This window comes from Lycium barbarum, chromosome 8, assembly GCF_019175385.1.
Source record: "Lycium barbarum isolate Lr01 chromosome 8, ASM1917538v2, whole genome shotgun sequence".
In the NCBI taxonomy this organism is placed as follows: Eukaryota; Viridiplantae; Streptophyta; class Magnoliopsida; order Solanales; family Solanaceae; genus Lycium; species Lycium barbarum.
In genome coordinates, this window is record NC_083344.1 from 129,462,561 (window position 1) to 129,605,890 (window position 143,330).

Sequence of the window (143,330 nt, forward strand, 5' to 3'; positions counted from 1 at the left end):
ATCCAAGTATATCAGCAGTATATTTGTGTATACCAGCATGATACACGTGTATATCATCCCCCACAGTCCTGCACAACCTCCTGCTTACAGTGATGTAACCTTTAAATAACAATATCTCATGCATGGCACTCAAAAAACCAGATGATATACTATAATATACACAATATATACTGCAGAATACTAGACTGGTCCCATTGATCTGAGTGTTAATGAACATCCTCCAAGGTTTGTTGTAGGGATTTACACCTTGTAAAACATGTACACACAACCTGTCACCAGGAACTGCATACAAACCAATCCTACATTGGCATACAACTGCTACTGATGTAGTTGTGTCCCAAGTTTGTCCTTTGTTTCTTCTTCCTCTGCTGTTTCTTTTTTCCTTCATGCAAATGTGTAAGCAGCAGTGTAGATAGACAACTAATGCACAAATCCCTTTGATGTAGCCAAGGCAGTCTCCATTAGATGGCATCTCTTCTGTAGATTGAGCACAAAATGCTGATACCACTGCATGAAGATTTGCCATCATATAGAGACTGGTTGACATTGTAGAAAGTTGCCTTAAGTCCCATGACACCAGATCTGAATCATGTACGCATGCCATCTTTATGTAACTTCTGTGAAAATTACAAATTCCATCAAAATAGAGCTCATAGTGACTAGTTCTTAGAACACTGATGTGCTGATTTTTGAAAACTAGGAAAATTTCCAGTTTCCAAGCAGCCTGTGAACCTGCAAAATAGTCGTTACTGTTAGTATATAAGGACTCATCATGTTCTTCTCCAAATGGATTTGAACATGTTGAGTGAAGAGGATTAGCACAGCACCAACAATAACTCAACATTTTTTTTTACACTGTTGCTCAGGACCAGCAATATCACAGCTGCCTATACTTGACTTGTCCATATCCAGCCACATTCCTTCAAAACCATCTTGAATCTCACCCCACTCCTTCCTTGATGCCAAAACTGCAATGGAATGAGCAACAATTGCTAATACCACACACTGCAGCCTTGATACCAAAGAGTACATGTATGTGCAATTCTTCTGCAATTTCCATATTATCATGTTCTGTACAAAAATCAAAGCATCATTGATCTCCTCTCCATTGAACCACTTCTGTTCCATATCATGACAAATATGATTCAAAGTATGAATCTTCCTGATGCCTTGTACCTTGTTCCCACTACAAATTTTGAAACCTGTAAAAAAGAACACATGGTTAGAAATAAACCTTCTCATCTTACTCTCTTCCAAATGGACTTGAGTAAGATGAGACATGATGGCCTGCACATCAGAATCCATCCTCAATATATTCTTTTTGTTCTGATTCTTAAATAGGGACACTGAAGCTTGTCACTATTAAGAATCTTTCTTCCCTTTGAATCCAGCTCTGAAAATGAGTTGATATCTACCTCTCCATGATCAAGGGCATAGTTATCAAGATGATCAGCTAACTGGTTACCCTCTCTCATAATATGCATAACCTGTACCTCTGCATGATCCATGATGTCTAGTAGCTTCTCTACCACAAATGCAATATTTCATGGTGGTTTCCATTGTCTATCCAATATATTTTTCAATAACAAAGAATCAGTTTCCATAATGAAGGTGTAAGCATGTTTGGACAAACAATATCTTGTAGCCTGCAGAAGTGCTTGTGCCTCAGATTCAGTATTTGTACATTCTCCCATTGTCCTAGCCTCTGCATGTATCAAATCACCAGATAAACTTCTCACACAAAAGGCAAAGGAACTGTTACCAGGGTTGCCTCTAGTTGCTCCATCTGTGTTGCACTTCCAAATACCCTCAGGTGGGAATTTCCATATGACCTTGGTGACTTGTAATTTTGGCACAAATTGTTCCAAAATCTTCAAGGTGTCATGCCATCTGTGTGGAACTGTTTTAATTCCAGGCTTCCTACTTCTCACCAATTGCTGAATATCAGTAGAAGCCTGGTAGATAACTCTGCTAGTTGACTCCTTGTCCCTATGTTTGTCTCAATTTCTTTTCTTCTAAAGCTGCCGCACTATGATAGATGGAATAACATAGAAGATATTCTGAATTCTGGATGGAACATCAGCTGTCCACCATTGCATGATCATCTGATCCAAGTGCATACCATCAACCTTCATTCCAACTGCTGCACAAAAATATGTCCATGTTGCCTGTGCAGTTGCACATTTCAAGAATACATTAGGGATTGTCTCTTCCTTTGGTTCTACACAACAAAAACACCTGGAAGGCATATGATATCCCCAACTCCTTACTACATCATCTAGAGGGACTTTGAAATGCCATACTCTCCACATCAGAAAAGCTATCTTGAAAGGCAATCCCTTGACCCAAATTTTTTTGTAGACTTCCCTTCTTTTTCCCTCTGCTCCTTATATATTCCCATGCTGATTTGACACTGAATTCTCTATTTTTCTCCAACATCCACCAAGGCTTATCAATCTCTCCAGGTTTAGCAGGTGGCTTTACCTCAGTCAATATGTATTCAGCCAAATCCTCAGGCAAATTGTTTCTGATGGCAGGCACATGCCACCTACCATCAGTAACTACATCTGAGACATTCTCAATGGCTTCATTACACTGAAATTCAGGAGGGACAATAAAATATAATGGGCCTAGTCCAGACCAGTTATCAAACCAGAATAAAGAAGATCCCATTCTCAGCTGCCACCAAATTTGATGATCCATTAGGTCCCTAGCCTGCATTATTTTTCTCTATATATGAGATCCTGCTTTCCAAGGGACTAGAATTGGATTATTTTTCTTTAAATATTTATTACCCATGAAAGCACTCCATAAGGATGGTTTAGTCCTAAAATTCCACCATAGCTTAGCAAACAAGGCCATAGATATGTCTGCAAGTGATCTAAATCCCAGGCCTCCTTCCTGCACAAGCAGACAAACCTTCTTCCATTTTGCCCAATGCCTGCCCCTTTTACCTATATTGTTGCTCCAGTAAAACTGAGCAAATATCTTATGCAACTTGTCAATAACAAAGGATGGAGGATCAACAGTTGCTAACAAGTGCATAGGCATTGCCTGGAGTACATGTTGTAGAAGGACTGCCCTTCCTCCAAAGGACAACAACTTTCCCTTCCAGCTCTGCAGCCTATTTCTTACCTTTGCTAGCAATTCTGAGAAGAATGCCATCCTACTCTTGCTGTAGTATATAGGGCATCCAAGGTACATCAGAGGAAACTCCTTTCTAGTAATACCAGTTACCCTATCCACCTTTTGAACTACCTCCTCTTCCATCCTATCATGTAAGTACACAGAACTCTTTGCTTTGTTAACCAGCTGTCCTGAAGCTGCTTCATAATCAGACAACACCTTCATAATCAGGACAAGTGAGATCTCACATGATGAAGAGAAAATAATGGTATCATCTGCATATGTAAGATGATTGATTTTTGGACTCCACCTAGGCAAACCAAAACCAGTAAACCATAAGTTATCATGCAATGAATTTAAGGCCCTTGACAGTACCTCAGCAGCTATGATGAAAAGTGTAGGAGACAATGGGTCACCCTGCTTAACACCCCTAGTTGAATGAAAGAAACCATGTGGTTGACCATTGATAAGGACAGAATACCAGTTATTCCCCACTAGTTCATATATGAAACTGATGAACATCTCACAAAATTCCATTTTCCTCATCACCTTTGTGAGAAATATCCGTAACAGCCTATCATAGGCTTTTGTCATGTCAAGTTTCATCACTACATTAGGCACAACCTGATTCCTTTTCTTTGTTCTAAGTCTGATATCAGTGATAATCTCCTGTGTCAACAAGATATTCTCTACTATGCTCCTATCCCTCACAAATCCTGCTTGGTTCTGTGAAATTAGATCAGGCAGTAGGTGAATCTTTTCATGTATAACTCTAGAGAAAATCTTATTAACAAAGTTGCTCAAACTTATTGGTCTCATGTCACCAAATGTCTGCACCTCTTGCTTCTTAGGCAACAGTACCAAATTTGTGTGAGTTATGTACCTAGGAAGTTCATGTCCTCTGAACAAATCCCATACCATGCTGAATATATCCCCTCCAATAATGTCCCAACATGTCTGAAAGAGCATGCCTGTAAATCCATCAGGCCCTCCAGCACTTGCATTATTCAAGCCAAAGACTGCATGCTTGACTTCTTCCATAGTAGGATCAGCAGTCAACTCTTCATTCTGTTTATCTGTGACCATACTAGGTACATGCTTCAAAATGTCTAACTGAGTAGGAACTACTGTTTCATGGAATTGAGCTTGGTAGAACCTAACAGCCTCCTCAACAATTTCATGTTCAGTCTCAAGCCATTGACCCTGAGAATTCTGAATTCCTTTCAACTGCAGCATTTTCCTCCTTCCTTTAACATGTGCATGAAAGAATTTAGAATTCTTATCCCCTTCTTGGAACCATGTCATACCAGATTTCTGTTTCCAATATTCCTCCTTTATATGCAATGCTCTTGTCATCTCAGCTTGTACTTTTTGAAGTTTCTCCCTATTTGCATTAGAAGGATTTGCCTCAAACAGTGCCTCATGAGTTTTGATGACTTCTTTAAGATTAGTTATAGTCTGGAAAAAAATACCATAAGTTGCTTTACTCCACTGAGAAAACACCTTTTTCAACTTCTTCAGTTTGACATTAAAGGTCATGAAAGAATTGGCCACCACATCTGTCTGCCAATTATCCTTCACAACCTGTAAAAACTCTGCATGCTTTGTCCAGAAATTTAAGAACTTAAAGGATTTCTTAAATTGCTGAACTTCCTGTTTACATTCTAACAGTAGTGGAGAATGATCAGACCCCAGCTTGATTAAGTGACTAACCTCCAAGCCTGGAAATTGCAGTTGTAGTTCAAAATTTCCCAGGCATCTATCTAACCTCTTGAACACACATTCATCTGCTGCCCTTCCATTCCACCAGGTGAAGATGCTTCCTTTATAACCCAAGTCACTAAGGTTACAGGTCCGAATGCAGTGTCTGAAGTCCTCTACTTCATTTAAAATGACAGGTAAGCCACCATATTTCTCCTCCTCATCCACAATGACATTGAAATCTCCACCAACAAGCCAAGGGAGAGTCATGTCTGATGCAAGATTATACATGGAATCCCACAATTCTATTATATCAATTCTGTCACACTTAGCATACACTAAAGTGACTATCATATCAAGATCAGTCTCCCAATGGCATAATTTCAAAGTAAGCTGCTGATCAGTGTCCATTAACACTGCGACTTCATACTCTTCATCAATGAAAGCCCATATTTTTCCAGATACATTGCTCATAGCAGTCTTAATTCCAAGCCTTCTCCTATAAGATTCTAACTTATAAGCCTGTTGAAATGGTTCCATCAGGCCTATAAGAAAAAATTTATATTTTGTATGCATTGTTAAAAGCCTCTTGAAAGCTTTGTTAGTGTTTACTGATCTTATGTTCCAAATTAGTGCATTCATCACTAAAGTTGGGATTTAGATGCGGTTCTTCTTGTGTGCACCCCAGTGGTATGAGATGCATGATTCTCCTTGCCGGGTTTTCTCCTTCCTTTACCATTAACTTTTTCCACATGTTTGGGAGACAAATCCCCCCCCCCCCCCCCCCCCCCCCCCTCTTGCTGCATTCATGAAATTCTGAGTAGTGGACTCCTCATCTAAATCTATTTTTGGCTCTTCCCCTCCAACTGTTGCTAATTGCAGGTTACCAACCTTGTGAATAATAACCCCTTCTGAGACTTGTACTGCAATCTGATTCTGCTTTCCACCTGTATTATGTTGGCTTTGTTGTTGAGTAAGAACTTCAGCATTTTCCTGTCCACCATGCATGAAATGATTAGAAACATAAGCCTGTCTCTTTGCATTATTCTTAGCTTCATGCCCTACATCTGTAATGATGACCTACTTGTTTATATTTGGACCTTTTGATGGATTTTCTTTATCCTGAATATCTTCTACATACTTCAGCTACTTTACTGGAGATTGCTCTACTTGATTTTGTCCCTTTGCCCCATCTTGACTTTGAACCTTCTTTTTCTGGGTGACAATGCCTTCCTCCACAGCATCATCCATCTTGCCAAACATATTGTTGATTTCTTGGGAGGATGAAATAGAGTCAATAGACTGTGTAAAACCAGCTTTTGTACCTCCTACTATTTCACCTTTCTCCCCATCTTCCTCTACCTATTCACTCCACAACTTCCTTGCACTACTAGTGCCTCCATCCTCAGCAAATGTAGTTGAAGGAATATCATGACAGGCTTGATTAGTGGTAACCTTATCTACTCCTGCTTGGAAAACTGTTTCAATCCACTCTCTAGTCTTGAGAGGTGTAGAATGTGTCTTACCAAGAGTAAAAACAGCAGCATTAGTATTGAAGACCCTCTCAGCACCAGGAACATCAGCTCCATTATCAATAGGTGCAACTACCAGCTGTTTTTTAGCATCTACTGCAGTAATATTCTCTTGTTGTGTTTGTACCTCATCCAAGACCATGACAGCACCTTCTTGTATACCATTACCATTTTCTAATGCTGCAAACTTGTTAGTGATTTGCACAGCATCAGATTGCTGTAATTCACTTGGTGTACTTGTGCCACCATTCTCTTTTCTCATTGTCAAAGCAGCCTGATTTTGAGCATTGTTTCCAATCTCCACCTGCTTCTTTCCTTTTTGAGTCTTCCATTTATACAAATTCTGCATATTACCAACTACCTTGCCACTCTCCAATATCTTAAGTACTTGCCTAGAATTTCTATTGTCTGCATGATTTACCTGCTTACTGTTAAATTGGTTTGCCTTATTTGCCATCTTACTTGGTTCTTTAGCATTGTTAAGGATTGCAGCATGCTTCCCTTTATTTCCATTATCACCATTAACCTCCTTCTCACTCTCCTTGTCTAGTAACAAATCAGGATGCAACTTCCAACATCCATCTTCATCATGACCTTGCAAACAACATTCCTTACAATACTTAGGTAAGAAGTCATAGTGAATTTTCACCCACTTTGACTTAATTTCTCCAGTTTTGCTATCCACAGCCTGTAGTTGCACCCTTTTAGGATGCTCAGCCAACAAATCCACTTCAACTTTCACACGAGCACAGCTTGGCCTTGTTTTATTTTTGGTTGCCACATCCAAGGTCAATGGCTTGCCTACTGCTGAGGCCATTGAAAACAACTGTGACTGCCCAAAATAGTTTGGTGCTAGTGTAGGAAAGGAAATCCAAGCAATGGCAATAGAAGTCTCTTCCTCAGGATTAAACCAAGGATCCCACTTTAGTGTCCTCATTGGATAATACTGGCCACTCTCCTTGATCCAGTATGCAGGTTTCGACAATAAAGTGACATAATCCTCAAATAATTCGCATCTAATCAACACATGCCTATTGCATAGTAATCCAATGGTAGCATTACTCTTTAGTCCACATTGTTTTGGAATTAACACACGTAATGCATGCAAATCTGGAAGTCCATAACTAAACTTCCCAGCTACTGCATATTGAAGCTTCTCATGAATAATCATCCTATCTATTTCTTCCATGGTATATTGTGTTGTTGGTTCACCATGGTGATACACGATAGGCTTCATAGGAATTGGAAAAACAGTCGTGGTAGTCGATTGTTTGATCTCGGCAGCATTCAAAGTTGAGGCTTTCAACATTGTAGCATAGTCTAGGGTTTGCATGGGGTTTTTTTGAGGTAATGTGGGTTGCGCAACCTCTTGTGGAGGCTGCATGGTGGCCGTAGAGGCCATGAGTGGCCTTAAAATTGACCTCTCTCACTAGGTCGCCGATCGCCTAGAGAGAGAAGCTCGGGTAGTGGGGTTTAGTATATAAGGTAATCTGGAAGTTTGTCGTTATGTTTTTTTTTTGTTTTTTTTTATACTGGGGACAATAAAATCTTTACCATTGCAAGTAATGAGAACTAAAAAATGTATCATGTGTCATGCTCCAAATAAAGAACACATAAATATTTTCCTGTTCTGGCTTTTTTTTTTTGTGCCCGAGATTTCTGCCCATCTAATGATGACTGGTTTGTCTTTCAGTTAGAATGAGAGTGCATATGTTTTGTTTGATGTTTAGTGATTTGGCACAACTTGTAGTCTTGAGCATTTAAATAGAAAAAGGAAGAAGAAAAGATTAGAACTGTACATTACATTTATGCTGATATTAAGAAGCGGACAAACAAAAAGAGCCGATTAAAACATAAATATGCACAAGCATGACAAAGGGCAAGTAAATTACTCTGCATGACTGTCCAAACTCCCTTTGCAAATCATGAACCTGCTTCCTTATTTTGTGACTGTTTCGAAGTATTAGTTAAAAAATTATGGACAGAAAGGACTGTTATGTTCAGGTATCCTTCATGATAAATCTTTAAAATAAAGGAGACTATCTGCTTGTATGCATAAGGATTAATTCCATTCGAGTTAATATATTTTCCTTAGTTCACTGCACTCACAAAAGGTAATATCGTCCATTGTTTTATCTCTTTTCTTTTACCCAAGAAGGTTGTATTTAAAAGGTCATGCTTCTGGATTAGATTACATCTAAGGGGCTGGTTGTAAACCTCTGGTAGTAGGACCATCTTTAAATATGCTTAAGCTATGGGTTAGGACTTTCCTCTATTTCTCGAAGTCATATTTGTGGATTGTTACCATTTCAGTCGTAATGGAAGTCGTCTAATGTGTTTGAGCACCATTCTGAATTTTCGTAAAAAGGTACTAAATATTTGATTAGGAAGATTTCTATACCTGGGATGAATAATGTTGCTTTAGATAAGTTACTTGAACATGATAGGTATTGTGTAGCTATTGTAATAGTTTATGTGATTTGAAATAGTTCGTTTAGCTGTGCTTTAAAATCATTCACTAGATGTCTGTTTAAGTCAAATGGAATATCTACGTCATGTTACAGTCGGCTCTTATTCTCTACTTGTTTGCATTGATGAGATAGATACTTGAGGATTAATCTTTTCTTACATTTTGATTGCGAAGATGTATGTATATTTTCAAAAGTCTCCTGTTATTTGGTTTAGTTTAAAGAATGAAGCATAAGAACATATTTTAGTCATTCATACTCTACTCAGAAGTTTAGGCACCATTTCTTTATAGACTGCTGCAAAATTTATGATAATGTGATCTTTACTTTTCTTATTTGAAGTTAAAGGCAAAATTCCTTATGGTTAACTTCTATTCCCTTTGTTTATTTTGCATGACCACACCGGAGCCGAAGAGTTTCCACTTTGAAACTCAACGACGTTGTTACCGCACGGAATCCGCATATCCTTTCTCGTCTCTCAAACATTCAATCACAGAGGATATTTTGTCCTTCCATAAAAGCCGAACACAACCATTGAATCATCTCATTTATTTTTGTTTGTTTTATTTACTTGTGTTGGTGTGACTAATAGTTTTATCTTTAATTATGTTTTATTGCTTTCTTTTCCTTCTAAAACTCGAAATGGCCGTGAGATTAATTACTAGGATATTATTCAGAATTTCTCATCCGTAAGCAGTAGCGGGAATACTTTTTATAATATAGAACGGGGTATTTAAAATAAAAAGAGTGATTAATATGGAGGGTGTTATGTTAGATACACATAAGAAGAGTTTACCCAAGTTTCTTCCAATATTTCACAGGTCTCTTTCATAATGGGAGGTTTGCATTTTTCATAAGAACTAAGAAGTGTCGTCAAATAATATTTTCAAATGAGGGAATTGATTTTCCATACAAAATCAGATTTTTAAAACACTGGTTACTTGGTTTTTCCATTCTTTGAACTCAAATGTAAAAGTGTCTCAACTCCAAACACTATATTCAAATGCATTGATAGGATATTAATACTAAGTAGCCTACTGGTTTTCATTATTAAATATTAATTCTCTCTTTGTTTTATAATTAACCAATTACTTTGTGGGTTATCACTTGTATTTAACATGGCTTTTGATTAATTTAAGTCCGGTCGGTTAACCATTTTTAATGGATCTTAAAGGGTGTTTAACACATTCCCTTTAGATTAATTGAACCCTTACCTAGAATCTTTTGGTTAAGTAGACTTTAAAATGGAGTTGACTTTAGAAAATAACTTTAATGAACTTTAGGTGTCCTAATTCACCATAAATAATTAGGTGGCGACTCTTTAATTTTAATTAACCTCGGAATTATCGGAATGTTATAAACTATTTTGACCCCGGTTAAAATGGGGCATAACATCATGAACTATACGTGACCTGATATTGCATGTGCTATAAGTAAACTAAGTCGCTACACTAGTAATCCCGACCAAAACCATTGGCTGGCAATGAAACGAGTTTTGGGGTATTTGAAACACACTCAAAACTTTGCTTTGCATTATAACAGTTATCCTGCAGTTATTGAAGGATACAGCGATGCAAATTGGATCACTAGATCAACTGAAACAAAATCCACAAGTGGATACGTTTTTACCATTAGTGGAGGAGCAGTGTCTTAGAAGTCATCCAAACAGACATGTATCGCCCGCTCTACAATGGAGTCTGAGTTCATAGCTTTAGACAAAGTCGGTGAAGAAACTGAATGGCTCCAAAATTTCTTAGAAGACATTCCGTTTTGGCCCAAATCGTTGGCTCCTATATGCATACATTGCAATAGCCAAGTGGCAATAAGAAGGGCCGGGAGCGTTATGTATAACGGAAAGTCTTGTCGCATACGACGAAGACATAATACCGTTAGACAACTACTCTCTAGTGGAATTATCACAATTGACTATATTAAGTTAAGAGATAATGTGTCGGATCCACTAACTAAAGGCCTAACTAGAGAGGTGTTTGAAAGATCATCGAGGAGAATAGGACTATGACCGAGGACAAGTCATCGTGGCGGTAACTCTACCTAGAAGACTGGAGATCCCAAGATCTAGGTTCAAACAGATCAAACAAAGTCATTGATGACGGTTCAACATTGTCAAAATAACTTTATTGGTCCATTCTCGTGATGAGACAATGTTCAGTACCAGGATAAATCATTAAGGCTTTTTAATGGTTTCTAAGTTTGATACGGGATATATCAAATAGTGTATCTACGGGATAACACATTTAGGAATCACCTATGTAAGTGTGAAGTGTAAGCCGCTTCAAGGAGAATTCTTTAAGGCCAATTCTCTACGCACTTATGAACCAGGCAGTGTTCATGGCTGAAACGAACAAAACAATGAGAACCAAAGACGGTTAAAGGGTTAATTGTGTGACATGTGGTTTTCTAGGTATACACCAAAGCTTGACAGTTCAAAGATATCAAATCTACCGATTGACCGAGTATATCTGACATATGTTCACTACGGAAAGTTCAAAGACAAATCTACTTATCCAGATGCGATTAATCCTTGCATACGAATCACACAGTTTTTTTTCATTTCATATAGCCATGCCCCATTCATGTGGGGGATTGTTAAAGTTAGTTAATGATTGAAGCTAGCTAAGTTGGTGTGAATGAGAAATGGAGGGAAAAAAACAATGGAAGGAAAATGAAGTTTAAAGCAAAGTTTTTTTTAAAAGGAACTTTGTACCACATTGGTGGTAGAAAGGGAAAGTTATGTGCTTATATTAGAAAGCACTTCTTCTAGCTCTTAAAGGGTTGAGAAGAGGGACTCCCCTCGCGCCGTCGTCGTCGCTCGGCTTCGGCGTGGGCTGGGGCTTGGGCTTGGGCTTGGGCTTGGGATGTGATTGATTGATAATCATTTTGGACCATGTTTATTTAAATTCAATCTTCATTTTCTGAAATTATTTTTTTCATTTCCGCCGATAATATTAATTGATAACTAAATTTCACGGAATAAATTTAAACACCCAACGTTCTTATTATTTCGGAAAAGGCAAGGTCTTTCCGAACCAGTCACCAACCTGTTCTGAACAGTTATATTCGCGGCTATATAAACTGAAATTGCCTCATTTTCCAGTACTGAAAATTTCGAAATCATTTTGCATTCTTGCATTCTGCATATTTCTCCAAAATAAAAACTGAGTCAACCGTTCTTCAGTTCGACGAAGTCGTTGGCATTTGAGGTACCACTACGCCTACGACAAATATATCCGTTTTATCCTGGGAGGAACTAATCCATAACCTCGGGTACGGTGAGGGGATTAAATTCCTTAAGGAGACACAGTGAATTCTGTGGTCTCGGATATTTCTTTGTTTCTGCATTTTTTTTTCGAGTTTACACAGTTTCTATTTTTCCTGGTTTTCAGTTTTTCTAAAGTTTCTGAACACAGTTTACTAACGGTCACAGAGGGCTGTTATATTTATTATTCCAATCTTTGCTTGCTCCCATAATTTTAGTCTATCTAGGAAATGAAACTACGTATCGCAGGATGCTCGATTATTGGTAACAAATGTAGCTTCGAGTTGTTTTGGCACCAGAAAAAAAAAATCAGGGATATGATGTGAGTTCAAGGAATTTATGTTGGAATGATAAAGAAGTTCTTGATTATCATCATTAAGTTGTCATTTCGCAGTAATTATTGGTTGTTTTTTGCTTAATACTAAATTATATTATAGTGTCCATGCATTGCGTTAGACGGCAGTGTCCAATGTCATGAGGAAAGAAATAACGTAAGTATATCATGAGATATATCCATACAAAATAAAAAATATACATCAAAAAATTACAAATACATATTTATGGGATTTGGCTAAGGACCCGTTTGGCGTAACTGAGGCTGCCATTGGGAGAAATGGCAGCAAAAGTGAGAACTTTGGAGAGACTGAAGGAGATTACTACAACATAATGCACATATAGCTACGGAATACTTCGTAGCTAAATATGAAATTTTTCGTGGCTAAACACTTTAGTCACATTTTTTTTCCGTAGCATTCGTAGCAAAATGTAGCGTAGCTAAAAGTTAGCTACAGACTTTACATAATCCGTGGCTAAGGATTAGTACTTATTGCTACGAGAACTTTGTGATGTGGCTATATTTATTTAAAATTTTGTCACGAAAAATATATATTTATAGCTAATGATTTCATTCTTTTGCCACGGCAAACTAACTCCATAGCTACCTTTAATACTTTAGCCACACAGGAAATTATTATGGCAAGAGACGTAATTTGTTTTGCCACGAAAATTTAAATATGTAGCTACTCTCTCATATTAGCCTCGTGGAATAGTACTTATATTTAGCTACAAATTTAAATTGTCATAGCTATAAATCATCACAATATCTGCATTTGGATTTTTTATTATATTATTTTGTGACTAGAATTTGTATTAATTTTTTTTTTGTGAAAACATAATTTATTAGTGACAATAAATGTTTCCATCGTAAATACATTTCTATTTATTTACCTCACTAAATATTTACACATATCCCATATTCGTGCATATTTTATGAAGATTAGATATATAATCAGCTTTGGATATCACTTATTTCATACAAAATGGCATTTCAATAAATCCAAAATCAATTCTAAATTATACAATTGTATAATTAAAGCTCATACATCAACAGTGTACAACTCGTCTAAAAGAGACATTATAATTTTATAAAATAAAAACTAGCAGGCTAGATAATAAGAAAGAACTCAAATTCAAATACTTGTCAAACTAAATAATAGTACAAATTATGTACAGTAGGTTACATGCTTTAACTTGAATCTATAAAATTCTAAAGGGGTAAAGAGACGAAGTTATTAATATTGCAATAAGATCATAAAATCAATAATATATATATATATATATATATGCTTATTTAAATTTAATAAATTTAGTGATCAATGTAGCGCGTAGCGCGCACACATTTGTTATATTTAAACTTACAAGTAGTACTTTATAAATATAAAATAATTATTATATAATAATTAATATTGATGTACAATCATATGTATATCAACCATATTATTAATTTTATTTAATAGTATTGGAATTACTGAAGTGTTATAAATATAATGCAATAGTCACAAGAGAAGTAAGACCATATACAAACCATGTTTAGTTCTCAATTGTCAGTTGATGGACAATGAATTTTATGATAATTAGTAAACTACTAAATTAGTAATAGACCAATTTTTTAATTGTCTAGATTAAATTAGTAAAGGACTTTCCATTATTATAAAGTTGTTTGAATTCTATTTTATTAGTTACTTGCATTATTAGTTGGATTTTAATTACTTGCATTAGTAATAGACCATAATGTTTTAATTCAAATAATTTATTGTGGCTAAAAGATTATGAAATTTTGTTACAGCAAAGAATCTGTGGCTATATCATTTAACTATTGCTACGGAATTCAAATTTTTAGAAAAAAATTGTGTATTTTAATTGACTAGTAAAGAGATAGAAAAAGAGAGTAAGTTTTTGCACATGAAAAATAGACCGAAGGATGGTGGATTTTTACGTGAGGCATAATCCAAATCTGATAAGTTCAAATTATCTCTTACCAAAATATGTCCAGATACATTTTCTTGAGATTAAGTGCGACTTAGCTACATATAATGATCACAGAAATACACCTACACGAGGTGAAATATTCTTAAAGACAATGTCATTGAAAATAAAGTATTTATGTGATAGTTTCAATATTTTTAACAATCTCATTTAAGATAACTATACGTAATTGTTCGTAAAAAGTGAGATTGATTTGTCGAAAATAAGTTTTTTTAACCCCTTTCCCAGGAGCTCTCCTTTTTGCTCCATCAGTCCACTGATGATTCGAACCCACAAACTTCAAGTTTTAGAAGTGGAGAATGCTTACCATCTGAGCGATCCCCTCTTGTTTCTTGAAAAATAAGGTGTAATCTGTAATAATAGGTTAAAATATATCTAAGTTAAAAAAAAAAAATACTCTATCAATAGTTAGATATTCCAATGTGAACATATCTTAAACTTCGAGCTTGGTGGAAGTTATTATGTTCCCTTAACTAACAAAAAGCTGTTGTAGGAGTAATTCGTTCCGATCTTTGCTTCCTTCCATAATTTTTTGTCTATCTACGAAAAGAAACTTCTCACTACTAAAAAAATCTCTATTTTCCCATTGAAAAACGTTTAGTGGCTATTTCTTACTGAATGTTGGTGGGAAAAACCTAAATAATAGTTTTTTTTACACGAAATAATTAGGAAGTTTCCCAGCGTTTCAATGGAACCTGTTTCTCGCCATGCGTTTTTCCAGTGAGCTGATTCAGTGGGAATGAAGTGGGAAAATCATCTTTTATAGCACAGATTTCCCACTGAATGTCAGTGGGAAAAAACCTTTGTTTCTAGTAGTGACATGTCGCAGGATGCTCGCATGCTCGATTCTTGACAACACATGTAGCATTGAGATGTTTTGCTACCAGAAAACATATAAGGATATGATGTAATTAAGTTGAAGGCAGTTATGTTGGAACGATAAACAAGTTCTTGATTATCATCATTAAGCTGTCATTTTGCAGTAATTGATTACTTTTAGTTGCTTATTGCTCAATTCAAGTGTCCATGCATTGCGGTAGTGTCCAATGTCATGAAGATAGAGATAACATATATATATAAGTAGATGTATGGTATATCCATGCGATACTAGATTAAAATAATATATATTTAAATTATATACACTAATAATGTAAAAGAAATTATTCACACTATTAGTATAGTTTAATTTAGTATGAAGAATTAGTTACTGTAACTTTTATCAGGTTACTGGTTACTAATTATTATTTATTAATTAGGATTAACTTGTAATTATTTTAATTGTATAAATATTTTTTCACTATCATGGTTATCGAGTTTCTTTGCGTGCAAAATTAATTAGTACTCCATAAGGCAAATTAGGCCCTTAATGATTCACGGCAAAGCCCATGCGGCATCACATTCTTTCTTATTGTAATTTGTCTATCTTAACTTTGAAATATTTCGACAGCTCGATCAGTTGAATTTCACTGAATAAGGGGTTAAACTTAAAGCTTCCTCAAAACGCAATTAAGTTAATTTATTTGACTGGGTATGTTATTGTTGTTGTTGGAGTCTTATTTCTTAATAAGATTAGTGTTTCTATAGCCAAAAGATTCACATTATTCTTTATACATACAAAGTAATCTATGGTTGTACATATATGATGCACTTTTGGTATTTCTCCTAAATTATAACGTCATTATTTGATAACCTTTTTGTGCATTGATTGTATTGATAAATGCATTATACATCTTTCGTTGGTAATATGTATTTCATGTGTATTACCTTGGGACTATATAAGGGTTTCTTCTTTTTTTTTTTTTTTTTTTTTTTTTTTTTTGACTAAAATGAGCTATAGGCACTAATACAATTACTTGGGGTCCAGACAATACGATAAAATAAAATTTAAGTAACAATCAAAATAAATATTATATTTAGAATAACAATACCATTTAATATAGCAGGTAACTGTTAGAAAAACAGGAAAATATAATCGAAGAAGATAATGGCTTTGAGGCGTGAAGAATTGACTTTCCTTAAAAAGATATTGCTCATATACAGATTGGGGAAAATACAATCAATTCCCTTCAGGATACAACAAAGCTCGAGTTATACATGCAGATTTTTCATAGCCACTTCATGAAGAAAGTCCTTACTTACAGAGTTAGAAAAGTGACTATTGTGAATAGTCATGACTTTTCATGAACATGCATGTCCATTTAAATTCAGATTTTACTAAAATCTGAAAATACCAAGACTTTTAATATATAATGTCTTCAAACTCTTTTTACCTTATGTTATGGGACAATCCCACTTCATATATATTACTCCCTCTGTCTCAAAAAGATTGTCTTTCTTTCCTTTTTAGTCTGTCCAAAAAGATTGTCACCTTTCTATGTTTATAAACAATTTAACTTTATAAGATGATTTACAGTCATACAAATATCTAAAGCTTGTTTTGGATCACACATTTCAAAAGTCTTCCTTTATTTTTTAAACTTTATGCCAAGTCAAAAGAGGACAATTTTTTTGAGACGGAGGGAGTACAAACTATTTAACAGTAACAACCATCTAAACAAATTGTAATGTAATGACTGAATACATGAGTCTTCACATTCAGTCTTATCGCTAAATCAAATATAGCATACTAGTAGTTAATTAACACTGCATCCTCTTTCATCCAGAGGCATCTCGTACCTACAAACGGGGCACGACCCGTGAATCCGCAACCACTTGTCAATACAATTGGAATGATAATGATGCTTACAATATGGCATCTCTTTAGCTTGCACGCAAAATTGAAATTTCGTCAAACAAATAGCACATTCAGTGTCGATCTTTTCACGATAAACAAGTTCTTGACTATCATCATTAAGCTGTCATTTCGCAGTAATTGATTACTTTTAGTTGCTTAATGCTCAATTCAAGTGTCCATGCATTGCGGTAGTGTCCAACGTCATGAAGATAGAGATAACATATATAAGTAGATGTATGGTATATCCATGCGATACTAGATTAAATTAATATATATTTAAATTATATACACTAATAATGTAAAAGAAATTATTCACACTATTAGTGTAGTTTAATTTAGTATGAAGAATTAGTTACTGTAACTTTTATCGGGTTACTGGTTACTAATTATTAATGTATAAATATTTTTTCACTATCATGATTATCGAGTTTCTTTGCATGCAAAATTGATTAGTACCCCATAAGGCAAATTAGGCCCTTAATGATTCACGGCAAAGCCCATGCGGCATCACATTCTTTCTTTCTTGACATATAATTATACACATATGAGGATAAATTAAAGCAGGATTTCCATTTAGAGAAGATTAATTAAATGTAACAAATTAAAACACGCAAACTGCCACATTGGTAATTCCTATTTCAAGATAAATTAAAGGCTTACTAAATAACACAAACAAACAAATAAAACCTGCTCCAGGTAAAATTCTTGTGGTATAAAAAAAATAAAGTTATTCATGGAATGATCAAGGCAAAGAAGAATAAGCACTTTATTGAGAGTCACACCTTAATTAAAATGACACCATTATAAACATATATCGAATAAAAGTAAGGGCAGATCCAATTAGATTTTCACCAGGGAATTCAAAACTAGAATACTATTGTTAATGGAGTTTGAACATAAGACTTCATGTGAATATTAAACCTCCTTGTCCATTACTTTAAAGTCACTCTTTTTTCTCAAGGGGATAACATTTACATTTCAATATTTTTATTTTCTTAATGTAATTTGTCTATCTTAACTTTGAAATATTTCGACAGCTCGATCAGTTGAATTTCACTGAATAAGGGGCTAAACTTAAAGCTTCCTCAAAACGCAATTGAGTTAATTTATTTGACTTGGTATGTTATTGTTGTTGTTATTGTTGTTGTTGAAGTCTTATTTCTTAATAAGATTAGTGTTTCTATAGCCAAAAGATTCACATTATTCTTTATACAAACAAAGTAATCTATGGTTGTACATACATGATACACTTTTGGTATTTCTCCTAAATTATAACGTCATTATTTGATAACCTTTTTGTGCATTGATTGTTTATACACACTTTTACACACTCGATTCTTGATAACACATGTACATGTAGCATCGAGATGTTTTGCTGCCAGAAAACATATAAGGATATAATGTAATTAAGTTGAAGGCATTTATGTTGGATCGATAAACAAGTTCTTGATTATCATCATTAAGTTGTCATTTCGCAGTAATTGATTATATTGCTTTAAGTTGCTTAATGCTAAATTCAAGTGGCCATGCTTCCAATGTCATGAAGATAGAGATGGCATATATAAAGAGATGTAGGGTATATCCATACGATACTAGATTAAAATAATATATATTTAAATTATATATATACACTAATAATGTAAAAACAATATTCACACTACTAGTGTAGTTTAATTTATTATGAAGAATTAGTTACTGTAACTTTTATCAGATTACTAGTTACTATTATTAATTAGGATTAACTTGAAATTATTTTAATTGTATAAATATTTTTTCACTATCATGATTATCGTGTTTCTTTGCATGCAAAATTGATTAGTACTCCATAAGGCAGAATTAGGCCCTTAATGATTCACGGCAAAGCCCATGCGGCATCACATTCTTTAATTTCTTTCTTGAAATATAATTATACACGTATGAGGATAAATTAAATCAGGATTTCCATTTAGAGAAGATTAATTAAATGTAACAAATTAAAACACGCAAACTGCCATATTACTAAATAACACAAACAAACAAATAAAACCTGCTCCAGGGAAGGTTCTTGTGGTATAAAAAAAAAAAAAACAAGTTATTCATGGCATGATCAAGGCAAAGAAGAATAAGCACTTTACTGAGAGTCACACATTAATTAGAATGACAACATTATAAACATAGTCCTTTCGTTCCAATTTGTTTGACACTTTTCGCTTTTCGAGAGTCAAACGAGTTGTTGTTTGACCGTAATTTTTCACATGTCTTTTAAATATTTTAAATTATTAATTATGGTGACTTATAGTACTTTTTACGTTGTTTTTAAATATGTAAATTTTATTTCAAAAAAATTAAAGATTCAATGTTCAAACACACGGTTAAAATTAAGAAGTTTGACTCTCGAAAAGCGAAAGATATCAAACAAATTGGGACAAAGGGAGTATATAGAATAAAGGGCAGATCCAATTAGATTTTCACCAGGGAATTAATAACTAGAATGCTATTGTTAATGGAGTTTGAACATAAGACTTCATGTGAATATTAAACCTCCTTGTCCATTACTATGGAGTCACTCTTTCTTCTCGAGGGGATTCAATAACATTTACATTTCAATATTTTTATTTTCTTAATGTAATTTGTCTATCAGCTTAACTTTTAAATATTTCGACAACTCGATCAATTGACTTTCACTGAAGTTTAAATTTTAAGCTTCTTCAAAACGCAATATTAAGTTAATTAATTTGATGTCAAACCAATTGAAGCAGTGAAAGCACCTTAACAGAAACTTGGCCTGCTATCAACCCGAATAGTCGTAAGAATAACCATAAAATATATGATAGTAATATATTAAATAGATTTAATGTATGATAAATTAATGCATGTACGTAATATCTATTTTAATCATCTCATCCATTGGACTAGTCTGATGCCCTTCTGTTTTTGGGGAATCTGGTTGAATAGGAAAAGTAATCTCTTCAATCACAAGCATGAATACCCCTCCTTCTCACAGATATATAGTCAAGTCATAGTACAGCCAAACATGTCATCATACCACCACCCCTATGGCTAGAACCACAATTTCCATTAAATGGGAACCCCCAGACCTTACCCCCTATAAACTTAATACAGATGGAGCCTGCTAGGGGAACCCAAGGGTAAGAGGAATAGGAGGAGTATTTCGGGATAGGAGTGGAAACTGGGTCTTGGGTTACATGAAGGGACTCTCACATACCACTAATAATTTTGCTGAACTAACAACTATTATGTAGGGACTCAGAACTACTCTGGAACACAATCTCATACCTCTAGAGATCAACACTGATTCAACTGAGGTAATTAAAATGATCAATGAAGGACATCTGCCTTATAGTTCTTTAATTTCTGATTGCAAATGATTTATGAGAGAGCTGGGACATCCGGTGCTAGGGCATAGCTATCGAGACCAGAACAAGGTTGCAGACCTGTTGGCTAAGGAGGGGGTACAGCAGTAGCTTTTTGAAGGAATGGAAATTCTGAGAGTTCCGCCAATGTTTGTTAGAAGTGTTTTCTGGACAGACATGGTAGGAACTATTTATGATTGAAGTGTTTCGTGTTGACACCCATAAGGGTGCAAACTCTAGACAATCGAATGGCTCTAGTGTCATTAACCCTAATGTAGTTTCGGTAGATATAAGTTAATACATCAGTAATGACTATTTAACCAAAAAAAAAATTATATAAATGCACCAACAATATATAGAATTTTTACATTACTAGCCTCTATGTACGTGCATTGCACAAATATATATATGAAATCGTTTATAATTCTTACAACCCAAAATCTAAAGTAAATAAAAAGAATTTGTTGGTAGACTGCTTCATGTTTAGTCTCACGGTTTCCTTGTTGATTAGTTTTCCCATATATTCTTTAATGAATTGTGCCCAATATCAACTTTGTAGGTCGTTGTAGGCGTAGTTCAAATCAGAAAAGAATACATTCTTGGGTGATCTACAATTATATCCTTAAACTCTACAAATATCTAAGGATATAAAAGTCTATCAACATTTAGAGAAAATTTTCATTGCTAAATATTTAGTATTTTACGACTCTAACTTTTACAATAATATAGACACTACTATTTTATAAAAGATAAGAGCAATGTTACCAAATCGGGAATTGAATTTGAAAACTTATAGATTTGAGACCCTTAATAAAAAATGCTTCCAAATTATTCTGGTTTGGTTCCTTTAAACAAAGTAAAATCCAAACTAACCAATTAATAAATAAAATAAAATATAATAAAATTAACCAATTATATCCGGGCTTAACTTAAATTTTTAAGGACATAAAAATCATTCAATATTTGAAGGATATTTTGGTCGTTCAACATTTAGCGAAAATTATTTATGCTGTTAATATATGTAGATTAGTATAATTTAATATATATCAGTGTAGACATCAAAAATAAAACATCGATGCCTACAATCAGGTTATTAGTCTGTTTTCCATATCACTATATCAGACATAATATGAAAAGTTATCTATTGCTAGCTATGAATCAACTTAACTTGATAATATAAACATTCTTTACTTAACTTGATAATATAAACATTCTTTACACAGTTAGTACACAGAACATAAACTATATTTATATATAAGGAATATGGAGGATAAAAGTCGTCGAAGAAATTCTTTTGTCTAAACCTCTCTCATCCAAAATATACATAAATGCCGTATTGAAATAATCCAACAAACAATGATCAATTCAAACCCCCCTAAAATCTATAAATAGACACAGCTTCCCATATCCTACAATCACTTCCATACCCTCTCATCATACTAACCTTTTTCCATACTTCCCTCCATAACAATCTTTGTCATAATTCATTTTTCAACAGACAAATTAAAAAGCATACCATACAGCAATATATCATGTCTATCCAAAGGATCATTCTAATTATTCTTTTGGTTGTATCAATTTCAACTTGTAGAAGTAGCCCCCATGAATGTGATGCTGATGATGATTTATCCAAACAAGCTCATAAAAATCTAGAACAAGAATTTGGCCATGACTTTCAAGCTTATCCTTCTTATTTGGACACCATTACAGAAGGCAACAACATTAATCAAGATCAAATTCATGGTTTCAATGATAATGTTGAAGAGGTTGCTAATGAGGTTGCATTAATTGATGTACGTAGCTTTGGAGCTAAGGGTGACGGAGATACAGACGACACTATGGTAAGTACTTTAAATATTGGAGTATGAAGATGAAAATACGGCTAGCGAATATTAGGGCGTGTTGTTTGGAACGACAAAAGTTATTTTTCACGATAATGAGGAAATTATTTTTTTGTGTTTAGTTACCAAAAGGAAACATTTTCTATCAAAATGTAAAAAATGACTTTCCTCATATTCTTGACCTTTAACTATATTCTTAATTCTTAATACTTGCTATAATTACGAAATCGACATTATTATTGACATTTAGTGCTCAGAAATTTCATCAAAACACTCTCTAATTTGCTAATAATATTACTAATTTCTTATATGTATTTATTTTTCAGAAAATAATTTTCTTATCGTGTGGAATGATCTTTCAGGCATTTGAGAAAGCTTGGAAAGAAGCATGTTCATCCAAAACACCTGTGCATTTTGTTGTTCACCGCAACAAGAATTATCTTCTCAAGCAAATCACATTTTCAGGTCCATGCAAGTCTTCCATTTCAATGCAGGTCAGATTAATTGGTCATTAATTTTTTATAGCAGGAAAAACACTACTTTAAAAGCGTGAATTTCCGAAGAATATCCACGTGAGAATGCTGTCGGAAATATGAGATTTTTGATGAAAATTTCATTTCGGCAATTTTCAATAAATTCCGACAGAAATTTGCGTTTCTTAGTAGTGAAAAGAAAAAGAGGATTCTGCATATAAGAATTTAGTTTGTTGGTTTTTTTCCTCCTTTTTATTTTATTTTAATTAATATGCAGGTTTTTGGATCCTTAGAAGCATCCGATAAAACTTCGGACTACAGGAAAGATAGAAACCATTGGATTCTTTTTAATAATGTTCAAAACTTAGTTGTTGAAGGAGGAGGAGTTATCAATGGCAATGGGAAAATATGGTGGCAAAATTCTTGCAAAATCAATAAATCACTGGTAATTAAACTTGCTTAATTTTATGTTATGAAGGTCAAACTCATTGAAAATGCTAATGGGTGTGTGTCAAATCCTCTAAAAGTATTTTTAGAGGATCTGACATGAGTCCAGCAACATATTTAGAAAATCAACAATAACTACTTATTTTAAATTTCAAAGCAATTTTTCTATTCAGAAGATCATCAATCGCCTTGTACTGATTGTTACTTATTTCTCCCCTATGCAGCCATGCAAGATTGCACCAACGGTATGTTCATTTGATTTGGAATTGTGATATGAGTAGTTCAATTTTTATTTTTATTTTTGGTTTTCCACTCACTGCTTTCAGCAGAGGTGGAACACAACAAGAAAGTACAGAAATGGCAACAGCTTTTGGCAACAAAATTAATATAGTTGGCAAAATTTAATATTTGGCAATAACTTAGTTTTATTGTTGGCATATATGATGAATCTTTTAAAAGTGAACTTTTTTTTGTTGCTAAACAATTTAATTTTGTTGTCATAATATTGACTGTTGTTGCAAAAAGTACTTTTGCCAACAATAAAAAAGTTGTTGCACGTCGTTGCAATAACAGCTGATGGAAAAAGTTTATGCAACAACAAAAACAATGTTGTTGCCAAAAATACTTTTTGCAATAATAGTCTATCTATGACAAAAAAAAAAAAAAATGTTGGCAAATGTCTTCTTAATTTCTTGTAGTGGAAGCAGGATTTTCACATATATTATGATCTTCCCCTAGTTCCGGTCTTGGGTGTCTGGTACCTGCTTTGGGGCAAGCTAATCAGGACTCTTGCGTAAGCTATTTAAGGGAGAAGCGCTTCCTACCAAAAGTGTCTACATTCCTAAGGCTCGAACACGAGACCTCTGGTTAATGGTCGAGCAATTATTTATCTAGTTTCTAGTTAATTAAAACTGAAACTGTTTAATTTACAGGCCTTAACCTTCTACAATTGCAAGAAGTTGAAAGTGAAGCACCTTAAGATCAAAGATGCACAACAAATTCATGTCTCATTTGAGAGATGCACTAATGTTAATGCTTCAAATTTGATTGTCACTGCTCCAGGAGATAGCCCTAACACTGATGGAATCCATGTAGCAAATACTCAAAATATCCATATGTCTCACTCTAGTATTGGAACAGGTTTATTTAATTTTTATCTAACCAATTTGGCAAAAGATGCTAATTTTCTTTTGTGAACAAATTAACTTTAATAATTTGAATGATATTTTTTTGCTGGATATATATATTTAGGTGATGATTGTATTTCAATAGACAGTGGATCCCATAAGGTGCGGGCCACAGATATTACTTGTGGTCCAGGTCATGGTATAAGGTATTTCTCTATTTTGAAAGAGTAAAATTCAGTTTCTTCTAGTGATTATTGTCACTGTTAGATTATAGTATTTTTTTTTCAATATAATTACCTTTTCAAATTAATAAATTTTGTAATTAATACCTATAATCTTTTGTGTAATTCGCATTTGCTTTTTTTTTTTTTTTTTTTTTTTTTTTTTTGTCTGTGATTCGATTAGTATTGGAAGCTTAGGATCTGGACATTCAGAAGCTCACGTGTCTGATGTTACTGTGAGGGGAGCCAAGCTTTCTGGTACTACAAATGGACTTAGGATAAAGACTTGGCAGGTATGTCTTATACTAACTTTCTATATTATATAGGAAAAAGATGACCAGATTTGCGCTCATACTATGTGAAAAGGTTTAACTTTACGCTCAGTTAGAAATTTTATTAATTCATCCATATCCTTACCGTTATAATTTTGGCCTAAAATCGCCTTCAGTCACTAAAAACGAGATCATGGTTGAACCAAACTTTTAACCATTAAGAGCAAATTGGGACTAAAACAGTAAACAAAAAGAAAAATTCATGCTTTAGATTCTTAATGCAAATAAAATGATAACATCTATCTCAAAAGAGACTTAGGATAATTATGTAATAATTAGTTATGTGAATTTTGATTTGGAAGAAGAGTTATTAATTAGATAGTTGACATCTAAATCATAATAATATAATGTGTGGTTTATGCAGGGAGGATCTGGAAGTGCAAGCAACATCGTATTTCAAAATGTGAAAATGCAAGGAGTGATGAACCCCATAATCATAGACCAAAACTATTGTGATAAAGAAGGACCGTGTAAAGAACAGGTAATAGTCTTATTTTCATATGAATTTAAGTTCATACATTAATAGTAATTGCAAGTAAATGTCTATATGTGTAACTAATAATGTGGCAAGAACAGTACTCTATTAATTAGTTTGATGTCACATGTTAAAGACATCGACAATATAATTTATTTTTTTTTAACGCTGCCGGTATATATAACTTGGAATATTTTTTATATTTGTCACTTGACCCAGAATTCGGCCGTTCAAGTGAAAAATGTGGTGTATCAGAACATCAAGGGCTCAAGCGCAACAAATGTGGCCATAAATTTTAATTGCAGCAAGAGCTTCCCATGTGAAGGAATTGTAATGCAGAATATAAATTTGGTAGGGGAAAGTGGAACTTCAAAGGCTATTTGCAAAAATGTCAAATTCAGCAATGTCGAAAAAGTCTCACCACATTGCACTGCAGGAAAAAGTTTACTAGAGTTGATCTCTTTGTACTACAATTATTATTTATACTGATTTTTAAATAGGGTGTTGGTGTTATGCTTTTTTAGGGGATATATATATAGTATGTGTACATAATATATATGACACAATAAAGAAAAGATATTATATGTTGGAGTTTTAATAAGATTATTGTTTCTAGTCAAAAGATTCACAGTATTTATTGTACATACAAATTAAATGATCTATGGTTGTACATATGATATTCCTTTGGCATTTCTCATGAATTATAATGCCATTATTTGATAAACTTTCGGTGTAATGAATTTAATTGCTCAGGGAGCTGAGAGTAAAAACTAAGTTGGTTAAGCATGCCCATGGTTTTTTCCTTCTTCCCTAGGTAAACTTCTCCATTGCATTCTAGACGTAATAGTGATCAGGGTTGGCTTAAAGGGGAGGCCAGTAAAGCCTTTGCTTTAAGCCCCCAAAAATTTGAGGCACCAAATCTTTTAATAAGTAGTGAATTTTATGATTTTTTTTTTTTTTTTTTTTTGCTTAGACAATAATTGAAGTTTGTAGAAAAAAAATCCTAATCAAAAGGAAATAAAGAAAATTTGCCTTACTTTCTTATAGTAAAATATTTTAGATTTTTGAATAAACTACTTACATTTTCATATTATTAGTAAATTAAATTTTATACATAACATCCAACGAATTAGATTGCAAATACATGTAATAGTCTAGTTACTTTCTGTTACAACTAGAGGAAGATTGCAATATCTATGAATTGGTTATCAACTCCATGAAGAATACCTTTTGTAGTAGTATTTTAAAGATTTTTATGACAAATATGCCTAATTACTTGGAGAAGTGGCAAGTCAATATTGTGTGGCAAATTGCATGAAAATGTTTTGACACCTAACCTAACACTTGTCAAGAAAATCTTCTTCTCCTCCTCTTTTTTTTTTTTTTTTTAATTCTCTTCTTCTTCATTATAACACTTCACTTCTTTTAATTATTTATATAAAATTAATTTTTGAATTGGATGTTATTTTTTACCATCATTTTTTTTTTGTCCTTTTTAGATCTGAAAAGTAGCATTATCATCTTGTTCACCGGAAAAAATGGGGATTCACCATTATTATGACTCGTGCACCGGAAAAAATGGGAATTCACCATTACTAGGACTCTTTTTTTATCCCACCTTTCATTAAAGGTTGGTGGGTCTTGTAAAGACATTGATAGACCTAAATAAGAGAAGAAAAGAAGAATAAATTATTGGTGGGGTGGGGGACGGCGGTTGGGGGTGGTGGTGCAGGGGCCAGTGGTGGGGGAGCGGCGACCGGTTTCTTTTGCAGTTGGAGGGGGGCGGCGAAGGAGATGAAAATTTTAGGGGGTGTATAATTTATTTTTTAATTATTATGATGGACTCCACCGCCACGTGTCACGTTTTCATTGGACAAAGGTGCCACGTCATGGAGAGTGTAATACACTTTCTTAATTTTGCTGATTATTGTGAAAAAGGTACCCAATAGGATCAAATTTAGACTGGTGTAGGTACCTAATAGGTACAACCCTCAGTTTAGGTAGTCCAGAAGAAAATGTGACAAAGTTTAGGCGGCTATCTATGACTTTTGCCTAAAATATAAATATTTTTATATTTCATGTCATGTCATGTAACTAGTATATATAGATATTCCAACTTGTCATGATAGTATCTAGCAATATATTAAACTAAAGCCCTAAAATACCTCAAATTTGTTATGAATAAATTAAGTGGATGACCATGTGGGCCACCACTAATACTGTAGCAAGCTTGCCTTTGCAAGTCACTACATTTTAAGGCTTTATCTATAGCCATATATAATTGATGGAAACATACACAATTCAGAATAGAAAGAAAAGAAGTACTATTACACTTGCTTCTTATGCTCTCTCTCTTCGTTTTGCTACTTTATTTTATTATACCGTTTTTATTTTATAACATGTTATCTGCATAAGATTCTTAGATTTAAAATAAAAATACCATGCATAAAATCTTTTCAGGAAAAGGTTTGAATAAGTAATTCTTCTTTGCTCACATTCAAGGTATGGATTATTTTTCATTGTCTCTGTTATATTTGGACTTATCTATAGGGGTTTTATATGTGATTATTTAAAATCGATATATTCACATTTCTTAAGAGGAAGACACTTATCCTGTTAACCTCATCACATATATTGGGAGTCTTATCCTGTTTGTTGCTGCGTTACTGTCACTGAGATAATTTGGCAAGTGGGGTTTTGGGTGTTCCCTTGATACATCCTTGATGTAACATCTAGTAACATATCTGATGTCCGGCTAACATAAGTATGGAACAGTGGCTCCATATTTTCAATTATTCGGATCTTAGCCTTTTCTTTGGAGAAATAGTATTTGTTATACATTATACTATATTTTCTTTTCTTCAAATTAATTTAATGGTCTTTCACAGTTGAACTATTATTTTATACTACGTCACATGGCTAAATTTTTATTGGACTTGCATTATATTGACAGGTAGCTCAAAAAAAGTATTCATATTAACCAATATTTTTTTAGCAGAACTATTTAATTCAGTTTAATTTTCTACTAGATCTTGATACTAATACATGAATTTTATTATTGTGACACTAATTTATGATCCACTTGAACTCTAAGAGTTCTAAAAAAAAGTTCAACCACAAAAATGGTTATATTTTATATGTCTTGTTGAAGATTAATTCACTTATGCAAACAATCACAAAGTGGGATATTTTTAAAGGCTCAAGGGTGAGTTTATTGCACTTTGTCCTATTATGCCATTGGTTGAGGGTACGACGGTGGATTCAAATCTCATCACACCAAAAGGGTAAAATATCGGGTTAGAGTTCCGGTGTATCATGATAATAAGTTGTTGGGTTTGAGTCCCAACGCACTATATTGATGATTGATATGATGATGACAGAGCAAATTAATATGCTCTTGATAAAATTGTGAAGCCCGTCCCACTGACTTTGCTCCATTCCCTGAAGTGAATGTGGTAACAATATATGATAAGTCTGAAAGATGACAAAATATTTGTTGTGGCTATATGAATGAACGTGGGCGTGATAGAGGACAAAATAATGATAGCCTTCATTATGGTAATTATAAAAGGAAAAACACTATGTGTCCTCAAATATGGTCCTTCAATGGGTGAAGATAATTTTTATCATCAATGTGATATGAAAGGTCATTGAGCATGTGGTTGTTGTGCGACCTAATTTAATAGATTTTATAAATCCTCCATCAAAAGAAAGGAATACAAAATGGAGGCTCACTTGTCCTTTCAAATTAAAGTGATGCTGAGGTTAGTCATATAAATATAATAAATTTCAAGGCATGACAAGGAACTTATAATGAACATTTATGAAGCACATACAAATGATTATAGTTCATTCCTTGAAAAAAATATAATTTGTGATAAGCACCGTGATTGCTGGCCCATTCTTTAAAGTGAATGTCGCAAGATGTGATCATATATATGCATAAATACATGCTTATGTATGGTTATACTATACCACGACTCACCTCATGGGGAGGTTTGAGAGAAATCAATATTGTGATATAAGTGGTCATTGATCACCTTGTCGATGATGGTTATTTAAGGGAAAAGGTTAAAGCAAGAAACAGTTCTTGCCTATAATAACTTTGATCAGGCTCAAAATGATATAATTTTCTCCTTTAAAGGGGATGTTCATCATACGGATGGTGTTATAAAATATGTGATAGTACACAATTAATTGGCAGCCCTGGAAGAGTTAATTTATTACTATATTGGAGGAATTAAATTGATTATCAAGAAAGCACTCTACGGTAGTATGTCTCAAAGAAACTTATTGAGTTTCAAAGGTATTCACCAAAGTGGGCATTCATAACGAGACTATAAATTAATGAAAGATTTAATATCTTCACATTACTACAGTCATAGTGGGCAAGAAATATAAATGTGAAATACCCTGCTTCCCTCCTGTTTGTACTACACATAATATGAGTATGATGAAGAAATCACATACGATAGTAAACTAGAAGTTTGTTGAAATAAACATCAGTTTGCATGACCAGTTGGCCATCTCAGTTTAAATATAATGCAAAAATAATTGAGAATTCACGTGGTTCTATCTAGAAGAAATAAAAGATTCTTCAAGAAATTCTCTTTTGCTACTTATGATCATAAATCTATTATTAGACCAGCTAAGGTTGGGATTAGGATCTCCATATATTTGGAATATATAAAATGTGATATATATACATGAGCTCAGTCACCTGCCATGTGGACCCTTTACTATTATATGATTTTGTCACACCCCAACTTTACTAGGGTGTGATGGGCACCCGACCCCATATCTGGAGCCGAGCGAACCCGCTGACTCTTATTACATAGACAAACTCTTGTATCAGTTAAGGAATAAATACATAGTAAGCTCTCAAATTTTTTTCTTCTTCATATGTAAAGTCTATCATCTATGGGACCCGTGACATGAAACACAGTAATAGCATTTGACTGGTGAATCCGTCTACCAATGCTGACACTCTATACCCACGACTCTGTCTGCAAAGTCTCTAACATTGAACAAACACCATAGCTCATATACTCTGACTCGGTAGCACTCCAGAACAAGTGGAGCCCGCCAACTCCGCTGGAACATCTTCTATGATAACTGTGGCTCATCTGGTGTACCTGCGCGGCATGAACGCAGCCCCCGAAGAAGAGGGGTCAGTACGAGTAATGTACTGAGTATGTAAGGCATGAATAGTGACATAATAAAGGAATATACAGTATGAATAATAACGGAATAAACATATGGAGCTTATCTTGGGACAGAAGTAACCTGTACATATGGATGCCTTTCAGGCAGATGCCATGCATGCTTAGTCCCTTTCTCAGAAAAACAGTACTTCTTATTTACATGTAAAGAAAACAGAACGTTTCAGAAAACGGTATCCTTTATTCACATTTACAGACGCCAGGTACATCGGCTCTCCCACCCCCCTCCCCAACAGTGTCCCAACGTATCATATATAAATATATATAACATATACAGACGCCGTATCCGGCTCTCTCATATCCCGCGTCCGGGCATCCCGCGTCTGGGATGGAATCCAGCTGAATCAGGTGGTGATATAACAGTGGCCCTTCCCCTTCCCCATATACATATACATATACATATACATATTCACTTCATATTCATATGTCATACAATTGGCATGCATGAGAGCCCAAAGAAAGTCGTGTGTCCATCGGAGTGACGTAAGGTCGAAATCCTCCGATTACATTATGGGATAATCGGGTCACTTGTCTCACCTTGAAGGAACGATAATTATAAGGCGAGACTATCAACGGAAGACAGCTTTAAGAGGAGACATAGAATACGATCATAGGCATTATAACCATTAATCCATATGCTTTGAAGACTTTTAGAAACTAGTATAACACTTCCATATTCACATTGGATTCTTAGCTCAAGACTCTTAGTCGTGAGATCATTCTTGTCGTACTTATCTTAGGCATATTCTCTTTTCTGACATCATCGTTATCATTATCATCATGGAAGTATTCTCGTTGGGATAGGTACAGTACTTGTCATTTGGTAATGGAATAAGGATCGAAGGTTTCTTTTGGATTCAGCATCAAAGTAAGTCAAGCGGAATAATAAGGTAAATCCGAGAAACAGTGGGCCCACCTCGGATCAAATGAGGCGGCGCGCCAAATTTACATATGTTACATGTCATGGCGTTACTTGTGAGGGTTTTAGGGTCATCGGGTCCTATTTATGCAAGTTCTAGAGGTTTAGGAAATTCTTCCAACATTTTGCACACTTTTTAATTCAATTCTACTGATTGAAAAAGGAGAAACTTTAGATGCGGATTCTGGAGGGTAGAAGGGCCCCCGAGGTTCTTAACCAACATATTACGTCTAAGACATGCCATAGAAAGAAGGGTGAAGCCTTACATACCTTTTTCCGCTCCTTTTGATACTCCAAATTCACGTTCCAAATCCGCCAAAATCTACACATTGGTCTTGTTTACCAAAACTTAATTAGGGCCTTTAGAAGTTGATTCCTTAAAGTAACACTTTGTCTGCCGAAATTTCGGCAGCATTTCCCCTGTAAATATACCATCCCCGAGGTTCTAACTCGGCCAAATTTGAATTAACAATAATCCGGGAATTCAACCCGACCAAACTATCGACAATATTACCAACAATCATGCCAACAATGTCAACAATTTAATCCAAGATACATTGTAACCTTGGCAACCTTTGTCACACAATCTAATGACATTTCATTCATATTCAATTCACATTGCATAACATTCAAATGATTCTACCGACATACTACTTCACCCGATGCCTTCCAATTCCAATAAGAACAATAACAACACACTCCATTTCCCCTTCAAATTAATGAACTACACACTACAACATCATACTAATAATATCACACTACCTTCCATGATCCACAAATAATCACAACTTCATTTCCAACTATTAAATCCTCATTTAACATCATGGAATTCATAACACAACAATTAAAATACTTAGTAAAATTGATTCATCATTTCTCCACAAATGCAACTATTTTCGGCTAACACAACTACATATATATTTTCATGAATTCTTCATCCATGTCCATACATTTCAACAACTAATATACTACATAAAATTTGCTCACCATCCCATCACAATAAAACAAATATACACGGCCATACACACAATATACACTCACGGCCACACCTACAACACACATTATTTCTATGGTTTTCATTCATTCTTACACACAACAATATTCACACACCATCCATAACACATAAAAGAGCATGAATCCTTACCTTCTTCCTTAACTTTCCACTTGACTAGAATCTTGGACTTGCCACAAAGGATAGTTTTCTTGCCTCAACAATTGCACCACGTTGAAGAGGACCCTTCAATTAGTAGGAATACATGAAGAGACTAATTTTTGGAACAAGATATCAAGGGCCTAGTTTTCCAAGGTCTTGGCCGAAATGGCCTTCCCTTTTCTCCTCCTCTCTTTCTTTCTTAATCTTTCTTGATTTTTCTAGACTTGGCAATTGATGAATTAGTCTTCCTTTCAAGACTTAGTCATATATATATATATAAGCTTCCAAGCATGTGAGGGGCACATGCCCCTCTCTAGAGGTTTCTTTTTTTTTTTTTTTTTTTTTTTTTTTGAAATTTCTAAAAATGGTCAAAGAAGACCAAATGTCTTCTTAAGGAAGCTTTGACCCATATATTATTCTATACTCACAATTAGCCCCCATTAATTACAAAGAAGGGCATATAGTGCACGGCCAATATGGCCTCTTCATAAATTTTCTTGAACATTTTTGCTCCTCGAAGATCATTCTTGAACATTATGTGAAATTACCATTTTTCCCCTAAGCTTCCACATTATTTCCATTGATCATTTTGCGAATTTCTCCTTTTGCCCTTAACTTTTCTCAACATTTCCATACTAATAATAATCATAAATAATATTTTCAACCACTCGCACATTGAAATAATTTTTTTGAAAATGATCTCGCCCCTAACTTTTCACGACGACTTTGGAATTTCCAAACGTACAATATACGGGCTATAACAGATTTAATAGATGCATCTATGATTTGGTCACATGTGTGTTTTGTATCTACTTGCCATTTGATTTTTACAAGGTAGTTTGCTCAAATTGATAAATTAAGAGCATGGTTCCAAACAATACAATTATGTTAATAGTGTTGGTTTATATCCATAGTTGGTTTAGTAGAAATTGTATGCCTCCAATGATAGCTAAATCATTGAGTATGGGAATAAAACTCCCAATTTGGTATGAGATATGCTATTTAGCATATAGTAGCACTTGTATGCATCAAGCCAAACAAGTAATAATAAAATCCCTATCACAATTGGTTCAGGGTCAGGAACCAAATAATATCCATCTACAAACATTTGAATGTGCGGGAATAAATTCAATTGCACCACCACAACGCACAAAGATGGATCCCCAAAGAAGGTTGGGGCTATATGTTAGTCTTACTAGCATCAGGGGGAGAAATGATAAGTAGCTGAAAAATATATTATGTGGAATAAATTATCATTAGCATAATCTTCATTCAAAAGGATAATTCAAGTCAAATGTCAGACGGATTTTACTGACCCAAAGAATATTATATGCTAGCTACAAATGCTACATTTAGAATTAAAGTCCCTGAAGGACAGAGTCTACGGCACGCCTGAAGCGTGGTAGACCGATCGGTTCCAAAGATAAAAATCCTTAAAAGGAGAGGAGCAAATTATTATTATGGTCATAATAAGGAGGCGAGTGCTCTAGAAGAGCCCAAAGACATAACACTTCATCAAATCTTGAAAAAGGTTCAGGTACCTGAAATTAATGAATATGAAGAGATCTCGACAAATTATGTTTATGGAACTGATCCAAAAGATCGTCGACGACGTATATGATATAGCGCTCGATATTATGATGATATTCTTGAAGTTTAAATCTATCATGATACAGATAAAGAAATGACTGGCCAAAATCAAAGGAGCAATCGAGTATTAGTGACTTCACATAAAAATAAAAATAAAAATGTGAAGGATGTGGACTTGTAGTCCAAACACCTGAAAGTGGATAGCCAGTGAGGTACGTTGTATATACTGCGGAAATGAGACGAAGAGAATAAAGTCGTTAGATATAAATCATGACTTATGGCATTAAGGTTTTCTTTTCGCAAAGGCCTGACATTGATTATATGGAGACATATTCTCATGTGGTGGATGCAATCACTTTCAGAGATCTTATTAGGCTGACAATACATAAAAACTCGATATGCATATAACGAATTGTTGTCACTATTAATATTGCTAGCTAGACAACAAAATCTTTATGAAAATCCCTGAGGGATTCAAAGTGCATGAAACATAAAATAGTTCTCAAGAAACTGGTTCGATAAAGTTTCGTAAGTCCTTGTAAGGATTGAAAAATAAATCAGTGCGCATGTGGTATAATTGCTTTGTGTTTCTATAAAGAGGTGTGGATCTAAAGTCGTTATGATTATTGTGTATGACTAGGATATTATTGGAATTCTTAGGAGTTTCCAAAAGCAGTAGATTTTCTACTAAAGGATTTAAGATGAATGAATTTGAAAAAACAATTTCTTTTTGGCCTAAAAACAAATAGAATATTTGTCTATCAGTCAAGTTACACATAAAAAAAGTGATTCCATTGAATACCCCCAATGGTTGTGAACTCACTTGTATAAATAAAGATCCATTTAGACCTCATGAAAATGATGGAATATTCTTTAGTGCACTAGGTGCACTTATATACCTTGCTAATACTACGATTATGGATAACATATTCTATTAATGTGCAGGCAAAATATAACTCCTACACATTTATATGTGAAGGAAATCAAATATTGATATGAATTTTGTTTATTCTAACAAATATTGTGAAGGTTTTGTTGTACAAATGCAGGATATTTATATGATCTGCATGAAGTTGTATGATCTCAGACAATTACTCATTTTCATGTGGGTGGCTTCCATATTATGCTATTCTATAAGGCAATTAATAATTGTTACTTGGGCAAGTCACTCAAAGATACTAGTAACTCTAATGCAAACTGAGAATGCACATGGTTGATATCTATAGCTCAACACATTTAGAAAGGAACTGTGGTCTCTCCTTGAAGATAAAGATTCCAACAATATTGAAAGCTAAGGCTGATGGAGACACAACAAACACATTTCACCAAAATTCTTTTTCACATAAGATCTTCAACAGAATGGTGAAATTATTGTTCAACAATTTCGGTCAAAGTGATAATTTGGCGGATTTATTTACTAAGGGGTTGCCAACATCAATATTCAAGAAATTGATCTGCATGATTGAAATATGCCCCCATCGAGATACAAAATGATGCTCTTATCAAGGGGAGTAAAATACGCGTTGCACCTTTTTTTTCCCTCAACCAAGGTTTGGTTCCATTGGGTTTTCCTGGTAAGATTTTTAATGAGGCAACAAGTAATGCGTATTAGGAATAACTTGTATATTTTTATTTACTAGAATTTTATCTTTTACATGGACATCCAAGGGAGAATGTTATGAATAAATTAAATTGATGACCATGTGGGCCGCCACCACTACTACGGTAGAAAGTTTGCCTTTGCAAGTTGATGTGGGGTGATTTTAGGCCACAATCGATGCTTTTCTGCTATAAGTTTTACTTGTTTTTAAGCAAGTCTATGTGATTTTATGTGGTTTTTAGTGTTTTTCAGGAAACGGAACAGATTCGGAATGAAAACAGTTGAAAGTGCAGAAGTGGTCGTAAACTCAGTTTACAGTCCGTATTCTCAAACACGAGCCGTATTTCATGGGCGTATTAAAGAATAAGAAGAACCAGAAAGACAGGCTGAGGAAATGGTGATTTATGAACAACTTTTACGGACCGTATTCCACTTTACGGTCTGTATTTCAAAGCGTATTTAACCATTCGAGCATCTAGCAGAAAGTCGAAGTTTTGGAAGTTGAAAGACGACTGGGCAGTTTACGGACCGTAAACCAATTTACGGTCCGTATCTCAAAAGATGGAAGTTGCTCAAAACTGGAAGGAAGACTTGGTCGTAAACCGGTTTACGGTCCGTATTTCACTTTACGGACCGTATTTCGTATCGACGGGGACCAAAGTGCAAATCGGCAACTTTCACGTTTTCAGAACCTATAAATAGTCATTGTAGGGTTTTAATAGTAATCAGTTATTATATTTTTTACTCTTGGCTTAGAACATTAAATACTCTCTAGTTTTTTAAGGTTAAAACATCAAATCAAGTATTATCAATTCCTCTTTTCTTCCAAAGTAAGCAATTATGAATTTTTCAATTTCTTATTTCTTGTTCTTTGTCATGAGTAGCTAAATTTCCTTACTAGGGTTGTGAACCCAATGATGGGTGTTGTGTGATTGGGTTGTGATTGATATACACATAATGGATCATTACGGTTTATTTATTCCTCATTCTTCATTTATAATTAATGGTTGCAAACATTGATTAAAGCCATAAACCTTGATTTATTTGGGAAAATAATTAGGGTTGGTAAGAATAAATAACAAGGACTCAAAGCTTTAAAATTTGTTTAATAAATTCACTTAGGAGTAAGAAGAATTTTCTTGGCATGATTAATCGTTCTTCATAGTTATTTTCTCATATTTGGGAAAATCATAAAAAGAGATAATCTTTATTTATTGGGAAATAGTAGAGATTCATATAGAGATTAAGTGCATTCATATAATGATCCATTAGAAGTATATTAAGATCAATACCCATGATCATACACTCTATCTAACGGGGACACAACCTTAGTTTTTATTTTACCATAAATTTCCACCAAAGTAAGTATGATACTAATTAGTCATAGAAAAATCAACTATTACCAAAATCATCGGATTAAGACATTAGACCTAAGCTTAGCATCCTACGACTTTAGTAACTTTTTCACACCATATTCCCTGTGAGATTCGACCCCAACCTTGTTGGGTTACTATATTTGACAACGTTCGCGTTATACCATCAATAGGTGTAATTTGAGTGTATCACAAGTCACTACATTTAAGGCTTTATATATAGCCATGTATAATTGATGGAAACATACACAATTCACAATAGAAAGAAAAGCAGTACTATTACACTTTCTTCTTATGCTCTCTCTCTCCGTTTTGCTATTTTATTTTATTATACCGTTTTTATTTTATAACAAAATTCAAATTTTCCATATTTTAATTTTGATTTTAAAACTTTATCTCTAAATTTAAAAACTTTAATCGGGTCATGCTTGATTGGGTATAAGATACGAGTTTGGTTAAATGGTAAGTTAAACAGGTTTTTAATAAAACAAAAAAAAAAACACTTTAATGACATGGCATGTCAACTAGGATAAAAGGAGATTTTTGAGGTGTTTAGTATATTTTGAGAAATATAGAGATAGTTGAATGACTTTGTTGTCTTAAAAAAACAAAAATGATACTTGTTGGTAATTACCCAAACTTGAGTGACCATTTAGGGAATTAATGACATATTTCCTTATTTGACAATAACTTTAAACTTTACCTTTTATGATTAATGAGGTGATCTATAATCACACAAATATCTTTAACTAGTTTTAGACCACAAAATTCAAAATTCTTTATTTATTTCTTAAATTTCATGCTCAGTCAAACTCGATCAATAAATTGGGACAGTGGGAGTATTACCTTCTTAATTCTCTAAAGCGAAATTAAATTTAAACCAAATATATTTAAACAATAAAAAATCAAAATTAAGTCGACTCGAACCATTACAATTCACAAGTCAGCTTGACTCAATTGTTCCTTACCTAAAGACGACTTTCGAAAACCCCAACGTTGAACTTCTATTTTAATTCTCAGATTCTTGTTTTATTTTCTTGAAGAATTTGATTGATAAGTTTCTTTAATCTGAAACGTGTACGAGTTCAATGGGTACACCACAATTTCCAAATCTTGGAAAACACTGCTTTGTAAATGATTGTAGGCAGATTGATTTCTTGCCTTTCACTTGTGATTGTTGTCATCAGGTACCAATTTTTCTTCCTCTTTATTCTTGCAAATTTATGTTCATTCTAGTCAATTTTGTGTTTTAAGGCTTATTTGTTATTTGGCATTTGATTAAAGTTGAAACCTTTTTGGTTATAGGTGAGACCAATTAGCTGAAATTAAGGTTTAGGTGTTATTTAGTGTTTGCTGGAGTCTTTCTAGTTTGGCTATAGATTTGTAAGGCACTACAGGGATAAGTATGGGATGTAAGAATCTCTAGTTTGTGTTAAAATACAAATTGTTGAGTATTCAAATGAAAAGGGTCGAATAGAATGGGAGGGATTAGAGGGTTTATATATCTTACTCCAGATATTTTGGTATTGAACTACTGCTATAGTTAAGCCATTAATCAAAGTTGAGATCTTTTTGGTTGCAAGCTGCATTTGAAGACTTTTCTTGTGTCTGGTTTGGTATGTACATTTTTCTTTGTGGGGTTTGTGAGCATAAAATTTGATCTTGATGATGTTTATGAGAATTCAATAAGTGGGAGAAAATGACCTTGAGTGTTCTAAGTTGAAATCTTTTTCGGTATAGGTGAGACCAATTAGTTGAGATTAAGGTTTAATTGTTATTGTTGAACTCACTTTAGGTGCACTCTGTGTTTGCTGGAGTCTTTCTAGTTTGGCTGTAGATTTGTAAGTCCCTTTGGGAGATATAAGTGTGAGATATAAGAATCTCTACTTTGTCTTAGAAAGACGAATTATTGATTATTGGAAAGGAAAGGGCTGAATAGATTTAGAGGATTCATGTAGCTGATTCCAGCTATTTTGATATTCAAGCATAGATGATCCATTATCAAAGGTGGGATCTTTTTGGTCACAAGCTGCATTTGAAGATCTTTCTTGTTTCTGGTTAGGTATATAACTTTTTCTTCGTGGGGTTTGGGAGCTTAAAAATTTGATCTTGATGATGTATATGAAAATTCAGCAAGTGGGAGAAAATAAGCTCGAGTGTTCTAACTTTTCTTTACTTTAGCTCTAGCAACGAAGGAGCAGCAGCAATTTTAACAAGAATGGATGCTTTGGTGGATTTACGTTTAGCATCCTATAGGTGGAGATAAAAGATGAAAAATATAAACAGCCTTTCTAATGAGGAAATGACATTGAAATTTTGTCAGCAATTAGCCCTTGTCAATTTGACAAAATCAAGTCATTAAGTTACTTCAGCTCTTGTTTGGTGTGTGATTGTCAATTCTTTGTGTAGTATAATATGACTTTGAACTTTTGAATAATGGAGACTTTTGGCTGTTTTCCCGGATAAGGTAATTTTGAATCTGGGTGGTTCGCAAACAGAAACTTAAGGAACCAACAAAATTTAAGAAGTTGATGTACATCATTTATAGTGTTGATTTATTCTAGATGGGCTTCTTGAAAATGGAGACGTCCTTGTTTCTTTTGTTTTTACTATTTTCAGTTATATGGTTTTAAGTATATGAGTTCAGGTTCCTTTGAATTATCAATAGATTTTTCTTTGAGTAAGATTTTCTGTCTCCTGAAGATTTGAAAAATAAAGTGAGTTTCTGATTGAAAATGTGTTGCAGAGGTAAAACTCCCTGGTATCTTTAAAATCGTGAATGTGATATGATAATCTTTCCCAGTGTTCTATCTCATCTTTACATTTGTTGTATAGCACCCCTATAGAAAATTTGAGCCTATTGATCAGTTGATGTTTTTTTCCTTTGTTTTGTTTTAAACTGTAGATATATGACTTCAAATTACCTTCTTTTGATCCTCGCATATCCTTTTCATACCCTTTGTTGCTTTCTTCAACCATCTTTATAACCTTGTAGATGCTTAATGTGGGTTATAAAACTTTGCAGGTGTTTTGTCTAGAGCACCGGAGCTACAATAGACACCACTGTCCAAAGGCGAACAAGAATGATGTTAGCGTGGTCGTTTGCCCACTCTGTGCAAAAGGAGTACGCCTTATTCCTGATGAAGACCCGAATATAACTTGGGAATCACATGTAAACACCGAGTGTGATCCATCAAACTATGAAAAAGCCACAAAGAAAAGAAAATGTCCTGTACCTGGCTGCAGAGAACTCTTGACTTTCTCAAATACAATCAAATGTCGGGAGTGTACTGTCGATCATTGCTTAAAGCATCGGTTTGGACCCGATCACAAGTGTCCTGGACGTAAGAAACCAGAATCAACATTCCCATTTATGAACTTTCGAACTGGCAGTAGTAAAGACGAGCCCAAAAAAGCTCCTGCCACGTCATCCTCTAGTTGGGCCACAACATTCTTCAAGGCAGCTGAAGCTGGAATGGCAAAATTGGGCAGCGAATTTAGTGGAAAGGGCCAAAGCAGCAGTGCCACTAACCGTGGTGGGAGTGCTAGTGGGCAAGTTGAGCAATGCCCACAATGCACTCTAAGATTTTCTTCAGTCACAGCTCTCGTGAGTCACGTGCAGAAAGTCCATGAAAAGAACGGTGTCATGAATTTGACAGTCGATGTTTGTCCCAGATGTAGTAAAGGTTTTCGCGATCCGGTGTCCCTTGTGGAACATGTTGAAAGGGAACATAAAGGAACTTCAAAGGCATAGGGGGAGGTCAATGTAAAGAAGGACATTGCAGTCTTTCTTAATGTTATCTTTTAATTAAAAACAGTAGGCAGCCTATTTTAGAATTTAGAATAGCACTGTTGCATTATTCTTTTTGGGGGAAGAGTGGGGAAGATTGAAGAGTTACAGTATGTATTTAGCATCTGTTTGTGGAACTCCACCAAGGTAATATGAATTTACACCTTCAAAATGCACTACAAATGAGTACTAAATGCACTACAAATGAGTACTATATCATTGTTCACTTGAAAAGGATTAGCTTGTAGGTGTTAAATGTTTAGTTTTGAAAAACATGAGGTGCACTAAAATAACTTTACCAAGTGACAAATGCTGCATACTACAAGTATAATATGAAATTTGGGGGGATAAACATTTTTCTTGAATTCTTTTTATTTACGACTTCCATTAAAAATAGAACAAATATTTTCTGAGACATGTATAACTTAATAAGATATACTACAGTCTAGGATTTTCATTATATAATGATTTTAAATGTTAGAAAACTCGAGATAACATTATTAAAATTATGTAGGATTACACGGTATAAGATGTTTAAGTATTTGATCTTAAAAATAGGAGTAATTTACCCCTTCATATCTAAACATCAAAAAAAAAAAAATCATATAAATTAAAGTAGATGAAGTAATTAATTAAAAATCATGTATTGAGCCACATTAAATCTATTCAACGGAGTAAGAGCCCGTTTGGATTGTCGTATAAGTTGCTTATAAGCTGTTTTCAGCTTTTTTGAGTGTTTGGCTGGACAGCTTAAAGTCATTTTGTGCTTAAAATAAGCTCAAAAAAATAATTGAACTCATTTGACTTAGCTTATCTAAAGCAGCTTATAAGCTGAAAACAGCTTATAGGCATAAGCCCCTCCAACCAGGCTCTAAAAATCATTTTGCTCCTTTAATTAAATATCTTTTCCAACTTTAAACAAAAGACTCAATTGACTTTTAAAGCAAAGTTTGGTACAAAATGCAAAAAGCGCAAAGCTGTACTGAGAAAACAGAAAAAGACAATTAGCACTATCTACTTCTCATTTATCATTTCTAGAGCATTCCAACAAAGTACACTCATCATCTATTCTACCTCTCTGCTCTCTTAGCTCATCGTGGTAAGTTCCTAATTTCCTCCTTATCTCTGTAATTAAATGACTTAATTTTGATTATGAAGACTGGTTTTATAGTTAGGGTGTTGATTCTTGCTCGATGTATGCATTTATGAGAAAAGAGATGAGTAAAATTTAATGGAATTAGGATGTGCATACTCACTTTAACTGTGCTTAAATTGCTCAATCTTCTTGTATTAGTTTGTAAGAAGCTTTATTTTGCATGTTGGGTTAGTTAAAATTGACTAGTATTCTTTGTCCTTCCACGTCTTGATTAAGTAATATAACCTGTAATTTATTTATTTTTTTGGGAAAAAAAAATTCTGATTGGACTTGCTTACAGAAGCTTGATATAGATTGGAAATATTGATCTAGAGGAAAAAATTTCTTCACAGTAAATATTTGATTTGGTTGGACTTGCACAACGACCTTTGAACTAAGAAAAAGGAAAAAGAGATTTTTTATAAATGAATGAACACTGTTTAGTTTTTTTTCTTTTTTTGATTACCCACTCGGTGTCCGTAATCGCATTGGAGCTCGACTCTATTCTGATCATGCGTTGCAGGGCCCATTTTGGGGCAGCGCTCCCAGCTGGATTTTTTCGTTCCCAGGGCTCGAACCTGAGACCTTTGGTTAAGGGTGTAGGGACCCAACCATCCCACCATAACCCATGTTGGTAACCCTGTTTGGTTGATAGTATGAGGCGAATGCTTTATGACAAGCAATGAATTCCCAAAGTTCTTAAGGCATTTTAGTAGAAATGGCAAAAGAAAGTGAAAGACTTAGTCTTGTTGTGAAGTTTATTTTCTTTATTACTTACATATTAGGTTCTTGTGCTACTGAAATTGTATTTTTTGGGGTTAAATTTTGCTCTCTTAGGGTCAACTAGAAATAAATTGTAAACGTGCACAAGTTAATTATTCTGGATGACCATCATTCTTTTTTCTGATCTTAGGTGCTCACTTACGCTTTGTTTGGTTGGGTGGAAAAGTAGCGGGTTTACAAATTATTTCTAGTTGACCCTAAGAGAGCAAAATTTAACAAAATTTAGATATCTGGGGTATGCAACATTGCAACGCGTTCATGAATTTAGGTGGAATGGAGGAAGCACATGTCTCTATTTCCCAGTCAGACCAAACAACATGGGAAGAAGCATGAATACCTTTTCTGGAGAAGTATTTATCTTTTCTTGAACCAAACATAGCATTAAACTAAGAACAAAAAAAGAAATTTATCATCGGAGCATTTCGATACGTATAGCTACATACATCTGTAGTGGTCTGTCCATATATATGGTTTATCATACGAAAGGTGCTTGCTGATTAAACCTGAAGTTCTCAAAAAGTTACTATGTGTTCTGATAGCCTTTAAAATAAATGCCTCACTACATTATAGATCATTTGATAGTGGTTAAAAGTCATCTAGGTATATTTTGGTATTAAGATCTTATGATGTTTTAACTTTCTCAAATGTATGTGGCGACAATATTTGATTACCATGCTACTATTAGTAGTTCTTTTGCGGTACTGAAATCAACTGGATATCGTTGTTGAATTTTATTTGCTGTTAAAGTGGACCTTCAAGGGCCCAAATTGCTGTCTTACTAGGTTTTAGGTTATCTTTCAGTTACTTGAGTTGAACAATGGCAGCAAAATACGTTATTGGTTCAGTGGCGGCATCATTTGCAGTTGCATATATTTTTGATGTTGCTGTTGCAGACAAGAAGCTGTTCGGAGGCAAGTACAAATTATTTATCTATTTACTTTGATTTTGAATTTGGTTGTGCTAACTTGCAACACTCGTGTCATTTCATACAGGTACTACTCCACATACTGTTGCAAACAACGAATGGTGGAAAGAGACGGACAAAAAGTTCCAAGCGTGGCCTCGCACTGCTGGTCCCCCGGTGGTCATGAATCCAATCAGCCGCCAAAATTACATTGTCAAGTCTTGAACGAGGATATTCGCTTTCGCGCTTGATTAAGACTCTTGGTCTTAGTTTCGAGTCGAGTAGTTGTATGATAGTTCGATTGTAATAAATGTTTCTTTCAGTTTGTGCACCTATGACTACTGTCTTTTATCAATGGATCAACTATATGACCAAATAAATAAAAGTTGCTACTAATGTCTATGTTGATTCTCTGCTCTCTGCGCAACTTTGTTTCAGGCTAAATTGATAATTGTCTGTAGGACGACAATCCGTTAGTAATATTCAACATATTTTAATTCAATTTAAAGCTTTAAAATATTTCTAAGCTTGAAAAATATACATCACACTAGGGGTGTGCAAAAATCGATTTAGAGTCTGTCTGGATGGGCTTATTTTAAGCAGCTTATAAGCTGTATCGATTTAGAGCCTGTCTGGATGGGCTTATTTTAAGCAGCTTATAAGCTGCTTTAGATAAGCTAAGTCAAACGGACTCAATTATTTTTTTGAGCTTATTTTAAACACAAAATAACTTTAAGCTGGCCAGCCAAACCTCAAAAAAACTGAAAACAACTTATAAGCCAATCCAAACGGGCTCTATATCGATAAACTGAACCAATAAAAATGTTATTGGTCTATAGATATCGGGTTAACGATTTGTAAACAATTTTGTGATTATTTTATTGGGTTATCAGTTCTCGATTTTAAGAATTTAGTTATTGGTTATATCGATAAGCCATTAAGCTTATATTAAAATTACCTTTTTGTTCCTAATTATATATTAGTGACTTAAAATTTTAATTTTCGAATACAAACCTATTTCTATTTTACTTACCGCAAGAACGCTTATTCTCTTAATTATCATACAAAACTAGGGCTTGTGCCTTGCAATACCTATCGGCCTGCTACTGCTTATTGTTTTCTTTTGCATTTTAAAGTTTTTGTCATGCTACTGGTGTTTTCTTTATGAAGAAGTTGTTTTTGTTTATGAGCAAATGAACTATGAAGTGTGAATTGGCCTTGTTTTATTTTTGAAAGATTGCTATAATGTAATTTATAATTTTTGTCTTGTAATTTGTGTACACTTTATGCATGAAAGCAATGTATATATGAACAAATGAAAACAAAAGAAATCGAAAAAATAATAATTAGCGGAACATTTTCTTAACCGATAACGAATATCCTATTCTGATTTTGATTTAGCATACTTACAAACTGTAAACCGACGTATAAGCACCCCTACATCATACTGTCTTTCTTTCTTTTCTCGTTTTATTTACAAAGTTGTATATTTTCTAAGCTAAAAATATTTTAAATACCATCAGAATTTATTTATTTATTTTGCCCTTTTTGTCCAAATCAAACAACCCCCCCCTCCCCACCCGCCCCCATAACAAGAAGTATATGGTTGAGGGGCTTCATGCTTATATATTCGGGCCCGCCCCGAAGTTGGGAAGTCAAACATAATTTCAACAGTAATTGTATTACTTTTGTTTCTTTGTTTTGCTTATGCCAAGTTGATGATATATTTTTTATGTAATTCTAAATATGGATATTTTCTTTTTTAGATGTCAAAATCTGGAACATTTGATTTGGCTTATGGGGTTGGTGGCAAGATTGAGAAGAAGCAAGTACTTTCAGCTGTTCAAAAGTAATTTCTTATTCTATATTTAATCATACTTTTTATAGCTTCAAATTTAATGTTGATTCTTAAGTTTCATTCATTCACTGCTGATTTGCTTAGATAAGATGTTTTGCATTTTCTTTTATTTCAAGCTCTGTTAATAAATTTTATGATAAGTTCTATTAATTGGTCAAAGAAGGAAGTTAGTGCATAATCTTTTTAGTGATATTCTCCTGAGTATGAAGGATTCACAGCTTTAAATAGTGTTTTCTTTCTTTGTATTTAGTAGACGTTTCGACAAAAAAAAAAAAAAAAAAAAGTGATCTTTTGAATATTAGTATTTAAAGTTAAGTTGAAAAAGGGTGGTGTTTGAAAATTGAAATCGTGTTTGGAAATGCATTTAACTTAAAAGAAAAGTTAAATTTTTAAGTGGAAAAGTTTTTCTAATTTGAAAAAATCATCTTCATAAATTTCAAAAGATCAGTCCAATGTATAGCAAAACATTGTTTTGAAAATATTTTTGAAAAAAAAAAAAAAAAGGAAAAAACAAATTCTAGGGACAAGCGGCTCCTTAATTTGCAACCTAGTTTTTTTTTCTTCATTTTAATAGGCTCTTGTATTTTCTTTTTGCACATGTAATAATGGGTTATAAATTACATTAGGTACAAAAAATATCATGCATGTGATGGAGAAGCAGAGGAAGAAAGGAAAGCTAACTACATTGATATGGTAAGATTTACAACAACATACCCAGTGAAATCCCACAATGTGGGGTCTGGTGAGGGTGCAGTGTACACAGACTTTACTCCTAGCTCGGAAGATAGGGAGGCTGTTTCCATAACGAGCCAAAAAAATCAAACAGTCAAAGAACTAACGAGCAGTGGTGGAGCCAAATAATTTTAATAGGGGGATTGAAAACATAAGAATATCACACCTTAGATTTGACCTTATGATGACCTAAGGAAAATTTGAACCCCCTTTAACACTATACTAGAATCTTTCCTTATATCAAGGTTATTCAAAGTTTCAGATATATGCAAAAAGAAATTCATTTTGGCCCCACTATACCGGTATAAAATTCGGACGAAGGAAATTCATTTGAACCCCCTCGCTCCATCTAGCTTCTCCCTTTGCTGGTGGGATTTTGATATTCTATTGATAGTTTAGGCATGCCTATCCTCTTTGTGGCTTTTCTATTGGACTATAATCATCCAAAAGTTCATTAGTTAATTCATAGCAAATGTTCTTTTTTAACAGGTTAACAAATATTATGATCTAGCAACAAGCTTTTATGAGTATGGTTGGGGTGAATCTTTCCATTTTGCTCCAAGGTAGGTACTTTATTCTCTTCTTTTACATATGCACTTAGGATCAACAAAAGAGGACTTAGTAATTATAGTGGCTTCCTTGTTATAACAGATGGAAAGAAGAATCACTTCGAGAAAGTATCAAACGGCACGAGCACTTTCTTGCTTTGCAATTAGGGGTAAAGCAAGGACAAAAGGTGCAGTTCGTTGTCTATGCTGATCCTATCTTTTGTTTCGAGTATTATGGATTTCTCTTTGTTCTGCTACTCTTTCTCTTTATTATTTTGATTTTGCTTCAAGTTGGTCGTCGCACTTCATTTAGCAAGTGAAACATGATGAAAAATCCTGGTTCCTTTGACAGGTTTTAGATGTTGGATGTGGAATTGGTGGCCCCTTAAGAGAAATTGCCAGATTTAGGTAAAATTCAGCTCTGTATTTGGGATGGGTATTAGAATATTGTGAAGCATTATTGCTCAAGCATGTGTCGTTATCTGAAAATTTAGTTGTACATTTCTGCTCAGTCTGTTTTTATATATATCTTGGCAGCATGAAATCATTATTACTTTGTATCATGTCTCTTCAGCCTTTGTTAGTACATTATTGTTTGCTTAATTTTAAGTGTCCAAGTTGTGACATAGAGTTCTGAGCTGAATCCTTGCCTCCTCCTAGCATCCACACAATGGAAATTTGGAGCACGTAACATCTATTTATAGCTCGTTATTATCCATTTGGCTGGTATTTCAAAGACATGCCTAATTCAAGAGTGATTATTTAGTTTGAATCACCTGGGATGTGCAAATAAAAAGGCAAAAAGTATGCTGAATATTCATTTACTGTTTAACAGCTTCACGAAGACATCCTAATAACCATATCTTGTGCTGTCTATCTCTCATTCTACCATTTTCTTTTCAGTTTTTTGCCATCTAAATGATTATGGTTGGCCAAGTGTAACATACTACATACAGGAAAATAACTTGATGCTTAAAATTTGAAGATTGAACTCCTTTCGTAATACCTCAATTGAGATGGATCTGTCAAGCTTTATTTGGTATGGAGGATGCTTCGTTGGTAGTACACTTACCGTTTCTTGCTTCTTTAGTTAGTCTTTTTTAAACTGAATTGAATGAAACAAAATTAGTCCTGTTTCCTTACAATCGAGGATAAAACAGATATATAGTACACAGTTAATCTAATACAGCTACTATTGTTCTTTTTAACTGCTGTATAAGTTTGTCCATTTCCAGACTGGTATCTGATTTTATTTACCTTTTATAGTGGTACATATGTTACTGGAATCAACAACAATGAATATCAAGTAACACGAGGAAAAGTAAGTACTTTATGTGTGTGCGCATGGGCATTTACTTCTTTTTTTGGGCCCGGGGGGGGGGGGGGGGGGTGGGGTTATTTTCCATCAAAATGATATACAACAAATCACTTGCATGGCGATGTTCTCATTTCTTAGGATCTTAGTTATGTTTGTACTAGATTTAATTGGTTGCTTTGCAGGAACTAAACCGTATTGCAGGAGTTGACAACACCTGCAATTATGTGAAGGTAATGCGACTCTCTTTAAGTCATATTCTACTGTCAAAGAGTAGTGTTTTCTCATTGCACTATTTCCCAAAATATGTAAGCCGACTTCATGAGTATGCCATTTGCTGACAACAGTTTTGATGGAATTTTTGCCATAGAAGCTACATGTCATGCCCCAAATGTGGTACGCACTTTCAAAATATTTAACGGTGTTTTTTGTGAATTTATTCTAGATCTTGCTGATCCACTTGAATATTAGAATCTATAATTGATCATTTTCGCTATATGTTGTGGATGACTAGTTTGATTGCTACAAGGAAATATTCAGAGTGTTGAAGCCTGGCCAATATTTTGCTAATTATGAGTGGTGTATCACTGATCTCTTTGATCCTAATAATTCAAATCACCAGAGAATCAAGGTATCCAACCTTTTTTAGCTAAAAATTCGTATTCACTGTGTTTTTCTCTGCTAACAACAAACTTAGATCATATAAAACAGCGTGAGGTGGAGCTTGGTAATGGACTTCCTGATATCAGATCAATGGGACAGTGCATTGAAGCTCTGAAACATGCGGGTTTTGAGGTTAGCGGCTTATCTTGTGAACCTCTATTTGTAACAGTATTTAAAACCTTTATTATTTTATTCTATGATCGGAAGTAGCACATATTGTCAAGTTTTTAAACCATAACATAACCCTTGCTTCAACTCATTTCCTAGAAACTTCTTAATATATTCCACATAAGTTCTTATTTGTTGCTTGAGGAATCATTAGTGTCCGCTTATACAATACTTTGTTCTTCCTTATAGGATCTCTTGTTCACAATTACTATGCCATTCACAATATAACAGGGAATTTGATGTGTTTTAACATCTTTGTTTGTATTTCCACTCCATGCAAAAGATTATTCGGGACAAGGATATTGCTATCGACTCTCCTCTCCCTTGGTATTTGCCTCTGGATAAAAGTCATTTCTCCTTAAGTAATGTACGTGTGACAGCATTTGGACGCTTTTTCACCAGAAACATGGTAAGATAACAACTTGTGAAATTTGTTTTCCAATGATCAATTTTTATCTGAAAGATCTGTTTAATTAATTTTTCATCTCCTTGGCTCATTAGTTGTTAACTGTGAATTTAAGGAATGTAATGATGTCAAATTATTGAAATTGCCGAGATTTAATCCTGTTTAGGTCAAAATATTAGAGCGAGTCGGCGTCGCCCCTGAGGGAAGCCAAAAGGTTCAAGCTATCCTGGAGCAAGCGGCAGATGCACTTGTTGAAGGTGGAAAGTAAGTGAGACCTGTTTGCTTTCTTTTCTCTGTTTTTCTCATCTTATTTATCAAACAGAAGAAAATTGAACACCAGAAATGATTTAACAGAAAATGCCATTTACTGAATGGACATATTGATTGATGATAGGCCAACTAGACGTTTTTGATGACCTAAAATAAATGTGTCCAAAAGAATGAAAATTAAGTAGAGGACCTCAGGGAAAATGCTTTTGTAGTACCGCAGTTTACAAGCAATTCCTTGACATGCAATGACTTTTTTCTTTCCTGTCTAATCTGAAAATCTGGCGAAGTACCCTACCATATCCCAGCTAGATACTGAAACTGAAGAAGTATTTTTGGCAACTTACATTAATGATTAGCTCAAATCCAAAATAAGTTTAATTATAGCCAGTTTGGTGCAACTTTTGACAATGAATTGTAATCAAGTTATTAGCTTATGTAAACAATAATCTACAAACTAGCAGCAGTGTATTTCACTTGAAGCTCTTTGGCCTTGATAAAATCCATATAACTAATGCTGGTGAGCTGCCCATTTGTCCATAGGTTATTCAAATAGATAAGTTATTCACGGACTTTGTTCAAGTGATCACCTCAGTAGACATACTTAATGCAGCCATGATAATTGGTAGTTGAACTGAATTGATCACTGAGTTTTATCAATATATTAAATCTGGTTGCTCTTCATGCTTTCTTGTATAACGTTTCACTTCCAATAGTAATCCTTTCCACAATTTGGATGATGCAGGGAGGGCATTTTTACCCCGATGTATTTCTTCTTGGCGAGAAAGCCTTCTGCCACTGATCTATAAGCTTAATTCTTCCTCAATATGGGTTACAGATAATGTCCAGTTAGTTGGTATGTTCTTTAGTGTCTGGAGACTGGCTAGCTTCTAGATTTTGCCTTTTCTTTTCTTTTCCGTTTTCCGAGTTGGTTATCCTTATTTTTTTGGACGACGATTTTGGCAAAACAAAGTGAAGATCGTTAATGCATGGTAAACAACCTCATAATAACTAGAGTATGCAGAAATATTATATACCAAAGACGATAAAGGTGATGTTTTCAATTTGTTTACACGTATATTGTCGATTTTAATCTTCTCTGATGATGTATGCACGGACAGGATTAGAAAATATAGTGAGCTTTCACACTCTATATGTAAATCGAGACTGATAGAACAATAATTTTCGAGGCAGTCAGCATATCAGAATCAAAATACAAAATAAAAGAGAACGAGGACTGCGGTTTCTTGCTCATATACAGATATTCTGGGACGCCAATATTTTGATGGCCAAATAGTCCTACATAACAAATGATTTTGACATGTACTCCGGATGTAAAGAAAAAAATCCACACAAAAAACATCAATTCATTAGCCTGTATGATATAGATAATAACATGTTTTCGAAAATGCCAAAGAGTCATTTCTATGAAGCTACTACCAGTGCAAGAGATACAAAACAACTCTACATTTTGGCTAACAATGAGCATACCTGGTTAGAAAGGTGAGAGCTAAACTCCGTCTCATTAATATAATCATTCTGGTGGTGTTGTATAAAAAATTGTCTATAAGATGAGTAAGTGTAGCTTGATTACACCTGTGTCAGAGCTGTCTGCTTGTTATCTGTAGCAACAAAACAAAAAAAAATGAATTTTTTTCTCGAACAAGTGGAGAGATATTTGTCACCATAACTAGTCATGCATGCTGAATTTCCACTGTAACAAATTCTAACGATAATGCAACAAAACTTTCATAAAGAAAAGTAAATCTGCAGTGGTTCTGATTTTAAATGGTATGCACTCTACTCAAATGGGAAAGGATAAGAAGTAGCAACTCTAGTTCATACTCTCTCCCTCCTCAATTTATAATAATATACGGTGGTGTTTGACATGACCTAAGTTATTCGGACTCTTGAAAAGTGTTGCCCCATCCTTGTTGGATCCTTCAAAATACACTACTTTTGAAGGATCCGACACGCACCCGACGACATTTTAGGAGAGTCCGAGTAACATAGGACATGACACATAATATTAGATTATTAATTTAACTAACATCTTATACTAGTAGTGACAATTTCACGTCAATGGTTAAGTGTTAAATAATCAATTGAATCTGATTTCCTCCAAAGTTATGTAGGATAATATTATTAGTGAGGAAATTCAAAACAATTGAGACATCTTTAAATGAAGTTATATAAATTGAGACAGAGGAAGAGTACGAGCGTGCACACATATATAATCAACAATAGTAGATAAATTCAATTTCAACTTATAATTAGATAAAGGAAAAAGTTGAAATTATGACTGCTTACTTGCTGAATTAATTATGTAAATATAGGGATCTGAAGGACCTCCTGCTCCTGATCTCTTCACCTTTCCTTGCTTCAGCAACCTGCATTTTGTGAATCCTTGATAAATGTAACTTGAATAGCAAGCAGGTAACAAACTTTATATTTTGGAACGTTGCTCAAGTGTTTGATACCATCCTATTAATAATATTGTTTAATACAACTTACATTATTTCTAAGATTTTGAAGTCATTTAATTTTTCAAATCTTAAATATGATATGATATGTTTTATACGAGTAATACTGTTACTATATAATATGAATTTATGTTTCTTGTACTCTTCAAAAATATTGTTGCACCCGTGTCAAATTCTCCAAAAAGGCATCTCTTTTGGAAGATCCGATACATATGTTTAAAGAGTACGAGCATAGTCAAATACTCCCTCCATCCCCAAAATAGTTGTCACATTTCACTTCTCAAGATTCAAACTATATTAATTTTGACCAACATTTAAGAATATCTTTTTAATAAAATTTACATGAGAAAAATTGCAACTAGTACTTTTCATATAATTGTATTGAGTTGATATAATCCTATTTAGTTTTGGAAATCAGTTAAATTGACTCTCGTGTAACAACTGATTTTGGACTGAGGGAGTAACTTTTTAGTTTTGGTATTCAATTTCCAGCAAATAGTACTATCAAACAAATGGAGCAAGAGAAAGAGTGTGAAGAGTTCACATTCTTAAGGCTTTGCTGGTGTCAGGGCTATTGCCTATCTGCTCCCGTATCCTAACTTCAGAAATCGAGCCATGAGACAAGACTCTCAGGACAGCTTCCGCTCGGCGGCGCAGGTGAGGCGGTGCAATCGGAGTCGAAAGAATATCTCTCTTCCGGCGACTAACTCTATCAGCAGCGAGATTTCGCGCGCTGTAGACAGAGTCAGTGGACACACACGACGAAGATGAAGATGAAGTTGAAGCCGAATTCATAGATCTACCAAACGTTGTACGAGAAGTAGTGGCCATTGCTGGCTTGCATGAGCTCATTTTCCTGCAATCAGAAATGAAGAAACTCTTTGATCGTCTCTGTCTAACAACCTGCAAAAAATCTCCAATGTAAATCAATCGAAGAACGGGAAATTTTCAAAAATATACAGTCCAAACATAAAATATTACGCATGTAGCCATATTTTCAGTTTATACAATAATATACAACAGTATACAATATTATATCCAGGGGAAAGCATTGCACATAATGTATAGCCTTGTATAAAAGTGTATAAAAGGTGTTTAGACACAAATATGGGCTAAACCGGATAACAAACTCAAAATATGGGGTATGTAGCATAAATATTTTCTTGGTAAACATAGGGCGCAATTTTCCCAACGAAGAATCTGCGAAATGCAAAGATCTGATAGCTATTTTTAGATTGAAACAGAGAATTTGATTGTTCTGTTGACCGTTAGTTACACTAAAGTGAATTCGAAACTCTTCTACAAGGTGAATAAGTAAAGATAAAATTAATTCAGAACTACTAAAAGATAGAATGTTCCACTTTTTAAACGTTACAAACTCCGAAAGCCAAATAGACTTGGAGAAAAATGAAAAGCAATAAACATTAATTTTCTCAAATCCTAAATCTCAGGAACAGATTAATGGAACTTTGTAGATTGGAAGAATGAAATTCAAAATTCTAAGCATCTAAACAGCATAGAAAACCTACAATCTGAACCAATGAAAATTAATCTAAGTATCGTTATATGAATATTTACATAATCATAACCGATAGCAAACTCAAATCTGACATGTCATAGAGAAACTGCAACAGAATGATTCAAACATTCCACCAAAGTATTTTCAGCAGTTTTTATCAGAGATATGACATTCCATTCCTATTCCTTGTAGTGATTCCTATCATGTTCCATATTGAAATAGTAGAGATTCACAAAAAAGTATTGCGCTATTTGCCAATTGCTCTTCATTTTTTAGATTATTAAAACTAGCAACAAAGGAAAATTCAACAAAAAAAAAAGCACAATAGCAGTAAAAAAAAAAAAAAAAACACCTTAAGCTTCATTATCTGATCACGAAACGTGTTAATTATCTTCAAGCGACGAGCTTGTGATCTAGCCTCAGCAAACGAGCCATCAATATCGGTCAAAATCGAGGAAGCTGAGGATTTACTTTTTGAATTTGAATTTGAATTTGAATTACTCAAAGCTACCTTGTTCGAAATCTCAGTTATCCTATTACTTCTGAAATTCACAACACAAGCTGATCAGTGATCAATAACAACCCTGTAACCGAAAATGCAAATGAAAAATTGAATAGAATTGTTGTTTAGTTCGAAAAGCTGATTAGTGATCAACAACTCCGTGACTGAAAATTTGAATAAAATTGTTATTTAGTTCAAAAATCTGATTAGTGATTGACAACTCTGTAGCTGAAAATTCAAATGAAAATTTGAATCCAATTGTTGTTTTGTTCGAAAAGCTAATTAGAGATAAAAATGCAAATGAAAATCTGAATTAAATAGTTGTTCAGTTCGAAAAGCTGATTAGTTGTTCAGTTCGAAAAGCTGATTAGTGATCAACAACTCCGTGACTGAAAATTTGAATAAAATTGTTATTTAGTTCAAAAATCTGATTAGTGATTAACAACTCTGTAGCTGAAAATTCAAATGAAAATTTGAATCCAATTGTTGTTTTGTTCGAAAAGCTAATTAGAGATAAAAATGCAAATGAAAATCTGAATTGAATAGTTGTTCAGTTCGAAAAGCTGATTAGAGATAAAAATGCAAATGAAAATTTGAATTGAATAGTTGTTCAGTTCGAAAAGCTGATTAGTGATCAACAAATCTGTAAATGAAATTTGAATTGAATTGTTGTTTTGAGTTGGAAAAGCTGATTAGTGATCAACAACACTATAACTGAAAATGCAAATGAAAATTTGAATCGAATTGTTGTTCAGTTGGAAAAGCTGATTAGTGATCAATCACAACTCTGTAACTGAAAATGCAAATGAAAATTCGAACTGAGTTGTTGTTTAACTCAGTAGCAAAAAATGCAAATGAAAATTTGAATTGAATTGTTGTTTAGATCGAAAATCTGATTAATGATCAACAACTCTATAACTGAAAATACAAATGAAATTAGAATTGAACTGTTGTTTAGATCGAAAAGCTGATTAGTAATCAACAAATCTGTAAATGAAATTTGAATTGAATTGTTGTTTTGACTTCGAAAAGCTGATTAGTGATCAATAACAACTCTGTAACTGAAAATGCAAATGAAAATTCGAAATGAATTGTTGTTTAACTCTGTAACTAAAAATGCAAATGAAAATTGGAATTGAATAGTTGTTTAGTTCGAAAAGCCGATTTGTGATCAACAACTCTGTAACTGAAAAAGCTAAAATGAAATTTGAATTAAATTGCTGCTTCTGATTAGCAATCAATAACTACAAATGAAAATTGAATGGAATTGCTGTTTTGTTCGAAAAGTTGATTAGTAATCACTAACTCTGTAAATGAAATTTGAGTTGAATTGTTGTTTTGAGTACGAAAAGCTGATTAGTGATCAATAAATCTATAACTGAAATTTGAATTGAATTATTGTTTTTGAGTTCGAATTTGTCTTACTTTGTTAGAGGAGTTGGAGATATTGTTGAGAGAAGAAGTAGAGCAGAAGCAACTTCACGTTCACCTCTACTGGGAAATGCTTCTTTCATTGTTGCTTCGAGAAACTTGTTTTTGTTTTCTCTGTTTTTTGAAAATGGCGGGATGACATGGAAATATTTGAATTTTTGTTTAAAGCTTTTCGGAGCTATAAGACTGGGCCTTGCAGTTTCGGGTATTTGGATCCAGGATGATTAAATTCCCAATGCCCAATAGATTTTTGTCTCTATTTTTAAGAGTTAGTGCAAATATAAACCTTAAAACATCTTTTCAGACAATGTTGACTTATATAATGCTCAACCTTACAGACAAAATATTAGACTGTGGTCTAACATTTTCTAATAAGATTTTCAGTTGGCTCAGAAGAAATTTTTAGACCGTGGTTTAAAAGCTTTATAAGTTGCAAGAAAAGTAAAAGATGGTCATTACTAAATAGTTGTCCCAAAAAGGGATAGCAGACAGAAATTTTTGCAAAAGGCCAATATAAATTCTTCTTTCATAATTTCTCTAAGTGGTTGTTTGATTATTTGGATAAGACGGGATATTCCAGGATTAAGTTTGAGATTAGGAGGGTGTTTAAATTGACTTTTTAAAAATAGTTTATAAGTTAAAAGCTAAAACCATAAGTCGGGAATACCTAATTTTTGACTTTTAGCTTATTTTTGTAATTTCACATTTCCCGGGAAATGCTTCTTTCATTGTTGCTTCAACTTGGACTCTTGGAGAATGATGTTTTTGTTTTCAATGTTTTTTGAAAATGGCGCGATGATATGGAATTATTTGAATTTTTGTCTAATGCTGTAACACTGGGCTTGGCCCAATAGTCACTCTATACGCCCATGGGCCCAATAGAAACTATTCTTTCATAATTTTCTCTAGGAAAATTGACATAAATAGCCTCTATCCCAGAAAAATTAGCCGATATATCCGTTACAAATAACTTCCCCTTTTCCCTAAAGGCTCGTTTGTTAAGAGGAATAAGGGATAATTAATCCCGGGATTAAATTTGGAATGAGTTTAGCTCATATTTGGTTGGGATATAATTCCAGAATTGTAGTGTTATTTTTTATCTCATATTGAGAGTGGATAATAATCCCGAGATAACTAATCCGGAGATAACTTATTCCGCAACCAAATGAGCCCTCTGAGTTTGAACCCTATTTGACCGTGGAAAAAATAATTGTACAGTTAGATAGCTCATAAGGCAAGTGTAAGTAAATCTTTCTGATATATAAGGGCAGCCCGGTGCACTAAGCTCCCGCTATGCGCAGGGTCCGGGGAAGGGCCGGACCACAAGGGTCTATTGTACGCAGCCTTACCTTGCATTTCTGCAAGAGGCTGTTTTCACGGCTCGAACCCGTGACCTCCTGGTCACATGACAGCAACTTTACCAGTTACGTCAAGGCTCCCCTTCATCTTTCTGATATATATTTATTAGTAATATGATATAAAACGTGCTAATTAATATGCTATAATAGGTTAACTACACTGATAATATAATAGAATCTTTGTATCGTTGGTGTATATCATTTCTCTAATCCAATTGTTTCTTCTCTCCATTAATTCAATCAATTAGTTAGCGCTTTCTCTCTCTTTTTCTTTTCCCCTTTTCAGTGCATGTTTTATGTTTATTTTTGCTTCACTTTGCTTCACTACTTGTTTTGTTTTTCACCGATTCAATCTCCTTATTTTCATATTAGCAACAACAACAATAACAATATACTCAGTGTAATTCACAAGTGGGGTCCGGAGAGGATAGAATGTACGCAGATTTTACCCCTACTTTGGCAGGTAGAGAGGATGTTTCCAATAAATCCTCGGCTGAAGTAAGGTAAAAATATAGCAATTATAAAACATAAGCAGTAACAACATCAGGATAGTAAGAATCAAAAGCAGAAGCGACGGCAAGTAGTGATAGAAAACAAAAAATAAAAAATACGAGTATACTAAAATAAAAAGACGGAAATAAAACTGATCCTACTGATATATAATATGAAGCAAATCATATTTGAGAAAGAGACAGCTTTCTCAACCGTGATTATTTGCTTTGCAGTTACATGCATTTCTCTATATTTTATTGACTATAAACTCGGTTCTCCATCTAAACAGTAATTTTAGTTCTTCACAGGGAAAAATAAAATAAACTAACTACATAAATAGTTTCTTTTTTCCATTCATCCTTCAATGAGCTTTATTCTTTCCTTAGGAGTTGGAGAAAAACTAAATTTTGTAACTAACGCTGAGTAAAGTGCATCTTGGTCAATTCGAAGAGCACACTCAACTAGCTAATCTTGTGATACAAAAGTTAGTAAAACCTGAGTTTTTGAAGCAGAAAATCACATTTAATTTTTGGATGAAATATGACTTGAATAATGTATATGTTTTAGCAAGTTGTTGAGACACTACAGTTTAAAGTGAAGTTAAAATTGATTTTTTTTGTTTTTATATTCATTTAATATTTGAAAAAATTTTGGGTCAAAACTATTGGGGTACTTACATACACATGAAGTACTAATCAATGTGCATTTGTAGAAAAGGAAATTAAAAATCTTTGCCATTTACTAAAACCACATCTTTGCTTTTATTTTACTTTTTCCCGTTTACTAATCAATGTGCATTTGTAGAAAAGGAAATTAAATATCTTTGCCATTTACTAAAACCACATCTTTGCCTTATATATATATATAGTACTTAATAATGAAGCAGGAATGAATTGCTCAAATGTTGAGAAGTCAATTTGATAGTCTTAAATCTTGATGTCATTTGGGAAGTCAATTTATTTTCTTCTTAGATATGCCATTGTGAGAAACAACTGAAGTCATGTAACGTGAATACATTAATTTTTATGGGGAAATATTTTAGGAAAGTGGTGATTTGCATTCACTTTCGTACATATTTACCATTCAAAAAGCTCATGATTTCTTGATTGTCTTTGCCATATATATGATAAAGCCATGGACTAAGGAAAATTAACTTCATTGAGTTAAACTAGTACTGGTAAGTTGTATTTATAAATGATCGTGACTGCATTAATTTATAAAAATGCACCTTATTTTCAGCTAGCTGCAATTTTAAATTATTAATTGTTCTATGTTGCATTATCACTAGTGTTAAATTTTTCTGATCATCTTAAATACTATAACTCCAGAAAAGATACAAACCCCCAAAATATCAAGCCATGAAGCCAAGTTCATTTAAAGTGCCAAGGCCTGTTTATTTCTGCTTGATTCTGGTAAGTTTTTTGGTGCTGAAATATTTAATCACTGGCCAATTTAATATTTAGCAAAAAATTATGTAATTAACTGATAAAAATGTTGTGTTTTTATACTTGTCTAATGCAGTCATTCGCAATGCTATTGGTACCTGTTGTATTGCTACCATTTTGGGTCAATAGCCTAAAAAGAGTTGAAGGCAATATTAAGGTATTGTCTCACATCTTTATCTTTTTACATCGTTATTGCATAGAATTTATTGGCTTGAATTCATAGACATATGTGCCCTTGTCACTAAGAACGATGAATTAGATAGCTCGTAACTAACAGGATATTTTGATAATTAATCTGTCGTTAAATAGGATTAACAAGAATCTAAGTTGTTGATTACTCCTATCCCCCTCCCCCCCCCCCCCCCCCCCCCCAAAAAAAAAAGGAGTAAAAACAAAAGAAAAAAAGGGCATGTTATAGAGTCATTTCTAATATTTTGAGGATGGTTCTTTAGCTGGAGAGTAATTTTATTGAAAAAATTTCAGAATGTTTCAAACAATTACTAAATCTCCCGTCAAATCATTGGTTGCAATTTCAACGAAGTAGATATGAAATTCTTGTTTTGTTTTATAAATTTGAATTCTAATTCTTATTTCAACATGTTGTAGCAGGGTAACCTGTAATAACAAGTGTAAAACCAATTTGCATTTTCAATTGTCATTATATTGAAGTCAAACACTTTAAAATAACCTCTCTATGACAACGTCGTTTGTCTAGATATATTTTGGATGCTATCTAGCAAGATGTTATAGAGATCATATAATAAAACATAAATAATATGAAAGTCGTTTCCAATGAAACTTGGACTCTATAATGAAATGACTCTTATAGACAGGTTTGACTGTATATGGTTTAATTTCAGGTGTATATGTCAGCCAATGTTCAAGATGACCTGCGAATCCATTTTCACAACAACATTAAATTTGGATTCATGCTAATCATCTTAATGTTAGCTGCATTGGCTGTTTCCTTATTCACATTTGTGGGATTAACAATAAGAGCAGCAAGAAGGGAAATGTATTTGTGTGCTACATTGATTAAGCAAATGGAAGCAACTCAACAAGCAGAGAAGAAGAGTATGAACAAAAGCAATGCATTTTCTGTTGCAAATCATGATATTAGAGCTTCTCTTGCAGGAATTAGTGGATTAATTGACATGTGTCGCAACCATGCTTCGCCAGAATCCGAATTGGAGACCAATTTGGATGATATGCAATCTTGCACAAATGATCTTTTAGGTCAGTATCGGTGTATTTTAACATGTAGCAAGTGACTTGTCTTATTTTATACGTTAATGATGATCCCACTTTTATGCACGGTTAATTGTCGTACGGAGATCTTGCACAAATGACCGTTTAAGTTAGCATACTTTCTACCACTAAGACTTATATTCTACTAGTAAAGTGGGAGTCTGTCACACAATAAGTGTCGGTTCAATTCTTATTTATTCTACTTCCCTTTCCCCTTTCCTAATCCCTATATATGTTATAGTATTTTTTTAAGAAGAATATATATAGCATACTTTCTGAACTTAGATGGTTCAAAATATTATACTAGCTTTGTAATCTGCATCTTGTGCAATATTTTAGTCCTCATATAGATACATCTTGAACTGTCATGTGATTAAAAAAATAATTAAAAATTTTCTGCTAGGGTAGTTAAGTTGCCATAGATACTTTTATTGTGTACACATAAAAGGCGGATTCAAGATTTAGGGCCAGTTTGCCCGGGTAGATATAGTTTATCTTATATGTGTGTGTGCGCAAGTAGTATGTATAGCGCTTCTTCCATGTAAAGGTTTCTTTTCTTATGCATTATGGCTAATTACCAATTTGATCTGCTCTAACTAAACTGACAAGTTCATAATGAAATGTATGTAATGTCAATGTTATGACCTTTTTATTCTTCAGACATATTGAATTCTATTCTTGATCAAAGCAAGATTGAAGAAGGGAAGAAGCAACTTGAAGAAGAAGAATTCGACATGGAAGAGTTGCTAGAACATGTCGTCAACATCTATTACCCTAAAGCAGCAATGAAGAATGTCGATGTGTTACTAGATCCGTGTGACGCTTCTATCACAAGATTCTCTCGTGTTAAAGGTGATAGGAAAGAAATGAGATCCATCTTGACTAACTTGTTGGATAATGCAGTTAAATTCACCTCAGAGGGACATATTTCTCTTCGAGTTTGGGCTCGAAAAGCTGGTTCTGATCAAAGTTCCAATCTTGCTCCTAATACAAATAGTTCTATTGGTTGTATGTCATGTTTTCTTTTACAGAATGATGTAGCAGATTCAGAAAAATTGCAAGTACTGAACAAAGTCCTGCAAGATCCCAACTGTGTGGAATTCGTATTCGAGGTGGATGATACTGGGAAAGGAATTCCTAAAGAGAAACAGAACTCAGTTTTTGAGAATTATGTTCAGCTGAACGAGACAGATGGACAAACAGGCACTGGCTTAGGCCTTGGCATTATTCAGTCGTTGGTACGTGTTCCTTTTACTATACACTACATACAGTAGCGAATTCAGAATTTAGAGTTAGTAACTGCCTACATGTGCATTCTATATATGGGGTCAATCTTATTAGTGACCATCTAGTTTTATAGATACTATACACATATGTTGCTTGAACTCTCCAAAAATGTTGTAGCACCCGTGTCGGATCCTCCAGAAATGGGAGAATCCAACACGCAATCGATAGTATTGTTGAAGAGTGTGAGTAACATAGCTATATAGAGCATACAAATCCCTTACTTTGCAATTAGTATCATGTGAGCTCTTTTACTGTTATCTTTTTTTCTTGTTTCTCTATCAATCCATCCACTTGAAAATGATATTTATGAAAGCACTATGTAACACAAGAATTCGTTCAACTACATGTAAGCAAGTGTATACTAAAGCAAAAAAGCCTTGCTTATGTATGTTCTTGAATTGACTCCACTCCACATGCATTACAGGATTTGCTTCATAAAGAATTTAATGAACTTATTACCCCATATCTCATGTTGCATTCTTGTTTTTTTTTAGGTTCGCTTAATGGGAGGTGAAATAAGTATCATCGACAAGGAAATTCGCGAGAAGGGCACTTGCTTTCGATTCAACATTTTTCTCATAGCATGTGAGCCTCAAGATCAAGAACAACAAGAAATTAGTGTTAAATATTCAAGAGAAGAAGATTTGGAGTCTCAATTAGGAGGCTATATATCTAGTGACTCCTATTATCATTCGACACCAAGTAGTAATAATAGTATCACTAGCCATCAGAAACCAGAAAGATCCAATGTTATTCTTTTCATTAAAGAGGGGGAAAGAAGCAGAGTTCTTCATAGATTCATGATGAACATAGGCTTGAAGGTACACATTGTGAATCGACACAAGCAATTTTGGAAGCTGAAAAGGAAATTAATCAACTTCCAATCAAAGGAAATTCCCCTTAGTGCTTTAGATGGAACAGATGATGATCGTATCACATACTTTCACAAGAGGGGTAGAGGACTTAATCCTAAGGGTTCACTTGTAAGATTCATCTTAATCATAATCGACACAAGTGTTGGGCAATTTCGAGAAATAAGTCGTGCTATGGATGATTTCCAAAAGGGCTTCCCCAAGAATGTGTCCCTTCGAGTTGTCTGGCTCGTTAAACCAGGCGTAGATAAGGATAAGCTACCTTCAACAGATGTAGTCATGGCAAAACCATTACATGGATCTCGTTTATATCGTGTCCTCGGACTTGTACCAGAGTTTGGTGGTGCAATTTCACCAACCATAACACAAGAAGTAGAGGATGAAAGAAATTCAAGAATCAAGAATCAGACTACTCCGATACAAGATGTTGCTATTGATGTTAGTGGAAGTTCTAGTAAGAAACTACCTTTAACAGGAAAGAGAATCTTGGTAGTAGAGGATGATAGAGTACAACTTAAGGTTTGTAATGCCAAGGTTTCTAAGCTTGGTGCAACTATTTACACTTGTGGAAATGGTAAAGAAGCTCTAGCTCATGTATGCAAAGGCCTTAGAGATCAAAGCCAGATAATTGACTACATACTCATGGATTGTGAGGTAAGATTTGATTCATATTCATTCTTCTGGTTGAAAACTATGTTGCTCGGATCCTCCAAAAATATCGTCACATCCTTCTCAAAATCTGCCAAAATGGATAATATTTGGAGGATCAGGCACGGATGCAACAGATTTGGAGGATCCGAGAAACATAGGTTGAAAAGGACTTCAATTGAGATTAAATGTGTTGAGTCATCTATCACAAAAATCAAAATCTGAATTTACCGATAACTGAGGAACCTATAGTGCTATCATCCTAACTAAATTAGTGTTTGTGTGAGATTTGAATTTGTTGTTTGCTGAGTTTACGTCCTGTACGTCGACAATATATAATTTTTTATACCTTCAGGTTAAGCTAACCTATAAATAACTACCTAATTGCTTATAGCAAGCCACATCTGGTAACTTGCAACATAGAGCAGATAACTTACTATAGCAAGTTAACTATACTGCCGGTGTAAAATTTATTTACGTTGTTGTCGAGACATATAACTTATAGATTTAAGCTGCATACACCGACATTGTAAGAAATACATAATCATGTCACCTTTTACATGTTGTAGCAGGTAACCTATCTCATTTTTAATATTACAAATCTCACATGAAACACCTTACATGTAATATCCTTTGGATGACCTGATAGTGTAAAAATGTTTTTACACTATCAGTATATAGGATATTACTTATATCCTTGTTATTTTGTTCTTTGGCAGATGGCGGGGATGAATGGATTTGAAGCAACCAAATGCATTAGGGAAGAAGAGGCACATTATGGAATTCGAATTCCTATCATAGCTTGTACAGCACATACAGAAAAGGAAAAAACAGATAAGATTTTTCAAGTTGGAATGGATTATTACTTACCTAAAGGATTCAATCCTGATGAGCTTTTGAAAGCCATAGACTATATAGAGCATATAAAGGTTTAAGAGATTATAAAAGACTATTTCTTTGAGTTTTATACATGTTTGTTATGTGACACATGGAGGCGAATTCAGAATTTAGTCTCTACTTATTCCATCTTTAAAATTCTTAGCATTGAACCGACTGTACTTTTCAAAGTATCATTCAAATTAGTTGATTTCAAATTAGTAAATTTCTCTTAGTCATTTTGTTTATTATCAAACTGAATGTCCCGTGTGATTGTATTCCCTCTATAATTATGAGACGAAATAATGAAAAGTTGAAACTCTATAGCTTCCTTCTGTCAATTACTACTCCGTATAATTTTGTCCATTTTTAGCCAACAAATTTCAAAGAATCCATAATTATGTTAAAGAAATTAGTAATTAGGTGGACATTTGCTTCTTGGTTCTTACTTCTCAATGAGAGATTTGAACTCAATATAAATGTCTTTTTCTTAGAAAAGGTTCAGCTCTTTATATTTTAAATCAAAGACAATGAGTGCTCATTTACTAGTTATCTTCAATCTAAATATGTAAAAAATAGCTCATATAGGCCACTTTTCGAAAAATAGTCACTATCATATAGTTCTAAATTTCACAAGTGAAACTCCATGACTAGTTTCATCTGTAGAATTTAAAACTCCACGATAGTAATTATTTTTCCATTATAGGAATTGAACAGTGATTATTTGTCAATTTTACCTGTTACCGATCATATCTAAACTACTTACGTATACCTCAATTAATTCACGGAATATCTACTGTCTCTAACCAACAAAAAATGAGATGAAAGTTGAAAAAAGAAAACACCAAGCTATTGCATAGTGGGAAGGCACTATACTATGGCTATTATTCTCTACTCATTAACACATGCCTAATCTGAAGGTCCTTTGCTTCTAAGAGTCAAATTAACAAATCTTGAAGGAAATTTTAAATACTTATTAAATGCGAAAACCTGTATTCTTTAGAACTTCCCACATATGAATTTAACTTTTAAAAGATCAATTCACATTTTCTAATTTTAGTTGAAAATTAATCATGGAAAAGAAAAGACATGCAATTGTCAGTTTTTGGGACGTCATTTAGATTATGTCCTTATTTTTAAAAGTAGTGCAAATACATCCCCTGAAATATTACCTTGCCAGGCAACATTAGACTCTGATCTAATGTTGTCTCTAATATTTGCTCAAATATTGTTCAACTCTTGCAGAAAAAACATTAGACTATCTTCTAACATTTGCAGTAACTTAACAAATTTTATACTGTAATCTAACATTTTTTTCACAAGATTTTCAGTTTGCTTAAAAAAGATCTTTACTTTAGACCATAAATTGCAAAAGAAATAAAAAGAGGTTGTTTACTAAACAGTTGTCCCAAAAAAGGACAACCAGCAAAAATTTCTGATGATATAGATGTGCCCATCGCGCTTGAGGCCAACGATCGAAATGAAACAACTAAGAAAACTAACAAACAATATGTTATATTACCTAATTAAAAAACTACTAATAAGTAACAACTATATATGCATTTCCCATTGAGAAATGGCTAACCAAAATTGAACTTGCAGCCATGGCTACCAGAGCTACCTTTTTCTAATGCATTTTTCAGTAAGTTCAGGTAATCATAAAGACAAAACCAGCTGCATGTTGAATGCTATGGTGCAAGGGAATCCTTACTTCAGTCTACCTCCATATCAGAAATAGCTTCATTCAAGACATTCTGAAGCTCTTTCACTCTGCGCCTTGCCAGCGCGACGCAATCCTGAAGACATGATGAACATTTCTTGTAAAAGGTGGTCAAGCTAGAATCTTTGAACTAAAATATTTACAGGAGTATCTTTGTAACCATTTTAGATTATGCAGATCAATAAGGAACTACGGACTGCAAGTTGAAAAGTGTCTCCAATCTTATAAGAAAGTGGTCAAGATAGAATCTTTGAACTAATATTTACAGGAATATCTTAGGAACCATTGCAGATCAATAAGGAACCATGAAAGCAATTTAAAAAGTGTATCCGGTCTTGTAAAAAAGTGGTCAAGATAGAATCTTTGAATCATTTTTTGCAGGAATATCATAGGAACTATTGCACATCATGCAGATCAATAAGGAACCACAGAACGTAAGTTCAAAAGTGTATCCAAGATCAATTGGTACTTCCTGCAGCTCAGTAATATAATCTTCCAAAGTATGGAACTTTTTGTTCAAGGGAATTTTTTCTTTTCTTTTGTATTTTTTAGAAGAGTATGCAAGTTTCAGTGGTTTTCCTTTTTAAAATTGCACTAGGTACATAAAGAACAACACCACCAAACTCTTGACTCCTCCCCCGACACAGCCCCATTCCACCCCTTTCTCCGAGAGAGAGAGAGAGAGAGAGAGAGAGAGAGAGAGAGAGTTTACGACATAAAACTTGAAAACTAAAAGATAACTGATCAGTATTAGTATGTACATAATGACATAAAATTTGAAATACTCAACTCAAACGGAACATGTTAACCCGCTCCACCCTAGCCCTCTATGAGTGGCCACCTCCCCACTTTGTCTCTTGGTAACTGGAACTCTCAACCATAGATTGGAGGTGAAGGGTTCACAACAATGAGTATCTCTCCTTTGCTTCTGAGTCTCACTTTCTACTTATCATGTTTCTTTTGTTTACACTAGTTCTTACATAATTAGTAGCGTGTATATCTATTATCACTGTAATAAACTGATAAAAAATTGAAACTCTTCCTCCTAATGATGCCCCATTAGCGGGTTTGATCACCTTTTGAAGCACAATGCCAGAAAACGTCAGGCCCATGGTTAGAGAGGGACTTATTTAATTGAAGATCTTCCACGTCATTATGCAGTTAACTTTTAAGTGGGGTATTTCAGAAGCCAGACCCAAATGTATGCTCATTCCATCACATTTGTTGGGGGGTAAGAAAATAAGAAAAAAAAATGTGTCTTATTCAAAAAGAAAAGAAAAAGAAACCTTGCTGCCCATTTAGAAAAGCACTAGCATTATGATGCAAACTAACCTGGATGACTGATGTATGAGCAAGAACTGGTCCACCTGGTTTATAAAGTGAAACAAGCTGGTAAGACGAATCCAATACCACAGTTACAACTGTTTCCATAATAGATTCTTCCTCTGCTGTAGGATCTGCTAGGATGTAGTTCTTGTGAAGTAAGCATGTTAAGGAGAATGGTGGAGAGTTCAATTTAAGTTTTCTTTTCTCTGTATTGACAGGCTCCTTCTCCAATTTCAATCCGACATTGTCCTCAGAAACAAGAACTATTCGCCCATCTTCATTCAAAGACACTACTGGAATGTTCACTGCAAGAAATCCAATTTCTTTGTAAAATTACCTGATAATTTAATAATCTTCTTTCCAAACTAATGACGTACAGCTATAAATAACTCAGTGCAGACAATTTGAAAACTTAAGTGGAAAAGCACCGTTCTCTCATTCAAAAAAAAAAAAAAGAGCAATTGACCTCCTGGGATGGTTGCAACCTTAACTAAATTAAAATAAAATCACATGACTGCTCCTAACATGTACACTCTTCTTCATCCCTTCATCACTTCTCAAGAATGGCTTCATAAGTTTATTGCATGATATTCCTTTAACAAACCAAATCTAAGTGGTAAAGATTGCTCTTTTGACATATTGCTTAAACTAAGAACAGTTCATCCCCTTTTTCTTTTTATTCTCTTCAAGACTGGCCTTTTCCTCAAGGTTACATGGTATATACAGGCCAGATGGTTGCAGAGATTGGACAGTTTTGCTCCTTTAACATACTTGCTAATTGGTCTAATAATGTGCGCGGGCAGCTGGTCCTCTTTCTTTTCATCTTCTTTCTTATTGGTGAAGCATTTGCCGTTACCTGTTGATAATATAAGATATTTTCTGCCATCATCATAAAAACAATCTTCCTTTCTTACCCTTTTTCACCTTTGATATTGAAAACCTTTATTCCCAAATTTCATTTTAACATGTGGTCCAATTCCAATCTCAAAACTAGAGACGGGATATAAAGTACAATACTGTTGTCTGTCATGGGACGAGTAATGATTACAGGAATACTTCAAAAATCCAAGCAATAACAAACTTACGATGCGAAAAGGCAGCAACTGCAGATAGTAATGCAGTGTCAAACAAGGCACCATCAGCATCCAAACAGTATATGTCCTGTAAATATTATATGCCATAAGAATAAATACCAAGTACTAGTCCTACGATCTAAAACCATTTGTATTAGCATAAAATGAAAAAATAAAGGTGGCAAGATTTGAAGTCCAAAGATGAATAAGTGAAAAATGTATAGTCCAAATCTACGTGTTGAGGGACGGCATTGTGGATTAACATATTTGAAAATGGTGACCTAGATACACCCAAGTATTTCCATTGTTGCAAATTCTGACGATTTAACACTTCAACTAACGTACAATTAAGGGAAAAACTTTTCTTTTTCTACCGACCATGGGAAAAATGCAAGAAAACAAGATCTTCACATTTATTACCACTTACCAGGTAGGCCATCCATGCAGCTTTTCCTCCAACCAAGCACAACTCTTTTAAGTCAATCATGCCAGAACTGCAAACATTTCAAATGCTCATTAAGGAGATTGTACAGGCATACTTACCAGAAAGTGAAAAAAAAAACAAATATTAAGAAGATACTGTTGAAATGTGTGACCATCTCATCTAAAAGCTTAAGCTATTAGAAAGAGCACGTTTTATTTACTTAATTAATGTCTTCAACAAATACACCAAGAGGAAAGACACAGCTACAACAGGAAGGGAAAACAAAGCTATGAAGCTATCTCTCAAAATATCTCTCTCTTACTTCTACATTTAGGAAAACAATAGAATGGTTAGACTTACTCAACAACCAGAGATACTTCTTTCTCTAAATCTGAAACTCTGGGGAGTAACCCCCAACTTAAACCGATAATGACTAAATCTGGATATATATATATATATAGAAATACTGACTGTCTCGTCTGAACTGGCACACACACCCAAAATATATATACACAACTGAGCAAGCCAACGAGGCTGCTTTGATCGTACAAAACCAACAGTATCCAACAGACATATACAAGCCGACAAGGCTATCACACAGACATATGGTAGAGAGATTTTCATAGGAGGAGTATTAACAGATATGACTGAGTTCCAGATAGAGCGAATGGATTCAGAACGTTCATATGGTCGACCACCAACTAATGTGGGATTGAGGCATGGTTGATTGAATGATGATTAAGTTCCAAAAACTTCTAGGGAAAGCAACGATTCATGCAAGTTTATTCTCATGGGAGATAGCAGAAGAAGAATACTCTCCGTTGTAACGTAAAGTTCTTCCAGAAGCTGCTTCTGGTCATCTAGCAATATCGTAATAGTCCAGAGAGAAGAAACCCTCACTCTTGTGATGTAAAGTTCTTCAGAAACTTCTTCAGATAATAATAGCTACTATTGTTTAGTTAACAAGTAGTAAACCCCCATGAAGACTGAAAATACGGACAAGATGCCTGAAGCAGGAGTATTTTCCCAAATAGATTGTTATGTTTGCTACGAGATCATAAGTGGTCTAGTTGGACCATAAATATAACTTGTGTTGTTGTATTAGATTATCAGAGGTTCAGAAAATTATCAAAACAAAACAGTAATTAGCATATGGCATGGTCAGTATAAAAATACCTAACATAACGAAAAGATGATGACGGGAAAAAAAAAAATTTAGACACCAAGTTTGGGGCATCTGCAAGCTATTATTACATACTTCATGATAGTGTCTGACAGCTGCTTTGAAATTACTGATGCTGCCTCTGCAGGCCTACCAGGCCGAACCAGGGGAGAACAAATGGGAGGCATGTGAAATTCGATAGCTGCAATCACAATTATAATCATATATATAACCAGAAACTATATGGGTAATAAAATAATAGAGCTGGGAAATGAGAGGTTTTTTCACCTATGGATCCCTCATCTGGACATTCCACTGTTGGTGTCATGACTTCCAATTTGATGGCAGCCAGCATCGTCTGCGATTGATGCAAGATAACCAATCAACTCAGAAAGCAATTCGAGTGAAGAGTGAAAGCTCCTATACAGCGACTAAGAAGTAATCGATAAAGGATACACTTACAGTGGAGCCAATCTTTGCCAGTGCTGATCCATCAGCAGAGGCAACGGCACCTGCAATGAAAATACAGATATAAGTTTAAAAACTCTTGAGAAAAGATAACATAATAACTGATCAGTTGAAATGATGATTCGTCAAACCAAGTGCAAGTGTTGTATCTCTAGCACTTCCAAGCTTTCGGGCATCAGGTCGGACAGATTTAAGAAGATGCTGCTCATGATAGCGCAAAGGGAAAAGACGTCTAAAGGCATCCACCTCCATCTCTGAAGACAGGTCACTTGAGCCATTGGCAGCAGCCATTCTATAGAAATACGATGTCTTAGCAATAAGACTTACCAACCAGTGATAATCCAACCATACGAATGAAAGAAAATATTAAATTCAAACAAAATGAGTGACCCTACTATCCTTCTGTTCAGTGAGAATGAAGGATTTGAACTTCAAAAATTAGAATAAAACAAACAAGACATGCAGAAATGGTTGGTTGGTACATAGTAAAGAGAATGGGAAATGGGAAGTACTTCCAAAACCTCAACCCAACTATGTGAAGTTATCTGAATTCTTATTTTGCTTACAGTTGATTTTTTCTTCTTTCCCATGGGAAAATCAAAGGAAAAAAAAAATTGCAGATGTAGTAGTCCCTTTTATAACTCGGCGGAAAATTATTTGTTTGAGGCTAACGGTTTTCAGTTATCAGATTCATAACATAATCTTCAGAAACTTAGACAGGCCATATGACACTGTCATCACACGTGTAGTAACACAATAATAATGTTTATTTACTTGACAAATTTCAAGTCTGAAATACAATGACTTCTAAGATATCAACAGACTATTAAAGGAAAATAGTAAAGGAGATCTTTCAGGCCAATGACAAGAATCAGTAGATCCTTATCCTGCCATAATTGATTGATCCAATTATAGTAACGACAGCGATATAATTGAACCTTATATATTTTCATATAGCCAAATATCCATAAACATAAGTAACACAGAATATTTCCTCATTCGACGTTTGGATTGTAATCCAGTATCATGTTCCCTTTTGGTCTTCTTCGAATTCAGAACATTAATCTTTCAAGTTTCCAACCTTAGATACGTGTCCCGATTCATCTCTGAATCGCTAGTCTAAGATACATGCTTATATGCAGATGAATCTAGACAACTACATAAGAAACGTAAAATGTATTTTTTCGAACTCATATGATCAAACACACGTATCAGTTCAGACTTCATACAAAGTTGTGACAACATTCTCACATCACCCAGTAACAATTTGGCAGTCTTATAGGGGCCTGATATGTGTAGCTAATCGACACCCGGATAAAAGAGGAGTCTTACAGTAAAATGGTAAAACTACATAAAGATTGATATGTCCAACCCCAACTAGTTTGGAATTAAGGCGTAGCTGAATGATTTATTGACATAGCTTGATATACAGAATAGTTGTTTCCGACATGTTCTCTGAAAGACAGTTTCAAAGACACAAGTGTAGGCAGTAATGCAACATAGGGCTAAAGCAAATCAAATTTCAGCACAACGTTTGAAAATTTCAGCAAATACACAAACAAAATTTACTTCTGAAGAACAGTCAAGAAACATAGGAAACTAAAACTAATGATAATAATGAGAATGAAAGAATCATATACTGGAAGAAAGATTAACAGCATGTCTATCTTGGGCTCTATCCTTTATTCGTCTTTTCGATTTATATGTGCAAACCAATCTAAAAAAAGTAATAGGCATGACATCCTGAAGCAAAATATAAACTCTCATAATATTAACAACAACAAAAGATTACTCTTTTAATAATTTCTCAATTGTGGATTGCTTCCCATGCTATGTCCAATATAAACCCCATTCTCATGGACGCTATGAACAATATAAATTGCAGCATTGGAAGTTGAAAAAATAGGTAAACACAAGCCATGAATGGAAGCTCAGATAATAACTAGACGACATAGAGCAACTTTTAGCACCCCATTTCATGAAAATACTCAAAAAAAAAAAAAAATAGAAATCTGTATTTAAACTCATTGAAGTAAATTACTGAAATTTTAAAGCCTCTTTTTTTTTTCTATCTTTAGTCTGTACATTATTTTAATTTGTATGTCAATGTTATCAGCTCTGCGAACAGAGTCCACAAGTTATACAAATTCTTTCACTATGCAAATGGCGACAGACTGGAAGATTTGGAAGTGAAGAATTTTGCAAGGAAGAAAGTATTTTCACTTCATACAGAAAAAGAAAAAATGTAAAAAGTAATTCTTGGTGGAACTTAAGAAACTTACTGAAATTGGTGTTAAAAGACACGCAGGTGGAAGCACAGGGAGGGTTTGCTTTTTCGACCGGGAGTGAGAAAGGGAAAAACGCAGTGGTGTATTTTTTATATAAGAGAAAAAGCTCAAAACTATCCCTCTTCTTTGGGTTTAGACTTAAAAGTAATCCCTCTATTTTTTTCATGGAGCACTATAGTCCCACTATATTTCAAGAATTAGAGCGTGTTTGGATTGAATTTTCAAAAACAGCTTATAAGCTAGAAGCTAAAAGTCATATGTAGGTAATACTCATGATTTTGCTTTTAGCTTACTTTGTAATATTTTGGCCTAAAAGTAAGTGAGTAAAAGCATTTTTTATCTTTCTCAAACGTCACAAAAAGTAGAAAAAAACTTAAAAAACCAAAAAACACACTTAGGAGCTCTTTGGACATGAGATGAAATCATGTTTGGACATGCAATTTGGATTTCTTAAGTTGCAATTTTTTTTTATAAACATAAAAATCCCACAAGTAGTGGAAATCATCAAAATTTTCCCAATTTTTATACAATCTTACCAAATGAGTAAATAATAGTTCATAATAAAATTAATATGCTACTAGAAGGCCTTTCTAAAAAATACAACATCAATTGATCAAACTTTAGTTCAATAAAAACGAAAATTTAACATGAATAGTAATGTAACTACTCTTTAATATAATCCTCTCAAACGGTACGAACAATATATGTACCAACTTATGGTTGGTAAACATGATTGATAAATATATCTACCAACTTATGATTTTTTTAATTTTATTTTTTACAAAATATAAACGTATAGGTCAAATTTTACATTTATATTTTTTGAAATCATGATTTCAAATCTCAAATCATGCCTTTTTGGATGATTTGGGATTTCATCTCATAAGATGAAATCAGAGATGAAATCGCATGTCCAAACGATGATTTCATCTCGTGAGATGAAATCGCATGTCCAAACGCGTACTTAAAATAAGTCAATCTAGACACCCTCTTAGTGCACTTTTAATTTGGGGCGATTTCAATAATATATAGTCCAACACAAAATATTACATCCACATAGCCTTATTTTTAATTTACATTCGCATAGTCAACTTTATTTTTTTGCAACAGTGTTTATACACACGATAGACAACATTATGCACTTACTGTACACAATATATCAACCTTGTATAAATGTGTATAATAATGTATAAGAGGGTCATTTAGGGTAAGATTAGAAATATGAGCTATTTCGGGTAAATATTTTCTCCAAATAGACATAGTGTGTTATTTTCCCCTGCTCACTCAAACTGCCGTTTGTTTTTTAAATCGTGCATTACTAAATCTTCACTCATATTTTAAAAGCTCCTCCAAGAACTTCTAATCATTCTATTGCAATTACATTACGTTTTTATGGTCTGTACCAATTTTCTAGTCAACTAATCACGTGAATCTGTATTGTGAACAATGATGGTGTATTAGGAACCATAGTTATCAAGTTAATATAAAGAAGGTTGGATGAAGAAAGATATATATCAAATTGTCTAGTATTTTTTGTGTGTGCATATATCCTGTTATTTTTCTATTATCATTACTTCTTTGATTTGAGGCATTATTAAAAGTTTAAAACTTGTCTGCCTTTGTTGTACAGGTTCTCACATTTAAAACCAAAAAGGAAGTGGATAAATGGCTTTTCAATAATCTTATGCATAGTCCTGGAGCTGTACTTTAAAGTAACAATGGAATTATAATCAGTTGTGGTATACAGAAACTCTGCCCAAAGTTAGCAAAAGGGGATTCTTTGAAGATCCAACTGTTAAGTTCCAAATCCTAACTTCAACTACCAGCAGAGCACGAAATTGCAAGGATTCGGATTGGAGAAAAAAATGAAGATGAAAAAGCCTTGCGAGAGTTTCATTTGGCTAATAGTTTGTGTTCTTTTGCTGTTATAACATGTAAATATGACATTTTAAACGCGATCACATGTTGTTGCCTTAATATAAGGAAATGTACCTTTTCATTTTAGTATGTAATGGATACAACAACAACAACAACAACAGCCCAGTGAAATCCCACATCTTGGGTCTGGGGAGGGTATAATGTACGCAGACCTTACTCCTACCAAGGTAGGATGGCTGTTTCCGAGAGACCCTCGGCTCAATAGAAGCATAAAAAGGGGGTCAGATAATTAGTATGTAATGGATGTTAGTACAAATAATGGGATATATTTGGTTTTTATTTATTGAGGAGTTGGCTTTAAAGCTTTTAATATATAGCTTGAGAATCTTTGTTCTTTTTATGGCGATGGAAAATTATTGTACATGTTGCTTGTGCAGATGTATTATACATCTGAGAATGAGATATTACACATTTAGCAATAATCTTAAGATGAAATATAAATTTCTTCATTAAGATATAAATAGCACTAAGGCAAGATCGGACGAAATACATTTCATGACAACTTTTTCCATTTACAAAGAGCCAAGTCTTTAGAATCTTGAGAAAGATTTTCATGTTCACCAGCAAAAAAGAGAACCAGTTGCAGCATACTTGCACCAGATTCTGCACCAGCATTGCACCAAAACATTAGGAAAAACAGCATTAGAATTGCACAAGAATAGCACCTGATAAATCTCACAAATGAAGGATAATTTGCTGTTGTTACCTGTTTGATTTGGGCTAACTAGTCCAGCATGAATCACAAATCTCAGCCCAAAAGAATTTATGCACCTGTTGGACTATAGCCACTGCTCCTATCAGTGACTTCTTCAGCTTCTGCTAGTGCTTCACAATTTCCATTAATACATTAGACCACAGAATTCCACTGCTCCACTCACTATATTGAACATTCAACCTTATATAGAATTCACATCCCCTTGCTTCATGGAGACTCAAAATAAAGAAAAGGATCATGAATGCAGTTGCTTTGTTTTGAACTCGGAAAGTTCTCAATGCAACAAATAGAGAAATGAAAAACAATCTCAAAACAAATCATAATGGCAGTGGAAAGAGTTAATAGGGAAAACAAAGAAATAGTAACAAGAAGCAGTTGGATATTCATTCATGCCCTTAAAATTTAAAAGGTGCGTCACCATGAATTTGGTAGAGGACCTTTGGGATTCAATAATGATACTCCTAAAACATTCAACTCTGAACTAATAACGAATGACAATTACCGTCTTTTTCCCAAACAAAACCTCAGCATCTTTATATTTTAGCTTCCTTCATTTCGACAACGTTGTGAGTGCACTATTGTCGATGAGCTCTCTAAGGCAACTTCTAAACTCTTGGACTCTGCTTTTGTGAGCATGTTATCTTCCTTGTCCGCAATTTCTTTTCCCAACTGCTCGTTTCATAACCAACATCAGATCATAGAAGCAGAGATCCAAGACTTGTGAAGTTGCCTCAGAGAGCTCTTTGCCTCATTGAAACTTGAAGACCATCCATCTGACAAGGTCCATTCTGCATCTGATACTGTGTTAACTAATAATTGAACTATTATATTTACTTGGAACTGGCATTGAACTATCATATTTTCCTTTGACAGCAGAAACATAATAATAAAGAAAAATCCAACTAATAATTGCGAAAAAAGGAAAATACTCCTACTTAGATGCCAATAGACCATTCGATTACATGGATAATAGTAAATCAGAGAACACTCCAAGCCACACTTTGTAACCATATTAGGTTTTAGCCTTATAACATGAGCAGGTCCAAGTAAGAAACTACATTTCCATTCATTGAAAAAAGAAAACCTAATGTTCTAGGGAACAAAGAAGATTATGAAACTAACAGTTCAAGAAAATTGCCTCATGTTCTACTTTGGCCCTTCTTATTTTCTTTGTTACGTTAGGCAGTTGGTACAGTAAAGATCAGTTGACAGAACATTGTTGTGCTGAAACTAAATAGATGTTTGGTAATCAGAAGGCTTATAAGGGGCAAAGAGTTCACTCAACAGTTTTTTCTTTCTTCTGGGATTCAACTTCATGTCCCTGCATAGCAGATCATTGCAGTATATTTGTAGCAACACACTCACACAGGATCTTTTGTAGTATTCACAAGCATAACGTTGCATACACTTCTCCCATCTCAGGACATCTTCTTCCATTTCCATTATTGTTGGTAGCTGAAATTTTCCTGCAATGAAATGAGCTAGCCATCTGCTCTGCATCTCAGTGGTGTATAGTATTGAAGGGCTCTCAGAATATCCAAGTATCGCAAGCTGTGGAATATGCGGGTGTATGCACTCGCGGTAAAAGGGAGCTGAAGAGCCAACAATGCCTTTCTGAAAATAGGTTGAGGTGAAAATATCACAAAGCTTATCATCGCTTCTGTATCCAGTTGCAAAGATGACAACATCTGTTTCCAGTGGACGATATTCCTCCCCATCGATGATGAGTCCAGTTTTACAGAAGCAATAACCTTTCATCTTCTTTAAGATGAGGCTCCCTTCTTCAACCCTCTTGTAGAAATCAGCTGGCAAGACTGTGAACATGCAAGAAGATATCTGTCTAAGAAAGCCGTGTTCTGGAACCATATTGTACTTCTTCAATGGGTATATCCATTTGAGATAACTTTCCACAAACTTTGAAAATATCCAGAGCTGATATTAAGAAGCAAAACAATCAGTTGTTACACAATGCTAAAAGCAAAACACATGTAGAATTCACTGGGGCTGAAATAGATTCAGACTAGCACATCATTAGATCGACTAAAGCATTGCGAGGCAAAATAAGGAAGTTACCAAAGGTGAAAGTAATATTGCCAACAACCACAGGAAAAATCCTTCACGGGGCTTGTGGATCATTAATTCTGAGAATCTATTCAAATTCCGAAAAGAGGTTTTCAAAAAGCCTTCGGATACTGTCCAATGTACGGTCCTAAATAGCATAGTGCATGGATGTTCCACTCCTGAAAATAAACAAGTTGTAAAGCCCTTTATCAGTCCAAAGAAGTCTGCCACAAACTATAGTAGACTCTGTCCTGAATCCCATAGCTAGCACTCGTGTAGTGGACCATGGAAATTTTTGCATCATGTCAATTATTGAAAATTCAAATATCTCTAGTAAATAACTCATTAGTAGGAAACAGATCTAATGGTGAGAATTGAGACTGGTTCCTTGAGCAATATCTGCTTAGTGTATCCAGTTAATTACTAGTAAGTAGGAGTACCATTTAGTCTGGCAACTTCTGCTGCAAGATCTATTGCTGATTTTTGGAATCCAATAACAGTGACATGCTTATTTTTTACCATTGCAGTTGCACGGACGCTTCCAATTTCAGCATAGTCCATGGAGTGTATAACCTTGCCATCAAACACCTCCGGCCCTTTATTCACTGGAAAGTGGGGGATATTTGGTGGGCCACTGAACTTTCCAACGCATAAGATAACGAAATCAACTTCATAAACCTACCATTGCAAAAACATCTCAATATCATAACTTCATAAGATCCACTACAAGAAATTAGGTTTTCCGGAGCGACCCCTTTAGTCGCCACAAAAAGTACTCAATCTGTCCCAATTTATGTGATACACTTTCCTTTGTAGTTTGTTCGAAAAAAAATGATACATTTCCTTATTTAGCAAAAATTTAACTTTGAACTTTACCTTTTACGCTTAATGAGATGATCTATAAACACAAAAATATATTTAGCTTATTTTAGACCACAAGATTCAAAAGTCTTCCTTTATTTCATAAATTTTGTGTCTAGTCAAACTATAACACATAAACTGGGACGGAGGGAGTAGTACAAAAATGCAAATGTTAATCACAAGACATCCTAGAAAAAGGGTAACCTTGGCTTAGAAAAATTTGTTTAAATCCCAGAAAATGGAATGCTGCATGCACAACACCTAATAGTACTTCCTCTGTTTCCTTTTACACGGCAGTAACAAAAGTACCCCAAAACTTGTGCTCTTAAACATACGAATAAAAAGGAACAGACTAAAGAAAAAAGATTATCGTACTCCCTCCATTCCCTCCGTCCTAGTTTAAGTGTCTTACTTTTCATTTTGGTCTGTCCCAAAAAGTGTCTATTTCTATATTTAGTAAATTGACAAGTCAAACATTCTACATGGCAAGTTTATAATCACAAGATTCAAAGGACATTTTAGTACATTATACACATCTTTAATTTAGGACCACAAGATTCAAAAGTCTCTCTGTATTTCTTAAACTTTGTGTCTAATCAAACTAAGACACTTTTATGGGGCGGAGGGAGTATCAACTACCTTATGTGGGTCCAGGGGATAGAGGATATCAAGTACTCTGACAACCCATTTGCGTTTAGGAGAGAATGCCTGGCCTGTGCCGCCCCAAAGATCATCATCACAACCGGCATACATTTCCTCACCATCATCCTGACAACAGTAATCAATGCTAACTACCTTGGAGTTAAACTGAATATGTGGAAGGATGTTGAAGTGAAGAGCATACGAGTTAATGTAGTCCTTGACTTGATCGTGACGAGGGAAGGTCTCTGTGACTGACTTTGGCCATGCAAAATCTGAGAACTGGTAAAAATCTTTGGGAGTTTGAAGTTTAGTGGACTCAATAGTGTTGGACCATACTCCACCAATATCATTCGAGGATTCAAAGACTCTAGGATTATATCCAAGTTCATGTACGTGTTTGCATGCAAGAAGACCACTTATTCCAGCACCGATGATTGCTATTTGCTTCTTGCTTTTTTCAGCATTGTTTTCTCCGTTGCTTTCTGGCATTTTGACGTGTCGCTCAATGATAAATGATAAAAAGACAATAATACCCAAATAGTTGTTCCTTTTAAGGAAATTGAATGGCTAACTCAATTTTGGAACTGGTCTAATGATCAAAGGCCACCTGCGACTGTTATAATACTTGCGGAACCGACTCAAAATAACACCACAAGTCTCAAGGGACGTCATCATTAATGAAATTTTAAACACAAACATGTGACAGTGACGGGGCCACACCCCAATAAGGGTGTTCCCCTTGATGAAAATTTATATCATGTAGACATATCATTATTACATATTATATTTATATATTACATGTACATATATATAATATATTTTTTCTTCACAATTCGAACACTCTTATAAAACTTCTAGGTCCACCACTTCAGGTGACCGCCTCTTATTTTGGTTCCACATTTTCAGCCTAAGATGTAGGGGCCAACGCCCAGATTTAGAAACTTAGTCTATCGAGTTATGTCATGAGAGAGTTGGTACCGTTGGGAAAATGTAGAGAGTGACAGAAACAAAATTAAATGGCGAAATTTAATTTTGAGATGAGATGATTTGTTTTTCTCTAGAAAAAGTTATTTCTCAGGGATGAAACCAAATAAAGGGGTTATATCCTGCCGTTACACAAATGGTGCAAATATACATTTTTTGCTGATGGAATGTTTTTAAATATCATATAGCGTATGTTTTAATTTTAAATATTTTAATTTTAAAAATGTCATGTGGCTTTAGAAAAGGTTCACCCATTTTTTTTAGTAGACGTATTTTTTTAAAAGGAAAAGGGCCTAAAATACCCTCGAACTATTAAATTGGTGCAAAAATACCCTCTATTCACCTTTAAGCCCCCAAATATCTCCACCGTCCACCTTTTGGGTCTAATATAACCTTATTTTTAACAACCCCATCTCATTAAATACGTAGCATTATTTAATTGGTTACCCCATATAACTAACTAAACTCATTAAATTTAATCTAAGTTGATCGGATCCCAACTATCACGCCCCGAACCATGGCCTGGACGTAACACGACACTCGGTGCCTGACTGCATGTGACCGAGCGAACCACATGGCTTGCTGAACTATCATGAGGCATACATGAGCGGAAATATAACGTGAAGTGCATGATGAGCCTTTATAAAAACATAGTAAGTCATAATATTAAATATAAATACTTGTTTAAACATGAGTGCGGAAATAACATGAATGAGCCAAAATGGCTATACGACTCTGAATGTCTAGCCTGACATAACTGACTTGTCTAGTCTATGAAACCTCTATCATGAGTCTGACTGGAAAACATACTTACTGGGACAAGACCCCCAGCATACCTTCAGATGCCTAACTAAGCATAAAACAAAAGTTGACTAAACCCCGAATGAGATGGGGCTCACCAATAAGCTGATACGAATGTTGTCTTACTGAGCAGATGTGTCGTCCTGTATATCAGTACCTGCATCGTGAAATGCAGGCCCCCGGGCAATAAAAAGGGGACGTCAGCACATTGAATGTACTGGTATGTAAAACAACTGAAAGAAATAACATGGGACATGGAATAACATGATAAGAACTGAAACTAAAAACCTGGACATGAACATAAGTGCATACATATATATATAAAACATGGTAAAAATATCATAAGTAGGGAGAGCAATAACTTATAACCGATCCATGGTCTGGTGCTTGCGTCCCGCCAGCAGAACACTCAGTCCTTGCCAGGGAACATGAGATTTAATAAAATATGAAAGGATCCAGTCATTATGAGAGATCGTCCGGGACATGGGTGGAGCGATCCTCATCCTACGGTGGCTACGTAGTTTCAGGCTATATGAAGCCCTCCTCGGTAATTAATGCAACTCCCAAAACATGAACATGTAAATTAGTGGCACTTGCTGCCCATGGTATATCATGAATCGTAACTTGCTTGTACATAGTATTCATGATCATAACTTGCTTGTACATGGTTTTCATCAATCATAATTTGCTTGTACATGATTTTCATAAATCATAACTTGCTTGTACATGGTTTTCATAAATCATAATTTGCTTGTACATGATTTTCATAAATCATAACTTGCTTGTACATGGTTTTCATAAATCATAACTTGTAAATATAGTTTCATAAGATAACTTGTCATAGTCTTGCAAAACATGTTTTTGATGCATGAGTAATAACAATAGTTCATAATCATATATATATATACTTGACTTGAAAACATGCTTGTAACTTGCTGGATGAAATCATAAAGTTTCATATAAACATAATGAGAACACATAAGGAAGAATTCATGATTCATGGATTAAGCTCGGATTCCTAATAACCGTAATAGAAGATTAGGAATACAACAACGAATATAGATACAAAATTCATGTACATAAATACATAAATACGGGCTACCAATATGTTGGGTTTAATGCCCTAAGATTTGAACTTCATGAATATCAAGGAAACGAAGCATGGGGAAGAACATAGAGATTCCCACATGTGGATGGAAGTTCTACATACCTTAATTGCTCCAAAACATGAATTAAAGACTTGGATTTTGGAGAAGATTGCCTAAATCTTGATTCTTGAATCTTGAGATGGGTTTTCTTGAAAACCCTAGATTAGGATTGATGATTTCTTGTTTAGATTACAAGGATATATGTTAGAATTGAGTTGGAATAATTAGAATGGACTTACCTTGGTGTTCTTGATGTTGGAGGAGAGTAGGAGGTCGTTCTAGGGTTTGAAGAGATGAAAAATAATGAGTTGAACTGATATGGATGAATATATACTGTCCTGTGAAATTGCAATTTACGTTCTGAACAGTGCTGGTTGTAAATTCAGTTTACGGGTCGTAAACTGCAATACGGGCCGTATTTTGCAATACGGACTGCACTGCGTCTCTTCAGTAAAATGGTCATAACTCTTTGCACAGATGTCCGTTTGACCCCCGTAAGATACCGTTGGAAAGGTATTTCAATGCTCTACAACTTTCGTCAAGGAAGTTTTCCCAAATTCCAAACACGTTTTGAAATACGGGCCGTAAAGTAAAATACGGTCCGTATTTAACCATATGACCTCAAAATGTCAAATTCCAGAATGTTCAGAAATTCTTGGTTTCAGTTTACGGGCACTGTTCATGGTCGTAAATTGGAATACGACCACTGTTCATGGGCGTAAACCACCATATCACAACTGAACGGAAAAATTTCAATTCCCACATTCTTTATCTGGTTCTAAGTCTAGGATCGTGGTCAAAACTTTCATTAAAGGTATGGGGTATTACACCAACCTACCAACTTGACAAACCCAACCCGCCCCCAATTAAAGACCTTGTAATGACAGTGTATTGCATACACTTTATTTCCATTCTAAGTACTCGCACTTTTGTTTTTTTCTGTCATTCAAATTCTGAATATTCACACTTATTTCAATCGTATCATCATCAGACTAAATTACAAGGTCTTTAATTTGGGGTGGGTCGTGATCCTTTCAACTTAAATTAAATTTAATGAGTTTAGTTAATTATATGGGGTAACCAATTAAATGATGCCACATATTTAATGAGATGGGGCTGTTAGAAATAAGGGTATATTAGACCCAAAAGGTGGACGACGGGGGTATTTAGGGGCTCAAAAGTGGATGAAGGATATTTTTGTACCAATTGTAGAAATTCTAGGTTATTTTAGGCTCTTTTCCGTTTTTTAAAGCCACGTGATAATTTTTTTTTTCTTGTGAGTTGGGTGTGGTTCGAAGGATAGATTTTTTTAAGAACATGACCAAAAAAGTGGACAGCCGTGCCATTTCTCTATGCCGGCCCAAAAAAGGCCCAACATATAAATGTTACAAAACCAATTCCCTCTCTCCAATACTCTTCCCTTCCTTCCTTGCCAAAAATGGCGTGCAACTCAGGAAACTGCCAGTCCGGTTGTTACAAAGATTCCTCCATTGAAACACAAGAGTCAGAAAAAAATAAAGCTCAAAACGACGTCGTCAAAGATAGAAGGAGCACCGAACACTTGGATGATTCCACGTGTCTTAAATGTAAGGTTAACCGAACAATCGCTGCCGTTAACGGCGTTGGTGGTGATTTTAACGGAGGAGATAACGGAAGGTTCTGTGCAGATTGCTTTCGTAGTAATCTGTTTGGGAAGTTTAGATTAGCTGTAACAGCTAATGCTATGATTTCGCCGTTAGATAACGTACTTGTTGCCTTTTCTGGCGGTACTTGTTCCAGGTTAATCTCACGTCTTAATTGTCATTAGTAAATTGCTTAGTTGTGTTATTATTTTCGAAAGTTGTTAGATTTCTGAGATTATATTCAGGGTTTAGGGTTTAACAATTTTGTTGAAGAGATAATAGGAGTAGTATTTTTGGTCCTTCACTTATTTGTAATTTTGCTCCTTGTGATATACTACATCCGTCTCAATTTATGTGATATAGTTTGACTAAGCACGGAATTTAAGAAAGAAAGGAAGAGTTTTGAAACTTGTGGTCTAAAATAAGTGAGAGATATTTGTGTGGCTGTAAATCATTTAAGTATAAAAGGGAAGTTTTAAGTAAATTATAGTTAAATATAGAAATGTGTCGTTCTTTTTTGGGACAGACTAAAAGGGAAAGTGTATCACATAAATTGGGACGGAAGGAGTATGACTCGACACATTAACCTTCAATTAATTGAAATGTGTGTTTTTGGTCTCTTTTATGTAGGAAATATGTTACTCTATATCTGAACTATTTTTAGAAGTATATTGTCCTTAAATATGGAGTAACAATACAAGTTTTACATAACACATTGATATTTAAACAACAGAAGGGTAAATATACTGAAAATTTGTGAATATTCATAAGCAAAACAATCAAAAGTGCAGATTTCAAGTTGAAGGTTAAATGTGCTTAGTCAGATAGTACAAGGACTAGAATTACAATTTACGTATAACTGAGGGACCAAAAGCGCTATTAACCCTTTGTTGAATGTAGTTTCCGACTGATTTTTGGTACTGATATATCTGTTTATTTGTTTGAAATGTGCTGATGTGTAGAAAAGACTCCTTCTTTGGTCTAGGTTAGTTCAGTGAAAGAAATAACATCAATCAACTGCCTTAATGCCAGACTAGTTGGGGTGGATGATATGAAATTGTCTATATGTGCCCTTTTTTCATTTAATCAGTTTCTATGAAATGTTTACATGCATTATAGTTCTGAAAGTTTGGGCCTTTATCAAGCATATGTTGGAACTTTTTAGGAAGCGTGATCATTGAGCTATCATCTTGCTTAGTTGTATTGTTAACTTCCAAAGCTGTTTGCTTTCCGAGATTATTTTGGGTTTAGGGTTTAGCAATTTTGTTGAATGTAGCTTCCTACTGCTATTTGTTCCTGATTAATCAGCTTATTTGTTTGAATGTGCTGTTAGTGTAGAAAAGACTTCATCTACGGTCTAGGTTATTCAGTGAAAGAAATAATCAGTCAATGGCCTTAATGCCAAGCTAGTAGGGGACGGTGATATGAATTGTATGTATTTGCCCTGTTTGCATCCAAGGGTGTGGCCTAACGGAAGCATGTAGAGAATCATGAGGTTTCAAGTCGCAAAAAACACTAGGTGATTTCTTTTAATTTGCCTATGCTTTGGTGGATAGAGTTACCCAGTACCTGTGCTGGTGGAAGGCAGCTGGTACCCTGGTGGAATAATCGAGGTGTGCACAAGCTAGCCTGGACACCACCGTTTTAAAAAAAAAAAAAACTGAAGATGTCCCGTTTTCTTTTTATCTGTCTATGTAATTTTCTTAAAATAATTTTGTAAGTACAGTAGACATCTGTCATGTTCCTTTAATCTGAAATGTTTCCTCGCAATTTAGTTCTCAATGTTTTGGGCCTTTGCCAAGCATATGTTGGAACTTTTGTAGGAAGCATGATCATTGAGTTCATATCTTGGAATTGAGTGTAACATCAAAGTGTGTCAATAATGGCATATATCATAGCAGTTAGTTAAGTCAGACCTGCTGCTTGTTATGACTTAAAAGGACGTGGAGTAGAATGCTAGTCTTGTGTAAAAGGTATGTGCTAACATAATGTTTTACTTTTCTGAGCAACTTGTTTTATCTACTAGGGTGGCTCTGCAGTTTATACATGAGATGCAAAGCAGAGCTCAGAAGAACTATGATGCCAGTAGAGATAGAGCGTTACCAGTTTTTGGTGTTGGGGTTGCCTTTATTGATGAAACAGCCATTTCTGCTGTCTCATCTGATGACCTTCATAGAGCTATTGAGCAGATGAAACTTATTGTGTCAGATTTGGCTCCACCTGTGAAACAATTCCATGTAGTCCCAACAGAGGCTATTTATTCGCTTAAAGCTGGTGATGGAAAAGATAGACTGAATGAATTAATAAACGCTGTTAGTGATGTCACAGGAAAAGAAGATCTGTTGGAGCATTTTCGCATGCTCTCGCTGCAAAAGGTTTGGCAACTTTACATAATCACGATCTTGAGCTTTACAGGAGAAAAACTAGATTCCTATTTATATATGTTGCTTTACTATGCAGATAGCTATCGAGAATGGATATACCAAAGTTCTGCTAGGAACGTGTACATCAAGAATAGCTTGTCATGTACTTGAAGCAACTGTCAAGGTAGGTTCAATGAACCACTCACTCTCTTCTTTTGCTAAAAAACTGAAAATGTTTATTCATATGGATATGAAGAAAGCTTATCATCTGGCCAACTGGAAAAAATTGGAACTTTGGGCTTCAATTTGACATTACAGGGATGGAGTAGATTATAAGAGATCAATGGGAGTGTGAAGTGCCTAGATTTGGTTCATCCCGTTTCATATAGATGAAGAGATTAAAACTAGAAGAATGTGATTACCCATTTTGATTTCAGTTACCAGTTTCAAAAAAAAAAAAAAAAAAAAAAGAATGTGATTACCCATGATTCATGCAGAAGGGGTTTTTTTTTTTTTTTTTTCCTAACAAAAAATATTAACTGCATTGCTTGTAAATTCAGTACTTTTTTTTTTCTCCTGATAACTGAGAAATCCCAGAGGGCCAGTAGCACACAGGTCGAAACTCTATGGATAATGTTCTTGTCCCTCTACCCGTCTCCACTTAAATACCAGGCTTTTGTCTGCAGAAGGGTTCGAACCAGTGCGGTGCGTCTAATCTGCACATTACGAGCTACACTCTTACCAGTAGACCAAAGCCCCGGGGGCTAATAGTTTGAGATTGCACAACAAACTTTTTCCATATTCCGTTCTGGTCATCTTTCTTGAATTAACCAAAATGCCCATACACTGTCATGATCTGCTTGCTGGGGGTTGTTTTACCTGATTTGATCTCTATTTTTAATTACTCATCTTGTTGATCATAATCCATGTTAGTTATTGTGTAAAAGATCAACTTTTTAGAGCTAGTAGTCACCTATATACAATTCAATGCCATCTCTCACCCACTTGAACAAAAACTGAGAGAGAGAACTATCTAATGTGCAAAAGGTTTTGGTATTCTCCAGGGCAGAGGTTACTCTTTAGCTGCTGATATCCAGTATGTCGATGCAAGGTGGAAGATACCTGTGGTTCTTCCCCTCCGTGATTGTCCTATTCATGAGTTGAACATGCTTTGCAGCCTTGACAGGTTTGCTGCACTTGAAATCAGATATTTAAAACAAAATTTAGTTTTGGTTTAGCATTTAGATATCCTATTTTTGTCGCAATCTTGTGTAATTTCTGAATCTGATTATATCATTTCTTTTTGCCCTGCCCTTGTGCATCAAAACTATTACTTCAATGGTGGGGCTCGACATACTTTGCCAGGGCAGTTTGATGACTGTAGAAGTTTTTAATGGAACACGTGCTGGTATCAATGGCTTGATTTCCTCCTTTGTAAAATTGTTGCAGGTAAAAGCAGATTAACTGTATTGGTTTAATTTAAGATGTGGTCCCATGTACAGTGGAAGTGGAATCTAATGCGAAGAAAAAACTGTAAAAAAAGGAACTTTTAGATATATAGGAAATTAAAAATTGGAATATTATGATATAACAGTTGTACACAGTACTGAAATAGATTCAGCCTGCCAAGAAAACATGCTTTTAAAACTTGAATATTGGTTGATGGTTAATGTTGTGATAATTGGTGGTTACTTTAACAAGAAGCAAAAATATTAGGGAGAAGAACTAACTTTATTAAAGAGCACCTAACTTTTTATTTTGAAAATTGCCTTTATTTGGTTCTGTCCTATATGTTTCGTTGTTCTAGTCATGAATACTGCAACTTGAAAGCCTTGCACATTAAAAATTCAAAGTAACTTTTGTATTTCAGGAGGAAAACCCTTCCCGGGAAAGCACAATTATGAGAACAGCTGGAAAGCTGACACCTTTTCATTTCAATAGAATGCCGGAGGACAATGACTATAATGGTGAGGTGGCATCTCGAAGGAGGCAAAAGAAATACAACCTGAAAACTAAAGATGCCCTTCCTCCTGAGTCATTCTGTCCTATTTGCAACAGTCCTCTAAAAATATCCACCTTTGAAACGTCAATTAATTTTGACAATGGAAAAACTAGTTCTAATGCGATTGGGGCTGCATGCTGTGCAAGTTGTCAGTTTCAGGTTCTTCCCAAGGACCCGTCATCTCTGGAGCACTTCATTTCTCTCTTGCCACCATCAATGGTTTCCCAAGCAGAGGATGGTGATCGTCTAAGTCAGAAGCAGCTAAGGTATGAAATTTTATTTGCTTAACCACTTGATAATTTTGATTATCTAATTTCTGACACATTTGGAAAACCATCTTGTTGCTGCAGAGTGCTTGAAATTACAAAGGCGGTGTCATAGATCTTCAGATGAATCATGCTTTTTGAAAATTAGCTTCCATTTCTGCGCCTTTCTAAGAAACCTTACAGTTTTACTGTTACTGCTTAGAGAATAGTTTCCTGTGTTTTCTCCTTTGGGTTGCCCCAGGGTTCAACATTTCAACTTTAGAGATGTTTTTGGAATAGTTATTTTAGTTTGTAACTTTGTTTAAAACTCAGGACACTTATCTTTACGTCTTGCTTTCTCCTTGGATATAAAAGTTTAATTGCCTTGTTTTCAGGGAGCAAATAGAAGACTGCTTGCTTTCGGACAACGAAGATGGAACATAATCCAACTGATTAGTTTTGCAAAACATTCAACTGCTTGCTGCGTTGATATGCAAATCTGTTATGGCCACAATGTACGAGTTGGCTAAACATAGTTTGTCACTAGTGCCTGTGAGCAGCAGGGTGAAATGGGAAGATGCAGTTTAGAGTCTTGATATTGTGCGGCAGAAGTTCCTATTTCTCAATACACTATGTTATGGCTGATGTCTGGGGCACAATGATACAGAAAAGTTATCTGCTGTCAGATTCTGTTTGGTTGTTCAATCTGTTTTGCAAGTGTGATACAATGTTACAGAAAAGTTGAATACTCCCATGTTCTTTGTCCAACTTCTGTAACGTTTTCAATTTCGGCTCTCTTTTCAGTCATTCAATATAAGAATTCAGTTAATGAAACACAAATTTTATACATTACATGTATTTGATACAATTAGTACTCTTCATAAAAGAGAGCACAGGAATTTATTACTTACATGGAAATGGAAATACACAGACATAGAAACTTAACTGGGTCAGTGTAGCTAGGTTAGCAACCACAAATTTCACTGGGGCAGCCAATAGCACATGGATCCTGATAAGCATTCTCCTGAAAGCTCCCAGACCGAAAATGCTCTTCTTCTTCAGCACCATAATAGCTTGTAGTTTTATCAGCCCATTGTTGTAGTTTGATCAGTCCATTGTTGTGAATCTGGTAGAAGAAAAAAACAATAATCATGAGAATAATTATGGTGTTTCTGGCCATTGATAAAGTTCAATGTTGGGTGAAGGCAATGTCAAATGCTCACTTGTTAATAACTCTATAGCACGTGAAGTATATTTGATGCCAGCCTGCTCATATTGCTTGTTCTCATCATTTACAAAGTGTGAATTGAATTTGAATGTCAACCTTAATTTTTAAAATCCACCTGTTGGAGCAAAATAATCTAATGCAGCTGTCACTGTTGAAATGAAAACTAAGAACCCATTTGGATTGGCTTATAAGCTGTTTTCAGTTTTTTTGAGTGTTTGGCTGACCAGCTTAAAGTGATTTTGTGTTTAAAATAAGCCCCAAAAAATAATTAGACCTATTTGACTTAGCTTATCTAAAGCAGCTTATAAGCTGGAAACAGCTTATAAGCCTAACAAAATAAGTTGGTCTACCCCAATTTTTTTTTTTTTTTTTACTTATAAGCTGTTTCCAGCTTATAAGCTGTTTTTTTTAAGCCCATTCAAACAGGCTCTAAGTCGACGTGTATTATTTAGAAGGTAAAAGTGAGTAATGTATTTTAACTTGTTGCACCAAGTAACATTTGCTATAGTATATTTTTCTTCTTAATCCACTCTTTCCCCTATTTTATCTTCATCATATTTAAGCCCATGCCTATTAATATTCTTCCTTCTTGCCACGTTTTTACACAAATAGTCGATTGGGTTCACTGTTTACTTTTTATAGCAGGTATACACAAATAGCCTATTATAAACGATTATACATATATTATGTACCCAATCAACTATTTTTGATTTAAGCAATTGGATGAGCAACAATATAGATAGTCTTCATACGACATTTATACCACTCACTTTCTTTTCGGTAGTCAACGTATTACTATATTTTTAGAGTTTTGATTTGTTTACTTTATCATAAATTAACAGTCCTTCCACTACTCGTCGCCAGTATCTATAGGGACTCCTTCTAGCCATTTTACTATCTTGTCTATAATCAGCTTTTTAATTTTTAGTTTAGAATTATTCATAAATTCAAGAATTATAAGTAAGGGTATTTTAGTATATACATTTGTTATTGCTATACAATTAATCAATCCAAACAAGAACAATGTTATCAAACGATACCAAAGATACAATATATCTTTTACTCTAATTAATAGCACGATATAATACAAAATGATATATTATCAGGTGCATGAGACAATGAAATTATATTGCATATGCTTTATAACTACTCAACATCTTTTGGAGATGGTTAGACAGGGACAACTTCTATTTTATTATGGTTGGGGAAGAAGAGACCATTAGTGTTTACATAATTCTCTCAATCTCAAGGGCAATATGCACAACTGCAAAATAATTGACATAGCGGACCACATAGCAACTTCCTTGATGTTTGTGCTGCTTCATTTTGCATCAATTGTTGCGAGCCTAAAACTCGAACTATAGCATTTGATATAGAGTTAAGAGTTGACATGCATGACACAGGCAAATATCAATAATCATGATAATGCTTCGTAGACGAAACATTAGCTACGAAATTTTTTCCTCGTCACCAAAAGTATGTGACTCGTGCATTTGACAACGAAATGTAATTTTTGTCACGGAAAGTGCATAATTAGCAACGAATTTTCAACCGTAGCTAAAAATTTCGTGGCTAAATCACACATTTGTTGTAGTGTATGGTTAGAGACTCGTGCTGATAACCTGCTGTAAAATTATTCTAAAAGAGTTAGTACAATATATCAAAAGATGAAGTAAGAACAATAAAGAGAGACAAGAGATGAGAGCTTTTTTATTCATCCAAATGTGTTTCAAGTGTGTACCATATGAATTCATATGCCTCTATTTATAGTGGTGCATAGAGGCATATAAAAGGGTAGCTATAAATATGGCATTCAACATATGAGAATGTGGGGAAGATCATGGGTGAAGTGGGAGATATTACATTAAACCTTTGAAATCATGGAGGAGGTGGGAATTTATTTCTAGAGTGGTGGACATCCACACTCATTGTTTCATAACATTATCTCCTTTTTTTTTGACATTTTTCTCTATTTTCTCCTTATTATCTAATTGAAGAATGAACACATTCGATCCTATTTATTGAGTTTCATTAAATTTTGTAACAAACATATTAATACAATGAAAATAAATACCAATTCATTAATTTCTGTAATTGGCCTTCGGCCTCTCTTGCTCTTCCTACTCCAGGCGTTCAGCCAATTGATATAGCTTTGACTCCTTTAGTTTTTTCCGTTCCTCATTAGTTCCTTATTTTCCGTTTAAATTTTACTCATAAATTCATGATATATATATACTCCACGATAACAATACATTTGTGTTCTCGCCCCTCCCGGACATCCTTATAGTTTCCTCAAATCTCTCCTTCTCTTCTTCTGCAAATGACTTCCTACCAATCTGAGTGCATTGATAGTTTCTCTGAAGGACAAATTACAAAGATTATCTAGGAGCTGTTAATACTTTTGTTGTCTCTCTGGCTTCAATCGGGATCAATAACACCCAAAAATAAACGCAACAACAGCCACTTAGAAATAAAAGGACAATGCATACTTGAGGTCTCCCCAATATGTTTATACTTCTTTTCTTAAAGATTCATGTAGCAGTTTTCTGTCGTATGGTTCTGTCCTTTTCTGTTCTCTTATAATTGTGTATTTATTTATTTACTAGATATAAGACTCAAACGTACACTACAAAAAGAATAGGAATTAGCGACGGATAAATTATCTAGCTAAATAGCAAAATCCACTAATAATCCTATTAGCAATAGATTGTCAAAAAATCATGTTAGCTATGAGCAATTTAGTGATGGATTAGCGACGCAGTTTGTAGCTAATTACAGTTTTTTGTGGTGCTATATGTAGAATTAAATCAATATTCAGCCCTGCTCTAGCAAATGAACATACTTTCATCATTTTATCTACTTTTAGTTTGTTGCTTGTGCTTACTAATCAAGCCTATATGTTGTCATATGATTTTGTGAGGTAGTATATTGGGTTAGAGTATAAGATTTTAGTATATTGTTCCAAAAGAATAATAATTCTGTAATTACATCAGATTACCTTTTACCTACAAAGTTGAGTCAATAATTAAATTTGTCTTTACTATGGCCCTTTTTCTTGCATTTTTCCTCATACTTGAACTTTCTCATCTCCTATTTAAAATGTGTATATAGTAACTGTCAAACTTAAATAGAATGATGTACATTTGCACGCAATCGACAAACTTAAATTAAATGAGGTAAATTGAAGGAGTAATAGAGAGGGATAGAAAGGAAATCAAGAAGAAAATATTATAGGGAAGTGACAGTATAAGGAGGGAGGGGGGGGGGGGGGGGGGGAGGGGAGGAGGAGGGAGGGAAAGAAGAAAAATATAATAGAGGAGTGACGGGAGACGAAAATAATTCAATTTAATATTTCTCATTGAAAAGAAAATTTAATAGATGAATGCAATTTAACAAAGTTCTTCGTCTTCCATCTCAGAGTAAATTTACCCCAAGAAATTAATTTATAAACTCACTTGAATTTTTCATGAAATAACAGCGCGAAGAGCTGATCATTTTACTAGTTAAACTATCATTTTACTAGTTGGTGACCTTACTTCTATAAAATTACCAAGATCTAAAAAAATTAAATATTTCGTCACCAAGAATCTCTTGATGTTATTTAGATATTGAATATTACGTTTATTTGCTACAAGTTATAAGTAATTTAAGGCAAAAAATCAATGTTTATCCACATTGTCAGCACCTTTAACACTTTGAGAAGATGAAGGAAGTATCTGTAATTACAGGCAAATCTCTCTATAACAAACATCCTCTATAACAACATTTCATTATAACGGTCAAGTTTTTTGGTTTCGAATTTTTAAATTATGTTATGTTATATATTTTGTAATAACATTTCACTATAGCAGTCAAAAAATTTCTAGACAAACGACTCCGTACGTTATAGAGAGGTTGGACTGCATATGTTCCTTACTTAGCTTTCTGTTCAAAAAAATTTGCCATGGCTAACACAGCACAATTGGTTATCAGCATGTCGAATCTCTATAAAAGTTGCACTCAAGAAGCCAAGGCTTATATGGATCGACTCTAATAAAATTATATTACCAATATATCTACATAATGTGGTTGAGTTTCGGAATATGAGAAATGAGATGGAATGATCATCATAATATCATGATATATAAAGAGCTGACTAAAACATCTAATATGTAGAAAAAACTCAACTCTTACAAAATAACATTACAAACGGAGAATATTATAAGTGCCAATAAAGTCTTCTGGACACAGACACATATTAAATACTTTCACAGTTTCACTACATGCACTACGGTGCATGGAAGCTACTCATATTTTTATTTATGCATAATTGAGGAAGAAAATACCATATGATTATATTTGTGTGACTATAAATTAAAACGGAGGTGGAGGTGCAGCACATCCTGAACAGCCACACTCGCAGTCATCACATTTACAGATGACCAACATTCTACGATTACGTGGCATTTCCTGCAAATTAAGCTGCTTTAATTCTTCATCATCAATATAAGAAGAGCTTGTACTTGGTGAATATTGTGATAATGCTGGATTGATCAAGAAAATAGTACTAATAATCATGAGAGTAATAACAATTATAGAACTGTTTCTGGCCATTAATGCTAAAAGTTTTAAACTGGGTGAAGGCAATATTGTCAAATTAAATAATTGTCGCTGATAATTAAGGCGACTCTAACGAGTGATTATATATAAGGGAAAAGGGTCAAAAATGTCCCTCTACTTTAGAAAAAAGGCTAAAAATATCCTCTGTTATAAATTTGGATCAAATACTCCTCCCGTCACTAAAGCTTTCAAATATACCCTATTTTAATGGAAATCCCCAAATCCCCCAAAATAACCTGAATTCATTTTTAAACCCGCTCCATTTAAATCCGACCCAACTACATAAAAACCCCATATGCGGCCAACTTGTTCCCGAGTCCTACATCTGGAGCCACTAGGCACATGAGCGGGTAACCCATATGAGTTTTTTATTTAGTTGGATCGAGTTTAAATGGAGCGGGTTTATAAATGAAATCAGGTTATTTTGAGAATTTCCTTTAAGACAGGGGTATATTTGAAAACTTTAATGACGGGAGGGTATTTTTTACCCAAATTTATAATGGAGGATATTTTTAGCCCTTTCCCAAATTAGAGGGGTATTTTTGACCCTTTTCCCTATATATAATGCTTGGGCCTGCTCTTATTGTTAATCTTTTTTAAGAGATAAGACCTAGCTAATTATTCTGCTGCCGCTCTTGAAATATATTCCAGACTTGTCAATATGTATTATACTACATATTTTGAAAAGTTAAAAAAAATTGGTGTATTTGATATATAATGTCAGTCTGCTCATTAATTACTTCTTGTGATCGCCAATTAGAAACTAATAATTTTTTGTTAATTTTTCATCTGGTATTAGATATCCGTTTTGGAGCTCGACTAATTCGAATTCATGACGGAAAATCTGGGAGAAAAGCGCTCTCTACGAAAGACGACTCACTGGAGTCCATTAATTAGAGATGAAGGAATACTTACCAACCCGCCACAGAAATTACAACGCTAATTCTAAAACCGGCCATCTTAGGAGCAAGATCCGTAATTTAACGTTGATTGTTTAACTTATCTGCTGCAACTTGTTAGTAGCTTACGGCAGAAATTGCTTATCTGCTGCAACTTGTTAGTAGCTTACGGCAGAAATTGAAGGATAATACTATTATAACGCATTAAATATTCCATATGTTATGAATTTTTAATCCGGAAATTAACATTAAGGCAAATTGGGGTCCAATAGGTGAACGAAGCGGAGATTTAAGCCATTTCCAATACCTCAGGGGCATTTTTGATCCTTTAAAGGGAAGAGTATAGGGACTCTAATTTTATTCGTAGGTGAATTTTACCATTAAGAAAAGAAAGAAGCAATAGTACTACTGTAAAAAGAGGAGCATAAATTTCTTTTAATATCTCTAGCAATTAAACTGTGCATAGAGATATGGTTTGATCGGAGCAACTTTCTGTTTTATTTATGCATGGTTGAAGAAGAAGGGACATCAGAATTACATGGAAATAGCTATTTGGCACTAAGAGCCCGTTTGCATTAGTTGCAAAAAAAAGTGGTTTTTAAGCATATATATAAAGTGCTTAAAGTATTTTTTAAGTGTCGAAAGTTATTTTATAAATAAGCAGTTACGTGTATGGATAAAAGTGCTTAAAGGGTTTTTAGAAGTAAGGGTAGTATTGGAATTAACAGAAAATATAAGGGATAAAAGGCTAAAGTTGTTGGTCAAACCAAAATGCCTTTTAAGCCAAAATAAAATAAGTTGAAGTTGAACAACTTCTTAATTTTGGCTTATTTTAAACGTTTTTTAACTTAATTTAAGTTGTTTTCTATTTTAGCAAACACTCCAATAAGTTAAAAAATGGTTTATAAGCTGGTTTGACCAACTTATAAGTCAATCCAAATGGGCTCTAAGTATAGAAAGCACGGACGATATCTCTTCTGCCATAAGATGGAGTCAATATGTCAAATTAGACACTGAGCCTAACTCACACCTCAAAAGCACATTCATGGATCAGGGAAATTTCACTCGTGGCTCACAAAGACATTTACAGAGGCATTGCCAATTAGCACATAAACATTCATCCAACCACTTTCTTAGATTTTTCTACATGCTTTTTCATCAGTTACGAGTCAATAAGATAATAATCGTGATTTCCATGGCATCACAGAGGTTGATGCAGAGTCGATATGGCAGAGGCAAAAGACAATAATCATGATAACAACTAAGTATGATATTTTTCGACATGGTTGAAACTTTGGGAGTCCATTGCTGCTATTGTGTTACCAAATGCTCACTTGACAACTGATTACGCGCTCATAACTTTAGTCACCAATTAGAAATTTTCAATTAAATTCAAAATTCAAAGCTAATTTTAAAACCTATCTTAAAAGCAAGATCCTAATTTTCAGCCGTTGCTATGAAATTTATTCCAAATTGGTTCAACATGTAATATTTAAAAGGTAAAAATAGCTTGATAATGTGTTGGATATATCTATTCCAATGGGACAGCAAACATGTGAAACTCAAACTTGCTAATTAAAGTGGCTGGATACTTGTCATCTACCCACTTCAAATTTCACCACTAGTGTTGAATAATGACTATGCCTCATAAAAGGAGCACATATTTGTTTCCCAATATATATTCCTTTTTTTTTTTTTTTTGTGCGAATTTATACCAACTAGCGGTCTTTCAATATTTCAAAGATTTTTTGGTTAATTAAACACACAACATAAGTTGACATTATAAGCTTGTGGAACCTGAAAACTCAAGTTGTGCAGAGTGCTATGTTAGTTTTAAAGTCCATATTAGGAGCAATTAAGAACCGAATTTTCGGCTGTTGCTGTATAAATTTAATCCAAATGATCAATTGGATATAGATTGCCTGCTTCCAGTTTGACGTAAATATGTGACACTTAATCCTAATATAATTGAACATATAATACCGTAACATGATTTAAAAAGAGATCTTCACAACTCAAATGACTGTCTATTCTTCTTTTTTTGTTTCTCTGTTAAGAATTTTACCAATTTAACCGCGCACTCGTATTATTGAAGCATTCACATCATTGACAGTCAGTTGGAGAAAATGTGATATGAGAGATGCTAGTGAAGTGGGAAAGAGGTGAAATGGTAAATTGATTAAATGACCCCCTACGAAATATAACAGATCGCCCATTGTGTTATTTTAGAATCGCTCATGTATACAGAGAGTCATATACCTCTATTTATTTTGTAAAGAACCCTTTTAACTAATTACACAATGTAGATCAGCGGTTGAGATATGCTATACATGTATTTTGATGGAAAATGTTAATCCTTGGAATATGGAATGGAGATGTTTTTCTTGGAAGAGGATAAAATGATTATGGTAGATGGAAAAGAAGAGGACAGAGGAGGAGTAATTGATGATTAAATGACCCTCTACAAAATATAACATATCGTTTTTGCGTTATTTCAGAATCGCTCATGTATACAAAGGGTCATATACCTCTATTCATTTTGTAAAGACCCATTTTAACTAATCTCCTCGTAATTAAGTGATGGGATTGATTAATAGAGAGGTAAGAAACAGAGGGAGCCGTAATTAAGAGGGAGATTAAGGGTCACGGCGTTTTATTTGTAACCGTCGCACGGGATAATTGTAAGTGAGAGAAAAGAGGCAAACTAATAGGGAAAACGTTATTGGAGAATTTAAGAGGCGATTCTTGGAGTATACAGTAAAGCACCAAAATGGTATGTAGATTTTTTTTCCTGGCGATTTTATTTAGTCGAAAGAAGAGGAAAATTGAAAAAAAAAAAAGATAAATGTAAATCCTGAATTGTCGCCACGTAGGCAGGCCTATGTCCTTCCTTTATAGATTATATATATAATGTAATCTTGCTCGTAACTTGAAGTCACCAATTAGAAACTATGAGTTAAATTTAAAGTTTCGTGTTATTTTTAAATCTTAATTAGAAGCAAGATCCTAATTTTCAGCCGTTGCTCATGGAATTTATTCCAAATTAATTCAACGTGTATTATTTAGACGGTAAAATAGCTGGCTTTGTTGAATATAATTGTTTGCTGATGCAAACATCTGACATTCAAACTTCTAATTGAATTGGCAGGATACCTTGCATTCTCTCCACATCAATGTTCATTAGCATTGAAGTTTTAAATTTTCAAGAAGAGATCATCAGAATTACATAAAAATAGTTATAGTAATACAATATTATACCACGTACATATAGAAGCACGACCTCTCTTGCCATAATTAAGATGTAAACAGAAAAGTACATCAACCATAGTTAATGAATTTCACGCTCTCCTGGACATTCTTCACAAGGACAATCACACAAGTAGTGCAGGCATATACGGCTAGCTAGGGGTGTTCCTGGTCCGGTTTGACTCGGTTTTTGGTTAAAATTAAACCAAACCAATTAAGTCGGGTTTTTTTAATAGTCAAACCAAACCAAACCATTATAGTATAAATTCTATCGGTTTCGGTTATGTCGGTTTTATCAGTTTGGTTCGGTTTTTACGGTTTTTTCCAGATTTTAAGAATGTATTAATACAAAGAATCTTTGAAATAAATGGTAACTAAATACGGCTTTGACCGTGATCCATTCAAATCAAAGAATCTTCTTAATTAATTCATTAAGTTTATTTAGGTATAGGCCTATGGTTATAGGTATAGGAATTACAGAAACATAACATCTATTTTTCATGATTCTGGTTACCTCCCTATATATAGTCTTTTGATATTTCGCAGCCCTCTCAATTTTTTGTTATCTAGACTCATCGTATTTATGAAGCATTGAGAAGAAAGCACAAAAGTTAAAACGAAAAATGATAAACAGAAAGACAAAGTCATCTACCAAATCTTTTTAAATTCCAATTGCCATTTTCTCCCCTTTAATTTGTTACGGATAAAATGCTAGCTTATTAATAGTAATTCAGATGGCATGTAAAAGAGGGAATCGTAAAACTGGATAAGGGGAATTTTTTTATTTTACCTTTAGCAAATTTCTTTTTATTTTACCTTAAACTTAAATGAGTTACACTTTTCTTTCTAATTATTTGAATTTGTATTGGACTTGGAATGAGCCAAAATTTTAAAGAAGTATATATATATATATATATATAATATTTTAAATATGTATGTATCTATCGGTTCGGTTCGGTTCGGTTTTGATTCGGGTTTTTTTGGTTTAACACCAAACTAAACCAAATTTTATCAGTTTTTTAAAATTTAAAACCAAATCAAGTCAAACCAAGCCGGTTTTCGGTTTATTAAGTCGGTTTGACTTGGTTTACCGGTTCAGATCGGTTTTTTGGTCTCATTTAAACACCCCTACAGCTAGCCAGCAACTTTCTTGGGGCATTTAATTATAGGTGACCTTTAAGTTTTAAAATTGAGTAAAGCTGACTCAACTTTTAATTATTGAGTAGAGATGATAATTTTTTTATTAGTGATTAAGGGGTTTTGAGCTTGCCCAACAGTTTCGTTTTTAACACTTTGACCCTCAGCTTTATTTTTAACGCTTTGCCCCCCGCCCCCGCCCCCACCCCCTCCCCTCCCCGCCCCATGCCCTTTCCCCCACCCCCACTCCCCACCAAAAAAATGTTTTTCTTAAAAAACATTTTGAAAAGTTTTTCTTTTTCTTTGTTTTTTGCACCACCCCCCACCCTCCCAAAAAAATCAATTTTATTTAAAAAAAAAAATTGAAATTTTTTTATTTTTGGTTTTTTGCACCACCCCCACCACCTTTCCCCAGCCCCCCACCACGCCCCCGCCCTTGCCCCCCTCCCCCACCCCCCACCAAAAAAAATATTTTTTTAAAAAAGTTTTTTATTTTTTCTTCTTTACACCACCCACCCTCCCAAAAAAAATTAATTTTATTTTAAAAAAAAAAAGTTTTGAACAGTTTATGATTTTGGTTTTTTGCACCATCCCCACCCACCTCGCAAAAAAAAATCTTGAAAAGAATTTTTTTTTCTTTGGTTTCTTACTCCACCCACCCACCCCAAAAAAAATTGTTTTAAAAAAAAGTTTTGAAAAGTTTTTATTTTTTGTTTTTTGCACCCCCAACCCCACCCCCCAAAAAAAAAAATCTTGAAAAGAAGTTTTGAATTAGAGAGAGAGATACCTCCTCCATATGTTGATCCTAGCAAACCCGGAAGAAGGCGGACAAAGAGGAGGCGTCGAATCGGGGAATCATTGCGAACAAGGAAAAACAAATGGTCCTTATGTAAAATAGTTGGCACAAAAAACAACATGTCCAAGCCGAAATGCTCCATAGTTGTTAATTGCACTGTGTTGTAATAATAGTTATTTATTGGAACTTTATGACATTTTAATGTTGTTCTTTTTCGAATGGTAATTTCTGTTCTCGGTGTTTGTGAACTTGGTTTATATGATATGTTGATCGTGTTCAAATCACAAATGTGTGTATTCTTGTTAATAAATTGTTGAACAGTTTCCAACAAGTAATGAATTTGCTACAACAGCTCTGTAACTTGTTGGGTTTTATCCAACAAGTAACAGGACTTGTTGCAGCAACTAGTATCTTGTTGGGTTTTATCCAACTGCTAAAAGATTTTCAACAAATAAGCAATATGTTGTAACAACTGACAAGCCTTGTTGCAGCAACTAAGTTACATGTTGGGGTTTTTCCAACAAGTGGAGCGACTTGTTGCAGAAACAGGGTAACTTGTTGTGTTTATCCAACAAGAGTAAGGACCTGTTCAACAACTATGTCACTTGTTGCAACAGATACTACACTTGCTGCAACAGATATTACAATTGTTGCAACAGATACTACTAGTGATCAACAAAAGGAATCAATGATATTTAGTGATAAACAAAGTAAATCAACGATATGTAGCGATCAATATATAATACTTAATCAATTTGATGGTATTTTGAGTCAGGAAAGATGATCTACTAAGTCAGTATGCACTAAATCCAATGATCATTAGAGTGAATTGATGTGAACTACTTGATTCACCCATATTTAGTGATAAACAAATGAAATCAATGATATTTAGTGATCAATACAAAATACTTAATCAATTTGATGGTATTTCGAGTCAGGAAAGATGATCTACTAAGTCAGTATGCACTAAATCCAATGATCATTAGAGTGAATTGATGTGAACTACTTGATTCACCCATATTTAGTGATAAACAAATGAAATCAATGATATTTAGTGATCAATACAAAATACTTAATCAATTTGTTGGTATTTTGAGTCACGAAAGATGATCTACTAAGTCAGTATGTACTGTGAACTACTTGATTCACCCATATTTAGTGATAAATAAAGGAAATCAACGATATTTAGTGATCAATGTATAACACTTAATCAATTTGATGTATTTTGAGTCAGGAAAGATGATCTACTAAGTCAGTATGCACTAAATCGAGTTATCATTAGAGTGAATTGATGTAAACTACTTAATTCACCCATATTTAGTGATAAAAAAAAGGAAATCAACGATATTTAGCGATCAATGTATAATACTTAATAAATTTGATATATTTTGAGTTAGGAAAAATGATCTACTAAGTCAGTATGTACTAAATCGATTGATCATTAGAGTGATTTGATGCGAACTACTTGATTTACCCATATTTAGTGTTAAATAAAGGAAATAAATGGTATTTAGTTGAATATATATATCTACTAACGTCCTTAATTGATTAGATAGTAATTTATTCTAAGTGTATGTTGACACCCAATTTTGTCCCGCCTCTCCTCTGAAATACTTATTTACGCTTCTAATATTTTTTGGTAAATTAAAAGATATATTTGTATTTTTACTATAATTAATAGCCTCTTATCAATACCGGCGTTTCATCATTCTATTACAGTTACTAGCTATTATGATGATTATTATTATTATTATGTTACTAGTACTATTATAATTCACATTTTTTATCATTGCAACACTTTTTTACCAGCTTACGCACACGCATAGCATTTATCTTCGCATAATTAAATAATAGTGTTTATTTACTGTGGACTTTCGAAATATTATTGCACAGCTATTACGACGGCATATAATTTTATTATCTGAGCATTAATAATTACACATTTTATATTAAGTAATATTTTAACACACTTTAGTATAGAGTTATTTAAATGTAATAGCCCAATCAACCCATATTATTTCGGAACAATTCATAAAATCAGCCCACATTTTAATACCCAGCCCACATCTTCAAACCACCAGCCCATTACCCATTAAACCCGACCCGGCCTAACTTATTAAACAATTGAAATCCTTAGGTTTCTTTTTCTCCTTCAGCCGCCCCCTCCCCTTTCTCTCTCATACGCTCCCTGCTCCTCTCTCTTTCCTCCTCCCTTTCTCTCTCTTCGCTCCTTCCTCTCTCTTCTCTCATCTCCAACCACGCCGCTCCCCCCACTTCCGTTTGTCTCTCCCACGCTCCTGTTCCCCACTTCCCTTTGTCCCCCGCTCCTTTCCTCTTCACGCTCCTCTCTCTCTTCTTCACAAGAAACCCTAAATTTCGCCCTATAAATAATCGTTTCCAAGTCATTTGAGAGGAGGTTTTTTTTTATTCATGAAATTCCCCAAGAACAGGTTTTGGAATGGTAGAAACCCCCCTAAGAATCAAAGCTTTCGAATCGCAAAAATCCCCAGAAAATTAAAATTCTGAAACAAGTTCTTGAAACCCCGAAAACTCTAAAAGATAAGTCTTTTAGTCGCCTAAAATTCCCTAAAATACGAGTTCTATTAGCAGTTTTAATCTTGTTTTATTATCAAGTCGAAATATCAGATCAATTTTTTTGTTTGCCTGGGTGTTACTGCGAATCGAGCATCGCAAGCTCGAAGTTGGTAGTGTTCGGGTAGATATCGAAACCTTCGCCTCACTTCGCTGCACCCGAAGAAGGTAATTCCCTTCCCTTTTAATTTCTGTAGCTTTGTATTATTTAAGGGTTAATTATATGCGTAGTTTGAGTAATCGGCATGTTTTTAAACTTTAGCTAAATATGTGGTTAGTTGTATACCAGTTTTGGCGTCATGTGTTTTAGCTAATATGGTTAGTTTTAGAATTTTGTTGCTGGTCCTCGTATGGTTAGCGTGCACTTAATTTATATTCCCGCTTTGAATATATGATTTGTAGTCCTGCTAATTAGTCGTCTCTTTAGATCTTAACCAAGTAACTGATTGGTGTAATGAGGAAGCTATTAATATAATCAAATGTGTTCATGTTAAAGGTTAGTCCTGCTTGGGTTAAATATGCTGATTGATGAGTTCAAACAGGTTTAAGGAGCCCTCAGTTCTTTTTTTTTTTAGATTGTTTAAAGTAATTGATCATATGTTTTGGAATAAGTTTGCTCATTGACTTAGTTTCATTTGCGGTTAGTTGGGATTAAATCAGATTTGCGGGGACCCAGTGTGGTTCCAATATGTGCTCGTATCTACATGTCATTAATGCGTAGTTATGTTTGCTTAAGGGTCATGATGTTGTTAGGTCATACTGTACGCGTCGCATCATTTGCTTACACTATTTTTAAGAATTTGAACATATCATAATGCATGACCATTTACCGCTAACCGTTGTTGTCTAAACTGATGACCTTGACTGTTGTATGCATCTCCTACCGCGCTGCTTCTTTTGATTCTGGTGTGATTTTTATTATTCCTGATTATGTAGTGTGTAACATGCCTAATATGAACCCTCCGGGACAGTTGGTTGACTGTTTTGCTGAATATGATAACCTTTTTGTACATCTAGGAATTATATCTTAAATAGGTTCAACAAGTTAAAATCCATGCACTGTTGAGTCTAAATATTTTGTTAAGTTCAGTCTGCTGAAAATAACTCTGTATATCGGTCCAGTTTTGATCATTCCTTAAGTGTCTTAGATAATGAAGCTACTAATTAATGATTCATTACAGAGTAATCACACTTCTTTAGTTTAGTGACCTCTTTTCATTCTTGTTGAGTGTTTCTGCTTGTTTCTGGTTTTATTTAGGGACCTTTAGGTCATTATTGTGCTAACTTTGTTTGGGGTTGGTTTCCTAGTTTTCAAAGTGCATTATTCATTAATGTTAAAAATATGTGTTTGAAATGTATATCATCTATGCTGCTTGGTTGAAATCTGAAGCATATATCCATTTCCTTTCAAGTAAATTACTGTGAACGGTATCGTCTATTTCTCTCGCTGCTATCTGGTTTAAATAAATAGATTAAAGGAAAAATATGAGTAACATACGAATCCAACGACCAGTTTTGTTTGGAATTTCATTTTTGTGCCTCTCTTGCAGCTTCTCTGTTACGGTTTAAGGATTTGAATGATTTGGTTAAGATAGCAAAGGGTGCGTCCTTGTAATTTTATCAAATAAGATTCAGTTTAACATGAACGTATGTTAGAAATTGGATTTTCTTTATAAAATATAAGTGAGTTTTGATTGAGGAGTGTCAAAATAAGATTAAAAAGAGATATATTTCCTTTTCATTCTAACAAGGAAAAGAGTACCTTTCTTCCATGATTAACCTGAAAGAGTACTTTTTTTTTTATTTTGCTTAAACTTCAGCCCTATGCCACTACTGGTCGCATGTGTATAGCAAAAAAGTTAATCAAGTGAGCAGTTCGCCACTCTTTACTCCCGAGACAGAACTTACAATGGATTGTTCAAATTGAGAAATGTTTGGTCTGAGTCATGTTTAGTTTGTCAAAGCTACCTGCGTTTCTAAGTTTAGAATGACTAATTGCTTGGTTGTCTCAAATACATTGCCTGAAATTACTAAAGCATAACATCTTCTATAAAGGTAGTTTAAGTTTACCCTACTCCTTGAGTCATTCGTGTCTTTTATGTGGTCTCTATCACCCTGCAAATTACCATATTGTATTTGTGAGTCGACTGCTACTGCTGTGCTGCCTATCTGCTTGGTTATTATATCTGTTGATTGGAACCATGGTTATACTTGTAAGAATCTCCTATGCTGCTGTTCTGTTTCCGTCATGGTGTCTGTCCTTTATTAATTATTGACTGCTATAATATAATGTTGACACTATATTTAGGAAATCACTGGTTTTAAAGAAAACGAATGCTTCATGTGATGAGAGTGTAATATTAAGCCTAGCTGCTACTGTTTCGATGTTTCTAAAATTGAATTTCTGTGTTTAGCATAGTCGATTGGTTGGAACCTTTCCAATACACTTATGCGTGTTTTAATATATGGAGTATACTCAAATATACATTTTATATATATAAGTCACTGATCCTTTCTTTCTTTTATTTCACATGTTTAGCCTTATTCATTGATTACGTACTAATCCTTTCCCTTTCGTTCTGATGCATGGCCATCGCATACGAGTCCGAGGGACTCGTCTTCTTCCGCATTCAACAATGGGCTAAAGCCCAGCGAAACTCTCTTATCGAGTCAGCCCCTATCAGTCCTGTCCGCAACAAAGAAAAAATAGAAAAACAAAATTATGGGCCAAAGCCCAATGAACGGGAACAGCCCGCACCAGCAACATATAAAATTTATTGGGCCAAAGCCTAATAGCATGAATAGTGCGCAGCAGTTGGGCCTGGAAAATGGGCCAGATCCATTCAATTTTCTTCCCCTCTACCTTATTTTATTGTTGTGTATTTTTTATTTGCTTTGTATGACTAACCTTAGCTTATTTTATTTTCTTAACTTAGAGGAATTCTAGTAAATTAGTGGGTTTAGTTTTGGGATAATGGGTAGTTAACTTAAGGACAACCAATAGTTAATTACCTAAGATTTCTTCTCTTTTGTTAAATTTTTCATAGTATCTATAATATTTATTTTCATTAGAATAATTGACTTTCAAATAGCGTGAGCACATGTTTTAAATTAAAGGACTCCTTTTGTTTCTTTATTATCTTAAAATTGGAAATGTGGTGGATATGCCAAAAATGAATTCACGTATGTTTATAAATAACTTTGCAAGATTTGTCCAATTAGCCGAATGTAGTTTAACTAGTTGAATAATAAAAGGAAAAAGAAACTCACGTCTTATATCATACTTATAAAATAAAGCTAGATTTTGTTTACACCGCCATATTTACATAACATAATTTTATTCAAAGTTTAAATTTACTAAAAACTATTATTTATATGCAAACTATTATATTGTCAGCAAGTCTCATTTTAAATCACATCATTATATTTTGTTTAAGGCTTTGGCATCATATATAAATCTTATTTTCGAATAGCATTTAAAATCTTCTGTTATGCAAATTATTATATTTTCTAAATCTTATTTCAGGTCGTGTTCTTATATTTTTTCTTAAAACCTTAGCAACACTTCTTAGCCCTTTTCTTAAAATTTGAAGCATCTTATTTAGCATTAATTAATTAACCTCAGTTTGACCGGATAATCGTAGTTAACGGATTCTAAAGGATGTCTAACCCCTTCCCTTTAGGATAATATAGAACCCTTACCTAGAATCACACTGATTAAGCAGACTATTAACGGAGGTTTAGTTAGCTTTACCTTAGTTAATAATTAGGTGTCCTAATTCACCTTTAAAATCAATTAGGTGGCGACTCCTTAAAATAAAAATAAACAGGAATCTCCAAAATGTCGCACTCTACTTTAACCCGGTTAAAATGGGGTACGACAGTGTATTCTTCCTAAATCGGGTGATCATTAGAGTGATTTGCTGTGAAGTACTTAATTCAACCATATTTGGTGATAAAAAAACAAATTTAATGTTATTCAGTATAAACAAAGGAGTTCAATGTGATCAATATCGTGAATATATTGCAATAATGGAGGAGTTGTTGTAAGATATCTACTGTAACATATGAGTGAGTTGTTGCAACACATGAGATACCTACTGCAACATATGAGTAAGTTGTTGTAATAATTCAAACAAGGTGATTAATCTATTGCAACAACTAAGCATCTTGCTTAAACATCTAATCCATCTGTTGAAACAGATTAGTAATTTGTTGCAACTTCTTCAACAAGTGTGTGATCTGTTGCAACAATTAACTCATCTGTTGCGACATATTTTTTAGTTTTTGCAATAATTTAAGCAATTGTTTGATTTTTTTTTTCAACAAGGTAAGTAATTTGTTGCAACAACTAAGCAACTTGTTTAAAAAGATTAGTAACTCGTTGAAACAATTTAGTAACTTGTTGAAACAAATTAGTAACTTGTTGCTACTTTTTCAACAACTGTATGCATCTGTTGCAACAATTAGTAAGCAAAATAAATAAGTTCATAAATAAAAATTGTTCAACAGCCACCTTGACTGTAAATACCACAACTAATCAGAATAAATAAATTCATAAACATCATTCACAAATAACATAAAGGACAAAAAAAAAAAAAAAAAACAGAAATTGTTCAACAACAACCTTGGCTCCAAATACCACAACTTAAATAATAATTTGTTCAGCAACTGCCTTCTGGAGTGTAGCAGATTTCCTTGATCTACTCGATCTCCTTCATTTCCATCATCAGGTTTTTCATCTTCTAGTTCTTCTTCACTTTCTTCATTTGTATCTACTGCTTCTTGGCTCTGTTCTTCATCTCTTTCTGAGGATTGATTGTCAGTTTGCCTGTCAATTTGACTATATCTTTCCTCAATATTTGCTGATTCATAAATAGATTGTCTACTTGTTGCAACAAGTTCAACTACAAATCTGTTGGATATCTTCTACAAATACAACTAAATAGCTGAAGCTATGTCCAACAGATTAGTGAGTCGTTGCAATAGATTGTCTACTTGTTGCAACAAGTGTAGAACTTGTTGCAACAACTACAAATCTGTAGGATATCTTCTACAAATAGAACCAAATAACTGAAGTTATGTCCAACAGATTTGTAGTTGTTGCAACAGATTGTCTACTTGTTACGAAAAGCTATGTTCACCCTTAAGGAATCGCTTACGTATTGGGCCATTAGCCAAGCTCTAAATCATTTTTTTGCGCGGATTGTCCTTCAAAGGCGTTGGTCTTTAATTTTTGTCCTTCGCTTAAAAAAGCGGTCGAAAATATCCCGAGGTTCTGGGTTCGAATCCTCGCTTAGGAAAAAAAAAATTGCAACCCAAGGCTTCGCCCTTATGCCTTAAGGCAAAAGTTTGTCTTGCGAAATTTCGCAAGACAATTTTTTTTTTTTACCTTGTTGGGATTCTACAGAAGTTAGGCCTTAAGGCTTAACTTTTTTTTGAATAGGCCTAATTTGCTATGAAATTCTACCTTGCGATTTTTTTTATCCTCTACTGCGGTTCGAACTCAAAATCTCAGGGGTATTTTCAGCTACTTAAAGTGCCGAACGGAAAAATTAAAGACTAGCAGCTTGAGGGACAAAAATTAGAGACCACCCTCGAACAAGGGAATTTGTACGAATGACCCTCTCTAGAACAGAGGAGGAGAACAGAATACAGTCCAAAAACTTTTGATTCACCCCGTTGAAGTTTCTTTTGGGTCATTGAAACTTGTCCCTATTTTGTGTTGTTCTTTAATTTTTGTCTCTCATAACAAATAATTTTTTTCGCGAGATAAAAATTTATATTTTCATGTCATAATATTTCACAAATTATGTCCCGCATGACTTTTGCCCTTAAAGAACTTAGACCCTGCTAAACATAAGTTTGATCTCTAAAAGGGCCAAAGACCAGCCCATTTGACGAGAAAAAAATTCGGGCAATCCGCAGGAATGCCCTTATTTTAGGGTGGTCTTTAATTTTTGCCCATTAAATTGGTGGTCTTTAATTTTTGGCCTTCGCTAGAACCCCTTGGTTTCGGGTTCGAACCCCCGTTCAGTCTAAAATTAAAAAAAAAAAATCGCAAGATAAATCTCTACCTTCAGGTAAAGTTTGACTCCAACTCTACCTAATCAGGAAGAGTTTTGCATGCTGCCTTATACCTGAAGGCAACACTCTGCCTTAAGGCCTAACTTTGGCCCGAACAGGCCTAACTTTACTACAAAATTCTGCCTTGCGAAATTGTCTTTTTTTTTTTTTTGTACTGAGCCGGGGTTCGAACCCCAAACCTCATGGTATTAGGCGAAAGGGGACAAAAATTAAAGACCACCAATTTGAGGGGCAAAAATTAAAGACAAGTGTATTTGAAGGGTACTCCGCACAATAAATTATTAAAGGGAAACTTAAATAAACAACTCAACTACCTTTTATAAGCTCCTAACAATATATAGTTATAGGTTTGCATATTTACAAACTGTAGCTACCTTTTCTATGATTTTGGCTGTATTTTCGTGTTTTTAAATACAACGAAATACATGTATCATAAAACACAGAGTGGAGTAAATCCTTTAAATACACGAAGGAGTTTCGGCTGTATTTTTGTATTTTTAAATACAACGAAATACATGTATCATAAAAATAGAGTGGAGTAAATTCTTTAGATACACAAAGAAGTTGTGTATTTCATTTTATTTATATACTGATAATCCTTTCATTTTAGCTGTATTTAAATGTATTCGAGTTCAAATCAGTAAAGTCGTCGCCTGACGTCGCATCAGTTGAATGTATTCGACTGTATTTGGATATATTTACACTCAAAAAATGAAGAATATAAAATACACTGTATTTAAAAAGGAAGAATACAATAACACAGGTCAAAATACTACTGTATTTACTCTAAAAAAATGAAGAATGCATTCAAATCTTTTTAAAAATACATTGTATTTACTCAAACGCAATTAAGATACACTGTATTCATACAGATCTGCAAAAACTCTGACGAAATACAAAATACAGTATATTTACACTAAAAAAAAATTTTATCCTATCTCCGGCAAATGAAGATGACAAGCCCCCGATGGTGGAAGCGAAGAGGGAGTAGATCTGAATAGATCTGCCATTTCCGGCAAAGAACCTTTTCAGTCCGGCGGTGAAGATGGTCGTTGAGGATTTGGGTTAGAATTTACTCCTAGAACAGGAATCAAATCGTCCATAAAATGGCTTGCCTGCAGTAATGTACCATCTCCTCCTATAGTAACGTACTAAATCTACATCACGGATCGGCCGACATAGATTAAAATGATAGACTGCTTCCTAATCGACAAGATTTTTCCTCAAAATGTTCTGACAGAAGTTTTATAGCCTCCTTGTGGACCAGACATCTACTTTCTAGATATTTCAATACCTGCAACAACTGCAGGAGAAGAAGTCTCATCCTAGTGGAGCATTAGACTGTAAGAATTGAGGCATGTGCCAATCATCAGGGACTTCAAATATTTGCAGAATAATGTGTAAAAGAAATGATTATCAAGTTCAAATTGATTGGAGTGCAAATCATCTTCCAGTTATTATGGGTCAACTAGTCTCAGCAGTCGAAAAATGTTCTAAATTCAATTTGAGATAAGTTGTCTTGACGAACACAGTTTGGAACGATGATGGTTGCTATGCTAAGCTTTGAGGAAAAGGTACAAATACCCTATTATTGTCGCGCCATCTGAGACCTCAGAGATATGGGGATGAGGAGAGGGAACAGAGAGAGAGAAAGAGAGGGGTGAGGGAGAAGATTGAACTGGGAGGTGAGGGAAAATTAATTGAAAAGAGAAACTTGTAAAATACAGGGCACTAGTTATGATGTGTAATTTAAGAAAATATTTTAGCTACGAAAAATAAATAAAATAAAAGGTAGTTATTATTCATAAATAGGTCTTAGACGTAGTTATGATAAGTAAATTTTACAAAAAATTAACGACCAGCCCATTTGACGGGCAAACCAGCCCATTTGATCGACAAATCGTGCAAATTTGCCGGATTGCCCTTCGCTGGGGGTTGTCTTTAATTTTTGTCCCACAAATTGGTAGTCTTTAACTTTTGCCCTTAAGGCCCAAATTCGGCAGAATGGCTAGTTTTGTAAATTCTGCTTTGCATTTTTTTTAATTTTTTTTTATTAAGCTGGGATTCAAATTCATAACTTCAAGGGATTAGGTGAAGGGCAAAAGTTAAAGATCACCAATTTGAAGGACAAAAATAAAATACCACCCCAAATGCCGGACAATTTGCGGAAAAAAAAAGATTTCTTCATTTATTTTGGGGCCCGTGTGGGAGTTGATACTAGCTCAAAGTTGATCTCTAATGGTGTTGATTATTCCATTGATGAAAAGAACAGAAAACATCGATGAAGAAGACAAGGTTTGAAGTGTTCCGACAATTTTGATGAAGTCTTAAGTTAAGAAAGAGATCAGTTTTAGATTTGCAATCTCAGCCGTTAATTGTGGGCTTGATGGATGAAATCAGATGCGTACCATTGTCCATCACAAGAGTTGGTATTTGACAGCTGGTTATTTCCCACATTGGATACTTTGTATATATCATGTATTTATTTTATTTATGGTATTTTAATATTAGAATACAGCTGTAGTTAGTTATGGCATTGGCCAATAGAAAAATAGACAAGTGTACAGCTATAGAGGTTCTTTTATTCTTACTTTATGTATAAATACATGTACAGAGCAGCAACTGAATATACAAGCAATATACATAATTTTCTCATATACAATTCTCCTTTTATGGTATCAGAGCTTCAAGGCAAGATCTTCACTCAATTCATCTTGTTTTTCCGCTTGTTCTCTTTATCACCATGGGAGATATCTCAAACACTACTGCAGGTGGAGGGAACACCAATACCTCCAATGCAGTTATTGATTATTCACACCCCTACTGCATTCACCCTTCAGATTCCTTGGAATGAGTTTGGTTAGCTCGGTTTTTGATGGAAATGGATATGGAGGATGGAAGAGGGGAATACTCATTGCTTTATCTGCCAAAAATAAGGTCGGATTTATTGATAATTCTATATCTCAACCTTCTGTCACTTCTGATGACTTCAAGGGATGGTCTAGATGCAATGACATGGTAATTTCTTGGCTATTGTACTCTTTATCTAGAGAGATTGCTGAAAGTGTCATTTACTCTAAAACTGCAAAAGAGATCTGGACTGAGCTTGAGGAGAGATTTGGCCAAACTAATGGACCTCAGCTTTATCAACTGCAGAAAAAGGTAGGTGAGTTAGTTCAAGCAAACTCAGGTATTGCTGGATATTACACTAAGCTGAAAAGACTCTGGGATGAGCTAGATAGTTTAGACATCACTCAGCACTGCTCTTGTAATTGTTCTTGTTTGGTAAAACCAAAACCATCAAATCTCAACAGGATGGTAGGCTGATTCAGTTCTTTATGGGACTGATTGAAGCCTACTCCAGTGCTAGGAGCAGTCTGTTACTCTTATCACCTCCGCATTCAGTCAATCATGCATACTCACTACTCATAAGGGATGAAAAACAGAAGGAAGTTCAGGTCTCTCATCAACCAGCAAAAAGTGCATTTTTGGCTAGCAAACAATTTCATCATGGTCAGTCCTCATATGGAGGACAAAGCTATAACCAGAAGTTTAGACAGGATAGAAGGTTTATCTCAGAGGGAAAGAAGCTTGGAAGTGGGTTGTTTTGCACTGATTGCAAGAAAACAAACCACAATGTTGGAAGGTGCTACAGGATTATTGGATTCCCTGCTGATTTTAAGTTTACCAAATCTAAGAAATACTCAGGGGAAGCTAAGAGTAATGCTGTTTATCCAATTATTGAGAATCAACCTCCTGATCAGGGTGAACAACCTATGACACAGAATCAGTACCACACTCTCTATTAGATGTTGGAAAATGTTCAGGGTAATGGACAAGGTGAGAAATCTACTGAAAACACTGTCTCAGCTAACTGTATAGGTATACCACATTTTCCTTCAAATTCTAAAACTTATATCAGTGTAAGCCTCAATTATGTTTCTTGGATTTTGGACTCAGGAGCTTCTGAGCATATGACATCCAATCTTGACCTTATGTTCAATGTTAAGTCTCTTCCCAAACCTGTTTATGTGTCTCTACCTAATTCTCTAAGGGTTCTAGTGCATCATTCAGGATCAGTTAATCTTTTACCTGGTTTTGTTCTACATCATGTCTTGTTTATACCTAGTTTCAAGTACAATCTGTTATCAGTACACAAATTTTGTGTCCAATTCAATTCTATTCTAAGCTTTACTTCTTCATTTGTTTTATTGCAGGCCCCTTTAATGAAGAGGCTATTGGTTCTTAGTAAAGCTAGACATGAGATTTATCTGTTCCAGCCAAACATCACAAGTCAAGTCAAGACTAGGCAGCTTATTTCAAATTTAATCAAGGCAATAGGCCATTCTGTTTGTAATCAAAGTGCAGTAGCACAGTTTTCTAATTCTAGTGTTTGTTTTAATTCTGTTTCTTCCACTGTAAGCCTATGGCACATGAGACTGGGACACATCCCCTTATCTAATATGAGAAATATTCCTATTATTCCTTGTTCTACTGTATCTTCTCTTATTCCATGTGATATTTGAGCTAAAGCTAGGTAAGTTAAATTACCTTTCCCTTCCAGTTCCATTAAATCTAAGCACATCTTTGATTTAATCCATGTTGACACTTGAGGGCCTTATAAAACACCAACTCATGATGGTTATAAATATTTTATCACCATAGTAGATGACTTTAGTAGAGGGACTTGGACTTTTCTTCTTAGTACTAAGTCAAATGCTATTACTGTAATTCAGCAATTCCTTGCTATGATAGAAACTCAATTCAATGTAAGAGTTAAAATCCTTAGATCAGATAATGCCCTTGAATTAGGTAGTAGCACTGTTGCTTCCACTTTCCTAAAGTCTAAAGGTATCATTCATCAAACTTCATGTCCTTACTCTCCACAACAAAATGGGGTTGTGGAGAGAAAGCATAGACATCATCTTCAAATATGTAGAGCATTGCTTTTTCAATCTCATTTACCACACAAATTTTAGGGAGACTGGTTACTTACTTCTACTTTTTTGATCAATAGGTTTCCTTCTAAAGTTCTTAACATGAAAACTCCTTTTGAACTCTTGTTTGGTCACTTACCTTCTTATGATTCCTTAAAAGTTTTTGGTTGTCTATGTTTTGCCTCAACTCTTCCAGTTCATAAATCAAAATTGGATCCTAGATCAACCAAGTGTGTGTTTTTGGGATATCCCTATGGCAAAAAAGGCTACAAATTGTTAAGTCTTGACACACATAAGATTTTTATCTCTAGGGATGTGATTTTTCATGAGTCTATCTTTCCCTTTTCTAAGGATTATTCTAAGCAATCTAATCTAGTTCCACCAGTTTCTAACACTAATTCAGTTCCTAAGGATATTGATCTTATTTCCTCTACTCCTGTTTCACATACTCCTACTGAATCAGTCCCTTCCACTCTTATTGCTACTGAGTCACTTACTCCCAGTTCTCATCCTACATCTCCATCTCCTATATCATTTCCTTCTTCTTCTATTCATTCACCTATTAATCCTACTGGTCCTGATGATCCTGTTACTCCATCTCTTAGTGTTCCTGAAACTGCTCTTAGACAATCTACTAGGACTCATAAATTACCTATTTATTTAGAGGATTATATCTGCAATTCAGTTTTGTTTATAGATCTCACATCAAGTTGTTTTACCTCTCCTATCACTCCACCTACTTTTTCCTTTTCTAGTCTATCTTTTGGAAATCATAATATCCTTAATTCTCTTTCTTATATCACTGAACCTACTTCATATTCTCAAGCCTATTTGCACCCTTGTTGGCAAGAGGCAAAGAATTCAGAGTTTGCAGCTCTTGAAGCTAATAAGACATGGGATATTGTACCCTTGCCTGATGGAAGAAGAGCATTACCATCTAAGTGGGTTTATAAAGTGAAATATAAGCAAGATGGTTCAGTGGAAAGATTCAATGTTCGATTAGTCATTAGAGGGGATATTAAAAAATAAGGTATTGATTTTAATGCGACATATTCTCCTGTTATCAAAATGACAACCATCAGATGTCTCTTAACTGTGGCAGTCAAGAAAAATTGGCTTGTTTCACAATTAGATGTGAACAATGCTTTTCTTCACGGTGAATTACAAGAAGAAGTTTATATGAAACTACCAACAAGTTTGATTTATCCTAATCCTACTCATGTTTGTCGATTAAGGAAATCTCTATATGGATTACGACAGGCTTCTCATCAATGGTACGCAAGACTCACAGCTGCCCTAAGCTTCATTGGTTATTCACATTCCCTTAATGACTATTCATTATTTTCAAAGAAATCAGGTGATCAAGTGACTATTATTGCTGTTTATATCGATGATATCCTACTCACAGGTGACAATCCCACATAGATAGATTTTATCAAGTCTTTTCTTCACAAAGAATTTCGTATCAAGGATTTGGGCAAAGCACAATATTTTTTAGGCATGGAAATTATCAGAGAGCCTCAAGGAATCATTTTAAGTCAAAGAAAGTTTACCCTTGATCTGATTTCTGAATTTGGTTGTCTTGACTCCAAGCCTGCTCCATCTCCTCTTGATCCTTCTTGTCATCTAAAAACAGATGAAGGTGACCCCTTATCAGAACCCACTATATACCGTCAAATTTTAGGAAAACTAAATTATTTAACTCATACCCGTCCAGATTTATCTTTTGTCGTCCAACATTTAAGCCAGTTCATGCAGAACCCCTATTGTCCTCATCTTGATGCAACTTTGAGATGCATTCGTTATTTACTTTTTGACCCTAGTTTAGGCATTTTCCTATTTTAAAATCCCTCCCTGAATTTACTTGTTTTTTGCGATTCAGACTGGGGTAAATGTCCAGATACTCGCAAATCCATCAGTGGCTATTACATCACTTTGGGCTCATCTCCAGTTTCTTGGAAATCCAAGAAACAATATCTTGTTTCCCTCTCTTCGGCTGAAGCCGAATATCGATCGATGCGACGCGTAGTTGCTGAACTCACTTGGTTAGTACGCTTACTTGATGATCTTTCAATCACCTCTTCTCTTCCTATTCCCCTTCACTCCGATAGTCAGGCCGCCATCCACATCGCGAGAAACCCTGTCTTTCACGAACACACAAAACACGTAGATCTTGATTGTTATTTTGTTCATCAGCAGTACCTCGCCGGCCTGACTTCCTTTCCTATGTACCGTCAATTTCTCAGTTAGCTGACGTTTTTACGAAACCCCTTTCTGGCCCTAACCATCTTTCTATTTTGGGCAAGTTAGGGGTTGCTTCACCTCCCTCCAACTTGAGGGGGGGGGGGGGTGTGGGAGTTGATACTAGCTCAAAGTTGATCTCTAATGGTGTTGATTATTCCATTGATGAAAAGAACAGAAAAAATCAATGAAGAAGACAAGGTTTGAAGTGTTCCGACAATTTCAATGAAGTCTTAAGTTAAGAAAGAGATCAGTTTTAGATTTGCAATCTCAGCCGTTGATTGTGGGCTTGATGGATGAAATCAGATGCGTACAATTGTCCATCACAAGAGTTGGTATTTGGCAGCTGGTTATTTCCCACATTAGATACTGTGTATATATCATGTATTTGTTTTATTTATGTATTTTAATATTAGAATAAAACTGTAGTTAGTTATGGCATTGACCAATAGAAAAATAGACAGGTGTACAACTATAGAAGGTTCTTTTATTCTTACTTTATGTATAAATACATGTACAGAGCAACCGCTGAATATACAAGCAATATACAGAATTTTCTCATATACAATTCTCCTTTTAGTCCGTTCTGTCAAAGTGACAGTCTTTGGCCCACTCTATGCTGTCTTTTTAAGCAATCAATGACAGAAATGACAAATTGGATGTAAAGTGGATATTAATAGGAAACATAACTTGGTTTGGTTAAAGACTAAAGTTAAAAGAAAATGTATTTTGAAATTGAAGCTTAAAAATAGTTTTTAGAAGTTGCCATTTGGACATAAACGTTGTTAGATGAGGACTATTATTTCACTTACAAAACTAATCAAATAAGTTTTTAAATATTTCATCGATATTTTAAATACTGAAAATTAAAAATTCACTTTGTGATAAAAAGAAAGAAAGTATTATTTGTGATAAGCGGTTGAAACTCATAAGAAGTTTGCGGAATGATCTAATTTTGGAGTGATGAGAAAGTTTGTTTCGACAGTGACAAGGGAGAAAGACACAAACCCACCAAATTTTTGTCTTTACCCCTTTTCATATCCTAAATCCAAAACATTTCCAAAAGATTTAACCATATATATGTAGTAACTACCATTGATTTATCTCACATTTTTGTCGTCCCCGACTAGTGAAAAGTCTATCTTAAACGTGGCTATTACGAATAAAATTACATGTGGGGACATTAAAATATGATTTTGGGGTGCTTGATAATCAAAATTATATTGATATTTGTGACACTCTATGTGGTTGTTACGTGTAATAGATCTTTATTATTTTAAATACGATTTAATATGCGATTATTACGTGTGATTGTCATACTACAAACCAAGGCACAATCCTCTCTAACTTAATCAATAGTTGAATCCTAGATTTGCTATTTTATGATCCCTAATTTGATGTAAAATTTGTCTAAAGCAAGTTTCGCATCAAACAATTTTTTGAATTTAACTGCCAACGATTCATAAACGATTATAATGACATATTTTCAGTTTTTAAACATGATTCGAAAAGATCATCCTTCGATAAAAATTCGTTGACAGTATCATATTTATCACGTGATGCTATATATACTAACACAACAATACATTGTTTGTCTGGTTTTCAAGTGTGACTCAAAGATATTAAAAACTTATAACTTATAGCGAGAAAATAAAAAATAATGACTTTGTACCTCAAAATGATACTTCAATCTCATGACAAACTTCTTTCTTTTACATGCGGTATTTGAGTACTCAATTTGAGACTCGATTAATTCAGATTTACACAGCGAAGTATCATTTTGAGGTAAAAAATTTCTTATTTAAGACGACTGTATTCACAAAACTCGAACCAAAACCTCTAATACATTAGAGAGCTTTTAATCTCGTTGAGATTAAAATTTTCTTCATATAAAACGTCCCATATGATTGGAGACCAACTAACCAAGGAAAAATCCAAAAGTATAACGGTAATCGGAAAATGCCACTGTCACAATATTCTTCGTCTAAATTCAAGTAAGCTTATGTTATTAGGAGTGGAAAAGAAAAATCATCTCTCTCTCTCTCTCTAAAAAAGAAAAAGGTGTATATTGCACGTTTGTATGTCAAATCACTTTCTTCATTTGCGCATATACTGTCTGCAAAAGAATTATCAGATTTTCTGCAATCAATCAATTCTCAAAAGCCTCAAATAAAGTTACAGAGAGAGAGAGAGAGAAAGAGAAAAGTGGAAAAACAAAAACATTGCAGGCACCCCATTACTCCCTTTTCTTTTTCCTCTTCTCTCTTTTTTTTTATACCCCTTTTGTTTTCTCTATCTCATAACGTTCACAGAGGTCTCCAAAAGGTGCATTTTGACTCTTTTCATAATTGATGAATTCTTGTAGATCTCTTGTTAATTTGGATTTTATGTGATACTCTACATTTTGATTTACTTTTCTTATAGAATTAGTCGTTTTGATTCAGCCCATTTTGGTTTCTTGGTGTTTTTTTCGCTTACTATTTGTCTTGTTTATGTTAATCCAACGAGTAATGATCTGGGTTCTTCATTAATCTTAATTTATGTCTTAATTGAGCAATGAAGAATTTTGTTTGATCTGGTAATCTTTTAAAATTGGTTTTTTGATTTTTATACTGGTTTTGAGGTTTTTCTTGTGGTTTTAGAGTCTAATTATGGATATGGGATGATTAATTAGCTAAATGTTCCCATTATAGATTATTAGTTATTGGGTGTACATTTTAGGTGAGAAAGATATGATTTTGCAGCTTTTGCTTACTATGGGTTCTAATGCAGATATGTTTAGAAACTTGGAAGCATAGACTTCTACTGATATTACAAGTTTCTTTCCCTGTTTGAACCCTTATCTGAGCAGAGAGACTTAGATGGCGTTATGAAGATAGTAAATGAGGATTTGCTTGATTACGTTCAAGTTTATCAGAATTCAATTGGTTTACTCAAGGAAGTTTAAAGTGAAACCCTTTTCTGTTTTTTATCAGCTTCCCCTTGGCAGTGTTAAGATAATAGCGTATATAGTAATATATTAAGTGTTCCACATTGCTATGGATATGGATTGTGTGAAGTTCGTATATAAATAGGGCTCAGTGTAAGACTATCTGTTTATGTATCTTAATAATATTTTCCCGTGCCTTTATTTCTCACATGGTATCAGAGCTTCCGGACAGGTGTCGTGCTTCAATTTCCGGGAATTTCCTAGGTCTGTTTTGCGTCAAATCCGATTCTCGCTCCTCAACTCTGCAGTAATATATTGCACAACATAATTGCCAATGTGTCTCAAAATAAAGGAAGTTTGTTCTGCATTTTATTATCCAAGGTGAATAGATGTTTCGTCTATAGGAATGTTTCACCAAATGCATAGCTTAGATTAGAACCGAGACCACACTAGAAGGTGGGAGGATGCAAGAGTGGAAGTTTCTTGTTTGCTGGTAGTTCATCATTCGCTGAAGAGTGTTTCATAGATCTTTTTGCCAGTTTATTGGTCACAACCCGAGGCCTTTCTAAACTGTTTAAGAAGTTGAAGAAAGTGAGAATGAAAGGTGCAGCTTCCTTATAATTGATGGTAATACGCGGATGACAAGTATAGTCAAATTTTGGGGTAAACTATAGAACTGAGCTCCTGGAAGCTCGATTTTAGAAGAATTACTGTTACCTGAATAACAATTTTCTTGAGCCAAGGGTCTATCGGAAACAGCCTCTCTACCCCACAAAGGAGGGGTAAGGTCTGCGACGCTCCACCCTCCCCAGACCCCGCTTGTGGGACTATACTGGGTATGTTGTTGTTGTTGTTGTAACTGTTATCCGGTTAATTCCAAGGTGACAGATTGACCTGTGTAGACGTAAAAGCAAATACAAAAAAGAGATTGTTACCATGAATAATCTCCATCAAGGCCAGAAATTTGAGACACGTACTAGTCACATGATTCATAAATCACTGGAAGTATTTAGTCTCCATAATCAGGAAAAAAACAATACACCAACTAACTTACCCGAAAGAAGAAGAAGCAATTTACTTACAGAAACAAGGCCATAAATCATGTGCAGTTACTTATTGAAGATACAAAAACCTAATTAAGCTTCATAAATAACAAGGTGCATGATAGGAAGCCACCTCACTGTTTCTCTTAGTAGCCTTTGAATCAATTCGTTAAAGAAAGGTCAGCAACGGAAGTTACTTTTTCTCAGGTGTGTGTGTGTGTGTATGAGGGGGGGAAGCTTTGCACATGTTCACACCCAAAACATAGCTAAGCACCTCAAGGTTCTGAGAGCCCTTCTCTTGAAAACATTGTCTCGCTCAGACCAGCTGTGGAGCAGATTAATTCCACTTCTGCACTATTGATGACTTAGGGCATTCTGAAGAATGAAAATGTTTAAAAGACCTATACTGGAATAAATTTATAGAAATGTGTCGGAATGATGACAAGAAGTAACCAGATTGCGGAACAAACTAAACACAACCAGATTTCGAGATAGGTTACATAGTCTTGCATCTTTATTAAAGGAGATTTATTTGTTCTACCAGTCTAGGCTTACTGAACAGTAGATCCGGTGAGTTGGCCCGTGACCAAGCTCTCCCTACCTGCATATACAGGTGGAATAATTAAACTTACCTCCTTACACATCTTCGATGTTATAGGCTATCTTTGAATTGATTGAGTTAATTAAAAGCTTGAACTTAGAGAACATTTTTTGAAAGTAAGGGTTTAGAACAAGTGCAAGTAAGACAGAGATATATGCACTGCAAGTTTAGCGCCATAAGAAGAATGAAGTTGCTGTGAGATTAGATAATAATGTTGTGCCTAAATGTAGAGAATTCACATATTTAAGCTTAGTGATAAAGATATGGCGTAATAGATGAAGATATAACATGTAGAATTAAAATAAGAAGGCTGAATGAGGAGTACTACGTGACTGTTATGCTATAAGAAGATACTTATTCAGGTCAACAAGTTTGATAGAACAATGTAAGGCCTACAATGTTATGTGGAGGCCATTATATCCAGAAGATTAGTATCATAAAAATGCAAATATCAAGACAAATTTGTGATGAGAAGATCAGAAATGTAATATCTGATGGAAGGTACAAGTAATACACATATAGGATAAATGGAGATAAGGTCGCCTGAGATGGTTTGACCGTGTGCTATATAGAACTTCAAATGCACAGGTCGATAACTGTGACACTATGATGATTGGAAGTGTTAAAAGGGGACGAAGTATACCTAGGATTATGTGAAAGGAAGTTGTCTTAAAGGACCTATGATCTTTGGAAATCCATGCGGACCTATAAAAGAATAGAACACAATGGAAGAAAATGATTCATATATGCAACACAAAGTAGTGTTGAATAACCCTTAATCATGTTGGTACACTTGCATTAGGTCTAGTAATTTTTTGGGATTTTTTTTATGTGCTTAGAGAGCTGTATGTTAGTAGAACATGTAGAAAACTCTTAGAGTTAATGCGCCCCTAATCTGTCTTAAAAGATAACTCGTTGTGTATTGAAATGAAACAGGACTAAATGGAGCGAATGGATATCGAGGATTCATATAGCCGGCTCGAAATTGTTGGGATTGAGACTTTATTTTTGCTATTTTTGTTGTTGTTGTTGTCGTCCTTGGATGTGATTTAGTGCTGATATATGAAAATGTTAATAAGCAGTGTTGGGACTGGGGACAACGATGCTTCGAAAATTAGTAGTATGAAGAGAAGTTGGGAACTGGAATAAGCTATATTATGGCTTCAGATGTTCCTTTTGTGAAGATTCACTTGTCTAATTGTCTGTATTTATTTGAATGAAGATTTTATCTATTGCGTGTCCATTAAGTTAAGTCCTTAATATGTTGCTGGGATGGTGAAGGGGTATTTTTTCAGTACTTAACGCTACTCTTTCTCATGTCCATTTTGTCTGTGCAGTTTGTGGTCAGAAATCGGAATAGCTGAAGTTCGGAGCTTAAAAGATCTTGTTTCTTCTTCCTTGAAAGAGATAACAGGACAGATTTTGCATCATGTCTAACTCTGTTAAAGCCTTAGAACCTGCATTTCAGGGTGCGGGTCAGAGAATGTATCCTTTGCTGCAAAACTGTGGTTCTTGGCTGATTACATGGAGGAAAGTTTGAAAAGGGTATTGCTGATTGAAAAATAGATAAAATAAGTTTGAAATAGTTACTGATTAAATGGGTATTGATTAGTTGAAACACTGTTGGAATTTCCTCAGCACACTGCTTATATAAAGGGTAAGCGAGGCTTAAAAAAATAAAAACAAATAAAGAGTAGGCTTTTGCGGTAAATATTCTGGACCTTCTTGGTGATCCTTAATGAATAATACCTTTTTCTTATCTAAAAGAGAAAAGAACAGCAATCTCTGGACATCTGTCAGTGTGTTCATTAATTTCTTTTTAGGACAAGTTAGAATTGCCACTAAACGAGGCGCCAAGGGTGGCCAAAACCTGTCAAGAATTGAAAGACCAAAAACAATGGGTGCATAACAGAAGCTATCTCACTAGACAAAGAGAAAGGACAATATAATCCTTTGCTCTATACATGTTACAAATTTCCCTAGATGCAAACACTGTCCTCATGTGCAGCTGGAAATTGCTTGTTTAACCCAAGCAAAAAATATTCTTAAAGAAATCTATGAGCCTATTCAATATCATCTCTTTCCCTTGAAAATACCTCTTGTTCTCCTCCATGCGGAAAAACCAAAGAAACATTTTTTGACCATTTCCAAAGTAGTTGTCTGTTTATGTCCATTATTTCCACTGCCAAACATAGCAGCAAGAATTTTAACTTGAGATTTGAACTTATTATGTTAGTTCTTTGTAATGCTTAATGTGGCCATCAGGACTTTTCAAACTTTAAATTTGAACTTAACTCTATCTAGTGGGACCGAAATTTGGAGAATTGAGGCTTTCAAACCAGTTCCATTGCCAAAGTCTGAATGTGGTAAATTCTACTCGGGTGATTCTTACATCATCTTGCAGGTTCGTACATGCGGATGTCTTCGGCTAATGTACCTCCTTTATCTTGAGAGAAAAGTGTCTTTCATGCCTAATATTATTGAAATGTTGATAATAATCCTACTAGTCAGGTTCATCTATATAATATAATAACACAAAATCAGATTTTCATCTATAATTGCAGACAACTTCTGGCAAGGGAGGTTCTTATATATATGATATACACTTCTGGCTTGGAAAGGATACTAGTCAGGTGTGAAATTAATCTACATTCTTAGCAACTATTTAACCAGATTTTTATATTTTTCCTTTCAATTTTCTAAAATTTGGATGCTATGTCAGGATGAAGCTGGAAGTGCTGCTATCAAATCCGTTGAGCTTGATGCGATTCTTGGAGGGCGAGCAGTACAGCATAGGGAAATCCAAGCTCATGAATCTGATAAATTTTTATCATACTTTAAGCCATGCATTATACCATTGGAAGGTGGTATTTCATCTGGATTCAAGAAACCAGAAGAGGAAGAGTTTGAAATAAGGTTGTATGTCTGCAAGGGTAAACGAGTTGTTAGGATGAAGCAGGTATAGAAGCGTAAAAGACTTAATGCATGAGCTCATTTAGAATATGCAATCTTGTTCAATTTTGGTTGAAGATTACATATTTAAGCTGGGATTTGTATCAGGTCCCATTTTCCCGGTCCTCTTTAAATCACGATGATGTGTTCATTCTAGACTCTAAAGACAAGATATATCAGTTCAATGGTGCAAATTCCAATATCCAGGAGAGGGCCAAAGCATTAGAAGTTATTCAGTTCTTGAAGGACAAGTATCACGAGGGGACATGTGATGTTGCCATTGTTGGTAAGTACAAGGCTTGAAAATTTCATAGATAAGTAGTGAGCAAGTAAGATATACTTGTTAATTATTATACTCCTATCCCTGTTTAATTGTCCTAGTTTGAGTTTATTGTTGAAAGTCCTTTTTAGCCTTCAGATTTGCTTAGTCTATTTTGTTCTTTTGCAACTAAGACATGTATATTTGGTAAATTTCTATCTTATTTTACACTTCCCATTATAATATTTTAGCATTAGAAATTATGGGTCAGATTATTCTCAAGTTTGGTATATTTGACTATTAAGTTAAAGCAGGACATTTAGATCAGGTGTTCCTAAATATTATGCATAAACTTTAGTCTGTCTTGCATGCTTTATATTTATGTATTATGATGCCTCAAATGATTCACATCAACTAGAATAAGGGGGGACAAAATGAGTATTTCTTCTTCTTCTTCTTAGAGTTATCTGAGTCAACTATAATAAGGAATAAAAAAGTTTCACAGAGAACAGATTTGACTAACTAAGACGGGGAACAAACTCTTTTAAATTCTTATCATTTTCAAGGGAAGGTTCTATTTGAATTGATGTCATCACCTACACAGTTATTTTATTTCTACAGAGTTCAAATGGATCTGTTTTAGATATATATGTTACGTTTCGGTTTCGGTTCTAATGAAGAACTTCAGACCTTTTATTTACTTTATTAATATTCTGTGGTATTCATGTGGGACAGCTCTTTATTTCTATTGCATTCCCCAGATGATGGGAATTTACAGGCTGAGACGGATTCCGGTTCGTTCTGGGTGCTCTTTGGTGGCTTTGCTCCAATTGGCAAAAAGGTTGCTACTGAAGATGATATTGTTCCAGAGAAGACACTTGCTAAACTTTATAGGTATTGTCGAATCCTGTCTTTCAGGTAGTTATATAATCATTACTCCCTCAAATTAACCCAATTTATTTTCACCAACATTTTATTCCTTAAGTGATTCATAACTTCTTTAGAATAACCTTTGTGGCAAATTGAATATGCGTCTCATTTACAAAACTGCTATGGTTCGATTAAGAATGTTCCAGTTCATTCTGGAATTTTTTTGTTTTTCTTTGCAGTAAGTGGTTACTTTTTTAAAATGTCTACACTTTGACATGTTATGTAGTGGTGGGAGGGACACATTGTTGGGGATCTAAGTGGGAATTACAGTGGTTGGGAAATGGCAAATGCCATAAATCACAACACTAGGAGTAATCAAAGAAATGAAGGATATGTTAATATGTGGAATCTTATTCTGTGAGGTGAATATATTGCTGCTATGTTCGTTTTAGTGGAGTCCATACTTGTTTTGTCTCTCTGAATTTTACTTAGTTTGGAGGTGCAACTTAGAGTGGCTTCTATTGCCCAAATGAAAAAGTACCCCTATCTTAAAATGTTTTGAGTGCTAGATCCAATATTGAATACCCTTAACTGAAGCATAGTGTAAATTGAACTTAAGTTTTACACTTCAAACAAAATAATCGACGTCCTTGGCGGACCATTTAATGTTGGATAGTACTTCTTTCCAGTAAAAAGGATCTTTATACTTGAATTAGTCTAGTTAAATCTTAAAATATTTTGCATATTTATGTTGATTGCATCCCTACTGCTTGCTACTTTCTCATTATTGAATTTTTAAATCAACCTTTTGCTGGTGTTGGTGCTAAAGTTGAACTTTTCCTCTTTTGTAGCATTACTGATGGTCAAGTCAGTCCCATGGATGGTGAACTTTCAAAATCCAGCTTAGAAAACAATAAATGCTATCTTTTGGATTGTGGTGCTGAGGTATTTGTTTGGGTTGGCCGTGTAACTCAACTGGATGAGAGGAAAGCTGCCTCTCAAGCTGCAGAGGTAGAATATTAGCTTTTAACTCCAGATAGTTCTTTTATAGTGAAATTTTTCATTACTACTTGACTATATATATCCACAGGAATATCTTTCCAGTCAAAATAGACCCAAGTCAACACATGTAACCCGACTTATTCAAGGCTATGAAACGCATTCATTCAAGTCCAACTTTGACTCTTGGCCATCAGGGTCTGCACTGACCGCTGAGGAGGGAAGAGGAAAAGTAGCAGGTAGATTAGTTTGAGAGTTGTAGAATTGATATTTTGTTTGTTGGAAGTAGTTTTAATTTTTGTTGTTGTTGCATTTATACAGCTTTGCTGAAGCAACAGGGTGTTGGTGTTAAAGGTTCTAGCAAAAGTGCTCCTGTAAATGAGGAAGTCCTTCCGTTGCTTGAAGGGGGTGGAAAAATAGAGGTCTGATCATCACTATGATATCCTTTTGGTTATAATTTGTCTGCTGATATTGCTTGCTTGGTCTTCGCTAAAAATGTATGATTTTACTAGGTTTGGCGTATCAATGGCAACACAAAGACCCCAGTTTCCGGAGGTGATATTGGTAAATTTCACAGTGGAGATTGCTATATCGTTCTTTACACATACCATCCCAATGACAAGAAAGAAGATTACTATCTATGCTGGTGGATTGGAAAGGATAGCGTGGAGGTAATGTAGACTGTCCTTACAATATAAGGGTCTCTCATCTTTTCTTGCTATTAATAATTCAATTAACATAAACCATTTTCTTTTGCAAATAATTCAGTTACATGCCATTTAGACATTGGGATGAAAATTCATCTCTTTTATTTTATTTTTTATTATATCTAAAAATTTGATGCTCATAAATAGTGATAAAAAACAAAGGTCGACATACCTTTGTTATTTTCATGTATTTCAATAGGATCTATTTGGATGAGGTTGTAAAATTCTTTTCCCTATTCGTCTGTAGACGCGAAAAAGGCGGAGAAAGGAAACAGAAGTGAAAATGTATTACCATCATATAAGAATTTCATCTTTCGTAAATTGATTTCATGTATTTAAACTTACTATGAATATGATGAGTTTAGAAAAGAAAATTTTGTAGAAATGTCTAGTATAGTAGTTAAAAATTGAAATGCTTAAAATGAAGATATTATGTTATAAGAATGTCAGGTATGGAAGATAAGTAATATCGTGCTATATTAGTACTTATGTTAGTTTGAATGTTCGGAATTTGATAAACTTTTCCTGTTAGGTAAATCAGCAATTGTAAATTAGAAGGGACTAAAAAAGAAAGTGAAGTTGGGATTGATGGACTAATTATTTCTACATTGTAGTCCTTTCTACTTTATGTCATGTATATGATAAATTTGAGGCTTTATCCAGTCCATTGTACGTTGTGGTTCAGGAGGACCAAAACCTGGCTGCTAAATTGGCCAGTGCAATGTGCAATTCACTTAAAGGGAGACCAGTGCTGGTATTACTTCTTGACACCTCTTTTCTCACTAGAAAACTGTGTGAGGTTTTAGTATGACATATAACATCATCCAGGGTCGCGTATATCAAGGGAAAGAACCACCACAATTTGTTGCTATCTTCCAGCCCATGTTGGTCCTTAAGGTACCTCTTATGCAGTTTAATGCAGGCTACTGCTTTAGAATGTAATTTGTCATATTTATTTAATAACCATAACGAACTTCTAACATTTTCTCAGGGTGGATTAAGCTCTGGCTATAAAAATTATATTGCCGACAAAGGCCTGAATGATGAAACCTACACTGCTGATTCTGTGGCACTTATTCGATTATCTGGAACTTCTGTGCATAACAACAAAGCAGTTCAAGTTGATGCTGTATGCTTCCCATTTAGATTTGATCTCTTCTTGGCCTGCTACTAAGATTTTGTGGCTTATTAACCCATTTAGATTTGATCTGTTTTCGCCTGCTACTAAGATTTTGTGAATTTTTTTATCTAAAGAATATGTTTCCCAATTTACTGTTCTTGTCAGTGCTTCTCTGTTGCATGCATTGGTTTTCTGAGTTTTGAAGAAAGGATCTTGCTGCTAATATCATTCTTAAATGGAAAAAAAATTCTGGACTTCTTGTGATTTGCAATATTGGTACATCACTTGCCATGGAGAGGCATGTCATGTTTTCCATTTGATTGGCTTAGTGTATGATTCAGTTTTTTAATGCTTACCAAGATAAACCTGCAACAGTAATTATGGCTACAAGTTATAATGTACTCTGTTGTAAACTTATGAAAGTGAATCTAAAACCTGGATTACTTATTTATTTTATTTTTTGTTTCTAAACTCTGTCAGGTGGCAACTTCACTGAACTCTAATGAATGTTTTCTTCTGCAATCTGGCTCTTCAGTATTTTGTTGGCACGGAAACCAGAGTACCTATGAGCAGCAGCAATTAGCTGCAAAAGTTGCAGACTTCTTGAAGGTGAGAACTTCTCTTGAATTTGAGTACGTGTTTTCTATTTCATTGTTCTTTTGACCTTAGAAGGGCCTGATCTTTTACATTCTGTTGTATGCGGTGATCACTTACTCTAATTGGAAAGGGTGAATCATTTTATCCTTCCTTGACGAAAACTGTTAAGAATTTGTGACATGGATTGTATTTAAAATGAGTTTTTTCTTTGTTCTTTTTTAATTTGAAAGGGCATGACCTAACTGATTAAAAAAAAAATCGAAGGACCTGGTCTTTCAAGCACTCACTTACAAGATGGTTACCTACTTTAAATGGAAAGGGTGTCCCTTATCATCCCTTGACAAAAACTGTTAGGAATTCGTGATATAGATTGGGAAGTGTTTGAATGGTCTAATGGTATTTTTTCCGTCGTCCAGATCTAGCTTTCTCTTTGTTGTGTTTCAGAAAATCTGGCTATTCATTTTTGCAAAGGGTATGTGCTTTTTTCTCTGTTTTGTTTGCCTGATGAGGATGCATTCAGTTTTTTTGTCAAAAACCTTGTTTTTGTCATTGCCGTGTTATGTGAAATATGGTTTCTGTCAAACGACATTGAAGAAAGTACACTAAAAATTTTAAGAACCTAGTTTGATCAAATTGTGGCAACCAGGCTGTGGTAAACTTTTGGAATGATTGCGTGAACACCTCTGCTCTCTCAAACTACTGCTGTCTATTTTTTCTTTGTAATGAATTTACTGAGGTAATCAAGAAAAAAGCAAAGCCTTACAATGAGTATGCTGATATTGCACCCCAAAAAGGCTGAGATCATTTTTTTGGGCACAAAACCCTGAAATTTCTGCAGGAACCTGATTCCGATGTATGACTAGGAAGTCAAGTCTATATGGTTTTCTAGCTTGTGACAATCTAGATAAGCTTTGTTCTTATGCTGTGCTTCTTAATAGACAATAGCTACAACTGACATATGTCTTGTTCGTCCTAGTTTATACTGCATCTGTCTGATTGCAATTGGTTTGGTTTTTTCAACTCAGCCAGGAGTGACTGTCAAACACAGTAAAGAAGGAACAGAGAGCTCATCTTTCTGGTTTGGTCTTGGAGGAAAACAAAGTTACACCAGCAAGAAAGTAGCCCCAGAGGTTACCAGAGATCCCCACTTGTTTGCGTATTCAATTAATAAAGGTGCATCCCTGATCTTTTAATTTCATCAAGATACTTCCTTTACAAATAAGAAGTGTTTATCTTTTAACTTTGTTAGACTACCCACCCCTCCCCCCCCCCCCCCCCTTCCTTTTTTTTTGTGTGTGTGTGTGTTGGGTGGGTGGTTGGGGGGTGGGTAAATAAGAAGTGATCTGTGCTAACTATCTTTTCTACCAATTTTCATGCGAACGTGTGGATATCCAGGAAAATTTGAGGTAAGGTCCTATGTACAAAATTTAAGCTTTTTAATACATGAAAATCTTGTATATCTGGTTTAACCTTTGCTTTACTCGTTTGATAGATTGAAGAAATCTACAACTTCTCTCAAGATGATTTATTGACCGAGGATGTTTTATTACTTGATACACATGCCGAAGTGTTTGTTTGGGTTGGTCAGTCATCAGATCCCAAAGAAAAGCAAAGTTCATTTGAAATTGGACAGGTAATACACGGTATCATAGAGATGGTTGCCTATATATAAAGTGTATCACTAACCGTTGAAGTCCCGCAGAAATACATAGAGATGGCTGCATGTTTGGAAGGGTTGTCTCCTAATGTTCCATTGTATAAAGTCACTGAAGGAAATGAGCCTTGCTTCCTTACAACATTTTTCTCCTGGGATGCTGCAAAAGCTATTGTACGTGACTAAACCTTTCCTTCGCTTATGAGTTCTGATACTTTTTTGTATGTAGTTTGACATGAAGTTCATGGACCGTGTAAATAACATGAAATTGTTGCATCAATCTTCTTTAAAGCTTTTTAATAAATTTTGGAGGGTGGACGGAGAAGTTTTAGAATTGAAAAACGGAGGACTATCTTTGGGATCCCAGTGTTTTTATTAACTGCAGACATGAAAACATTCATTATTGGCAGTTTCCTGGTTTATTATCAAGAAAATTAACGGGTTAGATACTGCTCCAAAAGAAGGGCTGTGAATTGGAACTTCTTCTCCTTATTTGTTAAAGATTGTCATTTGTTTGCATTTGAATTTTTCAAATAATGCTTCGGAGCTGAATGAATTATATCTTATAATTATTCTACAAACTTAAGTTGGTCTACAAACTCCTAAAATAATTCATTGATCCCCTTTGAGTCCTCGCTCCTCATAACTGGGGAAACTTCTGGATTGCTGGCGGGGGGTCCATGTTTTTGTCTCATCAATTATCTTGCATTGTTTTCCTGTTCTGATAAAATATTCTGTGACAAACCTTATTCAGCTAACTTACTATCTAAACAGGCACATGGAAACTCGTTCCAGAAGAAGGTTATGCTACTCTTCGGGGTTGGTAATGCTTCAGAGGTAACTAGATTACATAAAACCAAGATGTATTTCTGCATAAATTCCTTATAATTCTGTGCAAATTTTTCCCATTATATTCGCTTCAAATCATCTGAGTTCCACTAATCACATTTTCTGATTAACACTGGTATTGTTTTGGGGGACCAATAGATTGTCATTTTATTATTCTTTCTTCCAACTTAAGCTGTCCATTCTAGAACCATATTCAAGGAAATTAGTCAATTTTTCAGTTAGTATTCCTAGTTCATTGGCCAAGCTTCATATTCTGTCTCTCATTCTCGTTAGGATAATGTTAGAACTGTCCTATCATGGTTATTAGTTGTGGAAAAGTTGATTCTGTTATGACTTATGACCAACCAAATTCGGGAAATATAATGAATTATTTATCCAAAGTCTACCATGCATGTAATATACGTTTTGCTCTATCTTTCAGAATCAGCCAAGGTCCAACGGGACAAATACCCAAAGAGCTTCGGCTTTGGCTGCGTTGAACTCTGCTTTTAATTCATCATCTCCAGCAAAATCTGGTTCTGCACCAAGGCCTGCAGGGAAAAGTCCAGGTTCACAAAGAGCAGCTGCAATAGCTGCTTTATCTTCTGTTCTTAGTGCTGAAAAGAAGCAGTCACCTGAGGGCAGCTCTCCACTAAGTAGAAGCTCATCAGTAGATGCTATTCCCCTTGGTATAAAAATCTTTCTTGCTTTTCCATTGTACTGTTATTTCCAGATCCCTCTCTTCCTATCATATTGTGTTGAAGACATGTTCTGTTTACTTTAGAAGTGCTTCCTGCTCTGTATTTTGTATTTCAGATAGGACATTACTAAGGGTGTGGCCAGAAAATGTTTTCCGATTTTCGCATGTTTGGTTGGTCAAAAATTTTGGAACACATTTTCTCTAGGAAAACAAGTTCCTTGAAAATGAGCATAATGGCTTCCTTAATGGAAGTAGGGAAAACAAGTTCCATAAGTGACATTCCAAGTTCACTGTCTTATCCTCATCCACCCAACGCCCCCATCCCTTGACCATCCCACCCCCGCCACTCCCGAGGTCCGACCGCCCCACCCCATCCCACCCCTTTAGTGTTTTGCTAGATTACATATAAATGCTCTTGTGGTCCGGCCCTTCCCCGGACTCCGCGCATAGCGGGAGCTGCTCTTGGAATAATATGTTTTTTCTACTTACCAAACACTAGAAAATAAGTAAGAAATCTTAGAAAATAAGTAAGAAATCTTGTTTTCCAAGAAAACATTTTCCTTCATACCACATGCACCCTAAGCTTTAGAGTCATTGGTATGCCACTAGGAATGTGTGTACATACATCTGTATATATGTGCATTGATGTAATCGTTGTCTTTATTTGTTGATCTAAAGTTGTTACCGTAAGAGTAAGTTAAAGATAATTGATGGGAGACCATTGCTAGCATAGAGTTGTTAGAAATTTCAACGTTTAAGCTGACCAGTTTTACTTAATTGCTTAAAGCAAAATTCTTGGGTAATTATGATATACATGGATGCTTTTTTGTCTATTTTCTTACTTTTGCTACTTTCGCACAAACAGGAAATGGAGTTTCTACTGCTGAGGTTGTAGGTTCTAAAGATGTTCCAGAACGCAAGGAGACCGAGACAGTTGAGCCTGCAGAGATTGATGGGGAAGATGTAGGAACGAAGCCAGAACCAGAACAGGATGAAACTGACAGTGATGGTAGTCAGACTACATTTAGCTATGAACGACTGAAGGCTAAATCTGAAAATCCTGTAACCCGGATTGATTTCAAAAGGAGAGAGGTTTGTGCTCAAGCGTTGTTTAAATTCCTAAATCCTGAATGTGTGGTGAAAGTGAGTTCCTTATTTCTTATTTTTATTGATGAACTCTCAGGCTTATCTCTCTGACGAGGAATTCCAGTCCGTACTGAGAATGACAAAAGAAGCTTTCTATAAGTTACCTAAATGGAAGCAAGATCTCCTCAAGAGGAAAGTCGATCTCTTCTAGAATCTGAATCGAGACCAAGGTGGTGTCTCCTGTGCTCTCGATATTGCAATTCGTTATTTGACACAGCTTATTGCTGGAGCTACCTACTTTTACGGGTACATATTGGTTTGGTATGTGCACTTTGCTATCTGCTTCTATGGAACCAAGGTTTTTGGTGTTCTTGGTTTTTTTATCCCTTCAATTTGTGATGCCTGCTTGAAGAGTGATAATTTTTGAGTTCTCTCTTATACTGCCGCTTTATCAGTCCAATGTCAAGTCTGCAGTTGAAAGTCAGCAGTCAGGTCAATTCTTTGATTCCTCCCTATGTATCTTAGTTCCGATGTATCATTTATTTGTTAATTGGAGGGGTGTGTACAGACTTAATATTATATTGTAACTGATGCAGTAGCTATCTGCTTCTGTTTTTATTCAAGTTTCTTTTTCGTTCTTTTTTTTTATAAGCATTATACACTCAAGAAGCACAGATTCATAGTTCTTTTTCCAGTATTATTGCTTGCAAACTTTAGCAAGTAAAGTTACTTGGACCTGCAATATCGAATGCCCTGGAATTAGGGTCTTTTATATAGCTGTGCAGTGTGTTTCATTGATGTTTTGTTGAGCTACTTATCCGGTTAAACTAGCTCAGGAAAAGTTACGAAGCTCTCCAATAGTGCTCTTTTCTCGTGGTATTTAAGTTGGGAGGAGGATAGAGATGCAAACTCATACTTCTTGGAATTTTGAACCTATGCACCAACATAAATCTCAGTAAGAAAAAGAACGCTGTAAGGAGATCACATAGGTCCAACAAAATCCTCCACGGCATCTAGAATCGGGCCAGAAACCCGGGAGGGATCTCTCCGATCTAGAAAAAAGGAGTCGAGTGCAGTTTTCGTTTTGTTTCCATTTGATGGTTCCAATTTTTTTCTTAATCTTTGTAAAGTGTAGTGTACATCAACTGTTTAATTGGAAAGAAATCAGTCGAATATGTTTTGCAAATTCAAGTTATCTCTCCTTTTCCTTTTTGATGATTCCTTGTAGAAAGGAAAAAAAATCAGAATTGCATTTTTTTTTTGGTAACTATGTAAAGATTACCATTAACACCAAAAATAATTACACTTAATGAGCACCTAATTCCCTACCACCTCCCAGGAAGGGTGCAGGGAAGATCAGGCCTCCTGTTGAGCACACAAAGAATCTCTGTAACCAAGTCCTACACCTTTGAGCCTTTTTTGACATCCTAACTGAGTCTAATCTAATTACAAAATCATGCTTAATCTGAGTAACAGCTACATCAGTATTGGCACTAATGCCTCTAAGGATTTTCCAGTTCCTATTCTTCCACACATAGTAGATGATTGCTCCCCATAAAGCTACACTCACTTACTTCTGGAATTGTTTCCAATGCTTTCTTCTGATACTCTCCATCACATGTTTAGGTTCTCCTGCTGGAATTTGAACTCCAGCCCATTGTATCATCTCTGCTCTAACCTTTTTAGTCCATTCATGATATTTGGCACAAATATCATGTTTCGTGTCATTTTTACATCCTATTCTTATGACTTTTATTGCTTAATCTATGATGAAATCGTCGTATTTGGGCTTATGTATATTTCATGTGTATAAGCACGATGAAGACAAACGATGAAAAATCGGGCTAAAAGTGGTTGATTTTGCAGCATATGATGATTAAAACGGAATTGAATGAGGCATATGTGCCAGACCCGTAGCACGGGGCCAGCACGTGAAGTTGAAGCTGCGGGAAATTGAAGATCCGCGCTGCACGCGCGTCGCGGACATGGCACATTCACAAGCTTAAAATCACTGAAGGGTCTGTGCTGAGCCCGCGACGCGGGGCCAATACGGATGGGCTCAACCTGCCCGAATTTAATTAGGATTCTGTCTATTCTTGAGTCATTAAATTCCTAGACTATAAATACTTATTTTAAGGGTTGAGAACGGTATGCTGAGATACTTTGAGACAATTGTAAGCCGTCATTAACCCTTTTCTTCCCCGTTTTTACTTTTATCTTCATAAACCCTAAGCTAATCATGAATTCTTTTGTCTATGATCGAATCATGAGTAGCTAATCTCTTAATTCTAGGGTAGTGGCGTAAGACTTGAAAGTTGGTTTGATGACAATTATTATCTATTGATTTTCCATATTTGGGGTTGCTTATTTATTCTTGATCTTAATTGTTTGATTATCTGACCAATAATTAGACACTATCTGTGGCGTGTGAATTGAACTAGGGATAGGGAATTTGCATGCGTAATAAGAATAAATAGGGCTTGTTCGATTTAATCGTTTCGCTAATGAGGATAGGAATATATCCTTTAGCCTTGTTTAGTTGAATACGGAGAAGTAAATGTGTTCTTGTTTCCTCTGGCGACCATAGGGATATAGGCGTTATAGTAGCATCTATAGGCTTGTGAGCAACTCGGAAGATACTCATAAATTTATAATTAACCCATCAACTAGTAACCCAGGAAATAAGATAGGTAGAATTGTCAGAAGATCAACTGGATTGTCGAAAGTCATGACCTTGGGATTTTCTCTCATCTGATAAACCTTGCAATCTTTGTCGAAATATTCTCAGTCACAAAAACACCCATCACAAATTGTTTACCTTTCAGTTTTAGTTTAGTTACAACAAACACTTTGATTTTCACTTTCTTGAATAGTTTTATTCGAATTTGAATTAGTTTGACAGTAGAATCTAAATTTCTATGAGATCGATATCTGGATTTAAAAGTTCTATATTATTTGTACGACCACGTATACTTGCGTGTGCTTTTGGGAGCAACAATTCACAATCAGAAAATAGATGGTGACGAGTTTCCACAGTTTGACTATCACATAAACAACATTTTGTATTATCCACCGGAATGTGTAGCCTCATAAGTCTATCCTTGGTCAGCAACGTCCTTTGTACAGCCAACCAAACAATAAACCTATGCTTTGGTTGTGCAGGAGCACCCCATATCAAAGATGCCATTCTGAGTCTGCTTTTGTGCCCCAGCATTGCCACATAGCTACTAGAAATAGAGTATTGCCCCAAACCATCTGAGGCATGTTTAGCTAACTCAACAACTAAAATAAGAAAATAAAAATGTATGGATTGGATGTGTAATTAACCACGTGAAGTTGGATTTCAATAACGTGTAAAGTATTGTAATTTTCTTTTTCTGGGTAAAATATAAAAAGACAGCTGCAATATTTTGTTAGTTGAAATAAAACCATCATGAACGTGATATTCCCTGTTTCTGTACCATTCAATTTTGCACTGTTTGGTTTTTCGGAATTGTTAAAAATATTTTTCAAAAATATTATTTAGAATAAATGATAAAATAAAGAGAGTATTAAATACTAATATCCACTAAATGAAAAAATAAAGCAACATTATAATTGCAAATATAAGCTGATCTTTTGTTATTACTCTCTGTATCCCATATTAGTTGTCCTGTTTGCTTTTCGAGAGTCAAGTTAACTAATCTTCGGAGCTAAATAGGATTAAATAAATTCAATAATTTAAAATTATAATTTAGATATTCAAAACTACACCAAAAGTACTACAAGTTGCAATTCTTATCATGTTAATATGATGAAAAAAAAATATATCTTAAAATATTAGTCAAAATTTATATAGTTTGACTTTTAAAAAAGAAAAATAAATATATTAATATAATGTGGGACGGAGGAAGTATCAACTAAACAAAAGAATAACAAAAACAGAGCACGTATCAAATACTAATTTGCTTCTAATGGTTCTGTTATTTTTATTTTGAGATTCTTTTTCGCCTATACAAAATGGGTAAAAAGAGATGGAAGCAAAATTTCTAGAATTCAAAAGAGGTAATAGTTAAAAACATACCTGAAATATTACATTTTTGTGAGTTTTCTACTTGAATTATCAGTTGTTTGCGTTTCCTACTTGAACTATCACCGGCTATTTATTAAAACACACCTCGAAGCTAACTAGACCAAATGTTTGAATACAATCGCCAAAAGGTGTGTCATAATTTAATTTGGTGATTAAATTTCGCCCCCATGGCTTAATTTCGATGTATGTTATGATAAATAGGTAGTAACAGTTCAAGTAGAAAATGGCTAACACTTGATAGTTCAGGTAGGAAATTCGCATAGTTCAAGTGTGTTTTTTGACGATCATCTCTTTTTTTAAAAAAAAAAAAATCCAATTAGTTTCTTTAATTATCTACATTGAGTGCCATTTGGCACCATTTTCAAACAAAAAAAGAAAGTCTACACCACGCACCATTAGATACTAGTCGAAGTGTGTTTTGATAATAGTTGGGATAGTTCGGGTAGAAAACACAAGCAATTAAGAGTTTGAGTAGAAAACTCGCAACAAAAGAAACAAAAAAAAACCTCCAGATATGTTTTTGACCATAATCCCAATTCAAAACTGAGGAAGAAATGAAAAAATAAAAAAAGGGCCCAAAAGCTTCCTTTCCCATTCTTTTTCTTTTTAACAGAAGCCCCCCCCCCCCCCCCCCCCCTCCTTTTTTTTCATCCAAAATCAACGCGCATTTTTTTATAAATAAAATAGAAAAGCTCTTCAATGCTTCTTCGACTGCATCAAACACTTGTTTTAATTTAATTGGCTTCGCTTGGCCTCACACTAAAGAAGCATCATACTTCACTTCTTCGCTTACAAATTCAACATCTAGAAAGATCTAAACGCTTCTCATTACTTAGTGTAGAGGGAGGGTTCATGTTGTATGGTGGAAGTCTTGATACAAGCACCCAATTCTCAGATACTCTAATGATAAAAAGAATTCATCTTTTGCTCGAGGTATAAAGAAATAAGACCTCAATGTTTTCATCTAAGAACAAATAGAAATAAGATCCCAAATGAGAAGAGTGTGGCTTTGTGGGTCAAGATAAGAGGAATCTTACCTCTTCCTATACAGTTCATTAATACAACATCCCTTATTTTTTAGTTGTTTTATGATTATTTTTTTTTTTAGTTTTTTTATGAACCAAAGAATCCGAAACAGCTCTACATAAATTTTGTTCGCCCTCTTGCCCCTATGGTTTAAACAATTTATCATACCATGGTCACTGGTACTACAAATAGTACTTGGTCAATGGTTAAATTCTTGAAAAGCCATGATGGGAGAGCACAATAATATTTGGTTAAAGTTATTGATTGGATGCATCACAGAAGAACAGTCATTTTGCTAATTTTTCAAGAAAAAGGTGCATGCTAAAGCCATTTCGAAATTACTCTGAATAAGAAAAGAAAAACTAAAAACACGAAGATAAAACTATATAAACCTCATACTCTGAGGTCTCTCATTAATATCACATATAATAAGAAACAGAGTTAGGTCGAACAGAAGTGGCAAGTTTATCTCTGAACCATAACTATTAGCTTGAAGAACATCTAACGGCCCTCTTTTTCAAGACATCACTTTATTTTTATTAGAAGATGATTTTCTCTTCTTTTCTAAAAGAAGTTAAAAAAAGAATAGTAATTAAAATCAAGTAAAAATATGATAATATGCAGGTTTTTTTTTTTTGGATGAAGTAGAATATATTACAAATGCTTAAACTAACTATCATTATCTTGCATTGAGAAGTTGCAAATTCGGACTTTATTGTCCAACCCCCTCATAATTCCATTCTTAATATTGTTATGTAAAATTGCCACTTAGTATATTCTTTCAGGGGCTTGAGCAATTTGACTACATACTTCCAAAATAAGAGGAATAACAAATAATTTGAATTCTAAATTAAAATATAAAGGACCCACAAAAAATTCTTTCTTAAAGCTCACTCCGACTCGTATGTGCTCAATAAAATTGTGACCTAATTTTATTTTCAACAAGAGGCCTATGTTTTTTTTCTTCTTCTTCATACTTGTTGTTTGTATTGTAGTATCCTTAAAAGATATATAACTTCTAACTTCACATAATATTATTGCTATTAATTATATTAATAAAGATTAGTTCAATTTAATAAGATGTTATTTAATTTAATAAGATGTTAGGCGTGTGATTGCAATACAATCCATTTGATGTTGTTGTATACAAAATTTATTTACTACTATGAAGATGTGAGTATTTTAATTGTAAATTTTAAAATATTTGTACTATAAAAGTAGTTAGTTTTTCTTTTTATAATTTTTTTGCTTTTAACTCTTTTCTATAAACTTCAACATTATTTAAGAGAATTAAAATTATAAAATTCACTATTAATTAATTTGGAGTTTGTGAATTTTTGGAGGCCTAAAGCAAAGGCTTTGAGCCATATCTGCCGGTAGATCTTTGTTTATTGAAAGAAAAGTATTGTTTGACAAACACGCTTTCATTTAATTTTTTTTTGCGATTCTCCCTTTGCATATTATAATGTTGAAATTGACTTTCCGACACTACACTGACAACCTAATATCTAGCACATGAAAAAGGTCTTTGATTGGCGGCAAGTAATCATACAGAAATTAATTGCCTAATCTTATATTGCTCTTCCAAGATATCTGAAGAATGCAGCACGTACGTAGTGTCATATGAATCGCAAATCCATAAAGTGAATGTACCAACACACTAGAAAATAATCTATAAAACAATTGTATTTAGAAAGTAATCAATATATACATGTTGGGAGGACTTCCTGCAACACAAAAATTATATTGTGCTCATTTAAGGAGCGAACACGTATACACTTAATGTTTACATCAAGCCAATAAATACAAGATATTTGTCTACTCAGTTTCATTTTTAGTTCTTATTTATTGGAGATGCTTCCTTTACTAGAAAAGGTAATGAAAATGCTTGGAGCTTGTGTTTTCTACACAGATGGATTAAATGACGTGTATTTTCACCTTAATTTTAATTGGTAGTGTTAAATTGTTTTGATCTCGAAACCTCTAACTAAGGGTGGAGCAATTTGTCATCAACTAGGGGCGGATCTACCTTATGAGGTAGGGATGCCACGCCACCAGTACACTTCGGCAAAAATTTCGAGTATGGATGCAAATATCTATGGCGAAACCTATTTATATATTAAATGGCACCTTCAATAAATAAATCTGGTCTGGTGCCAGTTATTTGAGCGGGCCACTTAAGGTCTTTGTTTCTAACGCCCGAGTTGGATTGCTACAGCAGACATTTACACATCTGTTCTTTTTTCCCTACACCCTCGCCTCTTTTTCATCCTTCCTTTTCTTTTCCTCTTTTTTCTTCTTTTTATTCTTCATTGTTGCTTAAAAAAAAAAAATCTCTATAATCATCATCTTTTTCTTTTTCAATTTACTTACGACAACCATCATTTTGTTTCTTTAATCAAAATTTACTTCATAAGAAATTTCTTTTGAATTGATTTTATTTAATTAACATAAATTTTTTCTCTTTCTGATAAGGTGATATTCATCTATATTGGAGTATAATTTGAGCACTATTTTATTAACTTTTAAAAGATCAAAGGGGTTTGTTTTAATAGACATTTTGGGTTGATTCTTATATTTTGAAAATTTGAATTTTTTTTCTTTTCTTGCAAACAATTGCCATAAAGCTTGATAATTGAGACGGACAAAACTTACTCAAAATATTGAATGTAAATTAATATAGTCAAATAAAGAATATGTAATAATTAAGCTACATATTAGCAAATACTAATTGGATGCGCTCGTTCAAGAGTTATTTGTTTTTGTCGTTTTCTTCTAGACTAAAATTTAAATTTTTAAATCAAGTGTGAAAAAAGCTTAACCAAACTGAACTTATTTATTTACGAATAAAAGAGATAATAGACCTAATCGAATTAACCCAAAATTAACTTAACCGGCCTATTCTTCCCATCCAGTCTTTGGGGTTAGTGATAGATATTGTCTATATAAAATAGTGACACCCGCAACCTCCAAATCCTGAATTCACCTCTGTCACCAACCACACCCTCTTGTGATAGTCTTTAAGCAAACTAATACTAAGCTGATTTTTTTAATGGAGTTGTATATAACTAGCATTTTGAAATATTTTCTTTATCCTCATGGTCTCACCTCATCAAGTTATGTGAACCCGAAACACAAGAATCATGAGGTCCATTGTCTTGGCGAAGGGTTTGAGCAACTAAGGGTCGCCACCTTTTGTTTCAAAATTGAAACTTTGGCCCCACCATAATGGGCTAAATAACAAATTTGTCCCAACATAAAGAATCTTTTGCCATGTAGGCCCCAACATAAATATAGTCCACACAAAAATTTCCACGGCCTACACCCACTTAAACCACCCACCCTACACTATGGGCTGTGGTCCGTCACATAACGAGCCACTTGACCAAAAAGGGTATGTAAAAATATAATCCAAAAATACACACAGTAGCTCACCTTCAATTTAAGCACGCTGAAAAATAAATGGACCTCATATCCAATACGAATAATTGTTGTTAAAATCCCAAATATGATAACAAATGTTTGATGGAGTATATAACTAGTATATTTTGAAATGTTTTTTGTTTCTTTTTGGTCTCACTTCATTATTAAGTCTATGTGGTGAAAGGCCTTGGGCAAATAATGCTTGGATCATACGAAACCCCCCTTTTGTTTCAAATTTGAAACTTTGACCCCATTGGACTAAATAGAAAACTTGTCCCAAAATAAAGAATCTTTACAATGTAGGCCCCATCATAAATATTGTCCACACAAAAACTCCAATGGGCTAACACCCACCTAACCCACCCACCCTATACTAAAAAAAGTGGGCTTGTGGTCCGTTACAGAACGAGCCACTTGACCAAAATAAACACACAGTGGCTCACGTTCAATTTACACACACTGAAAAATAAACGGACCTGATACCCAATACGAATAATTGTATTCTTAAAAAGTCCCAAATATCGTAACAAAGGTCCAGTTAGGTTTTTATCGGGTTTCAAAGCCCAATTCTACTCTTTCTCTCTCTACTGAAACCCTAGATCTGTTTCGCCGCCGGTAGCCAAACACGCCGTTGACCCGAATTCCGATCTACTTCAACAGGTCGGGTTTCCCCCAAAAAATTGAAATTTCCGTTAAGTATAGTATCACTTTTATCTTCTCTCTATTTTCCTTTTTGTTCGATTGAGTTTGTTTTTAACTTTGTATTTGTATTTCTTATTTGTGCTTTTGTTTTGTGTTTTTGTATTTGTATTTCTTTTTCTGTTAGTATTTTGTGTATATTTTTTGTTACGTAAGTTAGATTTACCATCCACATGTGGTTGTTTCTTTGTTTCATATGCATATGTGATAGTTCTCCTTGTTGTTGTTCGTTCGAAATTTAACCTTATTTGTGTTTAACTGAAATTTTTGCTGAAACATTTGTAAGAAACTTTTTAGGATCTTTTAGGTAACTTATTCTAGTTCTTCTTCTTGTTGTTTGTTCGAAATCTAACTTTCTTTTTTTTGTGTTTAATTGAAGTTTCTGCTAACATATTTATAAGAAAGTTTTTGGGATTTTTTTGGTAAATTGTTGTTGTGGGCTTGAAATTGCAGATTCCTGAGAATGATATTTTTTTGATTTCCTGGGTGTGTTTATTTTTGTTTGATCTGGGCTTTGTGTTGATTTATAACTTTTTTGATTTTCTGGGTGCGTTATATTTTGTTTTATAGATCTATTGTTCGTGAGGGTATTTGATGTGGGCTTTGTTTAGATTTATGTGTGAGCCCATGTTTGATCCATTTTCACGAATCAGATCTAGTAAGTTGATGTTTGTTTGACTTGTTTTTAGCCCATGCTTTGTTAAATGTCCATTTTGACCCTCACCTTCTTTTTTAATAAAATAAAATGCTACCTTACGAGTTCCCTTACTACTGAAATTCGGGCTGAGTTGGGCCGGGCCTTGATGGAGGTAAAGATTAGTCCTTCGTGCATTTAGTTGGCTAAAGCTTCGGGCCTTCTGTTGCAGTGTTAACGTATCATGAGATTCCCCACCCCCAACCCCACCCCACCCCCTTTGCACCCTAACTACCACTAGAACCTCAACATGCACTTAGGAGTCGTTTGGTTTAGTGGCAAGTTATGCAGAGGTTAGTAATGCAAGAATTACTCCCTCTGTTTCAATTTGTTTGTCTGGTTTTGACCTGACACAGAGTTTAAGGATGTAAAGAAGATTTTTGATGAATCTTGTAGTGTTAAATTAAAGATACATGGAATGTACCAAAATACCCTTTAATCTTGTGGTCTTAGACATACAATGTGGAAAGTTGGAATTAGAGAGTTGTCAAAAAAGTAAAGAGGCATTCTTTTTTAAACAGACTTGAAAGGAAAGTAAGACAAACAAATTGAAGCAGAGGGAGTATAATGTCGGGATTAGTAAGGCATGATTATTTCTGGTCGGATGTTTTGGTTTGATGTATTCAAAATTACACTGTCTAATTTATGGTACTTTCTTTTTTAGTCTGTTTCAGAAAAAAAAAAAAAAAAAAAAAAGAGGACATATATCTATATTTTAGAACAAAGTTTTAACTTTAAACTTCTCACTTTACCCTTAATGTGGTGATTTATACCAAAAGAAGTTTCTAAGGCATGTTTTGAACCACGAGTTTCAACATCCTCTTTAATTCTTAAATTTTGTGCCTAGTCAAATCAACCCTCACATAAAATGGACAGAGGGAGTAACATACCGCGTAAATAATTAAGATGTGTTTACTTTTTTTTCAGAAAATAAGTTTGTTTGCTATGTGGGAGGTTAGTATTGTCATTGTAGTTTTTTTTAATCTATGTATTGCTAATACTCACATTCTTATTTGACATTGTATCCGCATAAAATAACTCATAGATTCTCTATAATGAATGCGTATTATCTTATGAGGAAAGGAAGTAGTAACCTAACATTTGTACTAATAATAATTGATTTTTTCCAATCAAAAAATAACAATAATGCTGAACTTTATGTGAAGATTAGATCTCCTTATCGGACCAACCAAACAACCCCTTAATGCATTATGTTAATTTTTTTCAGTTTCTTTAAATTTATTTTTCGTTATTCATCATCAAAAAGCAGGTATTTTCACATTTATGTTGACATGCTTCTATGTTCTAGCCTCAAAAGAAAAAAAAATTGAAGTCCCTTTTGTTCCTCGTAAATTTTGACTTGCTCATTGTAAAATTTGATTACTTTTTCTAGTACTTTGTATGATCAGTTTGACCTTCTGACATTATCTTTTTTCTTGTGCTTTAC

At 34.4% G+C, this 143,330-nt stretch overlaps 12 protein-coding genes across 17 annotated transcripts in view; 9 read left to right on the plus strand and 3 right to left on the minus strand.

Moving 5' to 3' along the window:
• The first annotated feature begins 21,834 nt into the window (after positions 1-21,834).
• Positions 21,835-26,124, plus strand: LOC132607395 (polygalacturonase-2-like). The gene is made up of 9 exons (XM_060321344.1): positions 21,835-22,357; positions 22,720-22,851; positions 23,108-23,275; positions 23,502-23,522; positions 24,210-24,417; positions 24,529-24,610; positions 24,810-24,918; positions 25,322-25,438; positions 25,652-26,124. The coding sequence occupies exons 1-9, from the start codon at positions 22,049-22,051 to the stop codon at positions 25,919-25,921; spliced, it is 1,416 nt and encodes a 471-aa protein (XP_060177327.1). The 5' UTR covers positions 21,835-22,048; the 3' UTR covers positions 25,922-26,124.
• A 12,064-nt stretch (positions 26,125-38,188) lies between these two features.
• LOC132607397 (zinc finger AN1 and C2H2 domain-containing stress-associated protein 13-like) lies at positions 38,189-41,262 on the plus strand. The gene is made up of 2 exons (XM_060321347.1): positions 38,189-38,476; positions 40,315-41,262. The coding sequence occupies exons 1-2, from the start codon at positions 38,378-38,380 to the stop codon at positions 41,041-41,043; spliced, it is 828 nt and encodes a 275-aa protein (XP_060177330.1). The 5' UTR covers positions 38,189-38,377; the 3' UTR covers positions 41,044-41,262.
• Positions 41,263-43,779: 2,517 nt separating this feature from the next.
• On the plus strand, positions 43,780-44,309 carry LOC132607398 (uncharacterized). The gene is made up of 2 exons (XM_060321348.1): positions 43,780-43,908; positions 43,990-44,309. Exons 1-2 carry the CDS (start codon positions 43,815-43,817, stop codon positions 44,124-44,126), a joined length of 231 nt encoding a protein of 76 aa, XP_060177331.1. The 5' UTR covers positions 43,780-43,814; the 3' UTR covers positions 44,127-44,309.
• A 1,143-nt stretch (positions 44,310-45,452) lies between these two features.
• Positions 45,453-50,936, plus strand: LOC132607399 (cycloartenol-C-24-methyltransferase-like). 2 transcript variants are annotated; one of them, XM_060321349.1, is made up of 14 exons: positions 45,453-45,580; positions 45,668-45,750; positions 46,386-46,452; positions 46,981-47,054; positions 47,143-47,227; positions 47,392-47,447; positions 48,306-48,360; positions 48,540-48,587; positions 48,667-48,750; positions 48,869-48,985; positions 49,066-49,149; positions 49,469-49,594; positions 49,758-49,855; positions 50,604-50,936. In XM_060321349.1, the coding sequence occupies exons 2-14, from the start codon at positions 45,668-45,670 to the stop codon at positions 50,665-50,667; spliced, it is 1,041 nt and encodes a 346-aa protein (XP_060177332.1). In that variant the 5' UTR covers positions 45,453-45,580; the 3' UTR covers positions 50,668-50,936. The 2 variants fall into 2 exon arrangements, with proteins under 2 accessions (XP_060177332.1, XP_060177333.1); XM_060321350.1 differs by having other exon boundaries at positions 45,466-45,574.
• Positions 50,937-51,066: 130 nt separating this feature from the next.
• LOC132607400 (uncharacterized) lies at positions 51,067-53,362 on the minus strand. The gene is made up of 3 exons (XM_060321351.1): positions 52,886-53,362; positions 52,169-52,248; positions 51,067-51,480 (listed from the first exon to the last, which is right to left on the minus strand). Exons 1-3 carry the CDS (start codon positions 53,191-53,193, stop codon positions 51,449-51,451), a joined length of 420 nt encoding a protein of 139 aa, XP_060177334.1. The 5' UTR covers positions 53,194-53,362; the 3' UTR covers positions 51,067-51,448.
• A 5,192-nt stretch (positions 53,363-58,554) lies between these two features.
• On the plus strand, positions 58,555-64,217 carry LOC132605481 (histidine kinase CKI1-like). The gene is made up of 6 exons (XM_060318620.1): positions 58,555-59,055; positions 59,165-59,245; positions 59,949-60,324; positions 60,997-61,574; positions 62,118-63,149; positions 63,863-64,217. Exons 1-6 carry the CDS (start codon positions 59,002-59,004, stop codon positions 64,076-64,078), a joined length of 2,337 nt encoding a protein of 778 aa, XP_060174603.1. The 5' UTR covers positions 58,555-59,001; the 3' UTR covers positions 64,079-64,217.
• A 1,168-nt stretch (positions 64,218-65,385) lies between these two features.
• On the minus strand, positions 65,386-72,621 carry LOC132607401 (uncharacterized). Of its 2 annotated transcripts, XM_060321353.1 has the most exons (10): positions 72,475-72,501; positions 71,985-72,074; positions 70,324-70,484; positions 70,187-70,236; positions 70,013-70,082; positions 69,821-69,926; positions 68,566-68,632; positions 68,151-68,226; positions 67,072-67,370; positions 65,386-65,815 (listed from the first exon to the last, which is right to left on the minus strand). In XM_060321353.1, exons 3-10 carry the CDS (start codon positions 70,481-70,483, stop codon positions 65,732-65,734), a joined length of 912 nt encoding a protein of 303 aa, XP_060177336.1. In that variant the 5' UTR covers position 70,484; positions 71,985-72,074; positions 72,475-72,501; the 3' UTR covers positions 65,386-65,731. The 2 variants fall into 2 exon arrangements, with proteins under 2 accessions (XP_060177336.1, XP_060177335.1); XM_060321352.1 differs by lacking the exon at positions 71,985-72,074 and having other exon boundaries at positions 72,475-72,621.
• A 2,125-nt stretch (positions 72,622-74,746) lies between these two features.
• On the minus strand, positions 74,747-79,271 carry LOC132605482 (probable flavin-containing monooxygenase 1). 2 transcript variants are annotated; one of them, XR_009569198.1, is made up of 5 exons: positions 78,695-79,271; positions 77,635-77,872; positions 77,207-77,373; positions 75,125-77,065; positions 74,747-75,021 (listed from the first exon to the last, which is right to left on the minus strand). XR_009569198.1 is itself a non-coding variant. In XM_060318621.1 (4 exons), the coding sequence occupies exons 1-4, from the start codon at positions 79,184-79,186 to the stop codon at positions 76,364-76,366; spliced, it is 1,599 nt and encodes a 532-aa protein (XP_060174604.1). In that variant the 5' UTR covers positions 79,187-79,271; the 3' UTR covers positions 74,747-76,363. The 2 variants fall into 2 exon arrangements, 1 of the variants encoding a protein (XP_060174604.1); XM_060318621.1 differs by having other exon boundaries at positions 74,747-77,065.
• A 3,721-nt stretch (positions 79,272-82,992) lies between these two features.
• Positions 82,993-88,720, plus strand: LOC132607402 (cytoplasmic tRNA 2-thiolation protein 2). Its single transcript, XM_060321354.1, has 7 exons — positions 82,993-83,409; positions 85,279-85,627; positions 85,713-85,799; positions 86,680-86,801; positions 86,986-87,064; positions 87,486-87,883; positions 88,258-88,720. The coding sequence occupies exons 1-7, from the start codon at positions 83,069-83,071 to the stop codon at positions 88,304-88,306; spliced, it is 1,425 nt and encodes a 474-aa protein (XP_060177337.1). The 5' UTR covers positions 82,993-83,068; the 3' UTR covers positions 88,307-88,720.
• A 22,576-nt stretch (positions 88,721-111,296) lies between these two features.
• On the plus strand, positions 111,297-112,255 carry LOC132608342 (uncharacterized). Its single transcript, XM_060322377.1, has 2 exons — positions 111,297-111,714; positions 111,801-112,255. The coding sequence occupies exons 1-2, from the start codon at positions 111,297-111,299 to the stop codon at positions 112,253-112,255; spliced, it is 873 nt and encodes a 290-aa protein (XP_060178360.1).
• Positions 112,256-117,644: 5,389 nt separating this feature from the next.
• LOC132607404 (villin-2-like) lies at positions 117,645-132,607 on the plus strand. Its single transcript, XM_060321356.1, has 23 exons — positions 117,645-117,949; positions 121,535-121,682; positions 122,502-122,601; positions 122,762-122,830; positions 122,920-123,156; positions 123,258-123,435; positions 124,170-124,302; positions 125,130-125,289; positions 125,369-125,516; positions 125,599-125,699; positions 125,790-125,948; positions 126,670-126,738; positions 126,813-126,881; positions 126,976-127,113; positions 127,585-127,713; positions 128,727-128,874; positions 129,097-129,107; positions 129,194-129,334; positions 129,404-129,529; positions 130,130-130,192; positions 130,626-130,872; positions 131,749-131,975; positions 132,067-132,607. The coding sequence occupies exons 2-23, from the start codon at positions 121,627-121,629 to the stop codon at positions 132,178-132,180; spliced, it is 2,823 nt and encodes a 940-aa protein (XP_060177339.1). The 5' UTR covers positions 117,645-117,949; positions 121,535-121,626; the 3' UTR covers positions 132,181-132,607.
• Positions 132,608-140,924: 8,317 nt separating this feature from the next.
• LOC132607405 (zinc finger BED domain-containing protein DAYSLEEPER-like) overlaps positions 140,925-143,330 on the plus strand; it is a 5,120-nt gene continuing 2,714 nt past the window's right edge. The window contains exon 1 of one of the 3 annotated variants that reach the window (XM_060321357.1): positions 140,925-141,186. The gene's annotated coding sequence lies outside the window, so the exon portion shown is untranslated. The remainder of the gene's footprint in view (positions 141,187-143,330) is intronic. The other 2 variants (XM_060321359.1, XM_060321358.1) reach the window with 2 other exon arrangements.

What these genes read in the sequence shown, in the direction of transcription:
- LOC132607402 (XM_060321354.1), top strand. Translation starts at nt 83,069, where the DNA reads ATGGCGTGCAACTCAGGAAACTGCCAGTCCGGTTGTTACAAAGATTCC. An exon ending in TCTGGCGGTACTTGTTCCAG is followed by an intron (nt 83,410 to 85,278) that starts GTTAATCTCACG and finishes TTTATCTACTAG; the next exon opens with GGTGGCTCTGCAGTTTATAC. An exon ending in GCATGCTCTCGCTGCAAAAG is followed by an intron (nt 85,628 to 85,712) that starts GTTTGGCAACTT and finishes TTTACTATGCAG; the next exon opens with ATAGCTATCGAGAATGGATA.
- LOC132607398 (XM_060321348.1), top strand. Translation starts at nt 43,815, where the DNA reads ATGGCAGCAAAATACGTTATTGGTTCAGTGGCGGCATCATTTGCAGTT. An exon ending in AGACAAGAAGCTGTTCGGAG is followed by an intron (nt 43,909 to 43,989) that starts GCAAGTACAAAT and finishes CATTTCATACAG; the next exon opens with GTACTACTCCACATACTGTT.
- LOC132607395 (XM_060321344.1), top strand. Translation starts at nt 22,049, where the DNA reads ATGTCTATCCAAAGGATCATTCTAATTATTCTTTTGGTTGTATCAATT. An exon ending in CATGCAAGATTGCACCAACG is followed by an intron (nt 23,523 to 24,209) that starts GTATGTTCATTT and finishes TTTAATTTACAG; the next exon opens with GCCTTAACCTTCTACAATTG. An exon ending in TCACTCTAGTATTGGAACAG is followed by an intron (nt 24,418 to 24,528) that starts GTTTATTTAATT and finishes ATATATATTTAG; the next exon opens with GTGATGATTGTATTTCAATA.
- LOC132608342 (XM_060322377.1), top strand. Translation starts at nt 111,297, where the DNA reads ATGAGTTTGGTTAGCTCGGTTTTTGATGGAAATGGATATGGAGGATGG. An exon ending in CATCACTCAGCACTGCTCTT is followed by an intron (nt 111,715 to 111,800) that starts GTAATTGTTCTT and finishes GACTGATTGAAG; the next exon opens with CCTACTCCAGTGCTAGGAGC.
- LOC132605482 (XM_060318621.1), bottom strand. Translation starts at nt 79,186, where the DNA reads ATGCCAGAAAGCAACGGAGAAAACAATGCTGAAAAAAGCAAGAAGCAA. An exon ending in ATCCCCTGGACCCACATAAG is followed by an intron (nt 77,873 to 78,694) that starts GTAGTTGATACT and finishes TTGCAATGGTAG; the next exon opens with GTTTATGAAGTTGATTTCGT. An exon ending in AGAAGTTGCCAGACTAAATG is followed by an intron (nt 77,374 to 77,634) that starts GTACTCCTACTT and finishes GTTTATTTTCAG; the next exon opens with GAGTGGAACATCCATGCACT.
- LOC132607401 (XM_060321352.1), bottom strand. Translation starts at nt 70,483, where the DNA reads ATGGCTGCTGCCAATGGCTCAAGTGACCTGTCTTCAGAGATGGAGGTG. An exon ending in AGATACAACACTTGCACTTG is followed by an intron (nt 70,237 to 70,323) that starts GTTTGACGAATC and finishes TTTTCATTGCAG; the next exon opens with GTGCCGTTGCCTCTGCTGAT. An exon ending in AGTTGCTGCCTTTTCGCATC is followed by an intron (nt 67,371 to 68,150) that starts GTAAGTTTGTTA and finishes GATTTCTTGCAG; the next exon opens with TGAACATTCCAGTAGTGTCT.
- LOC132607404 (XM_060321356.1), top strand. Translation starts at nt 121,627, where the DNA reads ATGTCTAACTCTGTTAAAGCCTTAGAACCTGCATTTCAGGGTGCGGGT. An exon ending in CTGCCTCTCAAGCTGCAGAG is followed by an intron (nt 125,290 to 125,368) that starts GTAGAATATTAG and finishes ATATATCCACAG; the next exon opens with GAATATCTTTCCAGTCAAAA. An exon ending in GGGAAGAGGAAAAGTAGCAG is followed by an intron (nt 125,517 to 125,598) that starts GTAGATTAGTTT and finishes GCATTTATACAG; the next exon opens with CTTTGCTGAAGCAACAGGGT.
- LOC132605481 (XM_060318620.1), top strand. Translation starts at nt 59,002, where the DNA reads ATGAAGCCAAGTTCATTTAAAGTGCCAAGGCCTGTTTATTTCTGCTTG. An exon ending in GAGTTGAAGGCAATATTAAG is followed by an intron (nt 59,246 to 59,948) that starts GTATTGTCTCAC and finishes GTTTAATTTCAG; the next exon opens with GTGTATATGTCAGCCAATGT. An exon ending in TTGGCATTATTCAGTCGTTG is followed by an intron (nt 61,575 to 62,117) that starts GTACGTGTTCCT and finishes GTTTTTTTTTAG; the next exon opens with GTTCGCTTAATGGGAGGTGA.
- LOC132607400 (XM_060321351.1), bottom strand. Translation starts at nt 53,193, where the DNA reads ATGAGCTCATGCAAGCCAGCAATGGCCACTACTTCTCGTACAACGTTT. An exon ending in ACCAGCAAAGCCTTAAGAAT is followed by an intron (nt 52,249 to 52,885) that starts GTGAACTCTTCA and finishes CACAAAATGCAG; the next exon opens with GTTGCTGAAGCAAGGAAAGG. An exon ending in TTACATAATTAATTCAGCAA is followed by an intron (nt 51,481 to 52,168) that starts GTAAGCAGTCAT and finishes TTGTTGCTACAG; the next exon opens with ATAACAAGCAGACAGCTCTG.
- LOC132607399 (XM_060321349.1), top strand. Translation starts at nt 45,668, where the DNA reads ATGTCAAAATCTGGAACATTTGATTTGGCTTATGGGGTTGGTGGCAAG. An exon ending in GTACTTTCAGCTGTTCAAAA is followed by an intron (nt 45,751 to 46,385) that starts GTAATTTCTTAT and finishes AAATTACATTAG; the next exon opens with GTACAAAAAATATCATGCAT. An exon ending in TGAAACATGCGGGTTTTGAG is followed by an intron (nt 49,150 to 49,468) that starts GTTAGCGGCTTA and finishes TCCATGCAAAAG; the next exon opens with ATTATTCGGGACAAGGATAT.
- LOC132607397 (XM_060321347.1), top strand. Translation starts at nt 38,378, where the DNA reads ATGGGTACACCACAATTTCCAAATCTTGGAAAACACTGCTTTGTAAAT. An exon ending in CTTGTGATTGTTGTCATCAG is followed by an intron (nt 38,477 to 40,314) that starts GTACCAATTTTT and finishes AAAACTTTGCAG; the next exon opens with GTGTTTTGTCTAGAGCACCG.